Source organism: Echiichthys vipera (assembly GCF_963691815.1).
Source record: "Echiichthys vipera genome assembly, chromosome: 22".
Classification (NCBI taxonomy): domain Eukaryota; kingdom Metazoa; phylum Chordata; class Actinopteri; order Perciformes; family Trachinidae; genus Echiichthys; species Echiichthys vipera.
Window position 1 is genome coordinate 18244266 of NC_139847.1, and position 106338 is coordinate 18350603.

The 106338-nt window shown below is 41.5% G+C and overlaps 7 protein-coding genes across 7 annotated transcripts; 4 read left to right on the top strand and 3 right to left on the bottom strand.

Moving 5' to 3' along the window:
- Positions 1-3894: 3894 nt before the first annotated feature.
- drap1 (DR1-associated protein 1 (negative cofactor 2 alpha)) lies at positions 3895-10112 on the bottom strand. Its single transcript, XM_083936726.1, has 7 exons — positions 9971-10112; positions 9264-9336; positions 8866-8959; positions 8306-8431; positions 7151-7241; positions 5883-5971; positions 3895-5357 (listed from the first exon to the last, which is right to left on the bottom strand). The coding sequence occupies exons 1-7, from the start codon at positions 10010-10012 to the stop codon at positions 5171-5173; spliced, it is 702 nt and encodes a 233-aa protein (XP_083792852.1). The 5' UTR covers positions 10013-10112; the 3' UTR covers positions 3895-5170.
- Positions 10113-10609: 497 nt separating this feature from the next.
- Positions 10610-12445, top strand: cUnh11orf68 (chromosome Un C11orf68 homolog). The gene is made up of 2 exons (XM_083936836.1): positions 10610-10704; positions 11192-12445. Exon 2 carries the CDS (start codon positions 11236-11238, stop codon positions 11977-11979), a length of 744 nt encoding a protein of 247 aa, XP_083792962.1. The 5' UTR covers positions 10610-10704; positions 11192-11235; the 3' UTR covers positions 11980-12445.
- Position 12446: 1 nt separating this feature from the next.
- rela (v-rel avian reticuloendotheliosis viral oncogene homolog A) lies at positions 12447-26632 on the bottom strand. The gene is made up of 11 exons (XM_083936838.1): positions 26484-26632; positions 24128-24163; positions 23089-23234; positions 21674-21819; positions 20040-20131; positions 18050-18184; positions 17411-17515; positions 15288-15503; positions 15070-15150; positions 14869-14952; positions 12447-14321 (listed from the first exon to the last, which is right to left on the bottom strand). The coding sequence occupies exons 1-11, from the start codon at positions 26488-26490 to the stop codon at positions 13462-13464; spliced, it is 1908 nt and encodes a 635-aa protein (XP_083792964.1). The 5' UTR covers positions 26491-26632; the 3' UTR covers positions 12447-13461.
- Positions 26633-29689: 3057 nt separating this feature from the next.
- LOC310964316 (serine/threonine-protein phosphatase PP1-beta catalytic subunit-like) lies at positions 29690-53340 on the top strand. Its single transcript, XM_083937398.1, has 8 exons — positions 29690-29840; positions 46524-46655; positions 46758-46988; positions 47992-48096; positions 48291-48362; positions 49685-49836; positions 50024-50158; positions 52784-53340. The coding sequence occupies exons 1-8, from the start codon at positions 29789-29791 to the stop codon at positions 52886-52888; spliced, it is 984 nt and encodes a 327-aa protein (XP_083793524.1). The 5' UTR covers positions 29690-29788; the 3' UTR covers positions 52889-53340.
- A 1058-nt stretch (positions 53341-54398) lies between these two features.
- Positions 54399-71217, bottom strand: LOC310963854 (equilibrative nucleoside transporter 2-like). The gene is made up of 13 exons (XM_083936799.1): positions 71080-71217; positions 66711-66767; positions 66084-66165; positions 64371-64507; positions 62582-62721; positions 62340-62474; positions 62015-62112; positions 61556-61625; positions 60975-61168; positions 60103-60205; positions 58896-58981; positions 58468-58667; positions 54399-57123 (listed from the first exon to the last, which is right to left on the bottom strand). Exons 2-13 carry the CDS (start codon positions 66740-66742, stop codon positions 57012-57014), a joined length of 1389 nt encoding a protein of 462 aa, XP_083792925.1. The 5' UTR covers positions 66743-66767; positions 71080-71217; the 3' UTR covers positions 54399-57011.
- Positions 71218-83173: 11956 nt separating this feature from the next.
- LOC310964417 (uncharacterized protein) lies at positions 83174-86684 on the top strand. The gene is made up of 5 exons (XM_083937538.1): positions 83174-83297; positions 83643-83993; positions 84382-84489; positions 85777-85877; positions 86463-86684. Exons 1-5 carry the CDS (start codon positions 83240-83242, stop codon positions 86526-86528), a joined length of 684 nt encoding a protein of 227 aa, XP_083793664.1. The 5' UTR covers positions 83174-83239; the 3' UTR covers positions 86529-86684.
- A 3346-nt stretch (positions 86685-90030) lies between these two features.
- Positions 90031-91335, top strand: LOC310964253 (protein S100-P-like; the record flags this gene model as incomplete). Its single annotated transcript, XM_083937311.1, has 2 exons — positions 90031-90168; positions 91138-91335. The coding sequence occupies 2 exons, from the start codon at positions 90031-90033 to the stop codon at positions 91276-91278; spliced, it is 279 nt and encodes a 92-aa protein (XP_083793437.1). The 3' UTR covers positions 91279-91335.
- Positions 91336-106338: the final 15003 nt, after the last annotated feature.

Consider the following 106338-nt stretch of genomic DNA (forward strand, 5'->3'; position numbering starts at 1 on the left):
TCAATATTCTTGAAATCACAGACTGTGAACGCCCAACCTATCTCTGATGGCTGAGAGGGTCATCCCTTTGGCCTTCATCTGAACGACCTGCTGTATCAGGGTTTCCATCTCCTTAGAGCAGCTCCCATCTGAAAAGTCACCAGGAGAGCTGCAGATAAACAGGGGGTGTCCAACAATGAAGTCAATGTCACCAGGTGCAGATTAACACCAATAACTTGGAGGGATCTGAAAGTGTTCTCTTCAGTCAAAAGCAACTGGACTTGATATTTGTCTAGGAAGACGTTTCACCTCTCATCCAAGAGGCTTCATCAGTTCATGTACACATCTGACCAGGCTGGGACTGGTCCAACTAACTGGTGTGGAGAGCCAGGTATTTAACCTCTCACAAGGCCGATGATGTCACTGGAACCCTTTGTGCTCCAAGTGACAGTCATTGGTGGAAGTAGGTTTGGACTTTGTTAGTGCTCTTTTGAGTCTTAACGACAGTCTTTGGAGTCACAGGAGGCCATTTATGAACAGTTGTTCTTTGAGGTTAGATCGTTGAATCTCCTGAAGGGATGAAAGGGCCGCATTATAAATTGGAGACTGGTGTCTCAGACCTCCTCCTCTGTTTAGCGATGGTTTCTCTACTTTTGCATAGATGGCTTCTTTTACTTCTCTTCTTTCTCATTTTGAAGCTCTTACTGTAAGTAGCCTTCAGTGGTGTATAAATCGGTCAGAACATGTCACTGTGCCTATAGGTATTTTAATACGTTTTTTTTTCTATGTTATTATTATTATTGTCCGTCACATTTTTATACTACTGTCATCGCCAGTTCACCCAAAGAGATCATCGATCCCAACGGATCTTACCTGGTTAAATGTGGGTTAAATCAAAGTTAAGAACAGAAGAAAATGCATCTCATTTATCTTCATATGGGTTTTCTCTTGACCAGTTAGTTTAGCCTGGCTTTTATTTTGAAATTCACCCGAGAAGTCCTATTTGTTTATAATGTCTCACTTGACACTGGTGGTAACAGGTGGTAAATGAACCTGAAAGGAAAAAAATCCTCAAAATCATGTACCCAAAGGATAACACAGCCAGTCATGAAGTAATATAAACATAACTTTGGCCTTTTGTTGGTAAGTATCATGAGCAGATAACCCCACAACTTCTATTAAAAATCACCATTTCCTGAATGATGCTGTGAACTCAGACATGTTATGTCCAGTTTCCTTTTCCATAGTCGTCAACATGTCAGTAATGTGTGCTACAAAAACAACACAGTAAAGTGTCTTCCTGTTAAATCCGTTGAGATATTTACACTTTAGTGACATTCATACTCAAGGACGGTAGTTCATTAAAATTTCCCCATAGTCCAAGAAAGGAGGATAAGGTCTCTGTGAGGAGAATTTAGTTGGAGATTTTCTTTTGTCTGGTGTTACTTTGAACAAGAAAGAAAGGACTTCCAAGCCTCTCCTCAAGCAACACATTAAAAAGACCTTTGGCTGGTGGCTGGTTTGTTCTTTCTGCAGTGTGATGAGCTACTTACTCGCCTGAGGTGGAAGAGCTGTTCCTGAAACATCACTGAAGTGGAGTCAGATTAATAGCGGTACAGTTTTACTTTAGATAAAGTCAGATGCAGCTCATTTAAAAGTTTTACTCCAGGGATAATACTCTCACTTTCACTATCTTTCTAAAGTAAAAACATTTCATTAAGATTCTCTTAATAAAGAAAATGTACACACTACTGCTATTCTGCGATGCAATGCTTATGATATTACATTTTATTATCTATTATAGCCAATAATGTAGTTTATGGAAGCCCATTTCCACCTGTCTGTGTAATGTCAGAATGAGCCCATGTGTGGACAGCACGCACAGTCCGGAGACTTCACAGCGAGTGAGTGCGCTCGTTGATGATGTTTCAGTTATGCAAGAGAAAACAGAGTGAAAAAATTTACATGAAGACGCCAACGAAAATATCTAACTGGAGAGACGACGTCAAGAACTTCTGTCGTAAGGGCTGACATCAGACACGAGACTTTGTTGTTTATGACCAAATTACTAACCGGCTACGTGACTACTGTGTAATCCGCATCATCCCCTTCCTCCTGCACACTCTACCGAGGCAGCAACCCTCGTCTTTAAGTGAAATTCCGGCGCAAAATCATCCCATGTTCTTTTTGGGCAAATAAATTAATCAAATAAGCCATCGAGACAGTTTTTATCCTGTAACAACTATTAACGGAGAAATCATAACATAAAAAACATAAAACAAAGCACCAATGGGCCCCTTCCTTTTGGATTGACTAATCCACTTGAATGGACTTTACTATGAGAGGAGCTGGTACAGGGGCCAGTAGGTAAGTCTTTAAAACACTCTTTTAATAAACTCTGGGTTCACTAACTATGTTTATGCTTTGATTTCTGTGTAGAGACTCTTCTCATGCTACTGCAGAGGTTTGGAGTTATTTTGAGCAGTATTAGTGGTCAAAAAAGATGTTTTAATGCTTTCGCCATACTGCCCCAAGCTAATCAGTGTTAGCCACGTCCGGCTGTTAGCGACTGTTGGGGATTTCTCTGTTAATAGTTGTTACACGAAAAAAACTGTCTCGATGGCTTATTTGATGAGTGTATTTGCCGAAAAAGACCATTGGATGATTTTCTGCCCGAATTGCACTTTAACCTAACATAGTATTTCCAGTAGGCCTAGAAGAACGCGTATGGCTGGAGAATCTCCTGTTGTGTGAAAAGTGTGAAACATCAACTTTGGACAGTGTCTGGAGTTCATGAGAAAACAGCTTTTGTCACTATATCCTATATTTTAACTACTGTGGTAAAACAGGGACATTGTTTTATTTGAAAAAGCTTGAAGTACAGATTTGAGACTGTATTAATGAGTTGGTTCCGAGTGTGTCCTGTCATCGAGGCCACAGCATGACTACAACACAAGGTGCATTTGAAACATGCTTTTCCAGTAGCCACACAATGAAAGGCTTTTCTTCTGAAAAAAGGTCAGGAATTCCTCTTTGCCACATTTCCCCAGATTTCCAGAAGTGCTCAGCGCTTAAAAACCAGTGGCTTCATGGGAGTGGGTGGGAACCAGAGGGCCACCTTTGGCCCCACTGTGGCTGTGTGGAAACAGTGTGCTTCCTTCTGTTAGCCCTTTGATGGCTGCCCCTACCCTTCCTCCTTCCCTGCCCCATAGCTGCCGTTTGTTTGGACACCAACCTCCTAAAGTCAACCACCTACACCCCCCTCTTCCCACACACACACACACACACTCGCCCACACAGCTCAAACCCCACCCTCCTCACAGTCCGCTGAGTCAACGCTTGTGCAGGAAGGATGCAGTTGTTTTTGCGGCTCAGGGTTGCTTGCTCGATATGGCGGGGGGTGGAGGAGGCGGCTTGCATTTACACGACAAAATGGACTGCTTGAAAAATAAAGGCAGGAGGAAGAGGAAAGGGGCTGGACCCACTCGGGGCCAAAGTGTGCCGGCTACTTTGAAAGTACAGTGTGTGTCTAAGATGGTAACAATGGCCTCTCTGTGAACACCTTGCCACAAACATGTACTGTCTTGTACTTATCAGATGCAAATGCCAGGAGGAGGCTGCAATGTCGGGGATAAATGGCAGCCCTTGTCTTTCTTTCAGGTGGTATGAGGCGTTGGTCAGTACGTCATTGTAAGAAGCATCCATGGGAAACTTTTTATATTGCAAAATACAGAAGAGGGTAGAAGATAAAATACCAGTCAGGACTACAAAGGATGTTCCAGTCATATGAAGGTGAAAAATTAAGGTTTCAGATTTTCTTGAGTGTTTCAGGCTGTTTCCCTCCGATTAGGAAAACACAACACACCTAAACAAGGGCTGTTTTCTTAATTGAAATATGAACTTTATTTTACCCATACAAAATAAAAAGAATGTTAAAAGTTTACAATACAGTGTCAACTTCAACTGTCTATTTGGAAACATTTCATACTGAGACCGACACATAAATGGGAGCCCCGTCTCTGTTTTCAATGGATACATTTAAAACAATCTAAAACAGGGGGGGAAAATTGTTAAAGGAGGAAGTTGATTGAAATTGGAGTGGTGGCCAAAATAGAAACAAGAGAGGGAAAAAAAAAAAGGAGACAAGCAACTTTAAAAACAAAGTTATGGTCCAAGAGTCACAGCATACTTCTGATGGACAACTCAGGGGAATTTAATGGTCGTATAAAAGAATATACAAGGTCCACCTGCCAGAGCAACTAGCCTCCGGCAGCTTCAAAAACAACAACAAACTAAATGTTAATCATTAACCTGCTGACATGGTCGACTTCAGCGCTGTCGGCGTGGAGGTTTACAGTTCTTTTGATAAAAACGTGAATTAAAAATAGAAACTAATTGAAGAAGCTGGGAGCAAACCTACAGTAAAAATACACCTGCTTCCTTGTTTATGTTACAGCCTGAAAACCGGACTGACTAGCAAGTTGTGACAAAGCCGGGAAGTAGGGCTCACTTCTGAACAGCAGCTTGTCACAGCCGATCGATAACATAGTCATAGAATACTTCATGAATGAGACGATGACCTCCTTTCCCTTTGACAAGTGCTCATCACCTTCCGAATACTTTACTGTTGCCCTGAACTCGTCTCAGCTGGTTACCTTTGTGTGGGCATCAAAGGCTTTAACTACCTCTTAGAATTGTTTCAGCCAAGCCGGGGTGACTGATGTGTCCACTTCATGATGTCTACTACAGAGGATTGAGGAGGAAAGAAAAGTGCCAAAAAGAAAAAAGCTACAAGGCAACACAAACCACACCTATCCTGTCTGCGGGGGCTCATGGCAAAAACAGTGACGACCGCCATTTTTAATAGTCAAAATAGAACGACTGACTTGTTAAAAAACATCCTCGTTGGATTCTCCTCTAAAATAAAATAAAACACTTTTTAAAAAAAAAAAAAAAGATGAAAATTAAAACACATATTATACAACCGGTTTTCTTTCTCCTGCGACGGTGTCTCCTACAGGCGGCAGCTGAGGGCGCGCTGCGATGAAGAGTCTTTCCCTCTTCCGGTTAGAGCGCCCGCCGCAAGAACAACTCAAGAAACCAAAAAAATAATGCTGAAAGAGTGTGTGTCTGTGTGTGTGTGTGTGCGTGTGTGCGTGAGAGAAAGAGAGAGTGGTGGAAGCGGAGGGAGCTAAGAGTCATAGTCTTCATCGTCGTCGTCCTCGTTTTTGTGCGGCTCGGGGGGTGGGGGAGGGGGCGCAACGCTGATCATCGAGGGGTGGGGGGCAAAGGCCATGCCGCCCTGGGGCTGTGCGGGAGCCATGCTGCCCATTGAACCCATGCTGCCCATGTGCATGTACTGGGGGGGTGCGTCGGAGCTGTGGGGGTACAGGCAGAGGTTTAAAGCAGGCGTTAGGAGTCAATCAGATTAAAAAGATCTATATACTGTCTTTAAGCATCCATAAATGCTCGTGCTTAAGCTCTCCAATAAAAGACAGGCGTGGTTTCATGTGGCCCCCCCATTATGTTTTTATTATTATGTTTTTAACTATACTGTTTAAAGCAATTCTTACATTTCTTGCATGTTTCACAGCACAGCGCTTCCCTCCAAAGTCCCACCCTCGCCCCCCTGCCCTCTGACACTCCCTCCTTCCCCGACACGTGCTGTGAGAGAGAAATAGTTGCGCTCCAGTGCCGTGGGATGTCCGAGGTTTCGGACCTCTAACTAGGCAAAGTGCGCTGGCATGCCTGTCAAACTGGAACCTCCTACTAGCGAATTCGGGGGAGATCGTCTGAGCATTTTAAGATTACAAAAGAAAAGTGTAAAAGGTAAGAATTGTAAGAATATTTACTTTGCTAATCTGGATATACAGTATGTCAATACACACAGTTTGTGTCCATACCTGTGGAACCTGGATGTAGCCTGCAGATTTGTGCTTGACTGAGAGCCGTCCTCCTCGTCCCCGTCTGTCTCACTGTCTTCAGAGTCATCCTGTGCCATCACAAGAAACAGGACATAAACATACTTCTTACCTCAAACGCACACAAATTCTTTTTTTTTTTTAACATATAAATCATGCTCTGGATGATTTTAAATTGATTTGTTATGTAGTTTGTCCAGCAGAGTGTGGTCAGAAACTCACTGATACTGAACTCACAGTATTGATCTTTATGTAGTTATATTTTAATACCGTATTTTGCTCCAGCGTATAAGTCGCACCTGCTAAAAAATTCATAATGACGGAGGAAAACACAGAAGTCGCACTGAACTATAAGTCGCATTTTTGAGGGACTTTTATTTTATAAAATCAGAAACCAGGAACAGACATTTCATCAAAGGAGAAAGTGATTTACATTCATCGCCTTGGCAACTACCTGGGTGTGGAGACGTCACTGCACCGCTGACTCTCTCTCCCGGCAGCACGTTGTTCAAGCACCCGTTCGTGAACTTGCTCCTCTAGCTGTGGCCACCTAGCTTTAAGCCCGTGACCAGCTTTTTTAGTTTCCTCTCCACTTTTCACCAGCCCCTCACAAGTTTCTCCCTCACTCCAAACTTTCTTTCTGCTGCTCGATTAGTTTTCATCTTCAGTGGTACAGGAGTAACAGGAGAAGCAGATACTGGCACACAAGCCTAGAGCGCCCTCCGTCAGTGTGAAAATAACCAAAGTGTGAAATTATATCATTTTTTTTAATATAAAAGTGTCACCCGAGTATTAAAAAAGTGTGACTTATAGTCTGAAACATACTGTACTTTATTTTCTCCTTGTTTGACAAGTATTACATTGCTTTCCTAAACAAATAACTGTATTTAAGAATACGTAACATTTGTGCACATTATATATGCAGTCTTCTGAGTACATTTGCAGAGTCATATTTGAACAATCCACATAGAAAAGGTCTATTTTCTTTCCAGCTCAAAAAGTTCACTATCATTGGTTGCCATATCGCTGACCTGAGAATTTTTCCCTCAAAAATCAGTATTTGTCTCCAAAATCCCATGTTGGTCGGCCTTTATAAATTACTAAAACTCTATGGAGTTCAATTAGATCATTCTTTGTGTAATGATAATTTCTCTTCAAAACGTAAGTTGTGCTTGCAAAATTATTTTTCTGTGCTCTTTTTCTACATGCAGGAAAAAAGAACTCTGAAAAAGTGTAAATAAAACGCCCACCTCTTGTTCTGACTCGGTGCCAGACAACTTCTTGTCCTTGCCTTTGGAGCCAGCGCCCCCATTCTTGCGACCAGAACCTGGTTTTCTACCCCTGGGGGAGGAAACAAAAAACGAACAAAACTTTCAGATAAACAGAGACTGTTCTGATGCAGAGAATAATGTTGTCAATACTGCTGGTGGAAATGACTTTAAGCCATGTATATTCAAGGATGCTGCGAGTCAACGTGCCTCACTCCCATAGCTGAGACTAGACTAGATTTGAGACTACATGTCTAAATATTGAATCATAATCAAACCAGCCACATTTTAGTGGAAAGAAGTCGGCTTACTCATTTCATTTATGATATTCTATGGCAGCCTCTCTGCTTCACTTTAGGTGCAGTGCCAGTACTTGATTTGACAATCAATACGCTACGATCCTCAATAATTAGCGTGCCCTCTCTAAATTTTTCATATTTTATTTTTTTTGAGTCCATCTATAAATCACAAAAAAATTGGAAACGTTGAAAGGATGACAAACACATTGCTTGAGTCAATTTCAATTTGCAGTAGCAGCTGTTCCTGGAAAAGGCAACGGTAAGTGTTTGTATAAGGCCGGGTCGCCCAATCCTGCTCCTGGAGGGCCACTGTCCTGCATGTTTTAGGTTTCTCCCTGCTCTAACACTCCTGAGTCTAAAGATTTTCAAACCTGTGACGCGCTTCAGCTGCTTGATAACGAGCACTTCATTAGACTCAGGTGTGTTAGAGCAGAGAGAAACCTAAAACATGCAGGACAGGGGCCCTCCAGGAGCAGGGTTGGGCAGCCCTGATATAAAGAGTGTTGCCCTGTTGAGGGATTAAATTCTTACATATAGTAGTGTGGGTGCACGCACTTATCAAAAATGACTGAATGATGAATTAACAAAGCGATAAACCAGATTCATTAATCAAACTCAGCTGTAGGATACAGTGGCTGGCCGGGGCCCACATCATATTATCCTGGACTGACAATGTACATGAAACAGGCCAGGAGTTTCCTGGAGTCAACTTTAAAGTGTTGACCGTTCAGTTCCTTGTTGTCATGGTACTATACAAACATGTTGGTGTGTGTGTGTATGCGTGTATATGTGCATGTGTGCGTGTGTGTGTGAGTGTGTGAGAGAGAGAGAGCCATACCTGCGTGGAACTTTTTCTCCTCCCCCCTCAGAGTGGTTCTCTTCTCCCTCGCCCTGCATGTCCGGCACCGTCGCCACCAGGTCCTTCAAGAAGTCAAACTGTTGCTCCAGCTCAATACACTGCTTTCTGTGGACACACACAATCTGAATCAGTATTCAGTTGAGTTGAGTAAAAAGTGAAATGGGGGTTATATATTCATTTGAACAACATGCAGAATCAGAGTCACACAGTAAGATTCCCCTGGCCAGAAATATTTTCAGATACAAGGGCCATGTGTAACAAATCCACTCAAACTACACAGGGCTACTCCTCCCAAAAGATACCATTTTCTTTGAATTGTCTTTATTTTAATCAAATGAAGACATTAAACATTCTCAGCTACATGTATCCAAAAATCAAACTGCAACTTTAACATGATTTTCTGTTATTATCCAGCCTCCTGAATTCACGTCAGTCAGGATGAACTGGGCAGAGGATGACTCCCAGAGCAGTCAAACTCCAAACACAGTGCAATATAGACCAAGCTGTTTATCAAGACACACACAGACACAGAAACTTACAGATGTGATGTTGTCATTGTCTTTGCATTCCTCGACTGGGTGACATGACAGGCCTTTGTAAGCAATGATTCCAAAAAAAGCTCCAGGGCTCTTGCTGATGTCTTAGCTAAGGAAATGATGATGCAGCAGGTCTGTGTTCTTTATTTCAAACTGAAAAAAACGCAACTTTTTATACTGTGGAAGCCTGAACCAGCAAAGGTTTTGACAATTAATTTCCTGTTGATTGACTGCTTAATCAAGAAGTTGTTTTTAGCTTTCAAACCATTAGTTTGAGGTCCCTCGACTAAATGTATGGTAGTAGTTTGGATAAATCCAACACCGTGCTGTGCATTCAAAACACATACAGCTGATATAAACATATGAACATGCACAGAGAAGATATTTGACAGAAAGGATACAAATAATAACGGGTACTGCTGCAGCCACTTTGCCTATTTCTTCATCTGTCTGCATAATCTTCTTAATCCGTGCCTGTAGGGAGAAGATGTTTAGTTGCAATACATGTGAATACATTGTCCAATCAATTTTTTATATGAAAAATAACCATAAAGATAGCTTCGTGTCAGGTAAACGCCAACGCTGGCTAAAGAAGTTACCAAAATACAGTAACGTCAGCACATATTTGTGTATAGTCAGTAGTATGGATAGGACTTTCATGCATGCTTGTTTAAAAGCATCCATTTCCGTCATGTAGATCTTTCTATGTAGAATGTGATGTGGATCCCTCCGAATCTCCTTAAATATGCACCTACAAACAACACTTTCCCTCAGATTGATAGCGTTCAGTGTATTTTAGCTGGGCATGCTAAAAACAACGATACGTGGTTAGCTCGCTACTCGTTAGCTAACTTACGTCGCATGCTTTAAATGTACCATAGAGAACACTAGGGTGTAAAGTAAGTTAGAAAATTAATTCAAACCAACAGCGTCGGTGTATTTGTACATATGCTATTTACATTTAAGTGGTAAAGGGCTTGTGTTTCTAAACTCTCTGCAACAAATCAGGCCGAACCCCAGTCAAGATAGCTGGGCAAGTTAGCTTTCTGTCACACAGTGTGCTAACGTTGTCTAGCCGCAACACCGGTTCAGCTAAGTTCAAACTTACCGGAGGGAATCTGGCGTTGTATTTCTTCTTTTTGCTGGGCATAATTAAATCACCTGGATGGCAAGCCTAAAATAAAATGGAATATACCCTGGAATATTATTCTATATCATCTATAAATCACCTCCACCGCGCACACACTTGATAGCCACGGCTACCCTGCTAATTCGTTAGCATTAGCACGTCGTCACTCGCTCCTGTTGCCCGGCAGCTCAGCTTGACTCCGCGGGGTCCCAGCGCCGTAATGTCGGAGCAACTAATAAATAAAGTAAGACTATTGCACTTCATAGCTAACGTTGCGCAAAATAAACACCAACAATTGAAGGCACACTTGTATATTCGATGATGCACTTACCCAGAGGAACCTGGGATTATGTAATTTAAGAGCTTACATATTTAAATACATACACGTCGTTTTACAGTCGGGTTTATTGCCATTTTTATTTACATTTTAAATAATGCAGCTTTATTTGCGCGCCTAATTAATACATGATTATTTAATACGTTTAAACATGGAAATACAGTTTAGAGTCTGGTTGAGGATGTGTGAAATGTGAAACTTCACAGCAGTTTGGGAGACCTGCTGCGCTCGTACAGTAGATGGCGGTGTGTACCCTCAAGCTGTTCGGTGTCCGCCATTGAAGCCAAGATAAGAAGAAGCAGACTCCGTTCGGTTGGGGTTGGGCTGCGGGATAACAACAACAACAACAGCGCGCAACAAACGCCAACATCTGCAGGTTTGTGAAGCCTCAATGTTTAAAGTTTGCTGTTAATGTGCGAACATTTCTAGTGTCCACATTCACAGTATGCGTGTTATAACGTTAGTGAGCAACGGCGGGCTATTAGTAACCTCATTTATCAAGAAGACGAACATGGACGACTTGTAAAATTGCTAACTCGCTAGCCGGCCAAGTAACAGCTAGCTACAATAAGACTGGAGCCGAGCGATTCCATGTTTTCTTCACGTTTAGTTACGTCAAACAAACACAATAGCAACTTCACCTTATTTCTGTTAAATAATAGGTGGTAGACAGACGTTACCTTTGAAAAGGTGTTGCTAATGTGGTCGGCTAATAAGTTAGCATCATTAGTAAACGTTAAAACCACCCAACTGTCCACTTCTGTCCGGATTTCCAAGGAACTGTGAGGGCAAAGTAACAGAAAGCTCGCACCGTGTGGTTTAAATATACATTTTAATACAGAACATTTCACTCCATCCAACAGGATCAGTTCCAGGACTCACTCAACAACTTCTCACTGACGGCATCATGGAGGAGGAAGGGGCCCCTGGTGACTGCGAGGTGGTGACCCACTTTTCTGCAGATACCTATGCCGCTGAGGCCATGGCTGCAGACATGGACCCCTGGATTGTGTTTGACGCGAGAAGAACTCCCAGATCCGAGTTTGACAGTTGGCTGCAGAGCAACGGACCCTCACAAGTGAACAGATTTGGTGATGAGGAGAGTGGCGTCAGCCCTGTGGGGTGGATCGCCGTGCTGGGCCTGAACCACTGCCCCAGCGTTGGAGATGTTACGGGTCTCCAGGAGAGCTGGGAGAAACTGTTGGCCGGAGGCCGGCCTGTCAGTTTCCAAACAGTGAAGGAACTGGCCCTGAACCATGGAGTGCTTACAGGCAAATGGCTGATGCACTTGGACACTGGTTTCAAGTTGGACCATGCCTGGGAGTGTGTGGCCAGGGCAGCCCTGGATGGCAAGGTCTCTCTTGTTAAAGTCAGTCCCCATAATCCCAAGGGGGACGGCAAGCAGGTCATATGTGCCTATAACCAGAACTTCACTGATGAGAGCGAGGTTATAGAGCTGGACTCCATCATCCGTGCCACAGGGATCAAATGCCCTCTCACCTACAAGCCAGATGTGTACACATACCTGGGAATCTACCGAAACAACCGCTGGAAACTTTGTCCGACAATATACGAGAGCAAATTTGACCTGGAGTGCGTGCCTCGGCGTTCTCACATTACCAACAAAGTCACCAATCTTGAAGTAACATAAGCCTGTCAGAACAAGAGGGTAGTTTTTCAGAACGGGTAAATGAAGAAGCACTAGATGATCCCATGATCCGGGATGTGCATGTGGTTTTGAAAGTGGATGGATTTTGATCTCAAGTTCTTCCTTTTGGCAAAAAAAAAAAAGCACTAAATCTCATTTCAGTCTCATGCTGTTATATTTCCTAAGTGACCTGAACTATTGTCACAATTTTGTATTGATTATATTGTGTTCAGAAATAGGAGTTTTTGTATATGATGATCGGTTTGTAAACACAAACGCTTACCTGATGAACAGGGTGGCTGAAGAAATCCTTGATTTGTACGCACAGAAGGAACATTTTCATCCAACAAAGATTTTGTTTTTTCTTTTCACAATATTGTACGTTTGTCTCATTTGTTTTGACTTTCTTCTTTGATTTGTACTGAAGCACGATAAGAGTTGCCAAATAAAGTCTACGTTTGAAGACCATCATATGTTGTGGTTTTTATTGCCCAGAAAAGTGTTTTGGAATTCTGATAATTATTCATTAGAGCAGAAAGGCATGTAGTATAATCTGTTTACATCATACCAGTATAAAACAGCATCATTCCATCTCAAAGCATCTTTTACTACAGAGCAAGTTGACCTACAGGTCTGAAACACGCGAGTTAAACTGCAGCCATTATTGATAAAATAACTAGAGATACCAATAAGAGACCAGAGGAAACTCTATTGGCAGACACAAAAATAAGATCTGATACAGCTCCACGAGTGTAGGCTTCTCTGCTATAAGCATGTACTTATTAATGTTGCTTGTTTGTGATAATTATTTATATGTAGACCTTCATTTGGTTTGTAACACATTACTACATTTTGTTGAGACTCAACAAAGACCTGTATAAGAAAGCTGTTACTGCTGACCTTCACAAAGCATTCTAAAAAGTTCCAAAGTAATAGATGAGGGTGTTAAATTACAAGACATAAATTGCATAAACTTACCTCCGGTTCTGATTAAATACCTATTAAAAATACCCCCTACTGTAAGGCGGACCACACTTTTCAGAGTGATCGTCTCATTAACAAGGACCAGAGCTACTAAAATAGTTCAGTTGACAGTACAAAAACATGCTTAACATGTTCCACAGAAAACAGATGCCTTCTGATTTGATTGTCTCTACAAAACAAAGTCGATGACTGATGCTAAACAAGGGGGATGAAATCTGAACATGTTCAGTTCTGTCTTTTATCATTTGCTGGTCAAACTGTATCTAAAGGCCTGGAAAACCCCACTAATTGAATTGACCGTTAAGAGTCTTTGCTGGTGTTCCAGTAACATGTCCACAGTGAACCGTTTTGCTACATTCTGTCTCTTACAGCCCTATTATATCCACCTTGCTTCCTTTTTTTGTCTTTTATAACAACAAATGACTTTTAGTCCTGGAGGTTAAAGGGGCTGATACAAGTGGTTTATGTAAAGAAGTCTGTTTAAAAACAAAGACACACTTTTTAAGTTGGGTGTCCTGACACAAACCCGGCTTGGCTTCCACTATTAAAAATGGAAATAAGACGATCCTCGTCGGCAGACATCAACTCGTCAAACTCATCCAGCACGGCGGGCTGGTGGTGGTTGTTGTTAGATGCGATGTCGATCATGCCCTCGTTCTGGAGCAAGTTGACGATGCTGTTGGGGTAATTCATCCAGGTGCTTCCCGGGATGCTGGCGGGCTCAGAAGTGTTCTGGGAGGCTGCACTGTGGGCAGCAGTAGAAGAGCTGGGAAGGGCAGATTGTTGGCACGAAGCTTGAGCCAACATCGAGGTGCCGTTCCCGCTCTCGTTCATGAGGGCGGGGTTCAGGAGGTCCTCAAAGTCATCCATGTTGAGGTTGTCCAGAGCGCCTGGGGCCTGGGCTTCAGAAAAGCTAGGGAACTCTGGGATTTCGTCGTCAGCGAGTTGTGCGTCCAGCTGAGAGCGGAACTGAGAGCCTTGGAGGGTGAAGGAGCTGCTGGTCTGTGAGGAGGACGCGCTTCCCTGAGAAGCTGCCTGCTCCTGGGACATGGCAGAGGAAATGTTGGGGAAGAATTCATGAAGGTCTGACAGGTTGACGGTCGAGTAGTCCTGGTTGGTGGTGGAAGTGGTGGTAGAGGAGCTGGAGGGTGGTGCCTGGCCCATTGTAAATGTGGCCACTGCACTGGTTTTGGGCTGGGGGCCCAGGTTCAGGCTCTCCATGATCCTCCACGTTTGGGTTGTAGTTGCAGCAGAGAGGGAGGAGGAGCCCTCTACTTTAGGCTGGACTGAGAAGAGCTGTCCTGGTTGATAGGAGTAGGAGGGCTGAGGTTTCGCTCCACTGGCACCAGGGGGCACCGCAGCTACCAAAGACACAACACAAACGACAAGCTATTTGAGTTTGCTTACATCGGCTTCCTGTGCACTTCAGAATTCAGTGCACGATCCTCCTGATCGCATGCAAAGCATTCCATGGCACGGCAACCGCTTACATTTCTGAACTTATAAGCCAAACCATGTCAGACCAATTGTTCTTTAATATCGCAGGGGTAAGGCTCAAAACAGAGGGGGACTGTGGTTTTACGATTTTAGCTCCAACACTATGTAATTCCCCCCTTCACTGTCAGGACAGCTGAGTCTTTTAATTCAGTTTAGCTTGTTAGATTACTTTTATTGTGTCAGCTTCTCATTTCTACATTTTATATGCGTGTTCATGCTGCGTGCTATTAGACATTTTTGTTATCGACTGTGAAGCACTCTAGCACTGCTGTTTTGCTATATCTATATATAAATAACATTCACTTATGTTATGCAGCAAATGGCCGACAAATCATCAGTTTAATGTGTTTTTTAAATTTGCTTAGTTTCTACACAGATGCAGTTGCTATTGTATCTTTAAGACAGACTCACCAGCTGGTGCATTCATTGACAGAGGCTTGGCTGGGACGGTTCTCCTTGCCGGGCTTATGTGCCGTCTATCTTGTGGAATGGACACTGAAATTCCAACAGCAACGATTATATGACATTGCAACTAAAAATCATAATTACCTATTATACTGTATAATCTGTATAGCAGTGAGAGTGATAGAATAATAAATCTCTTTAACATACCACTAGACAGCATGGGCCCCAGCTTCAGGCTCTGGAACATGTCTCCTGTACGCTTTCTCTTCTCACTCAGTCTGTATTCATCTACAGGGGGCGTTTTTAATAGGTTAGAAGACGGACTAACAAAGACATCTCTCAGAGTTCAATACTGTCAAGTAAAACTTACATTAGTTACTGATTTGATATCGTATAGAAAAATGAGAAAGAAAATTGCCTCGTACCTGGCTCTGCAGGCAGGTACTGAAAGTCCATCGGCTCACTGACCTCTCGGTCAGAGGGCCGACGGAGCTGCATCTTGACTCTAATGGGCTCGGAGAGGTTAGTGTCACGGTATGGTGGTGTGCGGAACACAATGGCCACCTGCCTGTGGACATCGGCCTGTGAGAATGTGCCCTTTCCCTCCCAGGAGTCCTGGAAAAAACGCACCTCGATGTCTTCTAAGAGGGAACAGAAATGCAAGGAGAAACTAAAATATAAACTCCACATGGTTTACAGGACATATGCTGGCCACAATCAAACGAATGCAATAAATGAGGTAAAAAAAAATACTAATTTAAATAAAAAAACGTTTTTGATGATCACATATTTTTGCGTTATTTAAACAAGTTCACAAGGCGCAGGGAGGCTGAAAGTTTTCAGGGTTGGCCTTGACAACAATTAACAATTAGCAGGCACACAAACACAATGAGAAGCAGTTAACTGGCATTCTACACATATGGCATGTTAAAACAGGAAAAATGAGAAGTGCACATCGCAATACAGGAAGAAAGCTTTTGTTTTGTGATGGAAGCCACCCAGAGATAACGTGCCTGCTTTCACTACAGCAGATGCTGTGACAGGCACCGGAACATCACGGGCAACAAGGGCGCTGTACTAAAATATCACTTCCTGCTGTGACTGGTGTGTTATCTATGAGCGGAGGTTTTTTGAAACGCATACTCAAAGCTCCATTCTTTTTTTTGGCCTCAGGATCAAGCGAAATTACTACCTTATAAAGTTTTGTTGAACATGTAAACAGCTGAGTATTTACACTCCCAGCAGACACATAGCAACATTAGCATTCATCTGGAGTCGTGTTTGTGCCGACAGAAATATTCACTCTGATGTTTACCTGTGTTTTGGCATCTACGAACTCCTGAAAAGAAAGATGCTAAATGCTCCAATATGTTTACCCGCTGGTTGTTATCTTTGCCTGCCATTGAGTGCTGGAAAATTATCATACATTACATGTGCTTTGTTTGTGCTTTGTCGTCTCGCAGGTCTCTGCTGATCGTGGTGGTGCCTGCTGCCGTGGTCCTGCATGACGCTTCCTGCTGCTATTATAATCTATAACCTTGTTTCTACTATTCTGCTGTATTAACCGTCATAACATATAAGTCATATTCACATTACTATAGATATTATTATAGTTACTGTAAGTGTGTCTGTCTCTGTCTTTGTGTCTGTCTTTGTCTCTCTCTGTGGGTTTTCTCTCTTTCTCTCTCCTTTTCTTCCTCTCTCCAGTGCAGACAGATGTCCGTCCTCCACAGAGCTGGGTCTGTTCGTTCCTGTCTGTTAAAGTGAAGGTTTTCGTTTCCACCGTACTCTACGGGGGAATTGTTGGGTCTCTGTAAATCATAAATAAGTCATAGAGTGGGGTCTTTACCTACTCTGTAAAGTGTCATGAGATAACTTTTGTTATGATTTGGCACTGTAAATAAAATTGAATTGAATTACATTAGGCTTTAGGAGGTTTCCCCCCCCCTCTGAAAGCTTCCTGCTATGCCAGTGAGAGCAGAGTCTGCAGGCAGGGAAATCAAAACAACAGCCGTCTTTCCATTTAGTGTTTCCAGTTTCGAACATGAAGCAAACTCTTGAAATGTTGCAAAAGAACAAAACAAATAAGGCACGTTTTATGTCAGAAGTTGGCGCTACTTAAAGTTGCTAACCACAAATATAAAAAGTCCCCATGACCATCTAACCCCATCTACGAGAGGGAAATGAAGAGAGGGCTTCAGGATTTTGGATCAATTGGGCAGGTTTGATCAAATGTTGTGGTTTCCATGAAGCTTTTCTAATGTGATACTTCAAAACGGTGAATAAGAATATGTAAATGGATGGGAACACTTTCCGAAGCTGCCGGGTTGGAGAATTAGGAATGCAGTAAAGAAAGACATTGACTATGACTGTGTTACTGTGATTTATCCAGTGGTAGAGCACAGAAACCCACGGTCAATATAAAAAGGTAATCGCCAAATGAAAACACTTTATTATAGAGTCAGGGTTCTGTTTCTAAGCACACAGTAACTACTTTATATGAGTATTTATCACTAAAACTAACTCATCATCTACAGCCATATTGTACCTTTTTGCACTTTGTCACACAGCAGAAAGATTTCATCCCCTCCTTTGCAGCTTCCGGAGTTACGGTTGACTCGGCAGATCTTCAGCTCAGCTGTGTTTGGGGCCCCTTTAAGACAGAAAAAGCATTCATGAATACATACAGATAGAAATAAATACAACACCAAGGCTACAGATTAACACGTTTTAAATGCAGAGGAATGTGGGCTGTGACTGAATACTTCACACCTTAAGCAAAAGAAGAAGTTAAGAAGTTGTTCAATTTGTCTAATGTATATTATTCGAAAGCAGAATAACTGAAGTTAGTGTGTCAGCCTGGCCTTAATTTAAATAGTAGATATCACATTTTGAAAGTGAATTCATATTATTCATATCAAATTGCAGCAAGTGAGGGAATTAAATATTGCAGGTTCTATAGGTTGGAGTTTGAACTTACTTACACAGATACTGGTGTTTTATTCTAATCAAATTTCTTTTTCTTTTTTTTTTTTATCAGCTTACCCCGACAAAAATCTTGCGGAAAACACTGAGGTCATGTTATTTTTGGGAATAAGCAATTAAAAACAATAGTCAAAAGATATTAGTTCTTGAACCCTAATATGTTGTATGTGTGCTTGTGTATGCATATGTGTTGCCTACTCACTGTTGTCGTAGATGGGCTGCGAAACCACAGGCTCCATAGGAAACAGATCCCCTGTGGGAAGAGTGATGGAGGCCTGGAAGCAAAGTCGGACTGAGTTCAGGTCAAACTCCTCCTCCCAGACCTTCGCCTCGGGAACTGCAGCCGAGACACAGAAGGGAAAGGGTGAGGTTCACAATCAGGCAACACTGCATCCTGTCATAAGAAGGCTTCGAAACCGTTCCCTCAATCACTCACTATTCTCTATGTAGTGTTTATTAAATAGTGCACTATGTAGGGAACGACCAAACCAGATTTCAGACACTACGCTGGAATTTTCTAACAAATCGTTGCGTCACTGGACGCACCGGATATGTGTGTGATGGAAGTGACTGAAATTAACCACGGAGAATTTGAACACCACTACAAATGGCGTACACACTATATAGTGCACTACTTCTGTGATAGGGAAAGATTTTAGAGCTGAAACAATTACTTGAGTAACTCAATCTACTCGATTACAACGCCACTTCACAGAGTGACGCTGGTTCAGTTTAAGGAGGATGGTTGCCGTAGTGATGGGCAAACAGGAAGAGAATGGGTAACGTTAGCTGTCCTTATGAACGCCTCTATGTTTAGTTTTTCATGTTAAACAGAACGTCACCTCCCTGATCAGTCTTTATAGTTTTGTCTGAGTAAATGTGTCAGTGGAGTTTTGTTCATTGTTGTTGTTGTTGTTGTTGTTGTTACAGTGAGAGGAAGAGAGCAACTCACTCTTCCTGTTAATATCTATCTCTAATTCATTTACAAATTCATCTATTTGTCTATGCACCACTTTGAATTGGTAAACTTATTTATGGTAAATTGCGAGTGTATTGCCTTCAACACACACACACATCTCGTCTCTCTCTCTCTCTTCCCCTCACGCACACATGCACACTCAAACACAAACCACACCAAATAGGCCTACCGTAGACATAATTTTTTTTGCAAAATAACGCAAATTATAATACATTTTTATGCAGAACTATATAGATATGTAGATTACTCGATTACAAAAAGAATTGATCGCTGCAGTCCTATTGATTTCGAACACAGCTAGTGTTTTAATCAGTCAAGGGTGAAGGTAACAAACCGCACTTCTTGTTGTTAGATTTTGGTTTTACCCAAAAGAGTGAAACAGCGGCCTGGAGCCACAGAGATAAAAAAAAAAAAAACAATGAATGACTTATGGGGCTGCGGAAGGGAGAAAAAGAAAAAAGACTTGGATATTTTCTGAGATTATAGTGCTAAATTACCAAGAAACAACTAACAAATGTGAGAAAATTACTGAAATGATCAAGAGAGCAAATTCTGAGGGATTAGCTAACACTGCTCATGCTAACTACCCAGTTAACTAGTTCTTAACAAAGTAACATTTAAAAGCTAAACTGGCTACGGGTTTAAATACAAATGTACAAATTGTGTAAATAGGAGGACAGAAAGACAATGAGAGTAAAACGTATCCATGACGGTAGCTAGCTTGACATTAGCCAAAAAAAGCATCAAGCTAGCTACAGTATTCATGTTGTCTTGTATCAGAACAGCCATTTAAACCAGTTTGTTAGCTTTGCAAGTGAAATCAAGCCAATTTAAAAGTCCCACTCCAAACACATTTTAAAGTATGTAAAAACTATTCTGCTACAGTTCAGATTTTGTTTAACATAGTTTTCTCACACAGAAAATAAAAAATAAAAAAAAACGCAGGGAAGGGGTTGGAAGCACATTTACTTTTTAGCCCTTATTGAGATTTTCTGCATTTTCAAACCCTCTCATTTAAAGTCAACGGGTAACTTCAGATTTGAGTATATTTTGAATTGAATTCTGTCAGTTTTATAAATACAGTTACGACAGAAATTTTAGTTTTGTTACAGTAAAATAACAGTCTTTATATCACAGTGGAGCATTTAGGCACTTTAACATTTCACACAACGATAGATTTGACAGAGAAGGGCCAACAACACAAAGTCCTTACTGTTGAAGGGGTTATTATTAGTCTGCAGCCTACAGGTGATGGCCTCGTTCACATCCTTCTTCTTCACACACTGTATGCCCAGGTTCTGAAAACTAAAAGCAAATACAGTCGGAGTCTGAAACCAAAAGACAGGAACCACTGAAGCGTACATGTACTTCCTATTCTCTCAATTAACAACTGCTTTAATCTCCTCTGTGCCTCCTCGTTTAAAAATAAAGCATTACCACTATGGCTCACTGACCACATCTGCGCGTTGTGACAACTATGCTTGACTTCAAGTGCACTACCAATAGATGAAGACATTTAGGACATAATATATAAACTTGTAAACAATTTCTAAACTGAGATTCTATTTTATTCTATTTTATGTAATAAAACATAACTAGGGTAAACAGAAAATGAAATAGTTTTTAGAAGTTTGAGAAAATAATTTTCCTTCGCTCATATTACTCGACTGTGTCTACTATAATGTGTGCTCGAGCTAAAGTCGCACTAACTGAGGACTTTGTGTCTGACTGAACGTCTCTTGACAAGAAAAAAAATCTGAAGCTTGTGACGAACACTGAGGGTGATCGCCCTAAAGTTTAAAGAAATACTTTACTACTACTTTACTCGTTTTAACCCAGGTCTGTGTCATAGCAGAGTGGGCATTGTGTACACATGAACGTTGTCTCTGTTGCAGAAGACTGGAGCATCAGAGATCTGCTGAAATCCGCCTGATGATGCGTTTCCACGGATCCAACTGATCTCCGATGCTCCACTGCATGAGGACTTCTGCAACAGAGACTGGTCAAACGCTGTTCATGGAAACATGAAAACCGCACGGTACTCTCATCTTTTCTTTCCATTCCTCTTACATCAGGGGTGTCCAATCCTGCTCCTGGAGGGCCACTGTCCTGCATGTTTTAGGTTTCTCCCTGCTAAAACACACTTGAGTCTAACGATTTTCAAACCTGTGACGAGCATCAGCTGCTTTATAACGAGCACATCATTAGATTTAGGTGTGTTGGAGCAGAGAGAAACCTAAAACATGCAGGACAGGAGCCGGGTTGGGCAGCCCTGTCTTACATACATGCATAATCTATAAGCTTGTCCTGTATATTAATTGTAAAAAAAGGAATGAATGAAAATTAAATCCTATTGAAATTGTCTTATTATTGATAAAGGTTCTCCTGAAAACGCTGGTTATCAGTGACAGCGGTGGCCATTAAGTGAACTGCAGTCAGCTTCCTGTTGCTTATACTCCGTAGGCTCGACCGAGTTCCGGCCAAACCAGTGAGACTAAACACGATTGACCAACATCATGTTTATAAAATGCTTTAAAATGAATTACACTCTTGTTTAGAATATTGCTAGCTTTCTGTCAGCCAACGCTACGAAGACGCTTGATGCTGAGCAGCCAAGCCACAGCCAGCTGGCCAACCTTAGCTTAGGTTATGGAATGTAATTCAATTTTCTTTATAGTGTCAAATCATAATAAAAGTTATCTCAGGACACTGTCCGTATAAAGTAGGTCTAAGTAGGAGACCAATTGCCCCATGACCCGATGAGAAGTCACAGCACCACCAAGCGGCTCATAGACACAGGGCATGGTCTGTGTCACATGTACGCCACACATTAACCCTCCAGTCTACCTGTGTATCCGTCTCTCCTGCAGGTCTGCCTCGTAGTAGCCATGTTTACAGTCTTTCCCAACCAGCTCATGGGGGTGAGGCTTGTGCGGCGCATTCTTCGTCACCAGCGAGATACGAACACGCAGGGGGCCACTGTAATTGTGCACCTGTAGGAGGAATGGGTCATACTTTAATGATTCCAAGTATTTGATCGGAGTGGAGGATGCTCGCTTACAGTCAAACTAATACTTCATTTTTCCTAATGCTCTGTTGTTGTTTTTTATGTTTTATCATGGCTGGAAGGAATCTCAGAAACTGTTCAGCCAGTACATTTAGACATTAGCTGTTCGTGGCCTCTATAAGAAACTGTAATATTTTTAGAAATAAAATACAAGACAAATACTGAGGCGCTAGAGTTGATTCTTTAAAAAAAAAACATCCAAAGAAAAGTGTCTTGCCAAGAGTCAATGCTTAGCTTAGCATAAAGACTGGAAACAGAGGTTTAACAGCTCGCCTCGCTCTGTCCAGCGGGGAAGAAAGTCCACCTACGTCAAGACCACCTCTAAATATCACTAGATTCAAAATAAGCACAATACGTACAAAGCAAAGTGAATAATAAAATTTGCAATTGTATGGGGAGCCATTAACTCCCTGTAGATTTTTTTATGTTGTTTCATTACTTTCTGCATGTGCATTCATTATTTATTTATTTATTTATTCATTATTGATTTCTTCCTTGAATGTCAAAGTGCAAAATGTTATCAAAGATGTTCTGGTTGCAGCCAGAGCTGATTCAGCCCTGATCTGTCCCCTAGTCAGTGCATACATTTTCAACAGTAAGTATGGTACATTATTATTGTATTATAGTAGCAGTATGATACAAAAAGTAACGCCCAGGCCACACATCCTGCAGAGCAGTGCGTGACTGAAACTGCTGCAGCTCACACACCTGTGGTGTTCACACACACAGCTGTTGCTGCTGCGCTGCTTTCTACGTCGAGTTAGCTTTTGATGATAACCATAAATATGTTTTTTTATTTCTTTATAAATGTCATTTATATTTGTTGTAGAGATAAAAGCTTCAGATTTTGTCCACCAAAACGAAATAGAAACAGAAAGTGTTGAGTTAAATGTAATTAAATGTATATACGCGTATTGAAACTGTGGTGAAAGTGCTGTTATGATGTCAATGAGACTGTCAAAAGACAATTTCACTGTCTGTTTTTGCTGCAAAAGGCCTGCAACGGTACAAATAGGCAGGACCTTGACTCTCTGGATGTTCTCCAGGCGACATGCAGCCACGCAGCGTTTGCTCCAACCCATCAAGATGGGCGCACAGCAACAATCTTCCACCATAGTGGATCAGGATGTAATCTAAGCTACATTCGATGGATGGCAGATAGTAAAACATGCTCAATGAGTTGGACCGGTCTCACCTTTATGGCTGGGTGGGTCTTAGTGGTGTCGTTGCTCTTCTCTCCGGGGATGCTGCCAGCTGAACGGCCCTCACACTTATACCTAAACCTCATCCCCCTCTGCTTCGGTTGCTCGATGATCTCTATAAAAGGGTTTGCTGCTTGGACTGATGAGATGGAATTGAGAGAAGAAGAAGAGGAAGAATTTGACTTAGATGCAGGGTCACATCACTTTATACAAAAAACACAATATACAGACTGTGAAACGCTCCTTCGCTTGAAGCAGTGGCTACGTTCACACTGCAGGTCTTTACGCACTATTCCAATTTATTACTCAAATCCAATTTCTTGTTTGTATGTTCACATTACGTCTTTAATTGTGGCCTGTCTAAGGATTGTTGTCTGAACAGCTCACGCTCTGGAAGTGACCCACGTGAGCAGTTGATCATTGATGACATCACGCCACAACGGTGTTTACGGAAGCGAACACGGCAACGGCAACCGGATTTGTAGGACTTTATGGCCTAATGCGGCAATCAGCAAATCTGACCGATAAGACCCTTCAAGCCTAGCTTGCACCGAAGTAGCACCCCAAATACTAATGAGGTCTAAAACTTCACTATCCCTTCACTGGCCGCCTGCTTCACTGCTGTTCGTTCTGATGTTTTCAATCAACTTTATTTGTCATTCATCTACAAAATAGAGCAGCTCGGGTCAGAATGACGTCAAACTCACATTAAATGGGACATTCAGATTGCGGTCGCATTCCAAAAAATACATATCCGAATCAGTAGCACATTTCAAAGTGGCCTAATTCTGATTGGAAAATGCCAGATTCAGTGAGAGTTGTGCTGTTCACACTGTCAAAAGCAAATCAGATATGGGTCACATATGAGAGGAAAAATCAGATTCGGGTCACTTGGAACTGCAGTGCACAGAAAAAGCTCTGTCATTGATCACGTTGCACAGAGTGTTGAAATGTTTACTCATGAAAGATCTGCAGAGATCGTCAGCACTGGTTCATATAAAACAGATTGTTTACGGGGAAATAGTTCCTTACCTGGGTTGAGTGGGTTCAGGCCCCATCCATACACACCTGTGGTGGACAGAAAACAAGAAAAGACATGTCAACCACTTGTTAGTCAAAGCCAAAGAGCGATTAGTGGTTACCGTCCACAGTAAATGACACACAGCATACAGCGGCAGCACCAATGACAAAAACCAAAAGCTGCTTTCAGCACATATTTGTGGTTTAGTAAGAGTTTGTCATTTGCGCTGTGGTCCTGGGTGGAAATCTACTAGACAGCGCAGCGTCCAAAGAGGTCAAAGGGTGCAGAGATACAAGGGCTTCCCAGCTAAATATAATTACTCACCATAAACTGCCTGCCAAGCGTGGAGAGAAGAAGAAGTGCAGAGAAAAAAAGCAAACAATGACAGGCAGGGTTTAATACTGGTGTCAAATAACCCGCCTTGTTGTGAGGAGTTTCCATTGTAAGTGAAGAGCCAGCGGTGCTCTAGTTTCAGGCGCTCGGTTGATGAATTGTTAAAGCTGATAGAGAGTAACAAGGTGTGACACCAAATCAGGTGGTCAAAGCTCCACCCATCAGCTCGTGGGACTTGTTTCATGTGAAAGCGTGGCTGGGATACTTTCTAAGTTGTGACATGCCTGATTCCCAGCCTCAGATCAGTCTCATAGCATGTGGACCAAATGACAATTATCTTTGACTTTTCATTTAAAGATTAGTGTGAATGAATATGGATCTTGGAAATAGGCAAAGCACGAAGATGAATATGTGTGTAATATTTAACTTTAGAGTATTTTAAACACTCCTGCCTATAATTGAGCCCAATTTAATAGAATAGAACAGAAATACTTTATTGATCCCAATTGCAGTATGATTATGTTGTGAAAGTGAAAGTCAGGGTGTACCTGGTGTGAGTCACTTTCACTCAAAGTGGCGTTACAAAGGACACACACACACACACACACACACACACACACACACACACACACACACACACACACACACACACACACACACACACACACACACACACACACACACACACACACACACACACACACACACACACACACACACACACACACACACAATCAAAAGCCATCATACTAATTGTAAAATACACAATATAGCATGTTTTCTGGTAAATGAATAAATAGTCCTTATTAAACCACTTAAAACGTGTATTCGTATATTCTGTATGAAATTGAGTTTCCAGAAGCTTACAAAAAGATGAGGGAGGTGTAAAAATAAAAACAGTATAAGAACCAATAAACTCTTAGCTCAATAGATACAGAAAGTAAAACAATAAACAGTAACCAATAAACTCTAAGCTAAATAAATACCGAAAGTGTAAAAAAACATAATCAGTAACCAATATTATCTTAGATAAATAAATACAGAAAGTACAAAAAACAATCAGTAACCAATAAACTCTTAGCTAAATAAATATAGAAAGTAAAACAATAACCTCTTAGTTAAAGCAATATAAAATAGAGATGTGAATACGGGTCAAATAAAATTCAGAGAAAATGAAATCAGATAAGTTACATGTAGAGAAATCATATAAGATCAAATATGTATGCCTGCATATGACAGAAATGAGCAGCAAGATTAAATTATTGCACAGAATAGATAAGTGTCCAGGTATGCAAGAGTAGATTTAATCGCGATACGATTCGATTGATAAATGATGAACGATCGTATGGAGCCCCACATAGCAACGTGCTGTTTCTGACCAGTACCAAGCTCCTCCAAGCAGTGGCATGCATGTGTCCCAATTAAAAACCCAACTGGTGTCTCACCTACACTTGTAAGTGCGGTGCGCTATAGCGATGATTTCCGTGGTGGGCGGGGCGAACAATGGGGACCAATCAAAAAAGGACAGATTTGGAATTGCCAAAAATGCAACCTGGTTTGTTAAATGTCGGCCGAAGTGAAGAGACCGTATAAACACTGACAAACAACACGAGTCTCCATCACACGTTTACAGAAATACACGTCTCCCGTATAAATTGGTGGCTATTTAAATGAGGTTCGGCATTTTTTTTTTTCAGCCCTAACGAGGAAATCCGTGAGGTGGACTAACCCAGCGGGCCTCTTGGCAGGTCGAGACTGGTTCCCGCGAGCCAGGTGAGTGAGCGACACGCGCAGCAATACATACAGTCAACGGGACGGCAACTTTCGGTACGGTAAGTAACACAGGCCCAAAGTTATGTCAAACTTCCTACTGTACGTCCGCTCTCTACCCGGGAGCAGCAGACTCCCCCCGTTAGCGCAAACACGGTGATAGCGGGGCTTTCCCCCTGTGCGCACAACAACTCCCCGCACACTTTCACCGCCGCTGTCTAATGTGAGTAAACAGGCCCGGGACATAAATACACTTTCACTGACCGTCCATGGCTGCGTCCGAGTGCGACTCTCGCTTCTCCCTCCGTCGACACCGCCGTTTGTCTGTCGTTTGTTGTTTTTGTTCAGCTAGAAGCTAACGCAAACACGGCCGTGCGGACTGTAACTTCTTGACATTGCTGCTCCGTCGCCTCCCTCGCTCCACCCACGTCTGAGCACGACAGGGCACACATGGTAAAGCCGGAGAGTGCGAGGACGACGCGAGGTTTCCGGGAGGAACTGCTTTGATCTAAAACAAGTAATAATAATAATGGAAATATTGCTAATTTATCTGGCATAGCACACAATGTACGGATAAGATAAGAGTATAGACCGACATACACTGCATACGTAGGCAACTAATGAGACTTTTGAGTTATCTCAGTGTAGTATGAAAATAGTTTATACCATCACAATATAAAGAATGTCATTTCAATTCAAATAGTGTACAAAAAGCTTAACGGAACAAAGGCTAAAATCTTGCCTGTAAATAAAACTGTTATTATAATACTATTCAACTACATTAAAAATCAATTCAATTTTATTTTCAGTGCCAAATCATTAAAAAAAATATCTCAGGACACTTTACAGAGTAGGTAAAGACCACATTCTATGACTTATTTATGATTTACAGAGACCCAACAATTCCCCCGTAGAGTATGGTGGCAACGAAAACCTTCACTTTAACAGACAGGAACGAACAGACAGACCCAGCTCTGTGGAGGACGGACATCTGTCTGCACCGGTTGGGGAGGAAGAAAATGAGAGAGAAAGAGAGAAAAGACAGACAGAGAGAGACAAAGACAGACACTTACAGAGATGCAAGCAACCACAAAAGTAACATTAACTATAACAATATCTATAGTAATGTGAATATGACTTATATGTTATGGCAGTTAATATAGTAGAATAGTAGGAACAAGCACAGCTAAGGTGATATGACAATGATAATAATTATGATGGTAAATATAATCAATGATGAGTTGTGGTAATAACAGCTGTGATACAATGAGACACCACTGATGGTGTTTTTCTGGCTACAAATGTTATAATTTATAAGACTAATGATAGTTTATATGAGTAATAGTAATAAAAGCAGCAGGAAGCGTCATGCGGGACCACGGCAGCAGGCACCACCACCATAGTCGTCACCATACGACAAAGACGACAAAGCACAAACAACTCCGGGGAAGAAGTTGAGTTAGTAACATGCATTGATGAGACATGAATGATACAAACAGAGAGAGAGAAGCTCAGAGGATCTGGAACAGGATTATACCTCGGCAGACTAGGCCTATAGCAGCATCATTAAGCAGGACAAAATCAGTTTAGGCCCCGTACATGCAGGCTCTAAGAGAAGTTGAATGCCAATTTCCATTTTTTTTAAATTGTTTCATTCTATATTAAGAAGAGATCATCATGACGGCAATGGCAGTGTTTAGGAAATGGCAAAACATATTTAGGTAGGTACCAAAACAATGGACACTGATCTTAAAAAAAGTCCTGTTAGCTTACCTTGAAAACACTTAATAGTAGTTCATATTTTTTTTGTTCACTCACTCAGTCACTCACTCATCTTCAACCGCTTAGCCGGGGTTGGGTCTCAGGGGCAGCAGCTCCAGCAGGGGACCCCAAACTTCCCTTTCCCGAGGCGTTCCCAGGCCAGTGTGGAGATATGATCTCTCCACCTGGTCCTGGGTCTTCCCCGAGGCCTCCTCCCAGCTTTTTTGTGTTCAGTTAGAGCAATTTAAGGGCACGGGCAGGAAACATGCAATCACCTTCTGTCCTTCTGTCTTTTTCTAAAGCTTTTTTTCCCTAATCGTCTCTCCAGTGTTATCGTCTTTTTTCTTTTGTTTGAGGGAGCCTAATATCTCTATTTTTTCAGATTATTTTTTTGGACATTGTTCTGTGATTGTAGCTTGAAAACTTCCAAAAAAATAGTAATTCATTAAGTCAGAGGTTTAAGCATATTATTCAGTAAAATATTAAAAGAATATGCCAACTTATAGCAGTTATAATAAAATATTGGATTTAATCTTTGATTAAAGTAATTGTGAAATAATAATAATAATAATAATAATAATAATAATAATAATAATAATAATAATAATAGATAAGTTTGCGCCTTAGCTATTATTTTGAAGAAACCCGTCGTCTGTTTCCGGTGTTGCCCTCCGCCTAACTTGACGCAGCTGCTGCACCCTTAGCCTTTCCTCTGCGGAGCAACTCGCCACCACCCACTCAAAACAGTGCGGAAATACCCAGATGACGCACTCGAGAGGAAGAGAAAATAGGTTGTGAGTGGGAGAGGCAATAACATAACTTCTGGGTTTAGTCATAACCGGGAGAGTCTGGAGCCACTCTGCTGCTGTCCTACGCTCAAATAGGCTTCCCAGGCCTTAACGCCGGCTAAGTAGTTCAAGTAAACACGTAGGGCTCCTATCTTTTTTTTATTCATTTTCATTTGCACCTTCCTAAGCACTTTACTTTATTTTTTCAACTGAATAAAGTCATAAAATAGTCCTAAAAGCGGTTCATCAAAATACTTCACACTCATAAAATTCACTGTGTGATCAGAAGAGGGCGCTATACGTAAATAAATGACTATTTAGCTTTGCTTAGTTTGTTAGAGTTCCTTCATATTTCTTCATTCAAACTTGTTTTTGTGGCTATAAACGTGGATCATGAATACTAAAAATATCTGATTCGGATTTTCATTTTTTTGTACAAATGGCAAGAAATGAAAGAGTTTTAGATATGCACTTGTTGCAAAAGTTGAGAAATATTTATTACATACATATCCTTATATACACATTTTTACTCTTATTTTTTATTATTATTATTTTTTATTATTGAAACATCACAGTTACCTGTTGCAGATACTCTGGCTATGCTGTTGCCTTCAGGTACTGTCGAAAACTACAGTTGTAAACAACAACAACAACAATTAAAACGAATACAATTATGTTAAGAAGGTGGGAAATGCCCATTAAATTTTTGTAGTTCGAGCGTTGTCCCCTGTGTGCATGGGGGTCCTTTGGGTGCTCTCACTGTAGCATGCTCCCACAGTCTAAAATATGCAGGTGCTGTAATTCATCCATGTATTTTCTATACCCACAGATCCCATTCAGGATGGTGGGGTTACTGGTTCTCCTTTCCGTATCCGAGGGGCATTTGAATGCAGCACGCTGTCCTAAACGGGAGGCCTGTGTGGGAGGAGGTTGGAGGAGGTTGGCGGTGTTTCTGTGCGGTGAGGCGGTGCCTGCTCTGCCTGCTCCAGACTGCGGCGGGCAGAGCTCTTTGCTACAGAAATGGCGGAGGGGGAGTTGGACGTCGACTCGCTGATTTCCAGGCTTTTAGAGGGTGAGTTGGAAACCAAAGTACTTTCATATTACACCGTCGTAAGCGGCTGTAGTCTTAAACGGTTATGTCGGTTTGGTTTTTAACACCAGTCGACAGGAAAGAGCCCCGCTTTATAGTTCAAGTATCCCGGAGAGTAAACAGGACTTGTCCCGTATGGTAGGTGTTAAATCACACCTAACGACACATGAGACTTTTTATAAAGTGATTCGTTGGTGTTAAAGTGTGAGTTCGTAACAAAGTTAGAACGTAGTTCGAGGAGGACTGTTTGTAACGTTACCCCGAGTACGGGAGAGGACCAACCCCTAAACTAGCATAACTCCAGAAAATGATTGTAACCTTGATTAATGTCACAATGCTCGTATTGCAAAATTGTTGGTGTCATCACTTTGGCATGTAGTATGTAAAGCACTGACTGAAAAAAGAAGCCTTTCTTCATATAAAGCTCACACATACTGCTCTGGTGCTGCTTTAAGACAGCTTGTGGAGTATAGCAGTCCCATAAGTTGACTTTTCTTTGCAAACCAAGTGCAGCTGGTGAATCAAGTGTGCCGAACATCTCAGCACAATAGTCTGGTCTCTGAAGTCCCTTTAAGTCTTGGCTCCAGCGTGTGTATATATCATTTACCCACAACCATAATTAGAAATGTCTTGTTTTCAAATGGGATTTGGCACATGGGTTTCTCAGCTGAAAAGAGAAGACGCGTCACAGGGTTATGTGGTGTTTATGGGGGGATATTACAGATTATAATGTTTACGCAAGCCATAGACCTCTGTTATATTTCACCTCATAGACCCGTTTGTACCATGGTCATTTTAAAACCAACTAAGTTTGTTACTCCATGTATTTAGTATTTTCCATAGCCAGTGTTTTTGAATGAGTCTTCTATAAACCGTACTCAATCTTTGACAGTTCTGCTAATGTGCTTGTCTGGATATCATCTGGGTTGTTTGATAAAGCACTAAAGTGACCTCAGCACTGTCGAAGAAAGGGCTGTTGCTTCTGCAGAATGCTTGTGTTTTGGTATCAGTGGGTTCTTAGAAGTGCTAAATAAGGGACCTGACAGTAGAGTAGGGGAGCTGATCCATCTCTCCCTCGCCTTCCGTTGTATAGAGAACACAGAGACAGTATCCCTCTGTGTCACTTGTGGACAGCTGAGGCAGCGGTAAACAAACATCCACGATTCCATTGTCACACACTGATTAAGTGCTAGACGACACATTTGAAACATACACAGTTTTGCAGTATATGCTAATGAATGTGCATAATAGGGATCAACATGTCAGGATAACTTGATCGTCTGGATTGATTGGGACTGGTTATGTAATAACGCTTGTTGTCTGTGTGTCAGCTGTACAGTAACTGGCTGCAATGTGAGCCTGTTGTCAGCTGAGCGAGGCTATACTGCAGCTGGTTCGCTACATATTTAGTTGCTCTTTTTATTTAAATGCCGCAACTAGGAAACCTCAGTGGAGGAAATTGGAGAGATCTGGGCCTAAAGGCTTCCAGATGTGAGCTGTGAATATATCCGACCATCCATCTTCTTTCAGCCACTCTCTCTTTCCATCTACAGCTAGTTTGTATCTAGCTGGCTCATGTTCGGTGTGAAAATACCAACTGAATTAAATCATTTTCTGAAATACCTCAGTTTGAAAATGTTATGCAAACTTTTGCAAAAGTTCTCAAATGAGAAATGTTCTCCAAACACAAAACCGTACAAGAACTTTGCCAAAATAAAATGGCAAAACTAGTTGACAGAACAATCTCCATTTAATTATCCAATCTGGAGCTTTTGACCACAAATATTTTCATCTTCATCAGCATTAAGCATTAAACTTTGCTCAGCTGCCTCTAAACTGTGTTCAAATTTTCCATTATTTTTAACCCTTATTTATGTTTGATCAGATAGTTCCTGATTTTTCAAAGTTGGTTAATGGACCATTTTAATTATAAATACATCTACAGTTAATCCAGACATTTATGTTCCAGATGCATCAATTAGTTGCTTCGTCTATAAAATCTTCTAAAATGGTGCTGCCTGTCACTCAACGTCAATCACTGCAAGCTTTTTAAAATTGAATGCAACTTGGGATTGAACTGAGCTGTTTCCATTTACTTGATGTGTATGTCATATATTTAAAAAATATATCAAATGAAGAACTCTACTGGTATCACTTTAAAACTTAGTTACGGCACAAATTCATCCCATGGTCTATTTTGGCACTTGCACACATCAAATAAGCCATCGAGAGATCGTGTAACAACTATTGACGGAGAAATCCTATAGAGTCACTAACAGCCAGATGTGGCTAACACCGATTAGCTCGGGGCAGTGCAGTGAAGGCATTCAAAGGTCTTTTTTTAACCACTAATACTGCTGAAAATAACAGCAAACCTCTGCAGCAGCCTGAGTAGAGTCCATACACAGAAAACAAATCACCAATGGGCTCCTTCCTTTGGGATTGACTTTGGTAATCCACTTGAATGGACTTTACTATGAGAGGAGCTGGTACAGGGGCCAGTAGGTAAGTCTTTAAAACACTAATAAACTCTGGGTTCACTAACTACATTGTTGGTGCTTCGTTTTATGTGTAAGGACTCTTCTCATGCTACTGAAGAGGTTTGGTGATATTCTGAGCAGTATAAGTGGTTAAAAAAGACGTTTGAATGCCTGCACCGTACTGCCCCGAGCTAATCAGTGTTAGCCACGTCTGACTGTTAGCGACTCTACCAGATTTCTTGGTAAATATTTCACACATGAAAAAAACTGTCTCGATGGCTTATTTGATGTATGTAATTGCTGAAAAAGACCATGGGATGATTTTGTGCTGGAATTACACTTTAAGGGTATTGATATATAGGATACCATGCCCTAAAACACTAGGAGACATATGAGGACCATATACAGGCAGAAATACACATACACTAACTCTTCCGTGTGCATCTTCCTGTATTTTATTCTAAGACTTGACCTTTCAACAAGACAGATAACTCTCACAGGCTTTTCCTGCTGATGAAACTGTGATATCCATCATCTTAGTTCACTATACAAGATCACATCTACAGCCTCCTTTCTTTTCAGCCTTTAATAAATGGCCTGTCAGTGTTTTTCACTTGGCCTGTCACTTTACCACAGTACAGTCATTTTTTCTTCTTTGTGGGAACAAAGGAACTTTTTTTTAAGTAAGACGGGAGTTCCTTAAGCACTTTAATAGGAAGTTGATCTCTCACTTCTTCAATGAGCTCTGGTGCCAGTCTAGAAGCCACTCATGCACATAGACGTATATATGGAGAGCTCCCTGATCTCTTATTAAATGTCAACAGGCACAGCTGTCCCTGGTAGAAATGAACCTACCCTTTTGGTGACACTCACAGAGGGGAGAGTAAAAAGGGCAATACGGTAGTAAGAATCTAAAGACATGCTAGCAGCTGTGCTTTGAGCTCAGTGCTGTTGTTGTCAAGTTAATACACAATGGCAATGCTAACTTGTTGTGTGTAGCTGGCGAATAGTTATCACCTTCAGTACAACATTAGCTAATTAGCACAAAACTCTAAGCTAACTGATGGGAATGTCATAAGTGTAAATCCTTTCCTGTTGTTTTGCAGATACATTGTGAGAGCAGTGACTACATTCCCATGCACATTCAGTGTTTCTCCTAGGTTTACAGCTTTCGGGGTTGGGGCATTGCTTTCAAAAACACCGATTTTTTCGATTTTTTCACACGATGCAGAGAGCAGAGGAGAATTGTAAACGTGCGGCCATATAGATACAGAAAGGACAAGTCATCATGTAAATAAGAGGCTATTTCATTGTTTAAGGACAAGATATAGACCTGTTCTATAGGAAAGTATCCTTTATAGATATCCTTTATCCTCCTTAAATGACTTCTGCTGTGATCTGGTGCTGTTGGGCCCTGAAACTGGTCAGTGAGATGTGATTGTGGCCCCTACAGGGCTCCAGTCAGAGGGCCCCGGTCAGTGAGTCACTAGTTGATTTCAGTCTTTTACTCCCAGAGTAACAGTAAATACAAGCAGGACAGAGGATAAGCTTGTCAGTGCACGTACAGTTTCTGAAATAAAACACAAATAAACAAATGCATGAGTATATGATTTATTTCTTATATCCAGCATTATAGAAGCATTTAAGGACTGTAACTTAAATCTGCAACTTTTCCACATCAGTATTAAACACAAAAGGTAATGATGTCCCCTCCTATAACGTCATAAAATCATATTGAACCACGTTACCTGAACATTTACAGGAATACAAGGCAGCTATAGGAGCTAGCCAGTTAGCTTATCACTTAGTTCAACTAGTTTGGGATCAGACTAATTACTGAAATGTGTGTCTTACTGCAACACAATGAACAGACTTAACCTAGTGCATACACTTAAGTTAAAAACCAGAACATCATAAAATAATCACGTTATTGTGCTTCATGAATGTAGGGGAAACACTGACATTAATATTCCACCATTATAGAGCGCTGCAGGGATGACGTATTTTTGTAGCCAGACCCTGAAATTAGCATTGCCCTGGTTCCCTAAAAAAAGTCTATTTTTCCATTGGATTATTGCAGAAAATAAGTTCTGTGACGAACAAATGCATTTGAAGTTTGGTTCAGCAAGATAATCTTCTTTGAAGCATAAATACGATCGGTTAGAAGTAAAAAGCTAACGTTAACGTAGCTACAAACCAACTCCACCACCCTCTAGCCTCTGACTGATTTCTCTTGTGCAGTGTGCCACTTGTTAGGAAACACCTTTTTACATGCTGCACATGCTGCAAAATTCATGAGTGGGGTATTTGCTGACATATATTTCATTGTAGAACAATTTGTTGCTAGCCACCGCAGACCTTATTTAAGGCCTCTAACCGAACATCATCAGACTTTAGGACGAGGGAACCGGTAATGCAAAAATGCTGCAAACTCATTCCTGTGTTTGAGGACTCACTCTTGCACCACTCTACTCTACATTTGACAATATTCTGAATTTATACAAACAGCATATTCCGAGTATAGCATTTTTTGATCAAGGCGTGGGATAGTTGGTATGTAGATTTGAGGAGCATTCATGTATGCAGCACATTCAGAAATTGTGTCTCAGTTGGGGTTTTTACCACAGTTTAACTGTCAGCGCTGTGCGCTGTACTCAAACAAACTAAACAACTCTTTGCAAGGCTGGGGAAGAGATGAATGGCCAAACCAGAAGAAGAAGAAAAACACCTTCTTTTAAACATTATTAAAGACTTGGATATCAGCAGATTTTTGGATATGTGCAAATATGGCAACAGTGAAGAAGACTTCTTTACAAGAAGATGGTTGAAGGAATGAAAGAGGACGGCTGTGCTTGCACGGTCTAACGCAGTCTCCACTGGTAGAAATCTTTTTCCTATATTGTAAACTGCAATCAAACGGTATTTTTAGCCATTAGCCATGTAAATAGCATTGTAGTATAATAAATAATAATAATAAGGGCAACTAGTTGTTAAGACTTCATCCACCGTAGTGTGTGGACATTTAAAAACACACTCATAAAATGCACGTGAAGGGTTGACGGGTGGTGTATAGCCGACAGGCTGAACCTGATCGACTGACAACATGGTTTACAATCACTGAAGCCTCCTCAGTGGCCTCAGCGTGCAAGTTTCTGGCTTCTCTGGTTTCACTTGTCACTCTGAATCATAGGCAGTCTATGCTCTGAATACAATGACTTCTCATTTGCTGCCTTGTGACCAGTCTTGTGAGTCAGAATTGAAAGGTAAGCAACCCAAGGGTAGACAGATGAACTCACTAAAGCCAATACAAACAAATGGCACTTTTATCTCTTTTAGCGCTGGTTCACAATTGGGCCTAGAAGCTCTCTCCCAGTGTTTGGGCACAGTTAGAGTAAACAGTAATAACATAGTAATATGAGGCATATTATAGGATTTATTGCATATGAGGTGACTAAAAGAACTGGTGTCTAATCCCAATGCAAATATATTCAGGACCGCCTCATCCAGTGCTTGGAGTTTATTAAGAAAGCATAGCATGTATTTAATTGGCGGGTAATAACCAAGGTGTGATGACCTGTCACTGAGGTGAGACACAATCAGGGCCATCACAGCCACATCGCACACTACTGCATTGCACAGTGGGGAAATCATCAGTCATTTGTGTTGTTTTGTTTCCGGTTCCACAGCAGAGTGACCAACTACAGTTGGTTACAGCTGATGTTGCAGTTTTCACGGTAATCATAGAAACCCTTCAGTTGTCTCCGAGCTCAGCAACGCCGCACCTTTCCTCCCCTGTGTTCCCGTGTGCTTGTTTGTTTAAGTTCTCCATAGCAGATCCCTCCTCCTGCTCCTCATTAGTGTTTACTAGTGCTGTGTTGTGTCTATACTCCAGCAAAGCAGCTATTACACCTTCCCAACATGCCCACGCTAAGCCCGCACTGGCCCAGGCTTTAGCAACAACGGGCCCTCTGTCTGGCCTGCCAGCACAGGTGGCCTGTAGGCTTTATGTGGCACAATCAACACCACGGCCCCATACATCAGCCAGACAGCCAGAGGGGGCAGGCAGGACGGAAAGTTGCATTTTGGAGCCATTTTGTCGTTTTGGTTTATGGGCAGCTAAGTTGTAACCCAGTTTGGGTACATGAAATCTCTCTCTCTGTTTCGTAGCTGACAAGGTTGTGTTTGACTGTTGAACTGCAAACTTTTTGGACAATCACTATCCACTTTCAACACAATATAAAGGCAAGACTGAGACTGTATGTTAGAGGTGCAACAGTACACAAATCATGCTTAAGTATGTACCTCGGTAGTGCTTTCTACAGAATCATTGATTCTGAAAATTATAAAGATTAAACTTACTTATATAGTCAATAAGCAAATATGTGAGTAATGCTCCACCGTTATTACAAAAGAATAAACCCTGCTATAACATTTCTTGCTTAACATTCTTATTATTGTTTTTAAAATGATACATTTTTTACATTTTTTTTATAGAAAACCTAACAAGTTCATCAAGTTGTTAAGGTGACTCTAGGACTTACTTTTGCTGTGCAGTGGAATGATAAAAGTCAGTGTAAAAGCAGCACAGGTGAAGAACAGTCATGAAGTTAAAAAAGAAAACAATAGTCTAATGTTGCTAGCATCACCTAACATTACCATCATTCATAACATTCACCATCATAAGCTGCTGGTCCTACCAGACTTACCAAGGCTTCAGCAGGAAACGGCTGCGTTCAAGTAAGCAAAAGTGAGTTTTATTGCTCATGAATTCAACTTGTCTTTTGTAAGAGTTAGTTTTTTCCAAAGGTTACATCGTCTTGCCGCTTTAATGGAAAGTGCACAGACATATTCTGACACTTATGTGTACAAACATACTCGTTAAAAATAAGAGTTCCTTTCTTTCACAGAGAAGATGTTGAATTGTGAATTGTTTCATAGGCTGAACTGAAAGAGTTAAACAACATCAAAGTGTTCTGCTCTTTCATAATACACTGTACGCTGGTGTCGCCCTTCTTGTTTTGGTCGGACTTGGAGGACTGCTGCTGTGTTGCGTGGTGTTCAGGCTGCTGGCGTGGCATTCTGTTATGGAAACAACAATGGTGGAGCCTGTGTGGCGGGGAGCGTTCACCCCCTGGCACCAAGCGTGGTACAGAGCTCACCCGGGCTTTTCAGCTGCCCATCTAGGCTTTCCAATAAACTCTGTCTCCCCCACTTTAGCTTCACTTCCTCCCTACATTTCTCTCGTTTTTCTCCGCTCAATCTCTCCCACTTTCTCCGCGTCTCCTCCGTACTTCTCCCCCAGTCTCTCCTCTCAGTTTCATCCTTTCTTTCGCCCCACAAAGACAGCCATTCACCCGTGGCACTTAAATGTGAACAAAACGTCCTCTGAAAATGCCATCGCAGTTGAGATTTCTGCCTTAAGATTCTGTCCCGCTCTCCTCGCCAGAGTTGCTTTGTGTCTCTCGTTCACTGAGGGGTCAGTGTTTTCCATCGCCCCTGTGTGGGAGAGGGTTAGGCGGAGGAGTGGAGTGGGGGCTGCTGGCCACGTGCCCAGTTGGAAAGAATAGAGAATGGAGATGGAGAGCTAAAATAGGTCTGACAGGGCATCTTTATTGGTGCAGCAAAGACTAAAACACGCACGTCAAACCCGTTTTAAATTCATGGCCTCGCTTGACCCATTAGAAGTCCTTTTGCATTGGTTTGCATTGATATCAATAATAAAAACAACTACATGCATGTGTTGTTATAGGTGACAACCCCACAAAGAGTTTACTCCTGACTCTGCAGTTTCCCCCCAGCTCTGTGGAGTGCTTCAGCATCTTTCAGCTCATTATTTTGGTTTTCTGACCCACAGCTGAAGTTTTTTGTTGCAACCAGGGCATCAGCACTCTATACTCAGTACCTTTTAAGGTATCAACAGAAATAACCTTGTACCAAGTAGTATAGAAATTCACGATAGCGTTTTTTTTTTTTTTTCATCAGCCTTAGCCGATGACCATTACGGACTGCTGATTTTCTTGAGCTAATATTTGAATCCGATGCTACTTTTTCTCCCTCAATTCACATCACAAAAATGACACAATGATGATAACAAATGCGAAGAGTCTCAATTTTAAAAAACAAACATTTATTGACCTTAAAAGAGGCGTCTCCAGCAACACCAAGCTGCCTGTGGATGCCCGTCTGAAATGATGCCGGGAAAGAACTATCAGTGAACGCAGCAGCCTGCATCAGCCTATACCGATACACATAAAAAACGCAAATATCTGCTGATATTATCTGCTGGCCGATGTATCGGTCTATCACTAGTACCTGGTACTTTTTGTGGTACCGCTTTGGTGGGGTTCCAAGGAAGGTGAGCCGATACTTCTGTAGAAGGTGGAGTTAAAACACTGCAGACCACTGATTGATTTGCCATTTTTGCGTAGCCAGGCTTCCGTCAATAGCTACATTTTTATTCACTTGACCCTGATTTTTAACAATGGCATCCCACAAAACTTCACAATACAATGGACAAAGTGCAGACAAAAGGATCCAGTCAGTGTCGCGTTAAAGATGATGTCACGGCAGAATCTGCGCCTACACTGAGGGGGGAGAGGACAACGAAATAGAAAAAAAGCACCTTTTAAGGCATAAAATAGTGCAGCTGTTAACATATATGAATATAATATAATGTTGAATACAAAAGGAAGTATAGGACTGAGGTAGAGTGGTGTACAGTAATGGTACATAGTGTTGGTGTGAATCCGCTTACGCAGCTCTCTGGCAGTGTAGTTGACAGCCGTCACCTTGTGTGGACCTTCTCTTGCTGACGGAGCCATGTCTGTGCCCGACTGGTCTTGTTCTCGGTGTGTATCCCATACAACAACTGAGCCTGCAAGTGCTCTCTCTTTGTCCCGACTGACTCGCTCACATCCTCCTTCCTCCATACAGTAGCGCCCATATATGGTAATGCCTTCAAGAAGCAATCTGTCTGTAATTCACTTATCTGTCGCTCTCTCTCTCTCTCTCTCTCTCTCTCTCTCTCTCTCTCTCTCTCTCTCTCTCTCTCTCTCTCTCTCTCTCTCTCTCTCTCTCTCTCTCTCTCTCTGTCTCTGTCTCTGTCTCTGTCTCTCTCTCTCTAGCTCAACACACACACACTGTTGGAGTGAACTCTGCTCCTTTAAATAAATGGAAAAATAGTTGACCCCCTTGACCAACAGGTTGCTATCGGTGAGGCAGAAGAAATGACGGCGTAAGCTGAAAGACAAGTTAGTTTGATTAGTTCAGAATGTGTCAGGTTGTGTGTCGAAACAACTCTGGTGTGGTTCAGCGTGCAGCACAATGGCGGGTTGGGCAGCAACCACGATCCTCCCAAATATTTGCCAGCTGGACTTTAACTCAGGGAACACTGGCTCATTAGAATGATCAACAACTGTAACACAGGTTAGAGAGCAGTGCTTTAAGGCTGTATGAACTAGGACGGCAACCAACGATTGTTTTCAGTTTTTCCTCCATTAATTGATTCGAAACGGTATTTCCCAAAGCCCAAGATGACATCTTCAAATGTGTTGTGTTAGATATTCAGTTTTCAGAGGAAAGAAACCAGAACATATTCACATTTTAGACACTTGAATCAGAGAATTTTGGACATGTATGAAGGGAAATGACTTAAAATGATTAATTGATCAAAATAGTTAGTTTAGTCATTTGCCAGAAAAGCACCAACTGTTTTGTTAATCAATTCATTCTTTTTTTTCGAGCAGAAATTCAGTGATTACAGCTTTTCTCTGTTTTCTTCTCATTGTAAAGTGCATATTTCTGGACTTTTAAACACTCATAATAATAATAATAATAATAATAACACTTAAAACGTACAATTAATTGCACCCTATGTGATCTGATCAGCTGTAGATCTGTTAAAAGGTTGTGGTTTCCTTGTGCATGCTTTCCTAGTGAGGTACTCTGTCATTTCATTTTAAAGGCTGAAGCCCCGTGCAGCCAGAGCAGTTAAGGTCTGAGCGGCCTGTGCTCTGTCTGGAATGCAAAGACCGCTCAGGGAGGGAGAGCGGTCCTCTGACGTCAGCACGCTTCACAAGGCACAACGGAAGAGGATGATGGCCCAGGGGTTCAGGCAAAGTCAAGAATGCAACTTAACGATAAATAAATGAAGAGGAAAGGACGGGGGGTGGTAGAGGTGAAGGAGGTCGGGAGAATGGAGGAACATAGATAGAGAGGACAGTTGCTTGCAGTGCAGTGTGCGATGTAGGAAAGAGGTCAGAAGGCGAAGTAAAAACCTAAAAGCTTAGGCAGAGCGACGCATGCACCTGACCAAATTAGGAGAGGTGACTCTGAACATAAAGAGCTTTCTCAAAGAGGAGATTTTCACTAATCTTTCCAGAACCAGCTGGGAAATGCTAGTGGAACATCAGTCTCAACCAGTCCAGACAAGGCTTTCATGAAGGGAAGCTCAACAGCTGTTTTAGCCCTGGATTCATTCTCACTGCTGCCGTGCGTCTCTCTGGGTTGTCTGTCATTGTGTCTTTTAGCTTGTGTTTACATATTCAGTTGGTATATCTAGGCACATTGTTCTCTGGAGATTACAACACTGTGCTGTGCTTAACAGTCAGTCAGTTTTTCAGAATATGAATTATATTAATGTATATAGGCATTTTTACCTGAAGAAACATTTGTTATCATATCCGAAAACGTTTTATTTTTGCACTAAACTGCACCACCTTAAAAATAATGTATGTACTGCACAGGCCCAACAAGTGGCAAAGTTTTCTACGCACACAGGCACACGTGAATGCTCGTGCATTGCTTACAGTCTTCTCATAAAAGTCCAATAATAAAAGGTTATTCCAGTGATTCAGTATGGCACTTAAAGTGTAACTCGGGTAAAAAAACAAAACAACCCATGGTCTTTTTTTGGCAGGAATATACATCAAAAACAAGACATGTTTTTTTTTTTTGTTGATCACCTATTAACAGAGAAATCCCGGAGACTCGCTAACAGCAGACATGGCTAACACTGAGTTGCTCGGGGCGGAGCGTCGAACAATCTCAAACATCCATATTAAGAGGCAGCCCAAACAAGTCGATTACCTAATGCACTGGAGTTCAGTTCTATTGAAGTTCAATAGAACTGAACTCTGTAATTGACTTGTTTGGGCTGCCTGTCAATATGTACAGAGTCGGCTGCTAAGGCTTGTAGCATTGTAATACAGTCTTTTTTTAATTAACTCTGGATTCACTAACTATGTTGTTGGTGCTTTGTTTTCTGTGTATGGGCTCTTCTCATGCTGCTGCAGAGGTTTGCTGTTATTTTCAGCAGCATTAGTGGTTAAAAAAGATGTTTTGGATGGTTCAGCGCTCCCCCCGAGCTAATCAGTGTTAGCCATGTCTGGCTGTTAGTGACTGTCTGGGATTTCTCTGTTAATAGGTGATTACCCAATAAACTTGTCTCGATGTCTTATTTGATGTATATTTGTGTCGAAAAAGAGACTGGGTTTCTTTTTTGGCCAAAGTTACACTTAAAAGAGGTTTAAGATGAGGGCTTGGCAGTAATTGTTTCTGTAGTTAGAAACAACTTTAAGAAAATAATTTAGTTTGCTTATTATAATATAACTTTTATTCTTTTATGTCCCATTTTCATTATTGAGCTGTATAGTATCTTAACTACTCAAAATATAAGTAACTATGATCGACTCTCTCCCCAATCCAAAAACTAGAGTGCTAAAACTCAAATGTGGGAGACAATGAACTGTTTAACAACTGCCACTACCCTAGAATAAAACATTTGGGTATAAAAAAAAAAAAGAAAACAAACCAAACAAGTCTCCATTCATTGGCTATGAGTGCATCTCCACGCTTTATACGCACTTGATGACAAGTTTGAGACTAACTTCTCTGGTTTCTAGCTTTGAGAGAGAAGAGCTCATGTTCACAAATCTCGATTGAACTTCCCTAGGCCTTGGAGATAACCTTTGCATTCTTCATTTAGGCGGTGCTCCCCTTTAACGTTAGGGGACTTGGGGGAGATGGATGGAGTGGTCAATATATCAACAAAAGCTGAGACATCTTCTTATTTATTCCCTAATACTGGGCAGAAATGCTGCAAAAACTTCACACGAGCACTTCTTTTCAAACTTTTTTTCCAGTTTAAACCACACAAAGCAGAATCTCCACAACCTGGCAGAAGTTCTTCCTTAGGTATGAAAACCCAACCATCACAGCAAGCTAGGTGCTGAGTCAACCTGCTGGATGGACTGAGTGACGTATGTACCATGCAGAGACTGTTTAAAGAATGGACGTAGCATCGCCCTCGGGGCCCGTTCTCCCAACTTGATCCAATCGTCCTCGCCTCTGGGAGTCTCCATCTTTACAGTCTTTGACTCTGCCTCATTTGCACTTACCAAAAAAGGGCATTGAGGGGGAAGGAGATAAGTCTGTCTCGTGGACGTATACTGAATTGGCCACATTAGCTCCACCGCCTGAGAGCTAGGCTAACAGAACACGCTGCTAGATAGACGGAAGTGGGAGTCAGTGTTGAGATTATGAATGTGCAGGCAGCATTTATGATCGATTATTTAAACTGATATTCAACACAGTACCATGCTCATAGACCGTAAAACACCGACCCTCACGGCCTGAATCCTCCCGCTGCTCCAGATTAGCATCTAGTGTATGTGTCATAGATAGAAGGCTGTATTGCAAGTCATGGTGCAAGTGCGGCTATTTAATTAGCATAACAAAGCTAATGTTAACACAGTGTGTTCCTAAACCATCTGTTGGTTCAGTTGATTGAAGAGCAAAACATCTTGTCACTTATAGTAACCTGTAACAAATAACCACAGTCTAGATTGAGATGACAGAGTTAGCACGCTAATGATGCTAATCCTGACAACTAGCCCTCAAGGAGAAGTGAGGGCCAGAGGCTAGCTGTCACTCAAGAGGCCATGCCCCTAATTATTCATAAACCTTAACACCAATAAAATAAAAACTAGCCTGGTACAAAAAATTCACCCCCCTCAGTGTTGTCGTGGAGATATGACCTAAACATACAGACTAGAATGTTTTTTTGTCCCAGGCCTTAAACAAGTTTAATGATGCTGTGAAAACGTCGTGTTTAACATGGAGGTCAATGAGAAACTGCTCTATTATGAAACCTGCTCCTAGTGGACACTCAACTGCAGCTTTTGGCACTTCCGTAATGGATCCACCAGGAAGTTGTTGTGGTGGGGGCTTGGTACCATGTCATTTTTAATTTTTGAAAATCATAATTCATAGTACATTTAATAATGTAGTATATCTTAGGCCTGAATCAGGGTGTGTGGTCTTCTGTTGTGTGTCCTTCACTGTTGTTAGTATGCAGGGCGTGGGTTGGTAGATACCGCTTACCAACATGTTCCAGGCGGGAAATTGGTCTTGCTTGGTTGCCATGGCGATCAGATGTGGGTACCACCTCCTGTTCCTTCTCACGGGGGGAGCTGCAGTGCGGTGGCAACAGAGTAAAGGATGCTGGGATACACCCCCCCCCCCCTCCCACACACACACACACACACACACACACACACACACACACACACACACACACACACACACACACACACACACACACACACACACACACACACACACAAGCCCGTAGTGGTACGATCTGAAGTCAAGGTCACTCGATCAGTGTTTGTGTGTGTGTTCCCAGGTCTGTCTTAACTTTACCATATGATGAAAGGGGATCCTTCCAGACGTGCGCGTGCGTGCCTGGCCGTCCTATATTAGGCCTCCTTGCCTGTCAGCTGAGCCAGCACTGACCTGCAAACGCGTCATGGCAGAGCTGAAAGGGATGGGTGTGAAATCACCCTCTCAACAGTCGACGCACACATTTGAGTGGACACAGACACTCCTTGCTTGTGTAATGTGCTCACTGTAAAACAAGTGTTATGCATAAAGACCAATAATACAAGGTGTTTATGTTTTAAGGGCATGATGACCCAGAGCTTCACAGCATGAAATACTACCTTTGCACAGTCTAAATATAGCCCCGCCCCTGTCTTTACTGTTCAGGTGGGGTGTGTGTGTGTGTGTGTGTGTATGTGTGTGAAGGCAGCTTGTTTGGCTTCGGTGAAGGAGACAAACACACAGAGCGAATGTTGATCACCTAAGGCCTCCAGGCAGAAATAGCAGGGTCATGTTGCACATGTACACATACCCTGTTGTCTTTTGAAGCTGGATGTAAATTGGATTCAGAGTTGGAAGGAACAGGCAGGAGTCACCTGCAGGAATCCCACACCTCTATCTCTCTCAAACACACACACACACACACACACTCCCTTCACTTTTAAAGCAGACTCCTCTGGCTGTGGAGCTGCAGGATTCTTCACCCCGTCTGTTTGATTTACCTATTAAGATTTCCATCATGCTGTGGTTTCATCTGACAGCAGTGGTCTGAGTCAGCTCTGGTCCACTTCTGTGGTTTACCAAGCAGGCGGAAAAGAGGAGTGTATGTGTGTGTGAGAGAGAGAGACACGCTGCTGCTCATCAAATAGGGCAGCGGCAGAACATGGAAATGCAGCAGGAGAGTTCAAACGTTTAGTCAGTGGTGGTTTGCATTTCTCAGCTTTAATGCTGCCTTCCATTTACCTCGGAAGTCTGAACTGGGAATGAGGATGAGGAGACTCTAGCCAGGGTAGAGATCGTTAGCAATACCAGTTGATAACGACGCATTACATGGTATTTTGCCAACGCACCGTAGCAATATGTCCACAGAGAAAAGATGGACAGTACTGTGTTTAAGATTAACAGTGTATTCGTACAGGTTTAAATGGTGTTCACGCTGGGAGCGGCCATGTTGGATTGTTAGTTTGGGGGTTGTGAAGGATCTCAGAGTTCAAGTACAGCAGCCATACGTTCATGTGAGTTTAGGACATCAACAGGTGCCTGACTGCAGTATTTCTGAACATTATTCCTGCCAAAGTTTTCTTTATACAATCTAGAGCTGCAACTGATGTTTATTCTTATGGATTAATTTGTCGATCATTTTCTGGATTAATCAGTTACTTTATTCTATTAAATGGGATAAATGCGTTTATAGCTTACAGTCGGAACCCCAAAAAGTCAATTATCATTTTTTTGTTGAAATAGTCGTTTCAGCTCTAATCCTGTCCATCAATAAATCCATCTGTGATGCTTTTCAGCGAATATCAGCTCATGTTCATATTCTTCTTTACCTATTCTTTAATTGGATACTGATTTAAATGCATGTTATTTAGCCAAAATGAAACCGGTGCATTTATTTGTATTGAAAATCTAGTTTTGGTATGGCAATAGAAACTTCTGGTATCATAATGGATTGAGATGAATCTTTCAATGTCTTCTTTTTATTGTTTATTGTTAAAGTCGTTCAATTCTGCAACATTTTAAATTTAGTATATTCTTTCTGTTTCTATGTGTATATTTGTATATGTCCACTAACCATAAGGTCAAATCCCTGGTATGTAATCTGTTTATATACTAGGGGTAAACTTTGCAGGGCCAATATTTGAAGCCGATACTTCTTTTACTCCCCCAATTTACATCATGAAAATTACACAGTGATGATAACAAGTGTTACGAGTCTCAATTTAAAACAAGGAACATTTATTGACCTTAAAAAAGGCGTCTCCAGCAAAACGGAGCTGCCTGTGGACGCCTGTTAGTAAATAATGAGGGTAAAAAACTATCGGCGAACGCAGCTGCCCGCATTGGCTGATACACTTAAAAAACGCAAATATTGTCCGATGCTATCAGAGAGCCGATGTATCGGTCTAGCACTATTACATACTTGGCAATAAAGTTGATTCATATTCTGAAATGCATCAAATACAATGATGCTTTGAATAGATGGGCTGAATGTTGTCTTGTATGCACTGTATTTATTGTAATAAATCCAGTAACCCCAGTCTCATGCATCTGTCCCATCCCTTTTACATGGATCTACAGTTTGTACATGCTCCCTGTCACGGGGCCACAGTTACACAACAGGAAGTCATCTCCATAACACTCCCAACAGCATCAACAAAGTCCAGGCTATTTCCATCCTCTGCCTGTGTACTAAACACTGGCCCCCATATTTAGTTTTTCTGTAAAAGCTCCCCCTGTGGAAGTGAACGTCTCTCCAAAGCACACACAGTTATTCTTTAACCTTATTCCATCTCTCCACCAGTGCGAGGATGTCGTCCAGGGAAGATTGTCCAGATGACGGAGGCCGAGGTGCGCGGCCTCTGCATCAAATCCCGGGAGATCTTCCTCAGCCAGCCAATTCTTCTGGAGCTGGAGGCTCCGCTCAAAATCTGTGGTCAGTAACCTCCCGCTTGTCCGGGTTCTTCTAAACTTTACAAAACTGTTTTCGTTATCTCCTCCTTCCTCCACCCATCACCGCCTCCGCTCCATCCTCCAGGTGATATCCACGGACAGTACACAGACCTGCTGAGGCTCTTTGAGTATGGCGGCTTCCCCCCGGAGGCCAACTACCTGTTCCTGGGCGACTACGTGGACAGAGGGAAGCAGTCTCTGGAGACCATCTGCCTGCTGCTGGCGTACAAGATCAAATACCCCGAGAACTTCTTCCTGCTCAGGGGCAACCACGAATGTGCCTCCATCAACCGCATCTACGGCTTCTACGACGAGTGTGAGCGCTCCGCTCTCATAGAGGGTTTCATTTTCACTTCCCTCTCAGGTCCCATTGTGGTGGATCTAGTTCCATTATGTCGGACTCGGCACACAAAGCTGTGAGCAGAACAGTAGTTACAATAGAGAGGAAGGCTGATTAAAGTTAAATACTTTCTTTGGGAGGAAAGAAGTAATACTTTTTTATTCCATCAAAATTATTATTATAATTTGGTGACTTTTTTTCATTTATTGATTATATGACAAAAGCTATTGAGAATAGCGTTGTAGCCACACTGCAAAGTAATAAAACGGTGAAAGTTAAAGGTTCCTCATTGTAAAAAGTGAGATTTAAAGCAGGTGGAGGTGTTATTTACATGCTGTTAAAGTATCAAAACAATCCACACACGGCCCATATTCAGAAACTGTCCTTAAACCAGCCGTCAGGACTTCTGTGTAATTGCGGTGTCACAACTACACTGTATATAGGTAGAATGTGCTGTTACAGTGCTGTTGTAGTCATTCCCCGGCTGCGATGAGTGCAGAAACGCAGAGACCCAATCATGTGCACCAATCAGAGAAGACTTGTTTTTTTCAGGAGGGGGTCTTAAAGAGACAGGCGCTAAAACGGAACGTTTCAGTCAGAGGGTGAGAACAGGAATATTCAGAGAGACAGCATGAGAAAAATAATGGGTTTTTGAAATTTAAAGAATGTAAACATGTTCTAATAGAAACCCAAAATCCAAGTATGAACCTGAAAATGAGCAGAATTTTTGTATGTTTGTAAGTCATAACACCTTAACGTAACATACCTTTACATAAAAACACTTCCATATAATGAATAGCAAAAGTCTGTACTGTATATAATCCGTCAGGTAAATGAGTAATACACTTAAGCAGTGGTGTGGTCGGTGGACGCATTGTGAGACAGAACAAGGCGAAAGAGGACTGCACACTTTATTCCAGACACGTCTTATGTCAACAGCCATGAGGCCTCCTGACTCACAGTCCTGTTGATTTTGCAGGTAAACGCAGATTCAACATCAAGCTGTGGAAGACGTTCACAGACTGCTTCAACTGCCTGCCCATCGCCGCCATAGTGGACGAGAAGATCTTCTGCTGTCACGGAGGTATTCACGCTGACAAAGTGGTGTCTGATACTGGCAGCATGTGGGAAAGATAGAGTTTCAGTATTTTTTTGGTTGATTAATGTGCGGTATACGGATGAAAGCACGTCGATAGCTTTACTCCTGTGGGTCAATACCCGGTGGAGCTTTATGAAGAGATTTACGCTGATGGTTTTGTGTCATTGCGTCGCCCACAGGTCTCTCTCCGGACCTGCAGTCTATGGAGCAGATCAGACGCATCATGAGACCCACAGACGTGCCCGACACAGGTGGGTCAGCACACACACGGAGAAAAATGGACAAAAAAAAGTCTGTTTACCTCGCAGAACACAGGAGTTGCTGGTCCACTGCCTCGACGGGGTTCATGTCTTTGTGTCATTGTGTGATTTTTGGTGCTTCAAAGATACGTTTTTGCGCTTCCCTCGCTGCCCCTGTCCACAGCAGAACGTTTCTTAGCTCCTGTCTGTCCTGTCTGCTTCTCCAAACAGACAACAGGCTAACTGTCATCTGCTGTGGGTAACACACACATAGAACCGTGCTTTAAAAGAACTAAACCATCCCTTAAGTCTGTGAATGTTCTCTTAATCCCTTAAGTGTGTCTTTTTCCCCTGGTGCGACTCCTTTTCTTTGTTCAATCAGGTTAGTAGTAGGGGCTGTAATAACAGTTGATAACTGTTTCCTAACATGTTCAGAGAACTATTTTGTCTTAACATCACTGCTCCATGTACATGTACAGTTTACTGTTACATATGACAAAGAAAAGTATCAAACCGGCACATTTCAGAAGCTCTGACGTAAGAGTGGTCCACAGGTTTGCTTTATAATAAACAAGTAAGCCATTATCAACGTTTTGTTTCAGCGTAACTGCTAATATCAATACCAGAGCTTGTACGTTGGGATTGATTGGCCGATCCAGGCATTTTTCGATGATTGTTTATCTGCTATTTAAAGCACAACTATTCACTGCTTTACAGTTTGTGTAACAGATCTGGGCTCATATTTATCCATCTCATTTGGGATAGGAAATCAGCCCTGACTCAAGTAGCCAAAAATTCTCAGTGACATGAGTATTTGGTTCTACTTTTAGCCCCGGGAGTAAAAGCATTTTATTGACTTCCTTAACTTCGGAAATGACTCCTGTATCTGCTGATATTGAGGAGAGTCAGGAAGACATTCTGTGGGAGGAGAGGTGTTTATTTATGAGGACGAGGTTATTAAAAGATACTGTGATTGAATTCCTTGTAACCTCAGCTGATGATGGATTTGTGCTCTTCTGTTAGTCCTGGTAAACCAGTGTGAGTCTTTGCCCCCACTTCACCAAACCTGGTTGTTCTTGTCCTTATAAGGCAGCCAGTGTTCAGACCCCAGCAGCCGCTGTGTCTCAGATCCTCTTATGGTCTTTCAGGGAGTCCCAGAGTGCCTGGAGGTGAAGAATGTGTGTGTATATGTATAGGGTTGGCTTGGTGTTTTAATACCTGGCATACTGTAAATGTAACATAAAGGTGAGTTCCAGCAGCTGACTCCTCTCTGGACAGCATTAATGTCACTAAAATGTGTAAAGTAAAGTGTGTGTTTGTGTGTGTCCTTCCAGGCCTCCTGTGTGATCTGCTGTGGTCTGACCCCGACAAGGACGTCCAGGGCTGGGGAGAAAACGACCGCGGCGTCTCCTTCACATTCGGAGCCGATGTGGTCAGCAAGTTCCTCAACCGCCACGACCTGGACCTCATCTGCAGAGCCCACCAGGTACAACACACACATCTCACTCTTATACCCATTTGAATACATAGAAATGACTTCCCCTAGCCGACCACAACAGGAACCCATCGGGCCGTCCATATACGTGTTATCTGTGCAAACGTTTACATATCGGCCTGATGAGGATGATGCCTGTGTTCATCGAGTAACGGTGCCGTGTGTCTGACGCCCCCAGGTGGTAGAAGATGGTTATGAGTTCTTTGCCAAGAGGCAGCTGGTGACTCTGTTCTCAGCTCCCAACTACTGTGGAGAGTTCGACAACGCCGGCGGCATGATGAGCGTGGACGAAACCCTGATGTGCTCCTTCCAGGTATGAAGTTACCACAACGTACTGACATGCCCGTGTTCATGTAATCACCAGCACGCAAAGATGGGCTGGCTAAATGAATTCAAAGATGATGAAGAAGATGAGTCATGGGAAATGATATTGCATCTTTTTCCATAAAACAACATAAAAAGATGCAAGATCCCATATTTGTTGGCTCTGAGGTTGATGCATACTTTCTTAAATTCCCCTTTTAACCCTTTTATCGTGTTAGGGTCAAATTTGTTTCCAGTTTAGATGTGTAAAAAGTATAATTAACTCTTTTATATCGGAACAAGGATTCATGATATCCTCAGGAACAGCTATTTTAACACTTTTTTTTTTTCAACATTTAAGTAAATTGTAAAGGTCTCTAAAAAAAACATCTGTGGTGTTTCGGGTCAAATATGACCCGGCAGGGGGCTGAGTTGTCGGAGCAGTCGCCCCATGTAAAGAGGCTGAAGGTCCTCGAGGCAGCGGCCGTGGGTTCGACTCCGACCTGCGGCCCTTTGCTGCATGTCTCTCTCTCACCCCATTTCCTGTCTGTCCTATCTGAAAAAGGCTTGGAAAACTGCCAAAAAAAATAATAAATATGACCCAGCAGAGAATAGTGGCTGTTGCATAAGTTGTGAGCTGCTCTGCGGATCAAATTTGTCTCTCACACACACTCACACACACACACACACACACACACACACACAACCCCTGGAACACAGGCTTTCTTGCAGGATATTGATACCTTTTGACTAAATACTTACTTGAATGTTGACGAACACACACAGGCACACATCTTATGATCTCATGATCACCTACGGGTCAAATCTTTGGTAATGAGAGTAATAATGAGGATTCGCCTGCAACCCACACAATGGACAAGCTAGGGGGAACTAGAGAAAGTGGTGCCAGTCCAGCCCCACCAACGAGGACAGAAAAAACAGTAATCCAGCCCCTCTGGCTCAGAAGCAGAGTCGTCCTCGTCGCTGCTTATCCAGATCGTCCCCAGCGCTACCTCCACAGTAAACGCCTTCACGGACATTCATGTCCACAGCGTGCAGGTCTCTGTGGAAATGAGCACAGTGCTTTCACATCTGAGTGGCTGCTAGTCAGTTTAACAGGGTCCACCAACTACACGCGCAGATCCAGCAAGCTCGCAGTGCCGTCTTCTGATTGGCTGTGTGACTGACGTAGAATCTCGTGATAGGAGATTCTGCCGATTCGGGCAAAGTTAAATCCAATTTCTTCTCCGTATTATCGCTGAGATATTGATAGAGACGGGGACAAAACATGGTTTAAATGAACTGGTTTAGTTTTCTTCTGAAATGTCTGGGTCTGAAGGCCGCCTCATGGGGGCGCCACATGTTCAGACTCCTCCGGGGCTCTTACAGCAGCACACAGGAGTATAAAGCTGATAACCAGAAGAGACACAACTCTACATTTAATATTAATGATAATTAATGGTTTTATATAGCACCTTTCATAACGTAAACTGCAGCTCACAGTACTTTACTCAAAGTTAAAATGAATCAGCAACACAGGAATTACAATAGGAAAAAAACTGAAAAAGAAGCAAGGAAATCTAAAAACCAAAAACAATAAGCAGGGTTCCCACAGTCATGGGAACCTGGGAAATTGAATATGGAAATCAAATTATTCAGGTGTGGAATAGTGATGGAATTAGTCAAATGAGTTGTGTTATGAAACTCATTCCATGGAGAACCTTCCAGGTCATTCTGATTTCTTCTCTGCAGCTGTTGATGCAGTTTCTCAAACGTGTCGATGTGTAACGTTGGTTTCTTCGTTCCCTCGGTCTCTCCTTCCATGTTTGACAGCTGACATAAAGTTTGAATCCGATACGTTAGAACAATGCCAAGCAAGTGGACATATATTTTATTTCAATGAAGGATACGGTTTGACTGATGATTATTAAACGTACACTTGCCCAGTATTATTCTCATACATCAGATTCAAACATTAAACGTCAAATGTGTGGGAACTCTGAATAAATACAAAGGCTGTGGATTATGCATTCTTTAGCCTTAGCAATGAAATATCCTGACGCACAAAAACGGAACACAACACACGTGTAAGCAATATAAACTCCACAGGAGCTGCAGCCAAAAACACGTTACAGCATTACAGCGAGAGCTGCAAGTATAAATAAGTCTGTGGAGAGTAGCTCAGTCCATAGGTGACTCGGCCAGCTCATCTCCTGGGCACTGCCGAGGTGCTGTTGAGCAGGGCACTGAACCCCCAACTGCTTGGGGTGCTGATCCATTGGCAGCCCCCTCGCTCTGACATCTCTCCATTAATTGCATTTATAAAGGTTCTGTTTGTGCATGTGTGTGTGTATTTTCGTCCCTGTGTGTGTGTGTGTCCTGAATAATAACAGAGTGAAAAAATTGAATTTCCCCTTGCGGGATAAATAAAGTAATAATTCTTGGCAGTGATGAATTATTACTATTTCTGTAATGCAGAGGTACCGTGAGGATTTTATTGCACTGTCGTGATATTTTGGTCCTGCTAGGACCGGCCCCGGATGTGACTGCCGTCCGGCCTGGATTCCGAAGCCTTTTATTCCAGAAAATGCATCACTTAAAAGCTTTTTTTCCCCCCCTCGTGTTCCATCTCTAGATCCTGAAGCCGTCTGAGAAGAAAGCCAAGTACCAGTATGGAGGGATGAACTCGGGCCGGCCCATCACTCCTCCCCGCACAGCCCAAGCTCCAAAGAAACGATGAAGGAGGACGGGAGGGAGGAAGAGACTCGGAAAGAGAGGTGGTCGTCAAAGATCGGCTCCCGTTGGCGTTTCACAACACAAAATGAGTGAAGCAACACTCGGCAGAGAGGGACAACAGAACACACCTGTTTGAAAAAGACACACCCAAACCTGTCTTTCATTTCCTTTTTTTATCTCCCTCTGAACTGTCACTCTCTTCTTCCTAAAACCTTTTTTCTCTGCATCTGCGTAACATTTTTAAAAACAAGTGTTAAAAGAAGAGTACAAGGGTGTCATTCTGTAGCATATCTGAGGTTGTGTTTGTCTTTTTGTCCTTTGCCTTTTGTTTTCTTGACAACGGAATGACAACTAGTTTAGTTTACCATGTCCTTACTTCCCCGCCTGTGCAGACACAACAGGTATTAATAATGACGACTGCTGGGTTTTCAATAAATAATACAGGAAATGAATCCATCGGGATGTTGTGTTTGTGGTTCTTCCAGCGAAGGCGCTCATTTCAAACTGAAGTGGGACAGAACGTGAACACAGCGCAAGGGTGGAGAAGAAGTCTGCGTTGCTTCTGTTAATATCTGTTCATTGATTGGATTTCTTTAAATTTTTGAATTGATCCTCTAAGTGTTCTTATTTGATTGTACAGCCTGTATCATGTATAGATATTTTACTGTTGTGAAAACTCAATTATGATAACTACACAGCAGGTTCGGACGGATTTCTCCATTTACACGTCGACATCTAAAATCATAAATCTCATTTTTCTGTCTCGAAACATTGATCACTGAACTCGGTTGGCCAGAATAAAATCATCTGAACAGCCAGACGTACGAGCGCCGCTCATGGTTTCAGCTCAGGCCCATTTCAAAGTAAGAGCGCAGTGACTCAGGGCAGCTTCATCCTCAGGGCCCAGCTGTCTGGATTCCACTGGTCCAAAGAACGATCTCTATAGTGAGCAGGCACGGGACCATCATAGACTTTGCACGTCACAATCATCCTAGCCAAAATAATTGCGATCCACGAAATATGAATCATCAAAATATACCAACATTTCTTAAAATGGCACTAAAACACACTGGAAACACTTCCTTACATTTTTATTGCAGCACAGATAATACGGACACACTTCAGTTCCAGTGAAAAACAAATTGTCATGAATAAGGTAAGCAAACATCATAAGATCCCATTATTGAAAATGTCAACAAAAAAAGAATCGTTTAGAATATAAATTGTAGAACTGAGAGCCTATTAAATGATCAAGCTTACACAAATGCACTTTTACTTTCTACTTTTGTTAGGCCACATCAAATGAGACGGATTTTGTCTAAATCAGTTCTATTTGATTTGAACTGTTGCCAAATGAATGTGACTGTTGGATAAAAACTGAAGTAACCAGCAGTCAGGTCACAATCATCCCAATAATGGAAAGTCTCTACGTTAACTTGTGGCTGTAAACCTGTGACTGTAAGAAGTCCCATCCCATATAGTGAAGCACACCAAAGACCATTTCCAACAGCGAGTTGAAAGCATTTCTTTATTGACAGTCAAATCTCTACACATTATGCACGTGCGTAGGCAAGAGGTCCCTTTGCTCTAACCCAAGAGACGTGATGTGTGTTTCAGTCCAGACCCTGTGTGTCTGCCAGCATCTCTTTGTATGGATGGAGCCCAGGTGAACGGCACATAATGGATCGTCACGTTAAGTATTAATGCAGTGGCTGCACCGCGTCAGAGAAAACAACAGGATGACGCGGCGATGCTCTGAATGCATCCACCCCAGATCCCTCTGGGTTTCCTGCTCTTCTGTGCTCCATCGGCAGCACGAGCACGGACTGATCACCACGAGGAGGCAGACGGCAGTATTTACGCTCACAACATCAATGTTTCTAACAGTTTGAAGGCTGATTCTAACGTATACCTGGCACTGTACTGAGCGCTGCCTGAGAACTACCAAACTCACGTTCTTTATACAACAAGTTCAGAGGAGAAAGGACATTTACAGTAACCGTTTGTATTCTTCTGACCCGCACTGGTTTCCCCGGTGTTTAATCACTACAACATGGCCTGAGTTCTTCATCCACATTACATTACAGTGATGCTGCATTTACATTCTGTAGGAAATATGGGTCATTTCGGCTTCCTACTTAAAAGATATTGTTCGGGTTTAAGGGAGCATCGATCGCATTTGAACTTCTGGATTTATCAAGACTCAGCAAGACACCATTTTTAAAATACTCATACTGTGTGTTCCAGTACCCATACTACCGTACTACTCATTTAGTGTGCCAGAAAGAGAAACACCAGGATGTCGTACTGAATCCTGGTTGCATTTTGCAGCATGCTCTTCAGCTATTCTCACCCACAATCCCTTGCGCAGCACATGAACAAGAGGGTCACAAGGAGTTCAAGTTTGAAGCAGTAACGTCACGTAATTATATTCATACTACATGCAAGTGTGTACTAAGTAAAGGCAGCTGCAGTATGGTTGCCATGACAACTACGTCTTGCGTCTGTATTTTCAGCTCACGTGGTCAGTTTTTTTCAAAAACCTGTAAACTCAACTATAAATGCATCTTTGTTCAGATTCCCACTAGATGTGAATGCAGAACAAATGGAGTGACACTTTCAAAATAAAGTCCTGTCACATTGCTGCCGTCGTCAGGTGCATCTGAAGCAGCGGGCGGCACAACACAAATGTACCTGGAGCCTCATGCAGTAAACTACTCAGGAGTCTCTTCATTTACACGCTCAGTAAATGAAATAAAAACACTTGGAATTATAAGCATAGGAATCCATGCTCATTCAACACGTGTTAACAAACAACATGTTACTAAAAAAGGTCAATATACGGTAGGTATTGTCACGCTGAGCGTAAACAAACAATGAGAAAAACAAACCCAACTACATTTGAAATGATCCACATCATTAGAGCATGGCACACTGGCGACAACGTCCAAAGAAAACCCATTTCTTTTCGACACAGTTGAACAACACAAAACAGAAGAAGAGAAGGACTCGAATTCCCAGGTGATTAGTAGTTTTGGAACAGCAGCATCACTACATTGGTACATTACAGTAAGAAAACAGCAGCTGCCAGCTGTTCTAAGAAGGTAAAGACTGAAATGAACTGATAGTATTTCTACTTATCGTACGGAGCCAGGAGGCATCGTGGCTTCAGTGTAGATTACCTATCAACCAGCCAGTAGTATCCAGACCTCACATCAAACATGACAGCACAGCAGAGCAGTCTATCGTGTTGAGCTTTTTCAGCAGAAGAAATGAATCCTCAAGGACTTCCGTCTTTTGACCACTAGATGGCAGCGGCAGCCTTGGCACTGGGCAGTCACAACTCTCATGGCTGTGAAATGTCCCATGAGCACAGACGAAATAGAATACAATGGACCCCGGGGGACTGACGTGTGAAAGGCCCCCCACCTATGTTGGTGGTTGTTTTGCGTCTCTCTGTGGTCGTGTGTGTCTATACGGCGATAAAATCGACTTTAAAGAAATGTTAACTGTCAGTTTAAAGAGGCAGGCGGCACAGGCCCCTAGCCTGTGTCCAGTGGGCCCATTCAGTAACAATTTACAATACAACATTATAAATATCTTTTTGTTTGTTCTACTCCTGTAAAGAGCTATTCCGTTAGAAAATACAAAAGAATCCTCAGGAGAAAAATACATCAAAAACATCTAATGTAATGAATCTAACAAAAAGTCATAATTCAAGCCATCAAGTAATCAAATAAAATTACAGGATAATGCCTCAAGTCTACTTACAACAAATCTAAATTAAACATTATTAAATCTACAAAATAAAATGTAGAAACGCACAACGGTCAACGTAAAAGTCCAACAAAATCAATCTTATGAGGGGAAATATTTTCCGCCCTGTGTATTCGATTAGCAGCAGGTAACAAAGCACGCAGGAGAGTAACAAACAATTTCCCTTATTCCTAATTTCAAAAGGGACCCGAGTCAGTCAGTTAACCAGGACGACTTCATGAGCTGCGTTGTTTCAGCGTCACACCGTGTGCTAGGTTGTCAGTCGCCCAGGAGGGGCAAATACAACCAAACATTTATCATACCCCCCCTCCAAGTGTGTCTACCGTGTGTGCTTGTGTGTGTGTGTGTGACTAGACCAGAGCTCGGAGAGGGAAGGACAGGGCGGCTCCTATGGACAGACCCAGGGCCAAGAAGAACGTCATCAGGGCTCCTGCGGTCTCTGCGTCCTTAGGCTCCACCAACCTGAGGAGAGAGCAGTGGGGGGGTTTGGTCAAGGACAGCTAGTGCTTTTGTGTCAAAAGATCAAGGGGTGATTTTGAACACACCTTGTTGGTGCATTCAAGGACTCTCAGAGATTCAAGAGTTAGCGGCATAGCACGATGTTCATGAGCTACATATCAAAGGTTAGAATCCTTATAACATTATTGACATTAAACACCCCTTTTTGATTAATGCCCAACTGTTACATTAATAATATTACCTCTTCATACAGCAGATTTCATTGTTAGTGGCAGAGTCTGCCATTCCCACACTGGATTCAAAGAGCTTGTTTCTCATTTTAACTCACCCATATTAGCTTTACTGTATTTGCTGTCCAACAGCTGCGTCAGAACGGTGTTAAGTTACAACTATTGTTACCCCAGCCTACTGCTGCTTCACATTAAAAGCATTCAACTTTGCTAAAATACGCACAAACACAATCACTGAAGTGACTGAAACAGGCTCCATGTATCTCTGACAAACATTGTTTCCTATAAAGTGGAAAGAGGAAAATGGCTCTTAAAGCTCTGAGTGAAATTAATTTAACTTTCCTATTTTTATGGTCACATTACAGCAAAGGGCATCAACAGAAAGTAAAGAATAAACTCAACCAGCACAAGACTTTCCTTTCTTTTCAATGAACACATACACACACACATACATAATATTTCCATTCCCTGATTGTCAGTTCTTAATAGAAACATTAGTTTGTCCACTTGGAAATAAAGTGCAGTATCTGGTATACAATCATAGAAATATGGCTCAAGGCTCACGCTACGTTGCACCTCATAAACCGGACGGTAAACACGTGTCCCGAACCACCTAATCTGTTGATCTTTACGAATCAACACCTGACAGTCTCACAATGGCATAACAATCAGGGCTGAAAAACAATATCAAAAATTGTGTCATGACCTTAAAATCAAACGTTGAATCGAATCGTGACACCCCGTCCCCTACTACATAGCTAAATATATGTAAAGTCTGATGTTAGAGCAACCTTGAACATCACATGATGAGTTCACACAGTCCATGCTCCAAAACAACATGTAGAAACAGTGAGTGTTTTGAGTGTGAATCACGCAGTCCGATGTAAACCAAGATGTAAAATGATCCAGTCACCAGCAGTAATAGGTAAGACGCAGCAAAGTTCAACTGCAACCTAAAGATTTACACATTATCGTACAAAAAACAAAGTGTAAAACCAGCTCTGAAAATGTTTTAAGGCTATTTAAGTCCTGCAGACATTGTCATTATGGCGTGATACTGCCTCGTTTGTACTGTGTACATGTGTTCAGCATCAGTGATAAACTAGTGTGGACTCACTGTGGTGCGTAGGACATGGAGAGGCAGACGAAGTAGCCACTGGACAGAGAGAAGAGAGCCATGATGATAGAGAAAGCAGCATCGTGGCTGAAGTAGACGGGGAGGAAAGAGCGACTCTGGACGTTACAGAGCATCAGCAGAGGGACGAACACCACCCTGGAGACGACGAGCACCGGGAACAGACGAGACTCTTTACGAGGCTGCAGAGGAGACATATTGAAAATATTAAGAAACGCTGTTTGAAGTTGATACAGACAATATTTGTGTCCTCGTTTAAGCGTTTTAAGCTTGTGCTTGTTGGCTCCACATACAGAATTAAAGCTGCATCATATGGGCTGGCTACACACGATCGCTGTGAACACCATGTGGGCCTGGACAGACAATTATATACTGTAAATAATAGATGAGAGATCTTATCAGACACTCACCCAACGTATCAATGTGGTGATGGTGCGACCGAACCAGTCGTGGACGTTGAACATCAAGAAGCAGCACACTGAGATAAAGAAGCGGTCTGAAGAGAGAACAAACAATAAGAGACACGCACACACACACGCACACGCACGCACAACTAATGAACAAATTACTGAAATACTGTTGTTTTTTTACTGTTCATAATTTGATAGAATATCCTCTGTGGCTTTTGTTTTTTAAATAACCAAGGCACTTCAACAAAAACCTTATTTTGTGAAAAGAACAGTGAGCAACTCAATATGCTCACACGCTCTGGTTTGATCTGAGTCCATTCTTCTTCACTCTCTTCCACAGTTCACTAACTGGGTGGGTTTCTTACACATTACTTTGTTACCAAGGATTTTTTCTCTATGGGGTTTAGACCTGGACTCTGAATATTTCAATGTTGCAATATTCTGAGCTTCAATTAACTGTTTAACCTGTTTTGCAGTCCGACAGGGGGAAATGTTTTGTATCAAAATTGCAGCTGGTTGGAGACAATTGCAGTGGAGGTGTTGCATGTTGCTGAAGGAGGTTCACATAAACATTTGCAGTCACCCTACCATGTAGCTGTACAAGAGGCCCAACTCCTGCTGCAGAAAACATCCCCAAACCATGACACTTCCTCCTCCAAATTTAACTGACTTCTTTACACACTTTGGGTTCAGTCTTTCGCTAGTCCTTCAGGTATCTGAAAGTGTCTCTCTAATTTTGATCACAGTTTCTTCCACAAAAAAAACTTTATTTTGTTTATTTTATAAGTGCCTTATTGAAAAAATCATGCTGGTACAGCAGTGGTATAGCCACAGCTGATATTCTATCAAACTCGGAGCAGTAGATAAGCACAGTATTTATTTTTGATCTCCAGTGTGTGTGTGTATATGTATGTATGTATGCATGCATGCATGCATGCATGCATGCATGCATGTATGTATGTATGTATGTATGTATGTATGTATGTATGTATGTATGTATGTATGTATGTATGTATGTATGTATGTATGTATGTATGTATGTATGTATGTATGTATGTATGTATGTATATATATATATATATATATATATATATATATATATATATATATATATATATATATATATATATATATATACATATACATATATACACACACAAAAATGATATGTTGGCTCATGATTAACTGGAATTGTGTTGAGTCATACCCCATTTTCCTGGGAATGAAGTCTTGACATCTGCAGTGACAGCAGGGAAGACGGACAGAGTGACTGTGAACACAAACGTCACGCAGAACGCCATCACCCAGATCTAAAAATGAAACAAAAGACTATTCAGCGTTTTATACTTTATATTTGAATGGGACTTAAAGGCTTTAAGAGACTTTAAAGAAGTCCCAACAAACATCACAGAACATTTGATTTTCTGTAAATGGAACTCTTCCTCTTCTTAAACTGATTTCTCTTAAGAACTCCAGAAATAGTCTGAAGTTTCTCTTTCGCACATGCAGCACACAACAGGAGATTCTCCGTGTCAGACTGGAAATAATCCATTTGGCAGATGGATTTGGTCCATTTAGGCGAGGGCGGTGCCTGGGTACAGCGTGCAGGAGGCAGGACATGGCGACGATTACACCGCAATCACGTCGCTGCTTTGTAATTTGGTCTTAATCAACCGAGTCTCTTGCCATTCCTTGAATTTGTCTGATGACTTCGGCATCAGTCCTTACCGACAGAAGTCCCTGGATCTCGTTGTCTCTGCAGATAGACATCCTCACTGACGTCTGCATGTAAATCCTTCTTCTTCACCATCGAATGTTTGTTATCTTCAGGTCATGCCAGCTGCATGATAGCTACATCAGCTGCTCTAATCAGACATGGGCTCAATCGGACATTACACGGACTGTGTGCAAAAGAGCTGGCAGGGTGAAGTCTGTTAAATAGCTGGTCCAATTGATTCACCCATTAGTGTGCTCACATACAGATAATGTCTACATAAGTCAGAGTCATCAGAGTTGCAGTGCATGTGTGAAAGGGGGTCTAGTAACAGTTGGACTGAAACATCAAACCACTGGGTTCACCTTTTTGAAGACCTCTATGACCGAGGCCTTAGCTGGTGCCTTCTCGTCCTGCTCCAGGGACAGGAAGGCGTGCTTTGGCCCGTCTGGACTGGGGTCCACGTCGGCCTCAGCTGCACTGCCCTCCTTGGTTGTCCTGCTGGTCACTGTGCCGTTAGCATGGCCGTTTAGCCTGCCGTTTTCCACGGTGCTGCTCTCTGCAATATAATATATACATATTACTAACACTGTGCTCAAGGAAATGTTTAAAATACTACATTTAGTGAATTATTTCAGTAATCATTTTTTAGTATTCATAGAGAGCCCTGAAAAAGAGTGTGTGCCATGTGGGCCTCTCTGACTAACAGGCTCTGTCTTTGTCTGGGCACTGCCAGCACTCTAACTGGATCAACAGAGGGTCAACTCACTTAACGAGATAATGGTCCACTGATTTGATTTATTTCAAGCAGACTCAGTGGAAAAACAAACAGACGATTGATGATCTCAATTCTACAAAATGTTAAAACGCGTGCACTTCAACTTGGAAACAAATGATAATCAACCCTGAGGGTGTTAAAAGGAGTCTGTCGAAGCCAAAATCCCACCTTTCAGTAACTCATCCGTGGTGCCGGCCTCATACTTGCCGCTTTTGTTCAGATGAAACTGTGCAAACTCCTGTATGGAAACACCAGACAACACAGATTAGGCCTTACAGCTGAAACACAAGAAGTAAAGAAGTAAAACGCTCTTATGCTGTTTGGCTAATACATGTTACTAATATAATTCCTGACAGCCCAAACTGCATCCAAGAGGCTCCTATTTCACCTTTGAGGATTTGATCATCACACCTCAGGGTTCGCTAAAGTTTCTGTTTAGCTATAATTAAAAAGTTACTGTCCTGATTCCAAAGTCCCACTATATAAAACAAGACCCATCTTAAAACACCCTCATTTTGTATATAGTTATCTAATGATCAGGGGTCAACAAAGAGATGATACCCAAGTTTAGGTGGGATGGAATGGATTGTGGGTAATGTAGTCATGCAGAGCTGCGAGCTGACTGACCAGGCGGGGCAGCAGCAGGTAGCTGAAGAGTGTGACCAGCGTCCCCACACATGGCGTGACGAAGTAACCCAGCGCTGCGGTCTCAGAGTCTGCATCACCTGAGTGACAAACATGAGTTCCCTCATTAGGGATTCAGGGAGAGAGACATTTCACATCAAGGAGAACACTGTTCCAAACATGAGCTTGGTCTTTGGAATGGAAAAGAGTGTTGTGTGGTGTCATGCTGATTTGACTAGCTCAATATCCACTTTGAATGTCCTCTGTTACTAGGCAACTGGGAATTAGGCTCCCGGTGGTGTTTAGTATGTCGTGTGGGTGGGCTCACTGGCTATGGCTAGCAGCATGGCGATGGCAGCGAAGGTCCCGGCGAGGCCCTGGCCGCTCATGAAGATAGTGCTGTACTTCTGAGGCAGCAGACCAACCAGGCCGAACAGACTGCCCTGCAGCACAGCACCGAACGCTGGGGAGAAGAAGCATCGTTTGATTCAACGCTTGTCCACACACGTACACATCTCTCAGCCTCTCTTTCTTTCAGGCTCTTACTCACACACAGTCGCACTGACTTACAGTTGATGAACCAGATTGTAGCCATGGTGACAGAGAAGAAGCGGTCTACCTCCATGGGCACTTTGACCAGCACTGCTGTGAGGATGAAGAGCAGCAGGATAAAAAGCAGGCTACCTGCAACGCGCATAGCCTCCGATATCCTGAAACAAGAAACACTCACATCAGTCATTTAACCAAGAACTAGGGAAGGGAACTAATAAGGTTTAATTGAAATTGATGACATCATTGATTCTGCCTATCAGTCCAATTCTTTAGGGATTCCTGATCAATTTTCTGGGTGGGAAAAAAGTAGTCAGACAGGTTTCATCATGCGAGTCTGAACACAGTGTGCATTAAGTGACAGAAAATAAACATCTGCTAAGCCTGAGTGGCACTAATGTAATTCTAACGGGATATTTACCCTCAGTATCAGACGTGCTGCTCAGTTTAGAAGCTGTGGCACTCGAGTATCAAATACATTCCTGGAGTCCATAATGCACAGAAAGATGTTTCAGCATATTGCTGTCGTTTCTATCCTTGTTGCTAAAATGTTATTATAACCTTTATTTATTCTACAGAGACATTAAAGTTACCCTCATTTTCAACGTCATCGACTTTACAAGGCAACTAAAATATTTACAGTTACAGTCATTTGAAAGTGGTTACATGACATGATACATTTAACAAAAAGACAGTCATCTGAAACAGTTACAATTAGGAACACAGCTACCCACGACCAAGGTCCTACACTCTGAGTGAGAGCATGTTCAATCTCAGGATGGGCATTCAAAGAGCTAGCATCAAAAAACAAAAAGCAGTCTCTCCAATATTCATAGAGACCTGAGGAACTTTGAGTAGCAGTAATTCAGCTTAGCGGATCATGCAAGTGCCTGACTTCCATTCTAACATATTTTCTACATACAGTGGTAATTTGCCTAAGTGGCCTTAAAAATATATAAAAACCAGGGTCTCTTTTGCCTTTCCTCATGAGAGGGCCAACCAACTTTTCCATACAGAACACGGTGGCGAGGATCATATTTATCACCAGTGATAAATCTTGGAGCTGAATGATCGACTGAATCTAGACGTTTCAGAGTGGTGGCAGCAGCATGTCTACAGATGATATCACCATAATCCATGACAGACATAAACACTGCTTCAATTAGTACTTTTCTTGAGAGCAAAAGCAAGATTTGTTTTTGTTTGTCTCAGCTTTAAGATAAGTTCATTAATATGACATTTGAATGAGAAGTCATTACATTTGTCATCTGTAATCATGAGATGAAGCCACGCTTTGGACCGTTTCTTCCTCTCCGCCATGACTCCTTGTTGGAAGTTTCCAGCAGCTTGGGGCAAAGTTTGATCTGATAGTTTTGTTTGAATCCAATTTGTTATAAGTTTTAACTGGAACCGGATCTCGGTTCCCAACCCTTCAAAGAACACACCTTACATTATACTGGATACGATAAACACCACAAAGAAATATCTTGGCACGAGACGAGGTCATACATGCTTTGTAAAGGCAAAAGAGCTGTCCTCCATTAAAAAAAAAATCTTTAGTCGACTAACACACAAATGATTTTGTCGACTAATTGTTTAGTTGATTTATTTTCAAAACCTCTACAAAGAATAATGCAAAAGGGCCACTTTAAATTTTGTGCTTACCAGTAATGTGCTCTCAAGTCAGCATTAAAAAAACACAACACTAAATGGCATATACTACATACAAATGCCCAACACTAAGTAGACTAATTTACTAATTGACATCCGTTTGTGAATGGAGAACCCCAAAGTCTTAATTGTCACTGACCTCTGGTAGAGGAAGGAGTTGAGCAGGGTGAACACCAGCAGGGGCAGCTGGGATAGCAGGGTCATCCAGTTGTTGAAGTAGTACTCCTTGCGCACCACCACTGTGCTGTTGCTCGTGTTGAGGCGATCTTGGAAATACTGAGGGGGAAAAAAAGACACTATCACATCATCCTGCAAATATATCTACATGCAAACTTTTACATATATATGTTAACCAATAATGGAAAATAAGTCATTGTTTTCAGTGTCACCTGAAAGCTCCATTCGCTATCATATTTACAAGTTGAGTTGACTTTGTTTGTCCCTAAGATGAGGTGAACTATTTCCCACCTGCAGCATATACTTCTGCTTTCCTCTTCTGTTTGTTGGTATTTGTTACAAAAGTACAGGGGATAGTTCAATTCTTGATCATTTTGAAGCTGCACTAAGCATTTCTTTACATCAACAATGGGTCAAACTACTGAAAAAAAACAAAGAATTATTTTAAGTGTTTGTTTTAGCATCTTTCAGTTCATTGTTTGTGTTTCTAACTTTACTGTTTAGTTCATCCTCATCACTCAAAACATTGTTTCTATTTAAAAAGCTCTGATAAACCCACTGTTATGTCCAGCACTAAACAGCAGACAGAAAAGCTTAGGATCTAACTGGTGAACACAGTCCAGCATTTAGGGGAGCCAGACATTTCCCTCATTCGTTGCTGGTGGAAAGCCAGACATGTGGATCACATGTTCTGGTGCCGTGATCCACATGTTTATCCAAAGTCATATGATGGACTGTGAGGATTTAGAATGACCTATGGGTCATTACATTTCAGCACCCTACACCAAGACTGCGAATCCAAGCCTTCATGTACACTTTTGTTACAAACTATAGTTTTTCTACATTATATAAACAGCTTATTGTCCATGAGACCACTGTCACCCACCCAGCATGTGATTCTTTAAGAGGTTTAACATCCTCCACTCCTTAAGGACCCCAGCTGACATTTTGTCTTTCAGAGACTGAAGCAGGTTCCGTAATAACAAATCCATTGTTACCAACCGTGTCACGCTTGTTGAGAAAGCGGCTAAAAACAGTTTGAAGTTAAGCTAAACTTGATCTAAAACAAGATGAATCAAAAACTGGCACGTTTCAAAGATGTTCCTTCACCTCGGACCTCAAGATATATAACTGAAAAGGGTTCTATGGGTACCCACATGTCGCCCTTTAATTAATAAATATTATTATTAATTTATTATGTTATTTTGTCCCTGTCTAAAATGGAGAATTTGAATATTTCTACATACAGGGGTCCCTAAACAGTCTTGAATTAGATAAATTAGGTCTGACTGGAAAGCTGAGACTCTTGTGGATTCAGTGAGCCCAGTTGTATTTATGTGTGATGATGTTAGGTGGTGTAGTGGTTAGCATTGTCGCCTCACGGTCTGCATGGGTTTTCTCCGGGTTCTCCGGTTTCCTCCCACAGTCCAAAGACATGCACGTGTTAGGTTAATTGATGACTCTAAATTCCCCTGTAGATGTGAATGTGAGTGGTTGTCTGTCTCTGTTTGTCTCTATGTGCCCTGTGACAGACTGGCATCCAGGGTGTACCCCGCCTCATGCCCTAAGTAGTGAACCACTGGACCAACAGTTTTCTCATTTCAGAGAAAGGCTTTCATGCAGATGAGATGATGAGAAGCAGAAGGCTTTGAGAGATTGAGTATGAAGTTTTTACCAGTGAGGCAGTCATGAAGAAGTTCCATGGTAGTAACGTCCCCAGGCCCAGAAAGAAGAAACAGATCCCCACCAGGCAGCCCCTGTAGATGGGAAGGAAAGAGTTCTCAGTATACAGCAGGATGCTGCTTTCCATATCAGACAGAACTGTTAGGGCTATGCCCACATATCCAACAACTAGGATATTTGTTTTTTATTATCAAAACTGTAGAATAACAAAATCCTTAAAAAAAGCAATGCCTTAAATCAAACCGAAAGAGACAACAGATAATTCCCACTAGTCTGATGTGCAGTTGTCATAAGGAGGCAAGAAATGGTTTTAAGTAGGACACTAGCTCTACTCTAGCTGATTCAAAAAGTTGATTCGGTGGTCAACTCTGGACTCATTCAATGCACTACATTCTGTAAAGAGTTTGTGTGTGTGTGAGAGAGAGAGAGAGCGAGAGAGAGCGAGAGAGAGAGAGAGCAAGAGAGAGAGAGAGAGAGAGAGAGAGAGAAACCAGCACCACCCTTTTCTATTTGATCCAACACAAAAACTGTGGTCGAGAGCAAATCCTCTCTGAGGAACTATGGTGGAAACAAACAGCGGGAAGTGAGACCTCCTGGTTTCCATCTCATTCTAACTCACCGGTCCTGAGGAGCATCTGTCCGTCCCTTCATCCTGATGTAGGAAGTTGTGGTGAAACTGAAAGCCAACGGGAGAGAACAGAGGTCAGCAGCATCAACAAATGATAACAGAGAGAGTAGTTTGTTTCTCAAACACCCCTCAGCTAAAGGCTGCACTAAGCATGATACACAAATCCATTTACATTGTGGCAAGGCTGCGATAAGCTGGTAAGAGTGTGGGAGAGGAGCAGGGAAACACATAAAAACACACAGCAATGTAATAACAGCCTGTTTGTGTAACAAATTGTCAGTTGGCTGCTCACCATGGATGTATAATTAGAACTAGATACCGCGCTGCTCATCCTTGCAGCATTTTTCCAGTGGCCACTCTGTACTGCAACAAGAAATGCTCATGAGCATTTTCTCCACAGGCCACCATTGTAAAAAGAGATCTCTGTAAAACTGTTGACAAGACACCTCCAAATGCAAACAATACTCATTATACATTTCATTTTAACCTCTGGACTTTTTATATTTGGATGACACACCCACGTGGGGCCCAGGGTGGTCGTTCTCATGAAATCAATGGCCATGATGTTTTTGACATAAAAGTCATCCATCAATCTTCATCTGCTTGTCCCTAACAGGGTCGTGGGGGGCTGGATCTGATCCCAGCTGACATCGGGCGTGAGGCGGGGTCCACCCTGAACACGACACCAATCTATCGCAGGGCACATAGCGACGTACACACCTGTGGGCAATTTAGAATCATCAATGAACCTAACACCTGCATGTCTTTGGACTGTGGGAGGAAGCCGGAGAACCCAGAGAAAACCCACGCAGACATGGGGAGAACATGCAAACTCCACACAGAAGAGCCCCAGCCGGGACTCAAACCAGGAACCCTCTTGCTGTGAGGCGACAGTGCTAACCACCACACCACCCTGACGCCCGAAGTAAAAGTGATATTTTCGTTAAATTAAATAAACACTTTATTATGGTCTTTCTTGAACAGTGTGTCATTTACTCATTATCAGTGTTTTGACACATTTTGAGCTGAAATTCTTGAGGGAACAGGGTTTTATCTAAAAATCTCAAACACCTTTTAGTTTAATGAGAGGAAGCCACTGAACAACTGGGAATAGCAGGAGCATATAGAGCCCATCATATGACCGGACTAAGTGCAGTTTCAAAGACTTTCCATTGAGGCTTGGGCGCTGGAACCAGCACCCTGAGGCTGGGAACAGATTCTATCCCTCTCCAATGTGTATATTAGTCAAGAATCTGAGAGTCCACTCCCTATGTACACACCACAGGACTGGGAATGTACTGACCTACTCAGTGGCAGAGCTATTCCTCTCACTCACACTACTGTCACAGGCTGCTGGGCTTGTTTTGACTTGTTAAAGGGGGTTGGGGGCTAGACACGTGACAGACAAACACACATCCTACTTTGGGAATCTGCACTAGTTCCTAAAATACAGCTCATAAACACACACCAAATCTCACACTTCAGTCCAACAGGAAAATATGAATCCTTGCATGTTTTGCGGCTGTGGAGGAGGAGGTGGCCTGCGTGACTGATTCCTTTTTCCACTGACTCCATGCTCGTCAGCGTTTTGTCTACTTCCTTAAACTTGCCAACCGACACCACCTTCTTCCTATAGACAAAAGAAGGTGTGACACAGGCGTTGGCAACCCAACACAAAAGACAGCTGCGTCATTCTTGGAGGATGTAACAGCACAAACTGCAGAATTACAAAATCCAGCTGAGACATTATCCTTCACGCTTCATTATAGTACACAAAGTTACCACCTCCGATAGCCAAGTTAAAACAAAAGCCTGTTTTCTCCCTGGTGAGATGGTTGGTTGCACAGCCCCTTTGCATCTTGGTGAGACATGGTTTTAAAAAGCCTGCCAGTAAATCAGCCCGGTCAAAAGTCGTTATAGTCAAGAGGGAACAATGTTTTAGGCAGCTGAGCAGAACTAATTAGAGCCAGCTAGTAAATCATGGACAAAGTGATGTGGACTGCACATGCAGGTCATACGAACTGTGGCTGTGTTTTGATTAATAAAAGATACCATGGAAGAAAAGAGACCGGATGGGAGGGGATAAGGCAGATGGTGTGTTTGGCTTCGAAGCCCTTGTAATAAAGCTTTGTTCCTTAGACTAAAAAGAGTCAGTGTTGTGGACACAAACCCTTGGCTTATATTCTAAATAGTAGAAACCAGTCAAAGTGCCTGGAGTCTGTTTTTTTGCGTGTTCATATAAACACACTGAAGTGAAGATAACATAAGAGAAGACTTTATTGGTCCTCAGAGGGGAACTTTGTTTTTTCTTTGCAGCTGCACAAGGGCAGAATAAGTACAGAAAGAGTCACATGCTGGAGGATGGTGGACTATGGTGTCATGGACAATAAGCAATAGTATATACAATCGCATGTAACATTAGTGTGGATTCTTAGCTCCTCTAGTTTCATGGTATATACATAACTTCACTGCGATACGGCCAAAATCTATCTCGAAAAAAATAAGTAGTATAGTAAAGTAAGTAGTCTATAAGAAATAACCCCACGTTAAAACCTATTTTGTATACTTCTGTGATTAAATACTAAAAGTACTTTCTACTGCCTCATTTTACTGACAACTTTAGTGCAAAACGAACTGTTTCAAATGAAATTATAGCAGGGAAAAATAATCTTTTCAGCTATACACTAACTCTGTTTACATGCAATGGGATCCATGAGGAAGGCGAACAGAGAAACCTTCCCCCTGCTCCAACCCGTGAGGCAACAACTAGCAAAACAGTTAACAATCTAGTCCGATTCTACATTTTCATTATGTCCTAAATCTTTCCAGCCCACTCTTTAAGATGATTCAAGTGGTCACAGTGTTTCAGGTGTGAGACACCTCCTTCGTCACTGAGATATACACTCACTCACTCACTCATCTTCAACCGCTTATCCGGGGTCGGGTGGCGGGGGGCGTCAGCTCTAGCAGGGGACCCATTACATGTAAAATATGAGTGATCTTTCAGGTGGGATTTTAGAAACACATTTGCCGCATTACACCCTTCAGATGTCTAGTCACTGAGGGGACAGCCACTAATCACTTTGAACGGTTGATGGGGTTTTGTCAGCAGAACAGTGCTCCTTTGCAGACACTGAAGGCAGGAGATGATAAAGTGTGGAGGATAAAGAGCAGACAAAATACCAAAATACTATGCGTCATCTCCAGACAGCTTACTAACTGAAACTACTGAAAACTCAATCCTACTTAGAGTCCCCTTTAATTTATATTTTCCAACACACACAGAGCTATCGCTTTTCAGTGGCACACATCAATCTGCCTGTTTCTGGGCTTTTCCACTGATTACTGATACACTAAATTATACACACACACACTCACAAAGACACACACACGCTTATATTGTATGTAGTATATGGGGCTTGTTAAAGGTTTTGTGGGAAATCTAGTAAATCCTGGTATAGTTCATTAATTAGACGTGGCTGATGCACAATTAAAAACGTATTATATACCCATCAAAATCTTCAGTTTAGGAACTACAGGGTTAGGTTTTTTTATTCTATCTGCTGTTTAGTTCCTCACTCACTCATTAAACCTTAGGAAGGTGTCGGTCAAACCCTTGCAGGCTTCTGTTTCCCGCTGAGTCACAGGAGATTAATGGTCCTTATAATAAACCACACTAAGTCACATCCACCATGTGCTCATCAGTAGCAGGGGCCACATAGACATTTCGTAGAATATTCGATACACAAGAGTCTTTGCCAGATTTAGAGTAAGTGCATCAGGTCAATATCAATTCCCTGCTGCTGGGTTTAATTTACAGTGTAGCTCTTGACAGGTGTAGGGGTGTTAAATACAGTTATTTAGTAAACTGTAACCAGGAAATTAAATGAGCACCATAGAAACAACGCGGAATGACACTACGACTGAATTTGAATGGGAAATCAGATTGTTTTTAAAGTAAATAGTTAAATAGCATCTTTATTGAACATGGCGAGGTTTACAATGCACCTGTTTTGTTCTGCGAAGAAGCACAAAGGGATAGTAGCAGCCTGAATGAAACCAGTAATAGCAAAATAACCCTGGTATTTAAAGGCACCGTAGGTAAAGTACGTTTATGGTGCAGTGGGTCACACTTTTACTGACACATCCAAGTGTAACGCTACTGGAGACGGAGGAGGAAACAACATCCGTAGGCTACTATCGTCTCATCACCCAGTTGACAGTCAACAGACCAGTTCTTTCTCAGAAGACGGCGAACATAACATTTCCTTATAAAACACAGCGTAGGCGATGCTAATACAAAACAGCCGTGCCATATGTTACCATAACGTTAGTGCTGGCTAACATGACAAAGACTCACCTTGAAAATGTTGGTCCTTGTCACTGTGATTTCATAATGTGCCCTCGGTAAAGCTCCGTTTATATCCAAAACGGTTTCAAAAATGATGAAATGGCACACAAATTAATAGCTATATGTATTCGTCGCGCGCACACGTGGCGGGAATGTACAAATGGCCACGGTAGTTTATGATGCAGCTCGGTGAGCCGTTTTTTTACGCTGCGTCCGTCGTCATAACGTCACAGCTTCACAGCTTCATAGCTACAGCAGCAGCTTCCCAAAACAGCAGAGCACTTCCGGTGTGCTGTCAAATCTCGCATCCCAGCTTGTTTGTGTCTCATGTTCGCGGGCTTTTGACATCAGGCTCAACTGTTGTTTACCGTTTGCAGCTGTTCGGTTACATCCTTCTTTATGAAACTCAAACATAAAGAGAAATAATAAAGCAAGGGTGCCTTTTGTGACTCCCAGACTGACACTGTTATTCATCTGTTTTGGAAAGGTGACTATAAACCATAGACTGAATACAATATATATAATATAATATGTATATGTAACACAATATCAACCTGTAAACTGTGGCAAAATATTTGCAGATTCATTTTAGATCATATCTGCTGTGATTTTGAGCTCCTCCTGCAAAATGTCCTTTTTTGTCTTTGTACAGAGTGACGCTCCAGCTGACAATATTTTTTAATTCATCTCATTTTAATTCTTGCAAAGTTTTAAATCCACGTCCAAGTGTAAATTTGCCGAAGTAAAAACCATTTTTTGTGTTTTCTAGAAAGAACTGGAGGTGCATTTCAAGTCAATATCCTCTGCTAATAACAAGAAAGCTATCAAAACTATTGAACTGTGCTCCCACTTTAATATCTTTAATTCAATTTCATTTTCATTGCTCATGTCCCCTGGTGTATCTTGCTTTTTTCTTTTTTTATCTCTATTTATGTATGTATTTATTTTGTTGTTAGGTCTATTTGTTATCCAACTGTTATTAATGTGATGCTCGTCATATGAGTTGATGCACTGTTAGTGTATTTAGTCAATCAATAATAAAGGTGATGGGGGGGTGCTGTTTGGTCTACTACAGTAATAACAGGTTTTGTTGGGTGTAAATGGTGTAATGTTACACATATATACACTATATTTGATTGGTTGGATGACCAGAATACAATTTGTATCATTTTGCATTGAGAATATTGTTTTTTTAGGGGTCATTCTAACTTTTATGTTCTATTTTACCGTTATTACTTATTACGATACATTTGTTTTCATTTCCCAATTTTTCCTTAACTCTTTATTTGTTTTCTTTTTTGTTACATCCTTTTTTGTGTGTTTCGTTGTTTCCTCCCTCTTATAAGATATCTAGAAAGTAAAGATACAATAATTCAAGAGAAGTCAGATCAGTCACAATGTTGCCTTTCAGAGACACATGGATGTTCTGCGTTAAGAGACAGCTGCTGTGTGGGATGCTGCCTCTGATTTGCTGTAGTTGTGCGCCCTCTGCTGGTACAATCTGACCTCTCAGTGTCATGACTTGTGAAAGGGACCGGTAACTCAGATACTGTAAAATATGTGCAACAACCTTCCTTCATAAATTTGACCAAAATATATTCCTGTGTAAAAACAAAAAATACTCAAATATTTAAACATCTTTAAAGAGTGATTTTTCTTTTACAAAAAAGGAACAGAGGAAAAATACAAATCCTCAGAAACAAAAAAGATCTTGGAGAATTTTTGACCTTTGGGGCGGCTGTGGATTAGTGGTAGAGTGGGTCGTCCTCCATTCAAGAGATTGGCAGTTCGATCCCTAGCTCCCCCGGTCAACATGTCGCAGTGTCCTTGGGCAAGACACTGAACCCCGAATTGCTCCCCGTGCTGCGCATGGGTGTGTAAATGTGGTGTGAATGATTAGATCAGATGGTTTGTAGATGTCCACTGCCATCAGTGTGAATGTCAGTGTGAATGGGTGAATGTGGCAAGTAGTGTGAAAGCACCTTGAGTAGTCAGAAGACTAGAAAGGTGCTTTATAAGTACAAGTCCATTTACCATTTACCATTTACTTTGTGGAATACTTTGTCTATAGTCTGACCATGACAGAGCACACAGGAAATCAATAAGAGGAAGATTGTAAAAATGTCTTCACAACAAAGAGATTAACTATTAATTACAGCTAATTACGATACGATATAGTTTAAATTGGCTCCATAGCCATAACAGTTATACTATGTTATGTTTTGTGCTAAGTTTTCGGGGAGACTGGATTGGTCGTGTCATGGCTGGGCCGTCTCTGTATTTAATATTCAAACACTAGTTACAAAGAGGAAGGTAATGGCTTTAAAGTGAAATTCTGGCGTAAAATCATCCCAGGGTTTTTTCCGGCAAATTTGGTCATCAACTAAGTCATGGAGATAATAAAAGAGTGTTTTAAAGACTTACCTACTGGCCCCTGTACCAGCTCCTCTCATAGTAAAGTCCATTCAAGTGGATTACCAAAGTCAATCCCAAAGGAAGGAGCCCATTGGTGCTTTGTTTTCTGTGTAGAGACTCTTCTCATGCTGCTGCAGAGGTTTGCTGTTATTTTCAGCAGCATTAGTGGTTAAAAAAGACTTTTGAATGCCTTCAGCGTACCGCCCCGAGCTAATCAGTGTTAGCCACGTCCGGCTGTTAGCCACTCTACCGGATATCTCTGTTTATAGTTTATACACGAAAAAATTGTCTCGATTGGTTATTTGATGACCCAATTTGCCGAAAAAGACCCTGGGGTGATTTTAAACTGGAATGTGACTATAATTTTAGCTTACCTTCAATTTGCTATGCATAAAGACACCTGTTACATGGTACTTTGAGCTGCATTTTTGAATGAATGGTGCTATAAATAAAGTTTATTATTATTATTATTATTATTATTATTATTATTATTATTATTATTATGGTTGTCTCACTGCTCTGGTGGTTGGGTGTTTCATGTCACACAGAGTATGAGAATGTATTTTTTAAGTTATGGATGTAGTTATTATTACTGTTGGCAGAATGCTCTGGAACTTCAAAAGAAAGACAGACAGGGGCCACCAGACATTATGTTCTTGGCCTTTCAGTGTCACAGAGATAGTGGTTGTCTCATTTTAAAAACATATTGGGTGTCTAGTTACTAATTTCTTTTTTTAACTAAAACCAGGGTGGCTGGTGGCACAGTGGTTAGAGCAGTCGCTCCATGTAAAGAGGCTGAAGGTCCTCGAGGCAGTGGCTGTGGGTTTGACTCTGACCTGTGGCCTTTTGATGCATGCCCCCCCCCTCTCTCAACCCATTTCCTGTCTGTCCTATCTGATAAAAGACTTGAAAACTGCCAAAAAATAATCTTAAAAAAATAATAATAATAAATTGATAGCTATGTAGACAACCAACCCCATGGTTGAATTAGTTGTCACAATGTGTCAGTGGGAGGTCATAGCTTTGAAAATGAACCCAAACAACACCTTGAGCTGCCCTCTAATGCAGTAATGACTATTGTAGGATGTATTGATGATGAGGAATTTACGCCTAAAAGTGTAACAACGACCCTGGTCTCCCCTAATTTCAATATGAGTGAATGTGCCACCGTAGATTTAAATGTACTCTATCACTCGTAATAACTCACATCCATGTGATCACAAATAAGTTATCTACCTTGATCTGGAACAACCAGGGCAAACCGAATTAATAAGTGTGTGTGTGTGTGTGTGTGTGTGTGTGTGTGTGTGTGTGTGTGTGTGTGTGTGTGTGTGTGTGTGTGTGTGTGTGTGTGTGTGTGTGTGTGTGTGTGTGTGTGAATTAGTATTGATAGAACTGTTTGTTCATCTCTTTACTGCATGTCACAAACAAGAAGACCTGCAGAAGGGCTGTCAGTGACGGGTGTGAAGACATGCAGCGGTTTGTGGTTAAGGTCTTCCTGTTTACCTCATATTACTGACAGTCCACAGCAGTCCACAAGCCCACTTCTGTTTAAAGAAAATGCAACATAAAACTGGCTAACTCAATAATCCAAACTGCCGTCTCTGAAACAATAGTTAATTTGAGTGTGAACTAACTTCCATTCATTGCTGTCACTACTGTATGCTTCCTAAGTGTGCAGAGACGTCTGGTTCAACTCCCCCATGGCAGTGCTGCTTAGTTGCCACTGAGTACTTTAATATACCTGCCTGATTGTGTCTACAACTGTTGTATTATGTCTATATTTGAGCATTCGCAGGCATTGAGAAATGTTTTGAATCATAGCAATGAGTGAATGGGGATTAACTTTGATATTTGATACTGTACACCTGGTCATTGTAGTAGAGACTGTGGGAAACAGAGGCTATGGTATCTATTCATTTTATTATACTGCACTGTATCCACACATCCACACCCTAAACTGCCTTAGAAAACATTGGTTTGACCTGGTGGAATGTTTTTTCACAAGACAGTAAAATTAGAGAACAATGGGCAGAACGATGCTAAAAAAGCTCCATTAAGAGGAGGGGAATTGCACAGTACAGGTGTTTCCTCTTGTGTTGCCTGATTAGACCTCCTTTCAGGACTGTGTCGGTGTCTAACCGCGCTTGCTCCTCACTCTCCTGGGTTTTTCTTTACTTAAACCATTGACATTGTTTAATGAAGTATAAAACACCTCTTTACTAAGAGACCTCTGCTACAGGGAACTAGTGAAGATATTTCTACACTTTGAAATGTTGAGCCCAGAGGATAAACTGTCTTTTCTCCTTGTTGAAGGGACCCACCAGCTCAATATGTCTGTCTGCCACAACCTGAGGGACCCACCATCAATACTAACCTGAGGGACCCAACCTGAGGGGCAAACCATCAATAACAACCCGAGGGACCCAACCTGAGGGACAAGCCATCAATACTAACCTGAGGGACCCAACCTGAGGGACAAACAATCAATACTAACCTGAGGGACCCAACCTGAGGGACAAACCATCAATAACAACCTCAGGGACCCAACCTGAGGGACAAACAATCAATACTAACCTGAGGGACCAAACCTTAGGGACCCACCATCAATACTAACCTGAGGGACCCACCATCAATACTAACCTGAGGGACCAACCTGAGGGACCCACCATCAATACTAACCTGGGGGACCCAACCTGAGGGATCCTCCATCAATACTAACCTGAGGGACCCACCATCAATACTAACCTGAGGGACCCAACCTGAGGGACCCACCATTAATACTAACCTGAGGGACCCAACCTGAGGGACCCACCATCAATACTAACCTGAGGAACCCAACCTGAGGGACCCACCATCGATACTAATCCGAAGGACCCAACTTGAGGGATCCTCCATCAATACTAACCTGAGGGACCCAACCTGAGGGATCCTCCATCAATACTAACCTGAGGGACCCAACCTGAGGGATCCTCCATCAATACTAACCTGAGGGACCCAACCTGAGGGACCCACCATCAATACTAACCTGAGGGACCCAACCTGAGGGACCCACCATCAATACTAACCTGAGGGACCCAACCTGAGGGACAGACCATCAATAACAACCTGAGGGACCCAACCTGAGGGACCCACCATCAATACTAACCTGAGGGACCCAACCTGAGGGAAAAACAATCAATACTAACCTGAGGGACCCACCATCAATACTAACCTGAGGGACCCAACCTGAGGGACCCAACCTGAGGGACAAACAATCAATAACAACCTGATTTTTATTGTTATGTACTGTACTCAATGAACTGTATATTTTTGATATGATGATTTGATTTTGTGTTAATATATTAATGTGTTATGCTTTGTCAACATTCCTGTGAATGTTCTCATTTGTCCAGGTCCTCGTTATCCCCAAAGCAATTTTAGTCAAAAGCAACTGGACTGGAAAGCAACTAGACTCAACTGGCTTCATCAGTTCATGTACGCTTCTGACCAGGCTGGGACTGGTCCAACTATCTGGTGTGGAGATCCAGGTAGATAACCTTTCACAAGGCCGATGATGTAACTGGAACCCACTGATCTCCAATTTACAATGCTGCCCTTTCATCCCTTCCCAGGAGATTCGACAATCTAACCTCAAAGAACAACTATTCACAAATGGCCTCCTGTGACTCCAACCACTGTCGTTAAGACCCAATAGAGCGCTAACAAAGTCGAAACCAATTTCTCACCAATGACTGAAATTGCTTTGGGGATACTAGATAGATAGATAGATAGATAGATAGATAGATAGATAGATAGATAGATAGATAGATAGATAGATAGATAGATAGATAGATAGATAGATAGATAGATAGATAGATAGATAGATAGATAGATAGACAGATAGATAGATAGATAGATAGATAGATAAATATATAGATAGATAGATAGATAGATAGATAGATAGATAGATAGATAGATAGATAGATAGATAGATAGATAGATAGATAGATAGATAGATAGATAGATAGATAGATAGATAGATAGATAGATAGATAGATAGATAGATAGATAGATAGATAAACAGGTTGATTGATTGATCACAAATTATGCTAAATGTATCAGTTCAAATCTTAACGATCAAAAAATGTTAGCATCAATTTAATTTGGATAAAAAGACTGATTTATTTAAATGTGCTTCTCTCTGCATTACATTATTTGGCTTCTGCTTCTAACATGTAGGGGAAATGATGTTTGTTCTTGAAATATTTGAGAAAAGCATTAATGACTAATGTAATACTTCTTCCATCTTCATACAGTAGAGAGGCAGGGCACAACTAAATTGTGAATATTTATTAAATATTTCTCTCTTCAACTCACCAGGAAGGAATAGAGAAAGGTCTTTGAAGTGAGGAGCTGTAAAGAGACGCGTGTCAGTGAGTGTAAAGATGAAGCTTCTACTGAGCAGTCTGTTGCTCACCTCTCTCTGTGCCCTGTCTTCCTGGAGTAAGTAAAAATTTACCCTGTCTAAAATGATCTCTGTTTAAAACTCTCTATTCAGTTTTGTTTTACAGTTAGTTAACATTCAAACATGGAAATTGAGCAAAACAAGTTTATGGTTTTTGGGAATGAAGACGGCTGTGTTGATGTGTGGGGCAGCACATACGACAATGGACTATTCATGAAGTCAAATGCAACGAAACGAAACGATTCATTTCAATTTGATAAACACTGTGGGAGCGATAGAAGAAAATACATTTTCATAACTCATGTAAAGGAAATATATATATATTTCCATATGTGGAGTTAGATCACGGATTTCCTTGAGAAATGATTAAAAATGTTTGTTTTTGTATGGTTTAATATCACACAATAAGTAATAGTTATGTCCGTCTAGTCGAGTGTCATTGGTTGAGTAAATAGGAAGTCTTTTGATAACTTTAAACTGCTCATAAATACTCATACTGTTGAAAATCAAAACTATGATAACAAACGTCTTTGATACTGTTACAGAGTTAACACTGATCAAGTAATAATAATAATAATAATAACACATATTATATATACATAATGTATTATAATAATAATGATATAATAATACCAACCAGAAGCTTTCAGATGCAAATATGAGTGCACTGAGTACAGGCTAACTTAATAAAGTGGAACTTTCCGGATTTGAACCGAAATGTTTTACTGGTGCTGCACAGTGGTGTGGTGGTTAGCCCTGTTGCCTCACAGCAAGAGGGTTCCTGGTTTGAATCCCGACTGGGGCCCTTCTGTGTGGAGTTTGCATGTTGTCCCCGTGTCTGCGTGGGTTTTCTCCGGGTTCTCCGGTTTCCTCCCACAGTCCAAAGACATGCAGGTGTCAGGTTCATTGATGACTCTAAATTGCCCGTAGGTGTGAATGTCTCTATGTGCCCTGTGATAGACTGTCAATGACTGAAAAGATTGGCTCCCGCCCCCCCCCCCCACCCCCTCCCATCTTGAAAGATACATTTTTTAAAATACATCAAAAACCAAACACTGTCTTTATATTTTTTATTTTTACTGTATTTGGTTGTTGACATATTTATACCAAAACATCTGATTAAATCCCCATAATTTTAAACATGTGTCTGTGTATTAAAAATAGTATCATCTGGTCACTAATAGGATGTAATAAGGAGGTACTTATGTTAGCCAGACTCCTCCGGGCACATAACAAACAAGCTCCACACAGTAACAATTCATTCAACTAGTATTCTATTAAGGCACCAGTGTGGGTGTTCTGGGAAAACTGTAACCTGCAGCATTCAGGGAAGCAGAGCACCAGATAATGTCGTACAGACCAGAGTTCGACCCACACTTGTGATGAACTACCAAATCATGTATTATGTACTCTTCATAGGTGTTTCATCAGGCCCACTGGTTACCCAGAGTCCTGATGTCTCTGTCATGGAGGGGGGGACGGTAAACATCACCTGCTGCTGGACACTGGACTATGAAAGAATTACAGTTCACTGGTTGAAAAATCAAACAAAAATGAAGAGCCAGAATTTCATCCTGAAGAATCCCTCTCAGGGATCTTTGCAAAAGAACACATCGAACTGCTCACACTTGATCCTTACGGACGTCACAAGAGGGGATTCAGGGAGATACATCTGTACGGTGACTTTGGCGATACCTCTTTTATTAAAGCTTGAAGGATATGGTACTGTCATCACAGTGAGAAACAGCACAGTGGACAACACAGCAGGAGGTACGTGTCAAAACACCAGTAGTTTGATAGTGTTGCATTCAGGGTTGGACTGATTTGTTGCTTTGCCAATGGCTGCAGTTAATAATGTTGTGGGTCAGCAGAAGGTAGATGGCAAATAAGTTAAGCCACCGTGTGTAGACGTCGTCTGAACATGTTGCCTCTGTGCGTGACTTTCAGGTTCTCACCAGGAGGAAGTGCTCGTTTACGTCCTGAGGTGTCTGCCCATCCTCGGCCTCATCATAACCTTCTTCTGCATTAACAGTTTATGTACCAGGGCTCAGCAACACACACCAGGTACAACATAACTTTTACATTACTCCACTTTGATGACATTGGGCCTCATTTATCAAACTTGCGTGGAAACGGGTGCAGATCTGAGCGCATAATTGGTCGTAGGAAAGGACCCACGTGTGATTTATGAAACATTGGTATCTGACCAATCTCAGCGTGCCTTGATAAATGCGGCGGATGACTTCGATCGTCATTAACATGTTGCGCCCTTAAATATTCCTGGTTCGAGGCCTCGCCCACTGAGGTCAAACACGGAGAGGAAGAACGCTGGTTAGAAAAGAAACTTTTCCGACACACAGATCGGCATCCTGACATCCGACATGGAGCAAAATAAAGATGTGCTTTTTGTCAGTCTTAAGAGTGGAATAAAAGGGGCCCATCATAAAAACACTGTATGGAAAAAAATAATGGAGGGAGTCAAAACGAAGCAGCGCTCCACTGTGACCCGAGTGCGCCTGTGCGCACTGTTGGACAGGTGTGCCGTATTCAGCACCCCTGCGTGAATTGCAGCCCTTCGCATTATAGCTGATATTCAAAAGATCCATTTAATTCATTTTGTAATCATGGCTGCAGTTTATTTCCACAGAACATAAAAAAAGGTGTTGTTTTGTGTTCGCTAAGTTTGTGATTTTAAACTCTTTAAAATAGTTTAAAGACTGTAAGTAACCAACGTTCTGACCGTTGTTGGTTAGCAGTATATAAATTACTCCTATAGATCGAAACAACAACCTTCTCATCCAGAATATCACCTATAATGACTTTGGCTCTGCAGTGCGTCTTGCTGCAGCCGCGCGCCAACACATCCATTCATTAATGCATTGGCGGGTGGCTGGAGCCCAGCTGTTTTGATATTTAAAAGAATTACGTGTGCCCCCCCCCCCCTGGCCTCCACGTTTAAAAGCGATAGCTGAGCATCACACATCACCTGTACATTTATCGAGTGGTAGTTTTGGCGATTGATGAATGCGTAATCATTCATGGATGGTGCCTTCAGACGCACATGAGTACAATCAATTGCTCCAACCACAATTTTAATTTTTTTTATTCGTTTTAAGAATCCGTTTTGATCTGTTCTTAATATGAGACTGCTTATGCTTAATGACAGCTGAGGTTTGTTCATAATTTTCAGCCAGATTTTGCTGTGCTGCACCGCAAATACACAGGCTGAAATGCGTACACGATCTCAGACCAGACGTGAGATTTGATCGTAGCTCCCGCTCACGTCCAAATTGATAAATGCCGACGTTTGCCAGGAAATGGTCGTACGCACGTTTTTCTGCCGTACGTTCGTTTGATAAATGAGGCCCAGTGTGTCTAGATGCATATGTTACAGTGCACCATGACACCATGTTTCAGCTGCTCCTGGGAATAAACTCACTTCAGCCCAAACAATAGAGGGAGACCAAGAAGAAGAGGAAAGAGATGAGAGGGGAAATAGAAGCAGAAGGTAAGAAAGGAGGATTACATTGTCTCAAAATCAACATGTATCTCCTGATGAGTGGCTAACGTCGTGGATAAAATGTGTGTATAAATCTGCACTGTCAGGATTGTCTTGATGCTTTTATTTTGACGTTTAAGCCAAATAGACTAAAGTATCCTGCCTGTATCCTTTGATTACAGTTGTGTTACTAAATGCATGTCAATTCTCATGATAGTCATAATCGTGATATATTGGTTGACATTAGGTTATGCTTACATGTTATATGTGTATATATCCCTTTTTCTCCCTCTTCGTGATATATTGGTTGACATTAGGTTATGCTTACATGTTATATGTGTATATATCCCTTTTTCTCCCTCTTCCTTCTCTTCTCATATTTGTCTGTATCACCATCATGTGTCTCCTGTTGTTTATCGTCTGTATATACTATATGTCCTACTCTGTAAGCGACTTTGGGTTTCTGAAAAGCGCTATATAAATAAAATGAATTATTATTATTATATTTCTGTTTTATTTACTTTTTATTTGTATTGTATCATCTATCTGTGCCATAGTATGTGTTTATAATACCATACCATCTGCCTCTCATTCACACACACACACACACACACACACACACACACACACACACACACACACACACACACACACACACACACACTCACACACACTCACACACACACACACACACACACACACACACACACACACACACACACACACACACACACACACACACACACACACACATACACCTATACCATCTTTATACATATAATTGTAACTTCCCATTGTATTCTGTTCTTATCTGTTGTTATCTGTACTTTATGTCCACTGTATGTGTTTGTAATCCACATGGTGTGATGTATTTGTCCCTCATGTCACCTTGTCTATCACTATATTTCACCAATAACAAAAAATGCTTGTCATTAAAAACAATGTGAAAACAACTACAGGACAGCGATCCTTTTCATCCTAATTTCATATTGTACAGCATTTACTGTATAAATATGGTATGAGAAGGGACACTTCATTGGTCTTACCCGGCGAAGGGTCTGTACTTTCCAGGGTTTGAAAAGTTTATACTTTGGCGACTTCTAGTGGCAGTTTGAAATGGAAAATCCACTTTAGCAGGCAATTTGTGTAACTCCCACTATACAAGACCTGACCCCTGGGCACAGATGAAATTTACAGTAAGAAGAAACAGATACACTGCAGCAGTTTCTACCAAGATTATCTTACTTTTCTACCAATAAAAATGGTAATTAGCTTACTTTAAGAACCAAAAATACTGTATATCAAAAGGCAGGCCACTACTTCTGTCACCTGATAGTTGAAACATAGTTGCAGGCATTACTATTGTTCTAATTTCAATGAAAATTCCTTTGTGAAAAAATAAATATTTCTCTCCTGCGTCCCTCAACATCTGATATGTTGGTGGTCCAGTTCAGTTTTTCTGCTATAAAATCAGATTTTTAATCCTCAAACTGCACTGTGAGACGGAGCAAAAATATCTCAGATGTCATTCAGGGTTTACACTGTAGCTGCCTTCTGTGTGAAGGAGGGAGGAACAAAAGCTGTGGTTCTTCACACTTCTCTGCAGAAAACACAGATAAACACAGAAGAAAAGAGCCCCATGTGGGTGTGTGTGGGTGTGTGTGTGTGTGTGTGTGTGTGTGTGTGTGCGCGAGCTGTGTGTGTGTGTGTGTGTGTGTGTGTGTGTGTGTGTGTGTGTGTGTGGGAAGGACTTCGAGCAGCTGTGAAGACATGAGTGTCAGTTGTCAGTGGTGAATCTGAGTGTAAAGATGAAGCTTCTGCTCAGCAGTCTGACACTCGCCTCTCTCTGTGCCCTCTCATCTTGGAGTGAGTAGAAACACAACAACTTAACCTTTAACATCACATCTGTTTCCCACAGCAGACATATATGATGGTTAAAATCTGTGCTCAAAATGTCAAAACTATTACAGGTTCTTCTAATAACTGGATTTATTTGTTTATTAACACATAACTGTATGTAGAGTCACTATATCCATATAAAACATTATCTTGTTGCCAGGGCTCTGAGGTTATGCTCACAGTGAATAACGGAAATCTTTCCGTTGGTTTGGCAATAATATGACTATTTGCTTAATTTCGCTCGTGCAGTTACGTACAATATGAACGATGTTGTGATGAACTACCAAATCACGTATTATGTACTCTTCATAGGTGTTTCATCAGGCACACAGGTTACCCAGAGTCCTGATGTCTCTGTCATGGAGGGGGGGACGGTAAACATCACCTGCTGCTGGACACTGGACTATGAAAGATTTACAGTTAACTGGCTGAAAAATCAAACAAAAATGAAGATCCAGACTTTCATCCTGAAGAATCCCTCTCCTGGATCTTTGCAAAAGAACACATCGAACTGCTCACACTTGATCCTTTCGGACGTCACAAGACAGGATTCAGGGAAATACATCTGTACAGTGACTGGGGAGATACCTCTTTTATTAAAGTTTGAAGGATATGGTACTGTCATCACAGTGAGAAACAACACAACTGACAACACAGCAGGAGGTAGGTGTCAAAACACCAGTAGTTTGATAGTGTTGCATTCAGGGTTGGACTCATTTGTTGCTTTGCCAATGGCTGCAGTTAATAATGTTGTGGGTCCGTCCAGAAAACAGACTTTATCAATCTTGATATATATGTGTGTGTGTGTGTGTGTGTGTGTGTGTGTGTGTGTGTGTGTGTGTGTGTGTGTGTGTGTGTGTGTGTGTGTGTGTGTGTGTGTGTGTGTAAAAATATGTATTTCTCATAGTGCAACTTTTGTGAGATCCATTCTATACTCACAAACCATATTTTTAGTTTATAAAACAACAAAAAAAAGCACAAAAAAAGAGAACTTCAATCCTGTTATTATCATTTGTGTTTAATTTGTTTTTCTCACAATGTGCACATCGAGGTACTACCAGCAGTTCTGCGCTGTTTGCCGTGCTAATTTCCCTGGCTGTGGTGGCTCTGTTGCTCCTCATCGGTCTCGTCTGCTTCTGCACTCTGCAAGGAAGACAAGGTACAAAGATGAAGTAAATGTATAATTACCATATTGTTCAAGCATCACAAACTTAATCGATACAGTGTCCCAAATTAAATGGTTGTTTTTGGCAGCTCAAAAAGGTGAAACACAACACTGACATATCATCACCTGATATACTGTTAGTGAACAGCTGCCTGTTACATGGGACACTAAAGTTTTGGGTTGTAAAGCACAACACTAGAGCTAAAGGTGCAGAAAATGCTTTGTGCTGAGCTGATGGGGATTGCAGTAAAGTCAAAATTTGTAGAGAAAGTATTTTTATTTAACCGTTTAAAAAATGGTAGCAGCTGAATTCTGAAGAAATTGGAAAGAAATTTAGAAAACTCTTTGACTCTGTCGGTGGTAAATGGGCTGCATTTATACAGCGCCTTTCTACCTTACCGGACAAAGTGCTTTAAAATTAGCCTGTCATTCACCCATTCACACACACATTCATATACAGATGGTGGCGGCCATGGCACTGGCCTGTCCATCAAGGTCAACTTTGGGGTCAGGCACAAGGACACTTCGACATGTGGACTGCAAATTGATAACATTAAAGTTGTAGATAAAAAGGATAAAAATGACTTGTTACATGAAATATTTCCTAATTGAACAAATTCATATTCATGTTTGATGTCAGGCAATTCTGGGATGTAATTATACAGTTTAACACAAAATGTGACACAGTATAATTTCAGTGACAAATGTATGGGACCAAGAATTGAACCCTGTGGTACACCAAGGACGATGTCTGGAGAATATTGAGGAATTGCTTGTTCATGTGGTTAGCACTTAGTCATGTATTGGAGTTGAGCCAACATAGTGCTGCTGAGGGTGAGAAAAGGGCTTCAGGAGAAATGGAAGGAATAGTGTCCTGCCACAGTCCAAACAAGAGGCCACTTTCACTAACTGTTTGTTAGCAGTGCAATGGACCAGTGACCGGGACTTTCAAAGGCTCCTGGCCCCATAATAGTGGGAGGGGATAAGTTGTTATAGAAAGTGGAAGGCAGGATGGTATATCATTTTTTTGCCTTGTATATTAATTCACGATGCCATGTGGTCATAGTTAAAGCAGTCAGACAATCAGTAGCAACGGCAATACCCAGCTAAAGTGTGTTGATCCAATGTAACTTTCATTGCAGCTCGCAGTCAATTTTGTGCAATAATTATTTTAATAGTTTGTGTGTGTGTGTGTGTGTGTGTGTGTGCGTGCGTGCGTGCGTGCGTGCGTGCGTGCGTGCGTGCGTGCGTGTGTGTGTGCGTGTGTGTGTGTGTGTTTAGCACAAGCAGCCAGGGTGATCTACGAGGTTCCCCACTTTGACTCTGAGGAGGTAGAAATGGATAAAGACAGCACCAGCTCCTCCAGGGGTTCTTCTCAGTGGGTGAGTTTACGACATCAAGTCTACAAAGACACTTGTGCACAAGCGTGGTGTGTAAAGAGTTCTCTGTCCCTTTATGTTCAGTGTGGTGAATGAGGTATCATATTGTGTGGGGAAAAGGGAAACCACCTGTTGATGTGATCCTGTTACTATGCAGACTTAAGTGGAGGGAACACACAGACACAGACACAGACACACACACACACACACACACACACGAACACAGCAGTCATGGCAACTCTAGGGATCTTTGTTTTAGTGGATACTTCGCTCGACATTCTAAAATTTCCACTTTCCATTATTTATATGCACACATTACAGTGTAAGGAAGTTTCTGTTTTTCTGCTCACTCAGTCTGAAAAATAATGTTTAAGTTTTGACTTGTTTTGCTTAAAGCAGAACTTCCAGAGTGAACACCTTATTATGAAATCTAACTGACATCCTGTTTCTGACTAACTGTGCCCATTGCTCACACCTACTCGGTTTTATATTGCACCCATTAGCAAAAGTCTTTTGACACGTGTTGGTTTACTGCTATACTGCATCCATACAGTATGATGTGTATAATTGTTTTTCTGTCTCTTTCAGTGTCAGGTACCAGTGTATGAATCCTTTGATTACTTTGAACGTGTCCAGACCAAAGAAAGTGGATGAGGATCTGCTCGAGAAAATGTCCTCATTTTCCAGTATTTTACTGTCCCGACTTTGCAGCATGTATATATGTAATGTATATCCATTTACTCACCTTTAACTAAAATATGTAAATGATTTTAGATGTGTAAATATTTCACATTTTCTATAAACTCAGTCTTATCCATCTTTGTGGTCTAAGTTCATTTCAGGGATGATCAGTGAATGTGCATTTAAAGACTTTGCTTGTGTCGCCGCCTTTTCTTTGACTTGATCGTACTACAAGCTCGTCGGTGGTCTGCATTAGTGAGTGGTATTGATTCTGTAGCAAAGGTTTCACAATGACTTCAGATCACAAGAAGGCTACCAAGTGGAAACTGTGGTGTTCGAATAGGTCATTGACAGGAAGTGGAAACAGCTCCTGTGACGGTGATAGCAGTTTCTCCCTGGCCTTGTTGTGTGCGTTTTTATCACACACACACACACAGATCACACACAGAGCTTCTAAAATAGTCGAAACTAGGCCTAATGGACTCTGACTGTAAGTGTGTTTGATTAAAGCATGTTTTACTATAATTTATTATCTTCACAGCATTCATCAAAACACTGTTAGCATTATTGAAAGCATCCCACTCAAAATTAGTGGGGAGTTGCTAACTAGCATTACACACATGGTCGTTGTACACATTAAGAGTACGTAGCGGAGAGCTGAATTATTGTAATGTTCCTCGTCACTCTACCATTCAAGATTTTTTAGGGTTATACCATGACATTCTATTTACAAAAAGTCAGTGGCCTTAAGGTATGGTTATACTGTTAAGATTTTGGTAAATGTCTCAAGGTTCTAATGCTTTAGCATAGTGTATGTTAAATAATTGTTTACAACAAGGATTCCAAAACACTGAAAACATGAAGCTAATTAGTTAGCAACCAGACCTATCTCCAAAGAACTGTGGTATTCAGAATACAGGGAAAGAAATAAACACTCTAGTTCGTTTGCATTCTTTTAAACTAATCATTTATCTCGGGCTCAGCTTAGCAAATGTTCGTTCATTCATTCATCTTCAACCGCTTGTCACTACCGGGGTCGTTGGGGGGCTGGAGCCGATCCCAGCTGACATAGGGCGTAAGGCGGGGTCCACCCTGGACAGGACGCCAGTCTATCGCAGGACACATAGAGACAAACAGAGACAGACAACCATTCACACCTACGGGTGATTTAGAGTCATCAATGAACCGAACACCTGCATGTCTTTGGACTGTGGGAGGAAGAAAACCCATGCAGACACAGGGAATCAGCCGGGAATCAAACCAGCAACCCTCTTGCTGAGAGGCAACAGTGCTAACCACCACACACCGCCCGCTTAGCAAATGTTGCCCTTGCAAAATAGAAAACAGGTGGAGAGACAGAGCACCGGATGTCAGCCTTTACCCCAGCACTGCACATCTGGTTAGCCATAGTAGCTAGCAACTTTCAGTCTTAGGATATGCTATGTAGCTATAAAATCAGGAGGTCAATTAGTGACTGAACACGCCGTACCTTACTCAAATGATATCTTCTGAACTTTGGAAAAGGTTAAGATAATTTTGGAGTCACAGTTCTTTAACATAATTGTGCTTATGCCAGAGGAAAGGAGTGACTAATACGTTAATAAATACTAGCCTGATTGGAGCCTAATGGTAGAGTTGATACAGGGACACTTGACCCAATGAGTCAGCCAGACCCATGCTAAAGGTTACTGCATAGAAAGAGACACCTTCATTCATGAGAACAAACTGAACTTACACTTACCATATATGCATTCCAGCGAACCCACTGATTTAACATGCTAAAGGTGTTAACCACCACATATTGTGAGACTGTACCTTTCTCATGCTTTCACAGTTCCTTTCGCTTGCAAACATTCACCCCTGTACATACTACATTCACATCTGTGATATTTAGTAATGGAGTACATTGCTTTTGCTATCACGCAAATAAATTACCTACTAACCCTGAAACCCATTGTTTTATCTGTTGAATGGTGCCACATGTTAAGTGAAACGCAGATACTTAACATGATGTGACCAGATAAATGCTTCTATGCAGTATATCTTACAAATTCTGTAATGGAGCAATGTTTCCAGGAAACCAGGCCAGAAGACATGCGAGCAAACATGCTCCCTTGCATACTTTTGTGCAGTTTGAACTTTCCTGTTGTGGTTCATGTCCACGCTTACAAAGTAGCATAGACGACCACTAACCACAGGGGATGTAGTGACCCTGTTAAAATGTGTTTCCATATCATGGTGATGATACCTGATCAGAAGACCAACACAGCCTTTATAGGCCTACGTAAAATAATGATGATGACCGGCTGATACTGTTTTCATCTTGTGACTGCGTGTGTGTGCGTCATCATGGCATAATGGGGTCCTGAGACACCTACCTTTGCTGGAACTACCACGGAGGAGGTTTTGAGACTTATAGGTGTTTATGCTGTACGTCTGTGGACAGATTTTGTCACAGGGATAGCTTTACCACACCGGTCAATCTTCGTTCCTACCCTCACCTATGGTCATGAAAGCTGGGTCATGACCGAAAGAACGAGGTCACGGGTACAAGAGGTCGAAATGGGTTTTCTCAGGAGGGGGACTGGAGTCTCCCTTAGAGATTGGGTGAGAAGTTTGGCCATCCGTGAGGAACTCTGAGTAGAGCCGCTGCTCCTTTGCGTTGAAAGGAGCCAGTTGAGGTGGTTCGGGCATCTGGTAAGGTTGAGCGCTTCCCTAGGAAGTTGTTCCAGGCACGTCCAGCTGGGAGGAGGCCTCGGGAAAAGACCTAGGAAGAGCAGGTAAGGAGAAATTATATCTCCACACTGGCCTGGGAACTCCTCGGGATCCCCCCAGTTAGAGCATGTGGCCCGGTAAAGGGAAGTTTGGGGTCCCCTGCTAGAGCTGCTGCCCCTGCGACCGGACCCCGGATAGGAGGTTGAAGATGAGCGATGAGTTAGATTTCGTCACAGTGACAGCATCGCAATCGTGCAAATAACAGTCAAAACATTACAAGTGTGTAGTTGAGATCAAAATGAAGGCTGAGTTCAAAGATGGGTGCGGTCTGAACGATTGACCCACCACTTTACACCCCTGGTTCAAATGTGTGCCGTGGTTGATGAGACCCAATCCCGAGATTGTCTCCAGTTTACTTTGTCTCACATTAAACAAATCACAGACTCTATTGTGGTTTAGTTATTAAAAAGACCTCATCTTAAATCAACAAGTAAATGACTAAAGCTTCATATGATCTGTGAGGTAATATGTACACTGGGCGTTGTAGGACCTAGGTTGTGTTGACACAGTTGGAACCACCACCTTTGTCAAACACTCAAGCCAGCACCTGGCGTTTTGAGATATGTCCCGAGCCCTTTTTTTTCAAAAAGGTATAAAAGTCACCGTTCTCCTCCTCCGGTCCCAACACATCTGCTCTGTCGATCGGTGGTGTTCCTTCGTTTCTCTCTTCACCGTATTACCCACCTCTTAAACAGCCATCATGACCCAGCTCGAGACCGCCATGGCCATCCTGATGAAGACCTTCGATACATATGCTGGCAGTGAGGGCAGCAGGGACTCCCTAAGTAAAGCCGAGGTGAAGTCTTTGCTGGAGAAGGAGCTGCCCGGACTGCTCAAGGTACCGTACACCCTGTTTAATGAGGCTCATGTTTTCAATATCTGTCCACTAAACTTATATATGTTGCATTGCACAAGCTCTGCGCTACGTTACAAAAAGAAGCCACCACGGTAAAAATCTATTGAGTCATGGTGTAAAATGCTCCAGACTATTGATGTTTAAACAGGCTTTTTCAATGTTGTAGTTGTACGTCAAATTAGCATTAACTTCCTGGCCTGGAAATGTTTGTCGATTTGAAGTTGTACGTAAACATTTGAACAATAAAGCCATGACGGATTTTGAACAATCTCCAGCCGCATTCGAAATGATTTCATTTTTAGATGTTTTGTTAAGGTGGATTTGACGTTTCTGACCACTTTAAAGTCCCTCTCCCATCGTTGTGTCATGCCTCAACATTAAGTTATTGTAATTTCTGCAACCAAAGACCTACCTTTAAGAACAATACACTGTTGTATTCTACTAAATAGGCCTGGACAAAGAGACCCCCACTTTGTTTTCAGTCTTCCCGCTTGCATACAGTCGTATGATCTGTAAATTCTTGCACATTCTCTGTCCACATATTCATAGTATAGTCTTTTTTTAGTATCAGTATGTATATTATACCCTTACCACATATCCCATACATATCATATATTATTGCATGCACATGTACATATACATTAGTATATTATTATTTTATTTTGCCATCATCCTGCCACTGCACCTTACTATTCAATTATCTTGATTTATCTCGTGCTTATGTCTAAGTGCATGTTCCATTCTCTGTTTCTACTTATTTCTCATACCCAGATAATTTTATTGTGATTTTATCTTATTTTTGTTCTATTGTATTATATTATATTCAGTTGTGCCACATTGCTGCAACAAAATAATTTTCCCTTCGGGGATGAGTAAAGAAATTATCTCTCTATCTATCTATCTATGATGTATTATTTTAAAAATATCAATGTTGTTTGTTGGTCTGTGCAGGCAGCAAAGAACCAAGGGGAGGTGGACAAGATGCTGAAAGGTCTGGATTTCAACGGAGACTCCGAGGTGGACTTCAGCGAATTTGTGGTGCTGGTTGCTGCTCTCACCTGCGCCTGCCACGACCGCTGTCCCAAAAAGTGAGCCGTGCAAACGCACTTTGGGGTGGGGCAAAATGTCGGCAACATCAACGCAGGAAAAACCGCCTCTTTTTCTGGTGGTTTACAGTATACCCACCTATCAGCCCATTGGAATATAAGAGACAGTATGCCCACTTCCTCCTCTGTAACCTACCCATCATCTACCAATACACTACTGTCTGTAGTGACTGTTTACTCTGACAACTGAATAAAAGGATTTATTTACCTGTGAATGGCTTGTGCATATTTTATTGTGTGACTAATATTGACCCCATAGTCCAACATTGCAGTTGGAAATAGCAGGAGTATGGTAAGAAAATGATTATATGCATTTAAAGAAATGCAAATTGCGCTTTGAATTGAGTATTTTTCTATATTACTCTGCTCTGATTTGGATGAGCAAATGTACGGTATATACCCCCTTGGAATAATGAAACTTAATCCATTGCACAATCACAGAGACGTATCAATCTCAAACTGAGGCTGGTCTTAGTTCCTTAAAAATTCTGGAGAGGTTAAAATGATAGATACACATATAACACAGAAAATGAGCAGCAGCAGGACACGGCTGAGACACGTATACACTTTGGGTAACACTTTCTATGAAGACCACATGCATAATGCTTCATGACCACACTCAGGAACACACAATAAATGTATTTATTTATTTCGGTATATATCAAGCTTATATAAACAAAAGGGTGTAAGTGGAAGCCAAAGTTTATATTCCCCTACCCATTTTACCTTAAAATGAATTCAAAATACAAAAGAATCACGTCACAAACATTTGAAACCAATCTGTACACTTACATTTCTGATCACAACAAAATAAAGAACAGCGCATAAGTCAAGATAGTACAAAAACATTCAACTTTCCATACTGTAACGAGAAATGATGTGGTTCTTATAGAGTCTTTCAAAGCCGACCAGAGTACATCATTATTTAATGTTACAGGACAATTTTCCCAGATGTTAACCCATCTAACAGAAAAACAGGGATTTTTTTTTAAAGTAGTTGGAGTCTTTTCTTTCTCAAAAAACACTTGTCTCCTTGGGTTATAACTGGAAGCCTTCACTTTAAACAGATTCTGCATATGTTGAGGAATAAGTTTATTTTTGTGCATGGTTTGTATTGTTATATAATTAACATCAGTCCCTCAATTTCAAGATGTTCAAGTAATGCTTTTCGAGGCTCTATATTAATAATCATAAAACATTATAGATGTGACTTATAATTACTTCAAAGTTCACGTGCTTTCTAGACTAGTTATAAACCAGAGGTTGACTGATAGGGCTTAAAGAGTCATTATAGCATTACACTTCACTTACCACTAACAATGCAATGTTAATGCATGTCATCAATATTGAAGCATGCATTATTATAGATTCATCAATATGCACTTCAGTTCCCTTAATACAAACAATTACATATGCTGATTGTTGAGGTGTGTGTAGGTCGTCATAATGTAATATAAGCCCCATCAGTCTATTATCACGAGTCAAGAGCATCCATAAGACACTTTAACTTAGACATCATTGTACTCTAATGGTTTATGATTGTCGATGAAGTGCATTAGAAAGCATTATGTGTGTTAATGAGTGTAGTCATGAAGCATTATGAATGCATTATAATTCACTATGAATGTCCTCATAATGCACTGCAGAGGGCTTCGTAGAAAGTGTTACCAAACGTTGTAGTTGTTAGGGACCAAGCACTGAGGCACCATGTCACCGCAGTGGTGGTTGAAAATGTGGGGTTTTAGTTACCCAAGAAATGCAGAACAATTATACACCAAGACCTTAATAACTAGGCATATAAAAAGAGGTCAGTGTAACATAACTTTACTCAAAATAACAGGACCTAAAGAGTGTGTTAACTGAACAAACAGTGACACATGAGCAAACATAAGATGCCACCTCTGACTAAACAAATGAAAACTAACTAAACAATATAGCAGCGCATGACAAGGATCTGGCTTCAGGATTTAAGTGTCCAACGCCCTCAGCTGCTCCTTTTTCTCCACCACAAACCGCACTAACAGGCACGATAACGCAAAGAAAAGAAAAGAAAGAAATTGTTAATGTGACCAACAAACATTGCATGTGTAAATCAGTGTTAAAATGTGTGCACTTCATTAAAGATCATAAGGTTTGGAACAGAACCTGTCTCTCTGCTCCAGTAGTACCTCAGGCTGCCTTGCTGTTCCTGAACCCTGATTAAAGACTCTTGGCCCAAGCTGCTCCATGTTGGCCTAATGAGGCCTCAGCCATGAAGAGAGCTGTGCCCTCTCTGTCTCTCTACTCAGACTGGTGGCAGCAGCCTGGTGTTTTGGTTTAATTTGTTGCATCATTTTCTTTGGCCAGAGCACCTTTTATTGTTATTTTTACCACCTCGTCTGACATTTTTGTTCTTTTGGTTCAGGTTTAGTTCTTTTTTGTTAGGGAACAATAAATCATTTTTGCATTTGAACCTGGTTTTGTTGTTGTTTGTGGCATTTTGTATTGATGGACGTAACAGTGTGACTGACTGCAAATGAACTTAACCTGTGTAAGTAGCAACCAAAGAGATGAGAGGGTGTGAATCGGGCCGATGTAACATATATTATATTATGCATGATGTGCGGCTGTGGAGAGTGTAATTTTGCATACAGGTATATAAATATATTTGTATGGTTGGAGAAGAACAAAAGGAATGGTAACGTTTCATGTGGGGGATAGTGAACGCTATGAAAAGTTTTTAAAGCGCTGCCTGTAGCAGGTGGTCAAATGGCCTCCTGTGTTTGAAATAGACTTCCTGTCTAACTAGGACAAGGAAACGTGCACATGCACACAGTGTGCCATGTCTTCTTTTCACTTCATCTGAAGGATTAGACAACATTGTTTATTGGTTGAAAAATACTCCCAACCTCGGTTTAATGAAAGTGTCTCAAGCTTACAGCAAAAAGATGAAACTGTGTAGATACGACGGTTTTAACGCACAGCTGACTGTAACTCCTGGAAATTGCTAGAGCGTGCAGCAATCTCAAGCGAGTGGTCAGAGCAGTGGCTTTGAATCGGATGCAACAGTGTGAGCCATGCACAGAGTGTTGTGCCACATCACCAACGGCGTCTTGCAAACATCAGGTCACATGCACATGTATTTATAGCTCAAGAAGGTGTTAAAAATTCAACACACAAACAACAGCATCTTAAAGACCACAACAACTTCAAGTAGAGACAAACAGTTGATATTTGTCCTGCATGGTGTTTACACCTGACTATTCAATTCAATTTTTCTATTCATTCATTGTTTTCAGTGCCAAATCATAACAAAAGTTATCTCAGGACACTTTACAGAGTAGGTAAAGACCACACTCTATGTCTTATTTGTGATTTACATAGACCCAACAATTCCCCCGTAGAGTACGGTGGAAACCAAAACCTTCCCTATGGTAGTGTAGGAATGTAACTGAGCTAAAATATGATATATGTATTTTGTTCTGATTCCACTTTATAAACCTCAGACAGATACTTTTTACTCCACTACAATAATCTGACCGTTACCAGTTATTTTACAAATAATTAATAATAAATAATTTTTCTGTATGCAAAATATCGAAATGATTGAGCGACAGAAATTAATCGGTAGCTACTTTTTCTTTATATGAAGTAATTTCTTTATGTAAAAGCATTACATAATTCCATCTTTTCTTTTGAATTACTTTTGGATTATTTAGAGGTTTTCGCGACGGGTTAGACCAAATAGGCCTCGTGAAGGTGTCCTTTAGGTTCGATTGAGAGAGAGGAAGTGACATTCTTCACTCCTTTTTTTCATCTTTGCAAACATAAAATCAATGGATGAATGGAGAAAACAATCAGCAGATGAATCCAGAATGAAAACAACAACCATTACACCGCCCCAGCCAACTACAACAGTAAACTCCTGCTTTTACATTAATGCATGAGTAATGCTAAGACAAGATGACCGATGGATGAACTGCAGATGTATTAAGTGAGAAATTTGAACTAATAGATACCATCAGTGAGCTTCCCCAGTCGATTAAAACCGTTCTTTTTCTCATGGGTCCCACAGAAGGGGAGGGACTTCCTCTTTCTATTGGCAGTCTGTCTGTTGTTTAGGTATGAGGACGTGTTGGCTGATTTTCATACATTTCCACAACAGAAATGTGAACACTGGATGAAGACAGGTTCAAAATTCTCCTTTCATTTTGTTGACATATCAGAGTCAAAGGTCTTTACAGAGGGGGTCTCTTTTTATCACCCCATAAATCAGAAAACACTGCCAACAGCCTTTGAAAAATCCTTTTTTGCCCTGTTTTTAGGAGTAACGTGTAGCATAGATCAGGATATTAATATGAAATGGAATAAAACAGGACCGTTTGGTGTATGGAAGTGCGACTGAAGTGGAGATGTGGGAACATTTCTTTTGAGAAAATAAATATATATAGTGTTAATTTCATACATTTTGCAACTAGGAGTGAAAAGTGTAACTATTTTTAACTTATATATATCGCTATCAAACTTCTTCAGTTGATTACTGACATAAAGACACATAATACATATTTTTGTATTACAAGTTTTGTGACATGTCATGTTTAAATGTGCAAATAAGGCATTATTTAATGTTAACCTTCAGTGAATTTAGGAGAGATCCACAGACACAGACAGTTAAATAAACACCTAAATGTTTGTTTTGGCCTTTTTCTTTCCACTAGTCTGAAAGACGACATGTTAATGAAGCAAAATAGCCCAAAATCTCAAAATGGACCAATGTATGGGAACATCGTTATTGCCTGTTTAGTGTCTCGACTTAAGTACATTTCCCTGATCACATTTTTATAGTTAAACTTAACATTTTTAACACAGGACTTTTACTATGTAACGGAGTATTTTGACAGTGTGGCATTAATACTTTTACCTAAGTAAAGGACCTGAATCCTTCCCCCACCCCTGGTCTAAAGTGGCCTGCCTAATAATCCACCTCTGTGACACTTTCTGTCTTTAGGTCAGGTCGACACTCTATTAGCCCAGCAGGGAGCACTGGCCAAGTGACACACTTTCTCCAGCAGGAGGTTGTGTAATTACACAACTCCTCTGCTGCCCTCAAGTGGCAGATGGATGAACTCTTTGATAAAAGGGGGCAGAGGTTCATGATTATCATCAGTAGGCTGCCATCGTCAGTCACTACTGCCTTTAAATGAGTCACTGTATCTGGATTCAGAGCCTCCCTTTTCTACTGGAATTGGTTTGGCTGTGCAGGCTGAGTGCGAGGCCTCCCAGGGCTGTTTGTGGAACGTGGCTGTAATCGGCTTGCAAGGTCATTAAGCTCAGACTCTCCTCTCTCCACTTCCTCTCTCTCTCCCTCCCTTTCGCTCTCTCTCTCTCTCTGCCCGGGCATTATAAAGGCTTATGGGGATTAGATATCCAGAGTGGAGGAGGATGTAGCTCTGGAGTCAGGAGATTCAGGTGGGGAGAAAAAGTGTGGTGTGGTGTGGTGAGGTGAGGTGTTGACTGTGGTGCATCTGTCTCATCCTATGTTCTTACTGCATTATTAGCACTAAATAATGTGCACCTTTGTATAGCTTATATGATAAAGTGCCTCTTCTTTCTGCTATATCTTGATATGCAAGTTCTATTCTCTGAAGCGGGCCTCTGGACGCGCTTGAAAGCTTTATGGAAATCAATGGAAATGACATCCAAGCAAATGGACTGTGCATTGAGAATAGTTCCCACAGATACGTGTCCCCGAAAGTCAATCAGCATGCTCACGCCTTTATAACGCCTTTATTGGTGATAACAAATGGCCTGATTATTGTTCATTTTTTAAAGCAGACATTCAGATTACTCCGCTGACTCATGTCGGAGCAAGAGTCTTCCCATATAGGCTCCACTCTCAAAGTGAGTGTCAGTGCAGGATATTGGTGCTCAGAGGTTTACACCAAACACGCACACTGCTTGGCTCGGTCCACGTGAAGAGGTATGAAGTTGTTATGAATAAGTCATTCTGTTTTGAAGTCACACTTCTCTGGTCATATGAGCTGCCAGGGTGTCCACATCATCTTGTGGGCTGACTTTCAGTGGGAGAAACACCATGAATACACTACTGCTCTTTGTCTCTAAACTTTAACCCAGTGTGTTTTCTTGATGGGGCAGGCTTCACGCGGCCTCACTGGGCTGTGAAGATGGTTCACAGTAGGTCTATTAGCCTACTACCCAAAGACTCATGAGTTGTTTTTAATATTGATTATGTCATTTTCAGCTTTTGATGTGTCATCAACGGAGAGGTCAACTTTAAATATCATATGTAATTGTTCCTCGTAGGACTTGGTGGACTGGTGAATATTGGACTTACATTCATCGGTTCACCTGAAACTTGACTCCAAATGAATGTTGTATATAAAGATGGACGACACACTTCCTCCACTGTACAAAAGTGAAGCCAAACATCCCAGATATGGACGCTGCTATGATGTAATTTTGCATCCAGAGTCTGTGCAGTAGGGATCAGGAGGTATCGAAGTCCCACCCATGCACCTGCCCAACCATTCAGGAGTCAATCACAGCTGTCAATCATACAGTTACAGCTCATTTTACGGCATCAAATAACAAATTGAAACCAAACAACAAAGGTTGCGATCCGGATGTTTTGGCTTCACTTTTAGGGAGCTGTCAAGGCGTCCATACATATAGAAGAAGAAAAAGAAGAATTATTACTTTATTAGTCGTGCAAGGGGAAATTCAATTTTTTCACTCTGTTATTATTATTATACAGGTTACACACACATACAGGACCTATATACATGCAATTAATGGAGAGATGTCAGGGCGAGGGGGCTGCCAAATGGATCAGCGCCCCAAGCAGTTGGGGGTTCGGTGCCTTGCTCAACAGCACCTCCGCAGTGCCCAGGAGAGTCCACATTCCATTCATGGTCCACACCAGGACTCCAAACGCAGACCCTCCGGTTCTCAGCCGAGTCACCTATGGACTGAGCTAAGATCACTATAAGCCAATCAATTAAGGCCAGCCCTGTGTAAAAATGATGTTCCTATACAACTAAACAGTCAATTACATTTCAAGGGTACCATATTTTCTAATCAAAGTCCATGAAAGTCTGCTTGGGGTTCAAACAAACACCCAGGTGACTGCTGTGACTTAACATACTTAACTACTTAACAAACAGACTTATTTGAACCCGAAGCATAATCTTTTTTCTGAACCTCACCGAGTATTTTTGTTTCAATTCACATGTTTAAAGCAGCAACCGCTTCACAACGCGATGGAAAATATGCCTTGAAAACTGTTTAGGAGACAGGGTTGATGAGGCTTGTTTCTGCTGCTACCAAGTGGCTAAAAAAGCCATTAATGCAGGTTTAAAACTACGTTACCTACCCGTAGGTGATCAAGACCATTATTCCTTGTTGATTTCCTTTAATAATTCTGTTAAAGTAAATGGATTGTGCAAAATAAGCGCAAGAATACCAAATGTGGTTGACGTTTTGTCAAGTATAATTTATACAAAACCTATACATATTCCAAAAATAGTCTATGGCAATACAGAGAAGACCACACTGGTGATGTGACTCTGTGGAAGGCAATGCCACCACTTTGACAGACTGAAATATCTCAACAGCTATTGAATGCCTCCCATAGCATTCATTCCTTTCAACTTAGTGTCACAGAGGACATGTATGACAGGCGGCATGCTGGTATCTGTCTGCTTTGAAGACTAAAGTCCTGTCTCCCCTGATGAGTCCTGACTTCTGAACGCAGCACCACCAGATGTGCGACTCACTGATAAGATTCAGTGTGTTGTCTTTATCAACACTACAGAGAAGCTCCAAAAGGCTCTAAAGTTGGATAACTGTGGGGAAAGAACAACAAAACAGTCCTCTTTCATACCAGACAGTAGTGTCAGCGCTGTTACCTTTGACCTGCATTCATGATAAGCAGGCTTATGGTGCAGAAACTTTGAGTGACTTAGCTACATCATTCAAATTTTTTGAAAGATGGAATGATAATGCCTCTTTTTACTATCTGGCCCAAGGTGGTTACTCTATTTGTTACATTGAAATGTCACGGAGCAAGTTTAAGGTAGTTAACAAAATAAAAAGCATTGAAAAGAAAATTCCCTGGATTAAAATTATTGCAGTGTCACACAAGAACATGTGGGGCTGATCTGCGTGATGTCATTTGTCATTGTCACAGCTGAGCGTTGAGTTGAAAACATAAGGAGTAGAATCCAGAGATGTAATGTTAAATAATCAAGTTTAATAATTACATTTCAATTCAATTCAATTCAATTCAGACAGGAACGTGGAACAGACCCAGCTCTGTGGAGGGCGGACATCTGTCTGCACCGGTTGGGGAGGAAGAAAAGGAGAGAGAAAGAGAGAGAAGACAGACAGATGGACAGAGAGAGACAAAGACAGACAGATGGACAGAGAGAGACAAAGACCGACACAAAGACAGACAGAGAGACACTTCCAGCAAAGCGTAACAGCAACTATAATAATATCTATAGTAATGTGAATATGACTTATTTGTAATGGCAGTTAATACAGTAGAATAGTAGAAACAAGCACAGCTAAGGTGATAGAATATGACAATGATAATCGTGTGTCCAGGTCATCGTTATCCCCAGGCTGGGACCGGTCCAACTATCTGGTGTGGAGATCCAGGTATTTAACCTCTATTGAGGGCGTGCACAAGGCCGTGACCTTTGGACCAGTCCCAGCCTGGTCAGATGCGTACATGAACTGATGAAGCCTCTTGGATGAGAGGTGAAACGTCTTCCCAGACAAACAACCAAGTCCAGTTGCTTTTGACTGAAATTGCTTTGGGGATACAGACAATGATAATAATTTTGATGGTAAATATAATCAATGATGAGTAGTGGTAATAACAGCTGTGATACAATGAGACATACCACTGATGGTGTTTTTATGGCTACAAATGTTATATTTTATAAGACTAATGATAGTTTATATGAGTAATAGTGATAATAGCAGCAGGAAGCGTCATGCAGGACCACGCAGCAGCAGGCACCACCACAATCACCAGAGACCTGAGAGACAACAAAGCACAAACAACTCCTGGGAAGAAGTTGAATTAGTAACATGCATTGATGAGACATGAATGATACAAACAGAGAGGAGAGAGGTTTAGAGGACCAGGAACAGGATTATACCCCGGCAGACTAGGCCTATAGCGGCATCATTAAGCAGAACAAAATCAGTTTTAAAAATAACAACATTGCTAAGGGCTCGTAAGCCCTAGCTGTAAGCTTTATCAAAAAGGAAAGTTTTAAGTTTACTCTTAATATGGGGACAGTGTCTGCCTCCCGAATCACACTTGGGAGTTGGTTCCACAGGAGAGGAGCTTGGTAGCTGAAGGCTTTGCTCACCCATTCTACTTTTGGGGACTCTAGGAACGACAAGTAGCCCTGCATTCTCAGAGCGCAGCTCTATAAGGTAAACTACTGTACCAACAAATCCAAAATAATCAACTATATATAGCTGCTTAAATTCACAACATTACATTTAGCTCATACAGTACATATTCATTTGTATTCTTACCACTTCTTGAAGCAACCAACACCAAAAACACGGGACGTTTTCATACAGCATGTGGAGGGGTTTCGTATTTTGCAGATTGCAACTACCTAAATACGGCGTCCTTCACCCCTCCCCTTCCAAGTATTTAATAGAAACTACAGTGGCCTTCAGGTGACATAATAAGGCGAAAGGCCCTCTCTACAGCGCGTTTGGATGTCGGCTCTGGGCTACTACAGAAACATGGCAGTGCAACATGGAAGAGGACCAGCTCCCCATGTAGATATGAAGGGCTCATTCGAAGCTAACAAAAACACAGCCATTCTTAGTATCAGGGGATTATACACTATTGAAAACATAATGAGTTGTATATTATATTATATATTTTAAATTCAGCTAATAAATCCCCCTTAATCCTACACACTGCTTCTTTAAAGAATATGGTTGGTCTTAACTTTCCAAATGTTAATCAAACAGAAGGACATTTATTGGGGACTAGTATCAGCTGCAAACCACTATACACTTGAAGCTCCCTGATGTTTTTTAATAGTTTTTGGAGCTCTATGGCACAAAGGAGTAATGCTGCTTTCCAGTGCCGTGGGAGGTCGGAACTTTCTGACCTCCAACTCGGAAAAGTGCACGTGAACACTTGCGAACTTGGGGGAGCTCAACCAACCCCGACCTCACCAAGATAAGTCGGAGAACAATGGCGGCGCCCGTGGAGACACAGGCTATAAACGTTACTTCCCTGCGTGTTGTATTAGATACTGCAATTTTAACACAAATTATTTTAAATATTCTCGCATGAAAATATAAGTTATAACCTCTTATCATATATATATATATATATATATATATATAAAATGAAACATTAATGTGTATATTATATATATATATATATATATATATATATATATATATATATATATATATATATATATATATATATTCTATAAACATTAATGTTTCATTTAGATGGAATAAAAAGCTAAATCTCAAGTGTCACAGCATATATATTGTACATATACATATTGTATCCAGTTCCTTTTAATATCCATATGTAGAGCTTTTACATAAACGGCTCCAAATTGTTGATGCAGATCCTTTCACTAGAATACCGCTCTAATGTCAACCAATGTTATCCACCGCTGGACAATATGTTAATTAACATATCTGATGGTGGTCATCCATGTTTTCTGTTTACGTTCGACTTAAATGGTCTGGAATGCTCTGAAGTCGGAGCTCGTAAACTCCAGGTAGGAGAAGTCCCATGTCCCAGTGCTGAGGAATGCAGCATAAGACACACCAGGCTTCGGATGCACACACAATACTTGTAATTAGGACTAGTGCAGCGCCTGTTAAGAATGAGTCTGTTGGGAGCAGATTGATTTAAAAAAAACAAAAACACACACACTCAGACACACACACACACACACACACACACACACACACACACACACACACACACACACACACACACACACACACACACACACACACACACACACACACACACACACACACACACACACACTCAGACACACACACACACACACACACATGCAAACACACACACACGCACGCAGGCACACGCACACACACACACACACACACACTCAGACACACACACACACACAACAGTCAGACACACACATACACTCAGACACACACACACACACACTCAGACACACACACACACACACACACACACTCAGACACACACACACACACACACACACACTCAGACACACCCACACACACACACACACACACACTCACATTCACAACGTTACACTGTCACTGACAGTTTAACGACAAACTGGCTGTTTGTCATTAAAAATTCAATTTTAGATTGACAAACATCATAACTGTAGCGTAGTGTAGTGTGGTCATGACATGGTTCAAACGGGATCAAAAATAATTTGTCTCTTTGAAGCTTTCTTATAACTTTATTCCTTTAAATTAAAATATGGATATATTTACGTTAGACTGGTTTCATCTCCTTTAACTCTTCTTATATTAAAAGCGATGTGTCTGTTAAGCAGGCTCTGGACACAGAGAGAGAAAAAGAAACAAAACTCTCTGCGCTCAGTTGGACTGGGAGCACTGTATTGTATCGGTAATAACTTATTACTGCAGAAGTGCGGACCGGAGACAGGTTATCAGAGGGCTGTGGGGCCATTTGCATAGAGAGCACATGTATGCCTGTGCTGTGCTGATAACAGGCTCTCTGTGGATAGACTGTGACCGCATGATGTAATCCACATTTTCCTGCTTTTACAGCCACTTGCCTGTGACGTCAGTAAAACGAGCAATGTTTGTGCACTGTCCTGCTGCAAACAGGCCTGCTCTCTGTCTTATTCTTTTATTCACTCACTCACACACACAGTCACACACACATGACAATGAGACTTTGTCTATCTTTATCGTCAGCAGCCCTAGAGAGGTCAGCACAGAAACGTTGACACATTGTCAGAGATAAATTGTCCCTATAACACTGTCGGCCAGCACATATCTGAATCCATCCGGAGACATTAGCACCCGTAGAAACCCTTTAATGCTCCCAGTGTACGGTTCTCTCCCACTGCATGAGATTCGTCATCAGCTGTTAGGTCAAAATTGAAACATCGGTAGTTTAAATCCATGGATATCCTCTAAGATCTGGATCATTTAAAATAATCATACGGCGATTCTTTTTCCCTCAACAGTCAATTACTGCCTCATCAAATGATGACTCGGACTGTCCTTGATTAAAGAGAGTCACGGTTTTGGGTTAGTGGCAGATCTGTAAAACTGGGTTTCTTCATAAAGAATCGTGCAAAAGCGCCAACTTGATTCTTGTGTTTGCCGGATATATGCTCAGAAGTTTCTTGGAAAAAGGTTATTCAGCGTGAAAAAGGCATAAAAACCAAAGAAATCCTAGTTGACTGAGACAAAAATGATTGATTAGTCGACAATAAACATCGCTTTGAGTTGCATTGCTTTACAATACCAAAATGGGACACTGTTAATTGTTAATCCTAATCCAATTACTCTATTCCTTTTAAAATGCTGCTCCAAGAGCCTCGGGTTTTGTTGTGTAATTAACCGATAACCCCGAGCCATCAGACTGATTGATCTGTATCATCTGACCTACTGATTAATCTCTCTGCTGGAGCAACAACAACTGAGTCACAGGGCAAATCTGGTTCTTTAGATCATGTGCTAATGAGTTCATCTGACGTTGACCTTTTACCCGCGTGTAGCCTGTAGACAAAGTCTCTGTCAGACTAAAAACAGTTACACACCTACTGCAGGAAGAACTCAGTGACCTACTGTAGAAGTATGTGCTGCTGCTGTGGAGGAACAAACTGTACGGCTGTGTACGTTACTCGTGTTACGTAATGTTCTAAACTTCAAAATGAATAATATTAAAGGGTGAAAGATTGTCCTGTCCTGTAATATTTTATATGCACATATATCTATATCTCCACATAATAGTTAAATGTTTAATGTTTACGTTTACCTTTGTTCAATTTTTTTATCCATGTTTTTGTCTATTTTTTTTGCCTATGTAAATTGAGAGCGACAAAAAACGCCAGAGTCAAATTCCTTGTACGCGTTTCACTCACTTGGTCATTAAAGCTGATCCTGATTCTGATTCTGAAAGAGAGCCGGCTGTTAAATGACAATCAGAAACACACTATGTACCTCTTCAGCACAGACACTGGAAGCAAACAAGTAAAGAATTGTAGAAAAAATGCATCAAAATCAACAACCGGATCAATTAATTCACTTCAATTCAGTTCAATTTTGTTTATAGTGCCAAATCATGACAAAAGTTATCTCAGGACACTTTACAGAGTAGGTATAGACCACACTCTATGACTTATTTATGATTTACAGAGACCCAACAATTCGCCCGTAGAGTACGGTGGAAACGAAAACCTTCACTTTAACAGACAGGAACGTGGAACAGACCCAGCTCTGTGGAGGACGGTCATCTGTCTGCACCGGTTGGGGAGGAAGAAAAGGAGAGAGACAGAGAGACACTTCCAGAGATGCAAGCAACCACTAAGTAACAGTGACTATAATATTAGCTAAAGCAATGTGAATATGACTTACAAGTTAAGGAAGTTAATACTGCGGAACAGCACGAAACAGGCACAGCTAGAGTGACAGAACATGGCAATAATAATAATTATGATGGCAAACATGGAGTTGAATTAGTAACATGCATTGATGAGACATGAATGATACATACAGAGAGGAGAGAAGCTCAGAGGATTAGGAACAGGATTGTCCCCCGGCAGACTAGACCTATAACAGCATCATTAAGCAAAACAAAATCATCTTAAAAATAACAATTGTTCTACTTTTATTCATTGTTAGCCTAAAATATAACTGCACCCCTTTCATTCTCTCTGTTTTAATGTTTGGCCTGATGAAAGTTTGTAGCCTGCGTCTCTGCAGGATGCAACATAAATACAGTACTCGGTCATAAAAAGAAGTTTAGGTTCAGACTGTCAGCACTACAGGTAAAATACATACTCTTATTAGTGGGGCTATTATGTTCAGAATCTACAGTTTGTTTTCATTGTGATCCTGAATGGCCTGAGGTGAGGTGGCTGAGTGCCAGTGGAAGCATTGCGCAACGGCAAGCCCGAGAAGCAAAACAACACTCAGGCATGTCACTGTTCCATGAGTCTGTGAGTCTGGGCATATGCAAGTGCATGTACGCGATCAGGTATGCAGACAGAGTCCAGACAGAGAGGAGACGGGGGTAAACAGCTCTGGAGACAAGAAAGAGGAACCAAAGTCATATGGCTTTGTCTGGGGCGGGATTTGTTTCTTCCTCAAAGATCCCGATTGGTCTCTTTGATTAATACCTCACGCTGTGATAGGTCTCTTGAGTTGAATCAAATTGTCTTTATTGTCATTATACCAGTAGGACGGAAGTGCAGAAATAATTTAACATTAAGAGCAACAAAAAGAAAAGACTAGACCATTAAAAGACACATTCAGGGAGCACTCCCACTGTCCATCCGTACTGTGCCCCGTGCTTTAGGGTACTTGTCCCCCCTCCCTCCGCCCCCCCCCCCCCCCCCCCCGTGGCCCCTGGTCATTCACTTTTATTGTCGGCTGTATAAATTGTTATCCCCCCAAAAATTGAAAGAATTACATTCAAAAATCACACGCAATATTTATCCCACCAATACATTTGTTTCAAGGTTCGCAGATGTGGACAACAAATGTGAAATTTGTAAGAAGAAGAAGAAGAATTATTACTTTATTAATCCCGCAAGGGGAAGAAGAAACTATTATGCATTTATCCTGGGAGTGTCAGTACACTTTGGAGTTCTGGGGGAAAAAATTAGACCTTTTTTAACATTCAATACAATTATTTCATTAAACTGGAGGCAAAAGACGTCATCACCTGCTATGAAAGCAAAAACAATACAGTGGATTAATGTCAATTTACCAATTCTACAAGGGAAATTTCATATCCATAAATCTCAATTCGCCAAATCTC

Bases quoted from the DNA above. Each gene is read 5' to 3' on its own strand.
- drap1 (XM_083936726.1), bottom strand. From the start codon at position 10,012: ATGCCCAGCAAAAAGAAGAAATACAACGCCAGATTCCCTCCG. The intron at 9,337-9,970 runs GTAAGTTTGAAC...TTCTCCCTACAG, and splicing joins ACAACGCCAGATTCCCTCCG to GCACGGATTAAGAAGATTAT. The intron at 7,242-8,305 runs GTATGGCTCTCT...TTCCTCCCCCAG, and splicing joins GGAGAAAAAGTTCCACGCAG to GGGTAGAAAACCAGGTTCTG.
- cUnh11orf68 (XM_083936836.1), top strand. From the start codon at position 11,236: ATGGAGGAGGAAGGGGCCCCTGGTGACTGCGAGGTGGTGACCCACTTT.
- rela (XM_083936838.1), bottom strand. The intron at 18,185-20,039 runs GTAAGGACTTTG...TCTCGGCTGCAG, and splicing joins TAATAATAACCCCTTCAACA to TTCCCGAGGCGAAGGTCTGG. The intron at 17,516-18,049 runs GTGAGTAGGCAA...TCTGTCTTAAAG, and splicing joins GCAGCCCATCTACGACAACA to GGGCCCCAAACACAGCTGAG.
- LOC310964316 (XM_083937398.1), top strand. From the start codon at position 29,789: ATGGCGGAGGGGGAGTTGGACGTCGACTCGCTGATTTCCAGGCTTTTA. The intron at 46,989-47,991 runs GTGAGCGCTCCG...TTGATTTTGCAG, and splicing joins CTACGGCTTCTACGACGAGT to GTAAACGCAGATTCAACATC. The intron at 50,159-52,783 runs GTATGAAGTTAC...TTCCATCTCTAG, and splicing joins CCCTGATGTGCTCCTTCCAG to ATCCTGAAGCCGTCTGAGAA.
- LOC310963854 (XM_083936799.1), bottom strand. From the start codon at position 66,742: ATGAAGGGACGGACAGATGCTCCTCAGGACCG. The intron at 62,113-62,339 runs GTGAGCCCACCC...TTTGTCACTCAG, and splicing joins CATGCTGCTAGCCATAGCCA to GTGATGCAGACTCTGAGACC. The intron at 60,206-60,974 runs GTGAACCCAGTG...TTTCATTTTTAG, and splicing joins TCATAGAGGTCTTCAAAAAG to ATCTGGGTGATGGCGTTCTG.
- LOC310964417 (XM_083937538.1), top strand. From the start codon at position 83,240: ATGAAGCTTCTGCTCAGCAGTCTGACACTCGCCTCTCTCTGTGCCCTC. The intron at 83,298-83,642 runs GTGAGTAGAAAC...TACTCTTCATAG, and splicing joins CTGTGCCCTCTCATCTTGGA to GTGTTTCATCAGGCACACAG. The intron at 83,994-84,381 runs GTAGGTGTCAAA...GTGCACATCGAG, and splicing joins AACTGACAACACAGCAGGAG to GTACTACCAGCAGTTCTGCG.